The sequence below is a fragment of the Populus trichocarpa genome, chromosome 15 (genome assembly GCF_000002775.5).
Source record: "Populus trichocarpa isolate Nisqually-1 chromosome 15, P.trichocarpa_v4.1, whole genome shotgun sequence".
Taxonomy (NCBI): Eukaryota; Viridiplantae; Streptophyta; class Magnoliopsida; order Malpighiales; family Salicaceae; genus Populus; species Populus trichocarpa.
The window spans coordinates 14,585,320-14,687,608 of NC_037299.2; the positions used below are offsets into that span (position 1 = coordinate 14,585,320).

The window sequence follows — 102,289 nt, forward strand, 5'->3', positions numbered from 1 at the left end:
GTAACTTTCCTAGATTAAGTCATTAATTATGCTTCCGCAATACATGATTTTGCCATACGTTGATGAACAAGGATTGTCGAACTGTTTGGTAAACAATTAATTTAATTGCCTTTATCTTAATCTCTTATTTAATTTAGTTTAAGTTTGATTTATATAATGAAAGATGTTCTAAATATCGGGGAGTCAACGAATCAGTCTCTGTCTATTACAGCAGAATAATCCTTGAAGATACAATTTGGTAGCATTTCTAATGGAATGCTCTACCTTGTTTAAATGGTTCTTAATTAATTTCTTGGACCTAATTAAGGAAGGCCTTAACTAATAGTAATAATATTGAATTTCTAATGGAATGCTCTACCTTGTTTAAATCGTAACTAATAGCATTTCTAATAGAATTTTTAGTAAGATTAATACGAAACTATGATGTGTTGATTAACCAAAATTTTTTAAAATTATAATTGCAGCAAAACACAAATTTAACTCCGCACTATTATATTATCAAACACACTGTATGAATCACCCTCTCTTTTGTAACAAAGAAAAATCTTGTTTTTTTTTTTTGTACTTATGTACATTAATCTCTCTTACAATTTCTCTTGATACCGATTAATAGGAATTGATTGGACTTAATGAAAATTAATTTAATCCATGACCTCTTCAAAATTGGACTCTAGCTACTTTTAGACATTTTGGGACCTCTAGGAATAGGTCAAAAGTTGGAACTATCAATATGTGCAAATATACATAAATCATAACTAATCCCAGAGGTCAGGTTGAGCAGGCATCGAGGGGACTCCGCCCAAGCCCAACCCCTCACGGAGTCTCAATGTTTTGTCCACGCATGGAATCCGGCTGCACTAAATGTCTGATGTTTTTTGGACGATTTTTGATGGCTACAGTTTCTCGAAAGGTAGTGAGAGGTGGGGAAGTCCTATTTCTTCACGCAATAACCCACACTAATTCAATCCCTTCGCGAGCCTCCTTATCCCACACCAGAATCCTCACTCCTTTTCTCCACCCATTTCTTGAGTTGATCCACCATGGAAAGTTCCTAGTTTGTCATCATCTATCTAATCATTAACAAAAATATTAAGGGATTTGAGGTGGTAACACTCTTTATATGATTTATATGAACATGAATCACCTAGTTAATACAAAATATTTTTGTATTGGATACTTTTTTTTTTGAGTTTTTTTGCTTCCTGTTTAATAATTTAATAATTGTTGTTTGGTTTTGTAAAATTGATGATGTTTGGATTATGAATAGTGAACTGCCTTAAATTTTTTTTTTCATTCACATAGTTAAGTCATCTTTCTTTTTTTTATTATGACATTTTTAATTCACATCCTTATTTTTTTTGTTTTTTTTGTTTTTTATTTAACAATTATAGTTCAGTTTTTAAAAAATAACATTTTATAAATCATAAAATAGTGTTTGAAATCATGATCACGCGAGAATAATACGAGAGGAAATGAAGGTTAAGAAAATAATAGAAAAGCAAAATAGGAGAAGGACACTCTACTCCGGGTTGCAATAGTTACTCACAATGCTTTTTCTTTCTTTAATTTTTTTTGTTCCTTGGCTTTTTTATGTTCAATTTAATCCTTTCATATTAAGTTGATTTGGAATTGAATTTAATGTTTTGTTTTGGCTGACTTTATATAGGGTTCTCATGATGTTAAAAATAAATTTCGACGTAGAGTTAATACTTGATTTGGCAAAATAAAACTCAATTTTATTTATTCAAACCACTTAAAACTTTAGGGACCTAATTTTAAAATGAAACAAATATTCAACTTATTTTTTTTCTAAAAAATTACATCTTATCTCAGCTTTTCGACTCAATCTTATGATTAAAATCACTAAATTTTTTATTATTTATTTGCACATATAATTCTCGATTTATTTTATTAAAATTCATATTTCTTTACGGCAAAAAACTGTTAACAATGTCTGCACCCTTTTTTGCATTGAAAAAAGAAGCTCTATTCCACAACATAGCATGAAGAATTAAACTATTACCCATAATCAAATTATTATAGCTTTATTTTGACTGTAATAAAGAAAGTATAGCATAAGTTATTAATGGCTGCAGTTTTTTGCACTCATTGCCATATGAATATATAGAAAGTTAAAGACAATGGATTCAATTATGAATTCGTCGGTTGGTCGGGTTATCAAACACACTAGGTAGCACACATTTCATCATCAAGACATTACATGTCAAAAAAAAATGATTGTTAAACAACGTGGTCATGACATCACATTAGGAATAATTGCAACATGCTACATAGAACAAGGTTTTAATGTCCGAATTCACACTCTAAGACCCCAACGTCAAGTCCATCAGAAACTCAGAAAAGGAAAGAAAGCTGTGTTCAGACTATGCCTTGAAATTTACCAAAGACAACCGATGGCTATGCCTCTCGGTGGAAATTCTGTTTCTTCAAACAAAACATTAGGTTATTCCTGGCTATTAATGGACAGTAATTAATGAAACATGCCAAGAAAGCTTTACTACGTACAGAGATATATAGTTCTAATCAATTTGAGTTCATATCTTCCCTGCTTATAATCAAAAACCTAACCCTTAAAAAAACATTGTCTTAATTAAGGTTCCAAATATTAGATATGTATTAACCTTAATTAATCATCAAAGTCCTTTTTAGTAATTTGATGGCTATGAAGGTGACTTGTGTCTTGTGTAGCCTCTGAACCTTCCAAGCACGTCCAAAATACCAAGTTTACAATATCGCTGAATCCAACTTCCGCCCGACGCAAACGGCCAAATCTCTCTCTTTTCCTTGCTTTGTAAGGTCGACAGCATGCATTAATTATCACCCCTCTGACCCCCCCATTCTTGATTTTGTTTTCCTTTGATCCTTAACTTTTTTAATTCAATATTAAAACAGCATTTAATGCTTCATCTGGTGGTGATGAGGTTAAACTTGCTTTTCTATATGCTTTGAAATTGTTTTTTACCTGAAAAAACATTAAATGAATGTTTTTTAGGTGTTTTTTAATGATTCTAATACACTAATATAAAAAATATAAAAAATATAAAATTATTTTGATATATTTTTAATTAAAAATAACTTTTGTAAAAGCTAGCACCTGTATTATTTTACCAATCACATATTAATTTAGAGAAATTCATACACTAGACTAGTGTGGATGATGCATTCTTAAGATTGTCTGATAAGAAAAATCAATATTAGTTCTTGTCATAAAATTAAAAAAAAAAAATCTTTTCATTGTCAAAGTTCTTTATTTCTATAAAATCAAGAGATTTCAGAAGAGTTTTCTCAAATGTCATCCCTTTACTTTTTATTGTGTGCTAAAACGATCCTTATCTTTGACGACAATTGATAAAAGAAATAGAAAAAAAAAAAACAAGAAGCTGGAATCTGACGTTAGGATAAAAGTAGTATAGGAACTAAACTAAGATAAAATTAAGAGTAGGGGGACCAAATAACGCCACTTATCCTTCTCACAAAGTATATAAATACACACATAATTTATGCTCTACACAGCCCACATATACACTCCTTTTCCTTCCTGTTTAATCAAAAGATTCACACCCATCTCTCCTTTTTATCTTGTATGTACATGGATTTCTCTTCTTCAAAGAAAACCATGAAAATTTCAGTAGTAATAGCTGATGTAGCATCATGGAACTGTGCCATAGTCCTCTTATGCCTGATATTATTGGGGTCTATTAGAGAGTATTCCGTCCCAAAAGATCAGCCTGTCAAGGGAAGCCAGCTTTTTGATAGACCTTGTGATGAAATATATGTTGTCGGAGAAGGAGAGACCCTCCACACCATCAGTGACAAGTGCGGCGACCCGTTTATAGTGGAGCAGAACCCACATATCCATGACCCGGATGACGTTTTCCCTGGACTTGTCATCAAGATCACTCCTTCAAGGCCAAGGAAGTTGCTGAGGTAGTTCTCGGAGATGAGCAATGGCTTTTAGCATGCTTGGTTTTTTTTGTTTTTTTCCCCTTTCAACTTCTTACACCCAAATGCTTTCTAGTTTAGCAGTTTTATTACTTTTGTAATGAATAATACCATAGAGTTTTCGATAAGTTCAAGGCTCCAATTGGGTCCTTCATGTCCTGTAGAGAAAGGTTTTTTCCTAGAAAAGATAAATTAAGGTTGCATGAGAGTGAGAAGGAATCTTCAAAGAATTTGGAATTCACTATGCTTCCTTAATTTCAGCCTTTTTTTCCTCACCTTTTTGTATATATACTAGCTATGTAACCCTTGCTTTGTCGCGGGTATGATAAAAACAATTTGAAAAAAAATACAATGTTCGGCCAACAAAAAGCATTTAAAAAAAAAATTACAATGTCAAATGATGAAAACAAAAAAAAAATAAGAAAAAAAATGATGTCTACATGTGTTAACCTATCAAGCCCGTGACCCTGGTCATTTGACTAGAAAAAATAAATTATAAAACTCGTGCTAAAATCAATGTTGAGTAATGAGATCGAAAAAAAATAATTCTAAAAAAAATGGGAACCCATGCTAGCTAATTATAAAACCCGTGGTCCTGGCCATTTGATTGGAAGCACCAAATCCAGAAAAACCATGAATCCCAAATTTAAAAAAAAAATGTTAAAGGATAAATTTGAAAACAAAATCACAAAAAAAAAAGCATTCAAAAGAGAAAAAAACAACTAAAAGAACGAGGATAATTTTGTTTTATTAAAGGATAAAATTTAAAACAATTGAAAGTTTACAAAAATGGCAAGAAAAAAATGAAGAAAAAAAAATCAGGACCAAATTTGAGAAATAAAAAATAAAAAATATGAATTGAAGGATTTAATTGAAAAAAAAAAACAAAAAAAACCTTACAAAAAGACCAAGGATAAAAATTAACAAATTAAAAGAATAAGGATTGATACCCAAATGTACACAACTAAGAGGACTGTCTTGAAATTTTAAATGCTAGGTATGAAGCTCGAGGGAGGAGAGAGATTAGAAAAGGAAAAAAAAAGAAAGCGGCTCGTCTATAATCCGCCCATAAGAACTCAACTTAAACCGCCTGGGGTGGAAGAGAACATTGTGAGGAATCCAATGACATGGTGGGAAAAAAAATTTGGTCGTCGTATGAAGTCACATACGCCGCCGAAGCGTGGCGGCATCTCCCATGCGCCTACTAAGTTATTTTTTTTATATTTTTTAATTACTTTAAAAGACAAATGTATCTCTCTTCTAATATGCTTATGAATAAAAAACCCACATAAAAATACAAAATTGCCCCTAAATCAATTCTAAGATAAAGGTTAATTATGTGATATTTTACTATACTAAGAATAATGAAATTACAAAAATACTTTCAAATCAAGTCTTAATTAATTATGACATAAAGGATAAGCTAGTAATTATAACATGCAAAAAAAATAAATTCTCATAAAAGCCCCTGGCAACCAAATATCCATGTGTTTTTTTAAAAGGCAATGAAGGTATTTCATTGTTCATAAAAAAAGATAAAAATACATTTGTATCCCCACTAAAAACAAGAATTACAATTGAATCACATGGAAAAGACTATTTTAGTCCTGAGCTTGGTCTTCTTATTTGAGTTAATGATTAATAAAAAATTCATTTTACTATTACAATCCATAATAAATATATATTTTCTGCTCATGCATCCTCTGTAGTACTCTTTGCATAAATGATTCACATCTATGGAAAGTTTATTTGGGATTAATTCTCCTAATCTATTGATTGTTGGTGTTTATTATCAAATTCCTATAGTTTACTGTGTTTTTTAAACGTATTTTGCCTATGATTTGGAACTAGCTCCATTAGATTTACATTAGCATAATTGAATTGATGAGGGAACATCTTGATTTTTGAGAAGATTCTTTCTTTCTGTCTTTCTCCACAGCTGCTTAATCTTTATTTCTTTAATTTATTATGATACAAGCTTTCTATTGGGATATTTTGTGAAGCAGCAGAAAGAGGTAGAGTGGTCTATATTTCTGGAATGGCAACTCTTGCTTCCACTACTTTTAAAAAGGATTCTAAATAATGGTTGACCATGGAAGCTGGCCATTTGTTTATAGCTACAATAACATTGTTGATTGAGTTTGTCATTTGTCTTGAAGTGGTTGGTCTCTCTCAAGACATTGAAGAATTATGAATCAAATTTCAGTGCCATGTACGTACGTTATTGCTTGTAGATCCTTTCTCTCTTATCCAACGAGCTTAGGTATAAGAAGAACAGTCTGTGTCGGCATCAAACAACCAAATAATCCTGACAGCACACCCACAGGGACAACCATGCTGCAATTAATACCATTGTGCATGCCATAGTAAAGGAAAATGTTTTGTATCAATTAACAGAGATAGTGGTATAGAAGTGCTTCTCGGTTTAGTTCGAACTAGAAATGTGTCTCGCGAAACGCTGCAGGCCGGGCGCTAATTTTTTTCTAACGTTATAAATTGATGATAAAAAGACATCAATAATCAAGTTTAATCTCAAATTAATCAGAACAGTGTATCACCTCACAATGAACAATATAAACATGAGAACTTTTAGTGTTTTTTATAATATAATGGCAAAGAGATTGGAGCATATCCTCGAATGGGGCTTTGCCCAAGATTTTCAAATATTAGTTGAGATTTATTTGTATTTTTAAAATTCTATTAGTTGTTGAGCAGAAAAACCAAAATGAAATGAAAGAGAGTATTAGGGTTGAGGATCGAGCCAATTAAAAAGAGTTAAATATTTGGTTTGATAGATAATTGTTTTTTTGTCATCAATCGACGATCAGCGTGTCATAACTGTTGAGTACTGAATTGTCTGTTTTGATCAATAATTCAATATTATCAGAACACGAGCGTCCGTACGATTTCACAGACCAACCAGATACAACCTTCCTTGTCATTCACATTGATTAACATTCTTCCTTGCTCCAATAATTCAAGGAGGCCATAGCCATAGCCATAGCCATAGCCAAGAAGATTCAACCAAGGGTTCTCAAATCCAAAGATTATACCCTAAAAGTGCAGAGAAAATCCTCCATTTTGAGTTTTAAAATAAAACATAAAGTTGTTTGTGTAATAACTTAAACCTGTTCTTTCGAATCTAAACATGAATTAGAACTTCCAAGTAGGAAAATCAAGTTAAGATCCTGTAACTTAACTAGGATGAAAAATTCCTATGCAACCAATATAATTGATACAGCTCCTATTGGATAATTGATTGATCATGGTGGATCCTGATTGACGGTCGGTTCTAGTTGACAGTAGATTGTGATTGGTCGGTTCTAGTTGACGATGGGTCCTAGTTGATGGTCGATTATCAAAGAGAAAATCTTATAATTTTGCTTGTGTTTTGCTTTATCTATCTAGTTTATAATTGAATTTACTCTTTATTTGTGAAAGACTTGAGCTCGAGTCAATGCTCAAATCTAGATACAAACAACTCGTCCCTGTAATAAAAATAGATATTATAAACATTGAAAGTAATAAAAAATATATATAATTTATAATTGATCGATTAAACAACACTGTAATTGATCTTTCTAATTAATAATAGTCCATACTGGTTGATGATATTGATCAATCATGGTTGATTGACCTCGAATGTTGTTGATTATCATGAAAAAACTATGACACTTCTTCTTGAGTTTTGCTTTGTCTATCTAGTCTATAATTAAATCAACAAAACATTCCACTTCAATAATAATAAATAACAATTGACCATCAACCTTGTCTGAAATTGAATGCCAATTGAAGTTCAGAGGTGAATGACTTTTCTTATGAGAGCTAGGAAAATGAGGCAACCACTAAAGGCTCCTCCTTATAGCTTAGTTGAACTTGCAAACATTGAATAGCCCTCTTATTATGGCCTAAGCATAAGGTACTTGTGACTTGCTCATCTTCATAATATGAAGGAGCATCTTTGTTTTTTCTTGACCTTTCCTAGCTTCCAATCAGAGGACAAAAATGAGAGAGAATCTCTTATATGGTCTTAGCAATAGCTCTTTCAAGACATGGATATGGAGAAGATGTCTGCCATAGTATTGTGTACTCCAAAAACAACCTCCCTATTTATCATAGAAATGAAAAAGGCCTCCTAATAAGGATATCCATAGCTTTATCAATGGCATATGACATTGTTTCAAGGGTTTATGCCAACCCCGTCAAAGAGTTTATGACGCTTGTTCAGGGAAATCTGAAGGATAGACAAAATGTCATCACTGGATCGGAATCAGGAAGGTATATCATGATAACTATATAAAAACAGCAACAGTCTAAAAGGGTTCAAATTGAAGAAGTGATTCTATTGTTATATTCTTTCACAAAAAAAACATAAATCCACTGATATGAATAATTCTAGTCAAAATGTTTTGATGAGCAGCGAGATGATATTAAACAATATGTTCAACGGATTCCCTCTATTCCAGGGGACAAAGGATTAGCATTGCATATTAGATCGACAAGTCTGATGCAAAATAGATAAAGAAATGAAAGAAATCCTATAATAACAAATTCTAGAAAAAGAACGAAAGCTTGAACTTTATATTGAATGAGTCACAAATTCAAAAGTGATAAAACTCATTAAGTACATGCTGCACCATGAAACATCAAGATATTTAGGTGAAGCGACATTGTAGCAAGATAGGCATCTAGATCCCAAACAGCAACTTACTTTTTCTGTTTGGGAAAATGCAATTTGATCAGCGCAGGAAGTTCGACCAATTCAACCTGTTGTTTGCCCAGCAAGATACTTTTCAACTTTTCATCACAATTGACCACATTCTTGTTGTTTGGATCCTAAATGACATACACCACGCAGTTTTGGCAAGAGTTAGTTAAAAGAATAACATTAATAAAACAGAAAGTAAAATAATAACAAAGATACATACAATTTGCACAATTAGAATCGGTTGAGACATGTTATGATGCAGCTCCTACATATCCTCATATTTTGTTCTCAAAATGACAAGAAAATTGCAGAATTTAAGTTATCCCGTTAAGGTTAATAAATAACAAAATGAGGCACCTTTTACACGCAATCAAATGATAGGTCCCATTTTAGCTGAAACACCGCAACAGTGAATTACATGTATATTTATCTATGACAACGCAAAGTTTGAAGAATTAGATGAACAAGATTAAGAATATTTCTTCTTTTAAAGAAAAAAAGAAAAAAAAATCTTTCTTTTATTGATGGGTATTAGCAATTCATGTAATTGAGAACATTACTTCCAATTAGCATAAAAACATAAACAAAAGATGAGATTAAAAAAAAGTACCTGGAGGTTGTTGGTTTTGATATAGGACCAGACACGCATGAAACAGCCCAAATGAGAAATCTGAGACTGACCCACAAAATCTCTAAGTGTAGAAGGTAAATTTACAAGATCAATTAAGTTGGCAAGCTGCTTTGGGTTATCTGTGATGGCCTTCTTCATCTTCTGCGGCAGCATTTTTTAACAGCCTATACAGCAGACTATAGCACACAATAAGTACAAGTCCTAAATCCGACAGCAACTCGTTCAGTACAGTATGCATGAGTTTCTTTTTTTCAAGAGCATAAGATTGAGATGAGATGAGCAGTTTACAAAAAACATTACTTTCTTGCGAATATTATCAAACACCTTCCATGCATGCACTTGTTGTTTTCTTGTTATAGCCTTCGCAAGTTGTAAAAGTTAAAAAGCAAGAAAACACAATTGTATGTGATAGGGAGAAGAAAATGAAACAAACCCTAGAGGTATAATGAAGACTCTGACTGGGAAATTGGAAGTTTTGGGTCCTTTTTCTTTAATCGCGAGCTGCACCACAACACTCTTTCTTCTTCTTCGTCGATATGTGAATATAAATAAATACATGGAAAAATATAGGTCTGATGTTGTTTTATCAAAAATATTGCAGCCCTGTTGGGTTTTTATAGTTTTAATTTACCCCCTTTAGCTTCAACAATGTTCATCCATGCCCCTACATTGTGAAATCTCCCGTGCATGTTCCCTTTAGATTTTTTCATTGGTAATTCTCGCCAAAATGATGAGAATTAAATTAATTTAGATCTTGTTGTCACTTTAATTCAACAAATCGAGTAGCATTTGGTAGGCAGACGAGTAACGCCGGAGCATAATTATTTATATTATAAATATTATTATTTTTATTATAATTAAAAATATTAATATCAAATATATTATTATTTATATGGTAAATATTATTAATTTTATTATAATTAATAGTATTAATATTAAAAATATTATAATTTTGTTAAGTTCTGCATCTAGCATAATTTTTAAACCCGACCCGGTGTTCGATTAGGTACAATGATTGGGTCACGGGTCAAATGGGTTGACCCGGGTCAATCCAAAAAAAGCATTTTTCAATGCAACACTTATAAAAAAACATCTAACTAGTTACATTACAACACTTATATAAATCAAATTTAAATTTTAAACCAACAACATAAATTTAATTCAACCGGGCATTACCAAATTTAAATTTTAGAAACTAATTTGGAATGACGTGCCAAATCATTGTAATCAACTAGGCATTTTGACCTAAGTAACAAGGCCTTCTATAAATTTGTGTGTTTGGTATTGAGGTTGTTGTTACGGTTGTGGTTTGAAAAAAGTTATTTTATAAAAAATATTTTTAGTTAAGGTTGGTTTGGAAAAATATATGTTTGGTTAAAACTGTGGTTCAAATTGAGATTGAGCAAAAAGTAGTTTTAATGTGTTTGGTAACCATTTGGAAATGCGGTTCAAACCGCGTTCCAAAAAATTTAGTGTATATTTTTTTCCCAAAAAATAATTTTATTTTTTAATATTTTCAGATTGTTTTCGTGTGCCGATGTAAAAAATAATTTGATTTCAATATGAAAAAAAAATTATTTTTCTACATTTGTAAGTGAAAAACACTATGAACCAACATCGTTACCTTACTCTCAAACAGGCAAGCTTTTCAAATTGAGGTCATAAAATAAATATACAAGACATATATTAATATTGATGTTTTTAATTTAAATATTGTAGATTTAACTACTGCTACTACATCATGAAACAAACAATACTTTATAAAGATTATGGATTATTGTTCCATTAAACTATCTGCAATTCCGTCACGTACAAAATTCATCCTGCCTTGACTACTGTTCGCATTGATTTCAAAGCGTGCAACAACATCAGATAAAATCTCATCAGGAACGTCATTGAGATTGTGATCAAATTCTGCAATGCAGCGTCATCATGCGATTTCCTTCTAATGTAATTATGTAGTGCCATTGATGCCACTACAATTTCAACTTGTGTTTTGTATGGATAAGCAGACATATTATGTAAAATCCTTCACCTTTGTTTCCATACTCCAAAAGAACGTTTTATGACATTACGTAGTGACGAGTGTGCTCGATTAAAAACTTCTTGCTGATTTCTTTGGTTGTCCACGACGCCTAAATTCTTGGAAGTGATATCTCTCACCTTTATATGGACCTAAATAACCATACTCATTGGGATATCTAGCATCAACCAAATAGTATTTACCTGTAATTACAAACAACATTCAAATTTGCCATGTAATTAGTAAATAAGAAACACATTTTTATACTTATAATTACATAACAAGTTCTATTGTATAACTACCTTATGGTGGTTTAGGAAATTTTATATTTCTATTCTCAATAGCCTTAAGAAAAATACATGTATCGTGGGCATTGTCTTCCCATCCTGCCCACACAAACGTGAACTGCATGTCAAAACTACAAGCAACCATTACGTTTTGAGTCGGTACACCTTTTCTTTCTATAAATAGAATTTAATTTTCAGTTAATATGCAAGCTCGCACATATGTTTCATCAGTTGCATCAATACAATTTTACATGAAAACCATTGATAATATAATGCCATTCCTTACTAACATGCATAAAACAATTTTTAATTGAATACTGACAACATTAACAAATATTTTTCTTACCTTGAAATGAGACATATATCTTGGATTCATTGTAATTTCTCGTGACGTGCTTGTAAAATTCAGGTCCTCTGGTTTTATGACATCTACTGCAAACAAACATACTGCTGCGAGGACTTCTTTAATGCATCTACTAACAATTTCACCCGAATGTTGAAATCGCTCTTGAACCTCCATATTTGATGCTCCTAGTGCTATTGTATATAAAAATATAGCCACTTTTTCAATCACACCCATCCTTCTCGAAGGCTTTAACCCATAAGTTGTTTCTAAATCACTGCACAGGCTCAACAAAGTTCTAAACATGTTGACACATCGTTTCTAATGTCCTAGTAAAACTTCAGTTAACCAACACATGTTTGTATTGTATGAAACCATGCACGGTTCTTTATGCATATAATTAATATAATACATGTTTATTGTCACAGCTGTGCACACAACTAACTTTTTTCTTATCAAAATCTCACTTCCAAAATGATTCATCATCAACATCACTATCGTCGTCGTCGTCGTCATTTGCCCCATCATCACCATCCCATCCTAAGCCACCGTTGTCATCATCACCACCATAATTAATGGGATCAACAACGCGATCCATTATGTTTTCATAATCATCATCAAGATCTTCATTAAATATTGCATTCAAACGTGCATCTGCCATATGTATAATGCTAAATAAAATAAAGAAAAGAATAATATTAAACACTAGTTTTTCAAATAAAACATTATATATGATGGTAAACTTTATCGATTAAAATTTTAAACCACACAAATATTACAGTCTTCACACTAGATTTCAATATTGGAAATGGATGTTTTTATACAGTTTTTTTGACGAATTTTTTTTTTATTTTTTTTTTCAAAAATTGGGTCGGACCAGGTAAAATATTTGAAAATTTGAACCGGGAACAGTGAAGAGCGGCACCTGCAACAGCATTCAAAGAAGGAGAAGGGGAAGAAGAGGCTACCCTGCGCGGCGGCGAAGTCTGGTTGGCGGTGGTGGAGGCGGAGGCGACTGGTGAACTGAGGGAAGGTTTTCCTCTGGTTGTGCTCTTCTGCCTTCTCCCTGTCTCAGCTGCGTTCCTTTCCTGTCTCGGTCGGTGTTCTCCCCGATGATGGTGGTGTTGCTGTTGTGATTGTGGCTCCAGACGGTTGTTGTGGAGGCGACGAGGAAGGGAGCAGTGGTGGCCCTGTTTTTGCCTCTGTTTCCATTGTTTGTGCTCTTCTTCCTTCTCCGTCTCTGCTGCGTTCTTTTGAACGTTGTATTCACAGTCTGTTCTCTTTTTTTTTACTTATTTTTCTCCCACCCTGTTGGTTCGTCTCATCTCTGTACATGTATGTTTTTTTTACTCTGCAATTTTGTAACCCATGTGCAAGAATCTAACGTAATGTACCATGTGAAGACCAGTATTGTCTTGTATTGTGACATAACATGTCAAAAGTTCTTATATCTCTGCAATGCACCAGTTATGACTTCTTGTTTCAGATCCTTTCAAATCCGTTCTATTGTTGTAGCCTGTGATGTATGATTTTTAAATTTTTTAATATGTTTTAAAATTTTGTATATTCTATCCTTCGACTTGTCGTTAATCCACATGAATTATGTTAATGAGAGGACACGAAAACTTCTAGTATTGGATTTCAAATTGTTCTGTCAATTAAAAAACTAACCTTTATTTGCATCAACAATTTCTTTATAATTGGATTTCCTTAACATGAAATTTAGATTGAAAATTATTTTATCGATTAAGAAAAATATACTTTGTTTACATCATCAACCAGTTATGTAAAATCTAAAAGCATTGTCTTCGTCATATGACATTAATATTACATAGTATTTTTCCGGATCGCAATTCATAATACTTAGCAATTATCGAATAGCACGACAATTTTTAACTACGTTAACATATAATCCATAGCATGAATATAATAAATATTAATGCTCCATAACCTAACTTATAATGTGAATTGTTAAAATTACAAATAGGGTACCGAACCATCATAATTGCAAATGATTACTCCATATCATCTTCAGATACCTGCAAATTTAAATAATTGACAAGAAATTTTAAAACATGTTAGATAATAATTTATATAATAATATTACCAACGAATAAATAAAAGCATGCATTTGGGATCAATACATACCTCTCAGTCTAAAGTGTTTTACGTCGTTTATACATTCTCTGCAACCATTTCATCTTGTTTTCAAGAGTACCCATAGCTGACCACATTTCTCTATTCCTTCTTAAACCTAAAAACTCAGAAGCAAACCCATGAAAGTCATCACCGATATGAACTCCTTCAATTGAGTGAAGCTCGGTCATAACCTCATGAATACTACATCCTTTCTTATCTCTATTGATAGATGTTGAATCACTGTTGTTAAACATGCTGTCAATCATTTGATCCAACCGTGATAGTAGTTGCATCCCAATTTCAACACTTTCTCTTTCTTTTCTCTTCCCGCTGCTGCGTGTGTTGCTACCGCTGCACATATTAACCCCTCTAACCATGTTGCAAACATCATCAACGAAATTTGGTATTCCATCCTCTTCTGAATCACTGCTTCCTTCTTCCAAGTCAGGTTGTTCCTCATTGGCATTTGGATCCTCAGCAACACCAACAATATCATCATGGAGGACTCCGGACGATGGTGCCCATGCATGCTTTCCGGTTGCAACAATATTCGAGAACATCCTGTCGAACTTCATACGTAAAGACGGTTTGATACCAGATTGCCTAAACTTTTTTGCTCCACTTATTTCCTGCACAGAACAAATGAAATTAAATTAATGCAACTTCAAATAATCTAGTAATTACTAAACTGAGATTTAAAACATTAAAAATTAATGATCACGACAAATAACCTGAATTTTTGCTTTCCACCACTCATCACTTGCAGAAATTGTTCCTAATTCATTACTCCATCCCACACCAGTTTCGGAAATGAGCTTCGTCCATATCCTCCAATCCTTTTTGCAACCATCCCATTTGTTTTTCAGTTGTGTCTTGGTGAATGCATGACCTGTTTGTTCTTTGAAAGCTGTCAACAAATATTTCCAACCAGCTTTGTCGAAATGCGTATTCGGTTTCATTCCCATGTCGATGGCCTTGATGCAAAGGTCGCAAAAGACATGCAACATTTCTTTAGTCCAAGCAGCTTTATCCAAATTTTCAGGCCCTTCCATTCCTAGTTGGATAACATATTTGATAGCAAACATAATGAATTATAACATGCTAATAATTTGACTAATATTGGATGGAAGTACCAACAAATACAGATGGTTAGAATCCTTGCACAAACATGTATAGAAAAAACGATCATGAATTATGTTAACTGGCAGCAAGTTCATTATACTCATCTTTGCCAACAATGAAAATGCTAACATCCCCAAGCACCGTGTAAACTTGGCAAGAAAAATAGAACAAAAGTAATTCAAGTGGAATTCACTAAAAGGGCAAAACATCCTGAGTCAAATTATATAAAAAACTATAAATTGCTGGTACACAACTATAACAGACATTCCAATTCTATACTATTACAGAAAGTAGAAGAACAAGGAATAGTCCATGCCAACACTACCCAACAAGCAACCTACAGATGGATTGTTGAAGAATTAACATATACTGATCAATGAGTCATATAATTTGCAAGAGCAACTGTTGCCTATACTATCCTGCAGAACAGCCTCTTCACATAAACTTCAGTTACACAATATGCTTCAAACGACTATAAGACGAGCAAATCCAGGCTTCATAATTTGCAAAAACAAAATTTTTTGACAGTGGCATATATGCCGCACCACCATTTTAGTACAATGAACTCAGATAAACAGGAAACAAACCATGAACATGATAAGGAAGAAAGAAAACATGTTTCATTGAGTTCCATTTTTAAGATCATTTTCAATTGACAGACACGCAGTGACGTACTCATCTTCAACTTAACATAAATCAAATTGGGAAAGGTTAATTTTTTTAGCATTTCAATTTTCAACTCCCAATTGACAAAGCAACCAATTTTGTTGATAGCAAATAGGTAACGGTAACAAAATCTGGCAGCAGAAAGCCCCACTACTATGATTCTTGGACAATTATTTGCTATTGACAGAGGTTAACAACACAAACATAAACAGGAATTCAACTTTTGGTGCCGTGCGTGAAGAAGACAGGCACAAAAGATATACACAATTGTTAACTATGCAGGCAACAAACAAATGAAAAAATACCTTTTTATTAAGCAGATCTACAGATCAAGAGCTTGGAAAGGCATCTCGGGTCGAAAAAAGAATCTGCAACTATTTTTGACAGTGGCGAGAGACCAGTCGCAGGAACAAGTCAAACTTCAAATTTTTTTGTGAGAGAGAGGAGGGAGCTACAAGGAAGAAACGATTGTAATGTATATGCTGTGATTTTTTATTCTCCAACGACTTTTTTTCTCTCAGCAGTGTCGGTGGATCTGAAAATTGAGGTTGCTGCTGTTGCAAAGCACTCAGACCCGACTTTTCTTCAACCACAGGTGCAGCCACGAATATGGATGGGTCCCACCAAAATAAAACACGGTTTTCGCATAACCAAACACTACATATCTGCGGCTTCCTTTAACCTCGGGTGCAGCCGCATTACCAAACGGCACCTTAATCTGTTGTTAACAGGAACAGAAACAGGGCAAGAAACCGAGCCCAGATTCATAATACGTGCAAAGGATTGACATATAAAAACAAGCAGTTAAACATCTTATCAAATTTCAGAAATTTGAACTGCCTTGCCCATCTAACATTCCAACACAGAAATACCTTTCTATCATTTTCGATTATTGCATTGAACATAAAAAAGTACTAATGATGCTAATGACATCAAAATCTTGCACCAAATCTCCTAAACACGATATCTGATAAAGAAGAAGTCAGAATCAATTCACTCCTTTAAGAATTTAATGGATCTGGAGAAGCTGAAAAATACATACAGCGAACAGTGGGATTCCAACATCCTCTTAATATATCAACAATAATGTTACAGTTGCTTCAAGAAACACCTATAACAAGATTTAGAACTCCAGCCTATCTTACATCCATGAAGAGAAACGAAACCAGTGAATACAAAAAGGAAAACTCATTTTAAACAGGTATGGATCAGCATCCAACAGTATGGCAGATCATCTTCTTAATTTTCAAATGCCAAAACTATACACTCCCATTAAGAGACTCGAAACTGGGGAGATGCAAATAGAGAACTAATTCAGGAAACATGAATTACCCGTGTAATTAAATGACAACAAATTAATACCCAGAAACCAGAAAAGCCAAAAAGCCACAATGGAGAAAAAATGGTAAAGAAGAAAAGGATATATAGTTTACCTGCAAAACGCGGTTCTCCAAGCGTATAGTTACTGGTTTGCTTAATCAATCAGTAAAGAACAGAAATCTGAGAGAGAAGAAAACTGAAGAGAAACAACTAATTATTTTTTCATGAGGCTGAAAAGGAGAATATTTCTGCTTTTACTTCACTGTGTTTTCACTTTATTATCTTCCTGCACTGCATCAATCACACTCAAACATAGATTATAGCTTAATGCTCTACCAAGGAGCCGAGGACTCGGGCAATATAGCAAAGTACTTGGTCTTATTCCGGAGAGTAATTAAAAGACTCACTTGAAACATAATTAAAAATTATTCCATTCACCAAACATTTATAAATTAGTCATCATAATTAAAGGATTGAAGGTGGGAAATTCCATCACCAAAAAGCTTAAAACTTTCTTAAAGCTTGCATTTTTAAGCTTTATAAAACAAAAGAAAATCACTTTTTTGACCTTGTATTGTCATATCTAGCGAAGGTTCTAGATCTCTACAACAGATGTTCAGATTGTAATATATTTCAAACAAAGCCAAGACGACTCAAATTGAATCCAACAATTCATAGACTGCTTAAAAACTTCAAAAAACAACAACCCATTAAGACAAAACGAAGAAAAATACAACCCATTTCCATATACATGGAAACGAAAACGTATTGGAGAGAGAGGGACGTACTTGGGAACCATGGCGGCAGCAGCTACTGATTTTTTTAGCAGGGATGTAAAAAGCTTGGGGTTTAGTTTTTGAAGAGATATAAATTTGGTTAGAAGGTCAATGTGGGCTTTCTGATTATGGGCTCAACAATATACACTTGAAATAGCCCAGACCACAAATTAAGGGCCTGCTTCTTATGCTTATGGGCCTATGAATTTACCTGCTTTATAGGTTTGAGATTTAAATTGATCCCATGTAATTTTGAGATTTTACAAATTCGTCCACAAATAAGCTTTTTTAAAAAAACAAAATCGGGTTATTTTTTGAACAAATTTTATTTATTTCAATAATATACTATTTTCTCCTTCTTTTATGAGTTTTATTTACTTGTGTCTAATTAAGTTATATAAAATATGATTTTAAGTTTTTGAGATCAAGATTTTAAAGCAGTTACATTTTAATTGTCTTGCTTTTTGAATTTTACAACAGGGTGAATTATTTTTATTTTTTATACCCTTTAATATATTTTTTTGGAGAATATTTCTTATAAGAAGTACTAGCCCTATTTGTTTTTTATTCTTTGGTATAAAAAGATTGGTTTGATTTTTATGTTATTCTATGTTGTTAGCAAAATGACTTCTATTTAAGACAATAAAAAAAGATTCAATCACAATAATCAAGTGTGTAATCAATGCAATTCCTGTTTTTCCTTGCATGTAACAGCATGCTAGTTCTGATTAGTATAAAACCACAATAAAAATTACCTCCGTTTATTTGTTTGACGTAAAATATTTTACATGTTTGTTTTTAAAAAATATTTTTTGTGTTTATTTCTTATAAAATATTTGACAAGAAAACTAGTTAAATGACAAAAATAACAAATATTTTAGAAACTTAGTTTATATTTTCAATTCATAAAATTTTATAAAATATTTTTATGGATAGAAATCCACTAATATCATTTAACTATTTTAATCACTATATTCATCTTATCACTACTATCATCATTATTTTATTATTTTTTTCACTATCACCACGATTACTTTATCACTATCTTTTTTGCATCATCGTCATCTAACCGTAACCGTCTCACCATTATCATTAAAAAATATTTTACACGTTAAATTTTTCAGCCTAAATATTAAAAGATATTATACATGTAAAACATCTTCAAACTCACAATTGCACAATAAAATAAATTTTGAATATGTTTTTTTTCTAGGACCTGCCTTGGCTTTAGCTTAAGATCTCTTTTAGTATATATATTGTTTAAAATATAATAATAATAATAATAATTTCATTCGAGATAGGGATTAAAATGAATTTATATTTATGAAAAATGAAACACCAAAATAAATACATATTCATAAGAAAAATCTCTTTTTTTTGTAAAAACAATATTATTTTAAATTTTTTACCGCATATAATTAAAATGTGTATTATTTTAGCATGTTCAAGTGTTTGAAGGCACTAGTTTTAATTTAGTCGATGATTTGCTGATTTACTCCTTCATGGCTTATAATTTATTCTCTCTTTATTTTTATGTTGATTAATGAAATTTTGATCCCAGAAAGCAAGGCAATCCTATGAATCTTTTAAGAAATCTCGAATTCAAATCTACAAGAAATCTCAGTAGTATCTATCAAGAATCACCATCAATGAAGCACAAACTTAATTATTGGTCTCATTTTGTTTTACACTTGAATCAATGATGATCATAAGGAGAAATTCACACTTGAAACAGTGATATGATGGGGCTCTTCCAGCATATATACATATATATAAGAGCAGAAGGAAACCATCTGTATATAAAGTTATGCTGCTACATGCCAAGGCGGCTCAACTGCCTTTCAGTATTCTAAAGTGGAGGAGCATCAGCCGTCAGCCGTCAGCTCCCCAGCTGCTCTTTGCCCCCTCGCCAACCGAAAAGTTTCATTGTAGTTGGAGAGCAATTAGCGTTATTTTATTACTTATTTCTTCAAAAATCATTTTAAAAAAATTAACCCACGGCATAAAAAAAAAAAAAACCCTCACCAACCCTCCGGGGGGAAAAAAAGCATGGACAATTCAAGATAGATGCATATATTGAAGAAGAATCACATACTATTGGGCGATCGTTTTCAAGATTTGGTCCTGTAGAAGATAGAAATTTCTAGCCCCCCCCCCCCCCCCCCCCCCCCCACCCCCAAAAAAAAAAAACCTTTCGGGGATATCCCTCTAACCCTTGAGCATATGCCGATACTTCAATGGTTTGTTCCATTTTCTCGAGCAACAATCAAGCAAATTTACAAAGCTATAAGATGTTGGTGTTTTGTTGTAGCAATAGACATAAATTACTATTAATTGCTCTATAATAAAAAAAAAAAATTCTTGAATAGAAAAAATAAAAAAAATATATCAAAATAATATATATATTTCTAATAATTTTTTAAAAAAATTTACAACTCGCATCATAACAGCAGTTATATAGATAATAATAATAAAAAAAAAAGTTGATATCCACATGATGAATAAAAGACTGCTTGCTATATAAAAAGTGTGTTTGGCAGTGTGATAGTGATTGTTTTTCAAATAGCTTTTCGTGCCGAAATACATGCCAATAATGTTTTTTTATTTTTAAAAAATTATTTTTAACATCAGCACATCAAAACGATCCAAAAAGTACAAACCACACTCAATTTTAGCAAAAAACAAATTTCAAAATTTAGCAAAACACAGGTTGAAACACACAGCCAAATAGTCTCGAAATGAGAATCGATAGCCGCCATGGAATTAATTTAAGAAATAATTGTAGTCTGCCATTTGTTATGTATGACGTACAAAAATTGAAAGCATGGATTGATATATTACAGCTTAAGCGTGTAAAACTTGTTAGAATACTATTTGAATCAATCTCAAGAAAGCCATAATTATTATTATTATTTTTTTTTATTTACGTGGGGTGTCCGGGCCAGTTTACGTGCACCACGACTATTCCCCACGGCCCACTGGACATCCTGAAAGCCCAGGAGCAGGTAAGGCACCGCGGGGGTGACAGGCGTGCACATAGAATGTCGAACCCGGGACGAGGGCGGAACAAGTCACACGATTGATCACAGCAGCTAGACCCGTGCAGAAAGCTATAATTATTCTTAGAATGGGTCGTTGGCCATAAACATGATCAATCCATCTCTTGTATAATTATAACTTTTATGTGTCATTTTCATATAAAATGACATAATTAATTTTATATATATATTTATAATTTGAAAAAACTAGTTGCCTTCCATCGCCATTGTAATTGTCTCATAGCTGCCAGTTAACAAGAAAGGAACAGCTGACTCTTCTCGTCGGCAAAACCCACCAAATTCTAATTTGGATTTGGGTTGTTTTTTTTTTTTAATTTCGGTTCATCTTTACTCAAACTGGGTTTTGGATTGGTTTTTAAGATTTTTAATCCAGTTAGAACTAAAAATTGAGCCTTTTATTTTATTTATTTTTTATTTTAACATAAAACTGAATTAGTTTGGTTTTTACCTAACCAATTTTGGTTTTGATTCGGGTTGGTTAGACCAAATCGAACTGGAAATTTTTAAGCCAGCAATCCGAAAAACCCAACATGGACCAGGTAAATAGGAGGTTGTTGGAGACAGCGCAGCTTGGTCATGTAAGGCCAAGTGCATCTATAGCTTCGCCCTTGTTTTTGGGTAGATGGAAGCAATATATTTAATAATAACTTAAAAATGGGTAAAGCTCATAGATCCTTCAGGTGAAATTGCATAGGCAATTTATGTTTTTTATTCAGTTAATTCGTCTTCTTCGAGAACTTGTGACAGGTAGATGCTTTATAAAAACTGCCCAGGTGGAATGAAGTTTGAAATCCAATTCAATTAGGGCATTGATTCTCAGTCCTCAAATCAACATTCAAATGTGAAGATGGGAGTAATCATGATTATGTAACTTCTTGGAAAAAAGTCTCACGCTGAGCTTTTTGACTGCTTTTTTCTTATGTTTCCAAGGACCAATAATGCCATCCTCACTTTCTTTTATCATAAAAAGGGAACTTCTAGTCTTCACTACCTGAAGGAGGAGGAGGAGGAGGAGGAGGAGGAGGAGGAGGACCCCAAAAGAAGAAGAAAAAACTTGGAACAGCTAAAGCAACCATGGATGGCAATCATTGGCAAGGACAATTGGCACACATATAATGGACACAGCTCACCATGCGCTAGCTGAAGAAGAAATGGCCTGGCCCAATGGGGACAGCACTTTCTACAAATCTAAGCCTTAAACACGAAGCAACTCACTTGACAAGCACGCTAAAGAAGCTTTTTTTTCAGCTATGATTGATGCAAACCAATAAAAAAGCAGTTTTGTCTTCCACTTATGCCTGTTGCTTTCTAGTGCACATTTCCTCCTTTCAAGGAGGTGAAGACAATTTGTACCGGAACAAAAAATATAGGTTAAGACAATCAAGGAAATACCTTATCACAACTTCCCTGTTGGGTGATAGCTGGTAAAATTTTTAAACACAGAAATATGGCGTTGGCAATATTAAATGGCATCATTGTTCGAGTTGAATGCCCACATGGTGGTGTTCTACTCAGAAAGTCGATAGAAGCAATTTATGGCTGTGTCATGCCTAGTCAGAAATTAGTCTTGCGTGTATGATTGTATACAGTGATTTCCGGTGGACAAGGGAGGCATACCTGGATGATTTTAGATAATGATCGAGGATCTAATAGCTAGCTGTGTGGTTCTGATTGATTTTCCAATGATAATGTACGAGGTGATGGTATGAAGCATGCATCAAGCTAGCTAGTAATAAATATGGCGTTGGCGTATGAAAGCTAAAACATGGTCAACTGTGTAAAAAAATGTGAGAGACACATGGACAACTTCAAGATCTGACTTGTTCAAAGTTTTCATACGTGTGATGCTAAAGGAGGCATCGTGTCCCTGTCAGTAAAGTTAAAACACCCAAGGTACTGTAAGCAAATAAAAAAATCTTCTTATAAACTAACCTTACAAAGCTGATTACAGAGAAACTCACAAACAACAAGAGAGTGGAGAGGGAGCTAGAAACAATGAGAAAATACCGATAGCGTTGAGAGGATATAGCAGAGAGAAGATGCAGCCTCGTTGCTTAAAAGAAGTCTCTCAAGCATGCCTTAGTGGCTGCTGTCCAAGCCCCATCCTTGGCTTTTCTGAGCCTCTTAACAAAATCAGCAAGCCTAGAAGCACATCAGCAACGTGTCGCCAGAACTTTGCTAAGACGACGACTTCCTCTATCTTCCCAAACACTCATTTCACAAATCCCGAGTCTCTCCCTTCTTTGCAAGAATCATTCAATGGATTCATCGAGGTGTATCCACAGTACTCAGATACATATCAAGTTGATCAAACAAGAGCCCAAGAATACAATCATCTTGCACTCTCCAACCACACCTGCCTTGATTATATCGGCATAGGCCTGTTCTCCTATGCCCAGCTGCAAAAACTTGACTCGGAAAAACAAATTCTCCCTTCCGCTTCTTCTCCTCCTCAAAACATGCATATTCCCTTCTTCAGTGTGTCCTACAAGACAGGGAATTTAAAGACACAGCTACTTCATGGTGGCCAAGAATCAGCTTTAGAATCTGCAATGAAGAAAAGAATCATGAGTTTTCTTAATATATCTGAAAATGATTACTCTATGGTTTTCACCGCAAACAGAACATCAGCTTTCAAACTTCTAGCAGAGTCTTACCCGTTCAAGACTAGCCGGAAGCTTCTGACTGTGTACGACTATGAGAGTGAGGCAGTGGAAGCAATGATTAATAGCTCTGATAAGAAAGGAGCCCAGGTCATGTCAGCAGAGTTCTCGTGGCCTAGGTTAAGGATTCAATCAGCAAAATTGAGGAAAATGGTTGAAATGAAAAGCAAAAGGAAGAAGACGAAGAGAGGACTATTTGTCTTCCCACTTCATTCTAGAATGACTGGAGCCAGATATCCATATTTATGGATGAACATAGCAAAGGAGAATGGCTGGCACATCTTGATTGATGCTTGCGCATTGGGACCAAAAGACATGGACAGCTTCGGCCTCTCTCTCATTCGCCCAGACTTCCTCATTTGTTCCTTCTACAAGATTTTTGGGGAAAATCCGTCTGGATTTGGGTGTCTCTTCGTCAAGAAATCTACTGTTCCCCTCCTAGAAGATTCCGTGAGCGCTGGAATGGTAAGTCTTGTCCCAGCAAATAAGATGTTTCGGTTAGTGGATGAATTTTCTGGTACTGATTCAGACTTTGAACATCTATCCAAGTTGGGATTACAAGAAGATGAATTAGACTCATCTAACTCTTTCTCAGGGCCTATATCCAGCCAGACAATGCATTCTGGAAGAGTAGAACAAGGAGAAACCTCTGAGTCTCAAACTACAGGAACAACTGCAAAACAGAAAGTATCAAAAACTTCAGATATTGTGGAATCAGGGAAGTCTGCTGAAGTAATGCGACAAGAAAATGGGATCTTGGAAATTGAATGCAGGGGGTTGGATCAGGTTGATTCATTGGGACTGACACGGATAAGTAACAGAGCAAGGTGCCTTATAAATTGGATGGTGAATGCTTTGTTGAAACTCAAGCATCCAAACACGGGGGAAATTCCCCTTGTTAGAATATATGGTCCAAGGGTAAAGTTTGATAGAGGACCTGCATTAGCCTTCAATCTGTTTGACTGGAAAGGAGAAAAGGTTGAGGCTCCTCTTGTACAAAAACTAGCTGATCGAAGCAATATATCTCTTAGCTACGGATTCTTACATCATATCTCATTCTCAGACGAGTACGAAGAGGAAAAGGCAACTGTTCTAGAGAAGAGGGTGAATGGAGCAAAGGGAACTGTAACAAACAAAAGAAAAGAGAAAGCTGATTTTGGAATAACAGTTGTTACAGTTGCACTTGGAGTCCTGGCCAATTTTGAGGACACTTACAGGTTTTGGGCTTTCATTGCTCAATTCCTGGATGCTGACTTTGTGGAGAAGGCAAAGTGGAGATATACAGCTCTAAACCAGAAAACTGTTGAAGTTTAACACACCATTTTGCTGTCTCTGATTATGGAATTCGCCATATTAAGCTATGCGCTGTGCAGTCAAGTAAATTGTACATGTATATGAAGGGAATTACCAAAAGAAAAGAGAGGTAAGCCAAGTTATTCTTTCAGTTAATAATTTCAGAACTTTCCGGTCAGCTCATGATCTTCTCCATAACATTTTAGACATTGTACAGCATACACTGCAAATATTTTAGCAGAAGAACAACCATATAATGACTTAAAAATGGTAATCTAGTAGGTTAATGCCAAGTACACACAAACCTGATGACATTGTTAACTCGTTTCAATGGTTTGCATAACTTGTATCAGAGGTTCACATCTTATGAAGAGTTCCCACTAGGTTATCCAACAAAAAAACGAATGGTATTTACTATAAGAGAAAAGATGATGCTCTTTTTTTGGGTAAATGAAAGAGACCTACAAACCACTAATCCAGCTCCAATTTTCCAGAAAAGAGCCTCAATTCATCGTGCATGTGTTGAAAAATTAAACATTGATGCTGACGACCAATTTATGGATAGTTTGCTAGATAAGGACCAAAGCAAGCTCTTTCAATTTTTTTAAATATCTCCATCCTGCAAGGATTTCGTTTTCAAAGCTCTCATATCAGCAAGAAACAACTATAGAAGTAGCCAATCTTATTGTTGGATTATAATTCGGTGAACTTTGAAAATTTCAGAACTGAAAACAAGGTGACAGATTGTAATTGATGAGTTAGAGAAAATGTATTACCATCCACTGCCATTCGCTCAGATCATATCTCCTAAATACCACATCATTCCTTCTAGTTCAGCATCACTCTAGCAAGTTGGCCACTTTATACCTTGTGCAATCATTAGAAAAGATAGAAATGCGAAGTCTCCTGCACAGGAAATAACAACAACAACAACAACAAAATTAATTGTCCAATTAATAAAGAATAGGAAAAACACATCTGCAAGGAATTAACTGGAATTGCTCATCACTTTCCATGTGACAGGGACTTGGCCATGGTTCATGCTGATCCTGAATTTTATTTGGCTTTCTCCATCTTTAATTTGATAAATGTGTAAGAAAGACATGGGCAAAAGAAGGAGCACCTAAGGACTCCCAAGTCTCTCAACAAAACACAAAGAAAAGAAATGGGGTATTCACATAAATGGTTTGAATATCAATCATTTTGTTCTAACCTGCTGTGGACATTGTTATTAAAATGGGAGAATGAAAGTTTAATCACTCGATCAAACATCCAAAAAGTGAGGGATAAACATGGGTTGCAAGTTCAACAATAATGCTTATATCAAACCCAGGAATCAAACTGGAAAACTTCATCGATAACAGTTACATACGAGCCTCATAAAGTAATCTTTTGCAAGCTTAATTAGCAAATATTTAAACTAACTTGAAACCATGCAAGGAGCCTGGTGTCCAATACTGCGTTGCTAAAGATCATGGCAACATGCTAAGAATATAATACTTCAGACTTCTTTTATTAAAGCCACTTTAGTAATTGCACCATTTTTATAGATTCCAATACCGAGTGAAAGAGTAACAATATGATTTTAACTTGTAAGATCATTCATCATGGCGATTACATCTCCTTTACCATAAACACTAGGAGGCTGACCACATATAACACGAGTGGGTGAAAAAATGCTTGGCCTTGTACCGTGAACAGAATTTCGATGATCCGTATCCGTAATTTGACATATTTATCATCTACATAGCCTTCAAATCCACAATTCTATTGTGACATATTTATCATCCACATAGCCTTCAAATCAATAGTTATTAAGCTCAGCCCTTTTCTTTTTCCCTTTCTTGGAGGGATTATCTTCCTAAAATTAAAGAGTACCACAACATTTGTTCTGTTAGATATTTAGGAAAGCACCTTGCTCTTCCAATATACAATTACATACAAGAAATATAGGCCATGATCACAGTCCCAGTGTCCCTTAATACAAGTTAAGCAGTTTGTTATTAAGAAAACATGAATTAAATGCATCAGTTGTGAGAATTTGAAACAAAAACATGAAAACAGCACTTACCACAAAAGTGTGATCATGTCAAGAATGGCCGTTCAAGATGCTCTTTAAGAAAGATTTGATCTGAGTATCTGACAGGGATTTTAAAAATAAACGAATGTGCTTGTCTTGAGGATACCTTAGATCTCCAACAATAATTTCATGAGCTTTACCATCCACCTCTATAACACTTGACCCAGGGGTTTTTTCAATACCCATCTTCATCAATCTTCTTATTCTTGTTACATCAGCCCATCTTTGATTGATAGCAAGTATATTAGACAGGAGCACATAAACCCCACTATCACGAGAGTCAAACTCCACAAGGCGGTCTAATATTTCTCGGGGGAGTTCCACATTTCCATTTGCCTTGCACGTACTAAGAAGAGCTCCCATTATCCGAACATCAGGTAGCATGGGCATAGCCTTTGTCAATTCTAATGCCTCATCCAAGAGTCCAGCCCTACAAAGTAAGTCCACCATGCATCCGTAGTGTTCTAACCTCGGAGGAAGATTATATTGCTGACTTTTCATCCAATGAAAGTACCGACGCCCTTCACCAACAAAGCCACAGTGGCAGCAGGCTGTCAAAGTGACAAGAAATGTCACCTCATTTGGCCTCATGCCCTCCCTAACCATCTCTTCGAAAAGTTGAAGTGCCTTCTGGCCATGACCATGCATAGCCAAGCCATTTAGCATTGCATTCCATGTCAAAACATTCTTATGAGGCATTACATTGAAGATCTGCATTGCCATCTCTATACAGCCACACTTTGCGTACATGTCAACCACAGCAGTTCCAATTTGAATATCCCATTTGATGGCCTTATGGTCGATGTACTCACGAACCAATCTGCCATAATCAAGAGCTCCAGGACTGGCACGGGCTGAAAGCACACTGGTAAGTATAATCCCATCAGGCTCAATACCAGAGCTTTGCACATCACAAAACAATTCCAAAACCTCCTTGGGAAATTTACATTGCACCATTCCACAAATAATGCTGGTCCAAGAAACAATATCTTTCTCAGGAAGCTCATCAAACACTTGTTTCTCTTCAGGCAAAGACTCACACTTCACATACATATCCATGAGAGCATTGCTAACCTCCAAACCTAACCCAAACCCACGCTCAATGATCAAGCCATGAATCCCCTTCCCTAAAATCAAATACCCCTTTCTCCCACAAGCAACTAACAAAAGTTGCAGCATTTGGCTCAGCATCCATCCTCGAAAACAAACCTACAGCGCCTCGTCAAACAAGCCTGCACTTACATTCCCGGATATATAACACCAGTCCAAGATACCGCATCTCTCACAAGCATCTCATCAAACACCCTGCTAGCATCATCCAAACTCCCACAAACGCTATAAAAATGAACAAGAGAATTTTCAACATATATATCACATACAAAATCCATCTTAGCAATCACCCCATGAACCTGCCTACCCTCATCCACCGCCATAAACTTAGCACATGATTTCAAAACAGCAGGAAAAGTAAACATATAAGGCAAAAATCCATCTTCCACTATCCTTCAATAAACCAAAAATGCAGTCTTGGGCCTATCACAAAGAGCATAACCAGAAACCAATGAATTAAAAGGAAAGGATTCCAATCACTTTGACTCAAAAAATCGCATGCATAATCTGCAAAGTTTGGACCTTTTGCAAAAAACTCAGCAGCCCTGTTGACAACCAAGTCATTAGAGACAACCCCTGATGTTATCAACTGTGCATGGATTTTCTTGAAAATTTTCAACTTTTTGCATCTTTGAATGCTGTCTAAAAGAACCCATTTCAGAGAATGCTTAATCTTGCTCATATTATTACTTCTTGATAACTACATTCTTCTACGTGAAGCACAAAGAATGAAAGAAACAGTATACTCAGCTGCCGTTTTATAAGCCATTGATTTTAGCAAGTCAAAAAATATTGCAGGGAACATGTGCTAAGGACACTGAAACTGGAGTTGACATGTTTGACATTATCAATGCAGTGACTAATGTCTTGTCTTGTAACATTGAAGGACAATTTTTTGACAAATCTCAAAGTAGTCCTCCAATTACATAGTAAGTTTCACTTTAGTTCATAAAGTATGTTTCTCTTAATTGAACCTAAAAAGGTAAAGATTCTCAGTTATATCTTTCCATCTCAAATCATCACAGATTTTAGTGAAATTATATTAAACTTATTGAAAATCGAGAAAATAATTTTCTTAACAATTTTTTTCGGTGAACATAGTTTTTCATTAAAAAGAAGTTGCGCTCAATGCAAAATTTTTAACAGAAACTCAATTTGCTAGTAATTAATTTTGTTGACAAATTTATTTGAGGTAGTTGATGAATTTTATAGTCTAGTAATATCTTTTTTATTTGTTAAAAAACAATTGAATTCAAATTGTCTTTCTCACAGGAAAAAAGCTTGAATTGTGAAATATTAGAAATAAACTGTAGTTAAATTTTCATTCATTAAAAAAAAAAAAGATGATTATTCACTTGGCTTAATTAGTGACTTGTTGATTTAAAATCTAAATTAGATCAAATTTATATTAAACTAAATGATAATTAATCTAATCAAAACTTGATTGATTCGGCCCACTTGAATCAAAATCTAAGTGAGATTCAATTAAATTTTAAAAAATTAAAATAATATTTTTTTAATAATATTATTATATATTAATCTAAATTATTTTGAGTTTACCAAATTTCCTTATGACCCACCTTACTTATGACCCGAACTTGAACCAAGTCTTACTATGCTGAATCGCGCTGCATGAAACATTTACATAGGATGACATTTATTACAAGTGTCTGTACTCTGTATAATCATGTTAGGACAATTGTATTATTCAATTAATTTTCAGATAAATAAAAAATCTATTATTTAATTATTAGTATATAAGTTAAATATGAAAATCAAGTAAAAAGCATTTATGGAATGATTGGTATTCATAGTGTAGAAAAAAAATAGTGATATGAGAAGTTGAATAAAATAATTACTTAAAAGGATTTTGTTTTTATGGTTCAATATATTTTTTAAAGTTTTTTTCAAACTATTGTTTACTTGAATAAATAATTTGTGTGTTTTTTTAGTGATTTTGATATGTTAATGTAAAAATTAAAATTAAAATTAAAAATATTATTTTAATACAAAATTAAAAAATAATTTTTACTGTACTACTAAACACACATAAATTTGAACAGGAAGAAGATAGAGTTACTCACCTCTTCTAGGTTTCTTTATCTTCAAGTCTGTTTAAAAATATAAAAATATAAAAAATTTTTTAAAAAATATTTTTAACATTAACCAATTAAAATAATAAAAAAAATTCAAAAAGCATGATTGTACCACTAACCACACTAGACCTCTCTTCAAACTTGTGTCTTGTGTCTGGCTATTACATGTGATGATCTCAGCATGTAAAAGAAATGATTAAAAATGAAACTGCTTTGCTGATCAATGCAAAATTATAAACTTAATTATCAGTATGTTTTACAGTGTCTATCCATCATCTTTCATCCTCTGAAATGTATAAACTTACGCATGCTTGGATTGTGCTGAAAATCACACTTCTATTCAAGCCTTTGAACAATCTTCTTGGATTCAAGCCTTTGAACAATCTTCTTGGCTCGATGAAGTTCTCTCTTTTAGATCACAGGTATTAACCACGATATGCCTGAAAAACGCTGCCCCCACCTGTTACAGGTATCAAATTACCATGTTGTAGCTAAATTGGCAACAGATAGAAGCCGACTACGGCGTCTTAAAGGTCAAGGCCCTAAGATGCGCGTGTTCTTATGAATTAGCAAAACTTACGGATATGAAAACACTTTAATAACATGGTAACTCCTTCATTAACATTCAAGAAGAGCAATGGTTGTTCACGATGCCTTTTCCTGGAATCATGATTTAGATTACTGAATCTAGCACGTCATTTGGAACAAATATCAAGCTGGAAATTAACCAAATAAATAATCAAAAGCATGATGATATGATAGCCAATTTGAATGATGCAGGTGGTCAGCGGCGGCTTGGTTAGAGAAATCCCTTCACCAAATGGAAGGGCCATTCGGTTCCAAGAATCTAATCCACTCTTCCCCTTGTCCATATTGCTCCTCCTCCTCCTCCTCCTCCTCCTCCTCTTCTATGATGGACAAGAATTGCTTCCAGCACATGCTGGGTTCATAACCTTCCTGGGCTTTTGATTCGTGTTTAATTTCCTGCTCTCAAGGCCTCGGCCACCAAATTCAATCTATTTTGATCATCATAAATACAGTATACAGTAGTAGTTTCTAATAATGATAAGAACCCACATAAAACAATCACAAACATAAATATCAAGAACAATCACAAAAGAACCCACATAAATCAATCAATAACGATCACAAATAAAGAGAGAAATAACCCAGTAAAATTAAAATTCACAAGCTGCACTTTTGCATTGTTAAGATAACAAGAAAGTAGAAAGATTTATTGAAACTTCAAAAGGGAGAGCTGTTCTTCAATAGAGCAATCGACATGACAAGAAGTTCGACAAGAGGAAGGTATAAGAATGAGACCAAGACAGCGTTGTTCCATTGGAGAAGGAGAGGATCGATGGGTGTTACGGTATTCAACTGCATCTTGGAGGATGATGTTGCCTTGTTTGTCTATGCAATGAAAGCTTCCTAAGAAAAACCGTCCATCCTTGATTCCAACTAGCATCCGTCGAAACAGCAATTTCCTAGCTCGAGATACAATATCAGAGGAAGAGCTCTCAGTTGCCTGCGTCGATGACGATATCTCCATCTCCTCCTCCATTTACTTTCTCTATTTCTTTTTATTAGATGGAGTTGATGGAACTGTATTTTTAGATGCAAGAACCCTTGAATCAATGGTCACGATCCTTCTGACTTTATTTGTTTATAAGAAAAAAAAAATTCATTTTGTTTGGTTTAAAAAATCAATATCCAGTATCATAGAAAATTCAGCTTCAAATTTCAAAACATTTCTTTTCTTTTCTAAGAGAGAATTTTAAAATTTTTATGAAAAGACTAGCCTTGCTACTCGCATTTTATTACAGGACTGAACTATTTTTTTTTATAAAAATAATGTTTAATTACTGAAATAAAATAAAAAATAACATAAAAAAACTAATTATAATTCACTTGAGTTAGTATGATAAGCTTATAAACGATAATTAAAACCGAGCTAACATAGAATATCTTATTAAATCTACAATCTAAATCATAAGATTGCAATTACTCAATAAAAAAAAATAATGAAAGTTATAAAGCCTTTAAGAAAACACATGTTAACTTTTCAAATCCGTGATCCGGATCATTAGATTCAAAGCACCTAATTTAGAAAAACCATAAAGTTCCATCTCCAATCAATCAAATATTGAAAAATTAAATAGAAAAGAAAATTTCAATTATATAAAAGAATTTAAAAAATAATAATTAAAAGAATGATGATCAAAATTAAAAAATAAATTAAATTTTATATTTGATTAATAAGTGAAATTGAAAAGAAAAATCAATTTAGTAAATGAGCAAAAACATTTCAAAAAAATAAGGATAAAAATTAACACAAAAATTAAAATAATATTTTGATTGAAGGGTAAAATTAAAAATAATAATAACTTTTACAAAAGATTCAAAAAAAATAAAAATCAAAATAATAAGATCAAATTAAAAAATATAATACTATTAATTTAAATTGAATGATAAAATTAAAAACCAATAAAACTCTTGTAGAAAGATGTGGAAAAAAAATTTTAAATAATGAGCATCAAATTAAAAAAATATAATATTTAATAAATTGAGATTGATTGATAAAATTAAAAATAAATAAATAATTTGTAAAAAATATAAAATTAAAAATTAAAATTGAAATTAAAATATCAAGGACTAAGAGGGTAAAATTATAATATTAGAGAAGGATAGGGAAAAAAAAAAAAATAAATACGGAGCTGCAATGTTTTTTCAATAGGTTTTAAATCCTTTTAATTTCATTAATTTAATTAGAAAGGCTATTGAATATAGATTTTTGAGGGTATATTAAATTAGTAAAATTTAAACAATGAATCTACCCCACCCCAAATCTTCCCAGCCGTTGATTCTTCTTCGTCCTCAAATAAATACTGATTTTGAGGGTCCCTCCTTCAAACAAAGATAAGTGGGGCTAGGGTTTCTAATTCCTCTCTGTTTCTTTATCCATTTTTTTCTCTTCTTTCCACTCAACAAACAAAGAAAGGCCCTGTTGCTTTCTCTCTGTGTCTTCTAATCTTCCACACAGTATATTATGTAGGAGACACTGAAAATTTTCAAAAACCCTCCACATGCCTTAACTTTTTTTTGAAAATTTTGAAAATCAGAGTTTCAAGAAATTCTTGAGTTTTTCTGAAATTAACTGGTTTTATCTGGGTTTTCATCAAACTTTTCTGGGTGTTGCTTAATTTTATTTTATTTTGGGTTTTCTCAATTTCTTGTTTGACTATGGACTCACAGAATCACCACCACCACACCATTGAAGAAATAGACCAAGAACATAGCATCACCGTTGCAAATGTATCTAACCAGCCTGATCCCACTACACTCCAACTCAAAGAAGAAGCCTTGACAGACCCAGAAGAAAGCCGAGAACTTGAGGAACACGACAACAACATTAGAAGAATCAACAACGGTTCTTCAAATTCTTGTCTTGTTGTACATCAGGTACAAAGACAACAAGAAGTAGTAATGGCACCGAAAAGAAACACAAAGGACAGACACACAAAGGTAGAAGGTCGAGGACGGAGAGTTCGGATGCCAGCAACATGTGCAGCCAGGATTTTTCAGTTAACTCGGGAGCTAGGTCACAAATCTGATGGTGAAACAATAAGATGGTTGCTTGAACACGCAGAGCCAGCAATTATTGCAGCAACAGGTACAGGTACAGTACCTGCTATTGCTGTTTCTGTCAATGGAACATTAAAAATCCCAACTGAATCACCAGCTACAGCAGCAGCAGACAGTGATGCCGATGGTTTGGTGCATAAGAAAAAACGTAAGAGACCTTGTAATAGTGATTTTGTTGATCTTACTGAAGCAGCTCATCAAAATTCAGTTTCTTCAGGTTTGGCTCCTATTGCTTCTACAAGTCCACAAGGGTTGGTGCCATTATGGCCAATGGGGACCTTTATGTTCCCACAAGGGAGTAGTGTCGGTGTTGGTGGGTCTAATCAGGCTCAATTTTGGGCTTTTCCTGCTACTAGTACGACTCCATTTTTTAATATGGCTGCTAGGCCTATTTCTAGCTTTGTTTCTGCTATGCAGCCTGGGGTCCAATTGGCCGGTAATGTTAGTGTTGGTTTCGGTGATGCTGGTGGTGAGTCATTGGGGTCAGGTGGGTCACCTCCTAATACTATTGGGTCAATGAGTTCTTCAAGCTCAGGATCAAGTACTGGTGGTGGTGGTGGTGGTGGTGGTGGTGGTGGTGCACAAATGTTAAGGGATTTCTCTTTGGAGATTTATGATAAGAAGGAGCTTCAATTTTTGAGTCATCCTGTTAACCATGATCATCAACAGGCACCATGTTCAGAATCTTGAATTTATAGATGATGGGGTTGGTTGCTTTTGGAGGTTCAGCTCAACACAATGTTAATGGTAGTGGTGATAGCGTGTTAGGGCTATGGAGCATGTGCCTTCTGGTTTTTTTTTAATAACAAGAACAGGTTTAAATTTGTTTCGGTTTTGTTTATGTTATCTTTCTGGGTTTTATGGATATTGAAGGCCTTTTGTCTTTACTTCGTGCCTTTCTATGATTCTCTTTCGAAAAGTTTGATTTCGTGAACCCTTGGTTGGCCTAAGGTTTGTTTGGTAAGTTGTGGATGTAAATGTTTTTTATATAGAAATATATTAAAATAATTTTTTTTATTTTTTTAAATTTATTTTTATATTAGCACATCAAAATTTTCAAAAAATAATTTTAAGCTGAAAAAATTTAAATAATTGGTAAACGGGCGGCCAACCGTGTTGATAGATAGGCTGCTAGTTTGAATACAAAATTTTTGTTGTGATATGCTTCATATTATTATTAAATTAATTTCAGGAGATCAACTTTATGATTTGATTCCTTATATTACCTGAATTTAAAATTAAAATGTGTGTGAATTAACTCGACGTAATTTAGTTGACTTGGCTGGTTTAAAAATGATCTGATTGACCAATAAAAAATATATGAGGATGAAATTGGTAAAAAAAATATTTTGATCCAACTTTTTATCTAGTCCAAGTTTAAAATCAGATCGTGTAGGAGTTGTTTTAATGTTACCTAGTCAACTAGGTCGTCTAAAAACATGTTTCATGATGAAATTAAAAGAAAAAAACCTCTCAATCCAAATTTTTTCCTAGATCGAGGTTAAAATAAAATTACGTGGGAGTTGTTTCGACATGATTTAATTGATTTGGCCTGTTCAAAAGCAGTCCGACCAACCTGTACAAAAGGTTTGGGAACAAAATTAAGAGAAAAAGGCTAAAATTTAAAAAAATTTAAAAAATTAAACAATTATTAAAAAAAAATATGAGCATAAATTTGAGAAAGTAAAATGATGAGATTAAAAAAAATAAAATGGCAGAAAAGGTAAGTAGAAAAGAAAAGGAGAAAAATAAACTTTATTATTTATATAAATAGTAAATTAGTATAGTAGGGTAATCATATTCAAAACATTACTATTAGATATTAGATTAGGTTGAGGTTTGATTTGGTGCAAGATATAGGTCATTGCTTTGCTAAGTTAACTTAAAATTATTATTGTTTTGTTTTTTTAAATGAAATGATGTTATTTTAAAAAAAAATTAAAACTATGTAATTTTTATTTCTTAGAGTTTATTAGATTTATATTATTTAAATTCAGTCTGGTTAACTGAGTTTATCAAATTAAATTTAATCAACTTTTTAATTGGTTTGAAATGAAAATCAATCAAATTTAAGTTCCCTTATCAAAGCTCCTTGATTTTTGCTTATAAATGACTTTTAAAATTTTATCAAACATTAAAAATACCCCATAAAGCTTAAAAAAAATAAAAAGAGACAAAAGACTTGTCTTTGCCAAACAAGCTCTTAGAATTCAGATTGATTAATGGAGAAGATCACGTGAGATTTGATTTTGCACGTGCAAGGTGGTCCCATTGGTTTTTTGGGGTACGTGGTGTTGATTTGTGTGGGTCAATTAAAAAAGGGCCTACTGGTGTTCTCACGTGCTAATGGGACGTTTACCTAGAAGGGTGGGTCCACACGTTGTTAATGCTTTTGGTGGTCCCTTCTCGAGGGCCAGTCTTAAGCAGACCCGTAAGGGCTAGACTAGACCCGTAAGGGCTAGACCCTCTTGGCACGCGTTATTGGTTTAGTTGATCTCGTGGGAAAATGGTTCGAGATGGTTGACACTTGACACCTTCAATTTAATATTTAATAACCCATTTCAATGATCCTGTGTAAATGATTCGTCTAAACTCAATTTGAGAAAATAATAATAATAATAATATTGGATCGCTATCGCGACCATTTTTCTATGAGTTGGATTAGGTTTTATATTAAATTAATTTTTAAAAATAAAATAATTTTGTTTTAATAAAAATAACGCCCTAGTAATAACCTATCCAACGATCCTATATAAATGTTTAATCTAAACTCTATTTAAATAAAACAAATAATATTGGTTTACCATCACGACCATAAATATAAAATCTACTTCGATCTTTCCAGTTAATTTAATGCTTCCTCAAACTAGATTAGGGTCAAGTTTTATATTGAATTAGATTATTTTAATTAAAATAATATTATTTTAATAAAAAATTGGATTAGTTTGCCCATTCATAAATTATATTTTTTCAATTTTATAGTTATTAAAAATTAAATTTTATGATTTTTTCAGTTTTTTTTCAATGAGATTATCTCAATCTCATAAACCGAGTTATAGGTTTCGCAGGTTAACCTAGGTATGCTCAAGTCATTTTATTTTTATTTTTTTTAGATTGAGTTTTTTCCAATTTCATCATTCAATAATGAGTTTATCGGAAATCAGGCTTTATAATTTATTTCAGTCTACTTTTTATTGAGTTATCTCAGTCTCATTAACCGGATTGCAAGTTTGGCAGGTTAACCTAGTTTGACTCATGGTGCTATTTTTTTTTTGTTTTTTTTTTAATTGATTTTTTTTTTAATTTTATCCTTGAACTTTGGGTTGACTAGGAATTTGAAAAAAAAAATCGTTTCAATTTGCTTTATACGGGGTTATCATGGTTTCCCGACCTGGGTCGTAAATTTGCAGGTTAACCGGGGTTGACTCAAGTCGATCAAATATGTTGTTGTCTTAATTTTTTTTAAAAAAAAATTCTTGGAATTTTTTAAGTCAAATTATGTTTCTGCTAGTTGTTTAGGTTTTCTTTAGATCTTCAAAGTCGATCGAGTTATATTAGATCAATCTTCATACGATTTAAATTTTTTCCTATTAGAAAAAAATCATCAACATCTTTTTACGTTCAAGAAAATTTAAAGCATAGCGCACGAAAAAACTCTCTAATATACATTATAGTTTTGAAACCTGGTCCGGTGATCGACCCGGTCCAGGTCTTGGGTCATGAATTTTGATGGGGTCATCCCGAGTCGACTTTTTTTTTATATAAAGCAAAATGACATTGTCAACAGTCATTTGATCAGGTTAATTTAGGATTTCAACTGGATCACTTGGGTTTTCAGGGTCAGTAAAGTCCCGGATCGATCTACCAGACCTTGCTGGTTTTTAAAACTATCATATTCATCTAAAATGCATTACCACATTATGCTGACAAAGCGTTCACAATGGAATGCAAAGTGTTGAATATAATGAAGAGAAGGGATTTTCAAAATTCTAACAAATCATCATCACCAATCATTGCTAGTATTTGTGATTTCTAAAACTTTGATTTTGGAGGAGGTTAGGCATTGGTCGTATTCATATTTGAAATGGAGAAAATATTTTATTTTCTCGGAATTATTTTTAACGGTTTCAATTCTTTTGCTAAGTTATATAAGCATATGCAATTTGCTTCTGTTTTTTATTCTTTTGAAAACGCACGTTTGTCTTCAAAAAATATTATATTAATTATTATTATTATTATTATTTTCATATTTTTCGAGGTGTTAATATTAAAAAAAACTAAAAATAATTATTTTAATATATTTTTAAAAAATACCATGTGCCCACATATTCAAACACTCAGTCTATATCACACAGATCATCTGTATTGGAAGGTTATTCAAGGTAAGAATTTTCTAGTCAAATGGCCTAATGGCCCTCAATTAAGACAGAGAAAGAGCAATAATTTTGGGGCAATGAACTTGGCTAGAGAGGTAAAATATATAGACAGACCAATAATGGAAACAGAAGATGAGATCTTCATCTGACAACAACATGAGAGACAATATTCAGTCCTCAAGTTCTCTAGCCATAGTTCTGCAAGAACTGGCTTTCAACCTTGACAAAGATGTTGATGGAGGAAATATGAATTATTATGTAAATGAACTGGCTAGGTGGGATATGCTTGGTCTCAAAGTACAACAAAATCTGCTTCTATTTTCCACTTTCAGTTCTTCCATTGAGAAACTTGAAACGATAAAACATGTAAATGAATTCGTTGTTTGTGTTTTTTCTGTTAACAACTATATACATGCTCTACTTCCATGAATGTTTGAATCATAATTAAGGAGAAACATTCTTCTATCTTCTGTATCTATAGACTAAATATGGCTGTTTTTGCATCAAACTTAATGTCTTTAGCGATTAGCTTTCTCCTCCTAATCTTGATTTCGCCTTCGAAAGCTGTGCTTAATAATGCTCATTATTATGATCAAACATGTCCACAAGCAGAGAAGATAATTTTTGAGACAGTTCGTAATGCTTCCATGCATGATCCTAAAGTCCCAGCTCGTATACTTGGGATGTTCTTTCATGACTGCTTCATAAGGGCATGTAATTCCTGTCTTAGCACATGTAAGCATGCGAACAAATGCATGAGCAGTAGTCTTTAGCTAGTAGTAAATGCAGAAAACAGTTTATAGTAAATGATCTAACTGGAATATTTCTTGATACACAGGGATGTGATGCATCCATTTTGCTGGATTCTACTCCTGGAAACCAAGCAGAGAAAGATGGCCCTCCCACATAGTCCCAATGTCTCAGTTCGATCATTCTACGCATCGATGATGCCAAAGCTAAGCTTGAAATGGCTTGTCCACACACGGTTTCATGTGCTGATATCATAGCCATAGCAGCAAGAGATGTCGTGACCATGGTGTAACAAGAAAACAAGCACTTCCAGCATTTTTCTACATGTCCACATATATGATTAAAAATGGACAAGTTTTAGCATAACTTTTCTTTTAAAGGCATTATATTGTTTTGTTTTCTTCTAATATCATCTCTCATGTGATATTGTCATCAGTCTGGAAAACCTTCTTGGAATGTGCTGACAGGAAGGAAAGATGGAAGAGTGTCTAAAGCTAATGATACAATTACCTTACCAGCTCCAACCTTCAATGCTATGCAATTAATTCAAAGCTTTGCTAAGAGAGGTCTAGGAGTTAAAGACTTGGTAGCTTTGTCAGGTGGCCACAATTTAGGGTTCTCACATTGCTCTTCTTTCGAAGCTCGACTTCAAAACTTTAGTTCAGTTCATGACATTGATCCAAGCATGAATACTCGGTTTGCTGGGAATCTTAAAAGGAAATGCCCTAAACCAAACAAGGATCACAGTGCAGGAGAATTCTTGGACTCAACCTCATCAACATTCGATAATGACTATTACAAGAGAGATATCGAAGGAAAAGGTATCTTTGGTTCATATCATGCACTGCTTGGTGATTACAGGTAAAGATGGATCAAAGTTTGTTCTTCAGAGAATTTGCAGCTTCAATGATAAAACTTGGAAAAGTCGGGGTAATAAAAAATGGAGAAGTGAGGTTTAAGTGCCGAGTGGTTAATTAATTGAGAGGGAAGTGAGTCAGTTCAAGGCAAAATATTTTCTTTCCTTTGCAGTAGATTTTTTTGGATTGAAAATGGTATTCTAAGTATGTTCTTGTGCTGAGATGCCTCCAACTTTGAATAAAATCAACTATTCCTGTTATAACTTCTTTATTTCTTGGTCAGACATACCATCATATTGTCTTTTTCTTTTTTTCACCTGTAGAAATTAAACAAAATTTCACACAACATTCAAAAATGAAAAATTAGGGTACAATCATTCTTAAAATGATCAGTAGCCTCTAATTATCACCAAAATCGTGAGAAAGGCATGTCAAAATTTGCCATTCATAGATGAAAGAAAAGACCCATCATCTTTATATTCGAACAAGTTCATTCATGTATGAAACGTTTGTCATCTATAGATATGTGGAAACCATTGTTGTTGCAAAAGTACTAATCATTGCCACATTTTCCAGAACTGGCTCATGAGAAAAGTCAAATATAAAAGGAGTATAAACTTGCGGGCAGCAAATTGTCTCAGGGAATCATTTTCAATTGCACTAGCACAGCCAAGCACTGACATTTGAATGCAGAGAGAAATGCAAGAACTAAAACAGAATTTCCACTAAAATTGAACATTGAATCTACAGAGAAAATTGAGTCACAGATTTAGTTATAATTCTGAACATGTGCTTTTACCTCTAAATTTGTTTCCAGTTGCTCTTATCCAGGCTCTGTCTTTATCACTATAAGCATACCCTATGCTTGAAGCCAACAGAATAAAACCTTCATTATTTTCTGTCTTATTGCCACTTTGGACTGTTGCTTGAAGCACAGGCTCTACCAGTAGCGAACGAGTTCCCTCGGGAAGCATCTCCCAAATCTCAGATTCTGCAATATTCATCAAACCATCACATTATTTCAGATTAGAGTAAACATAGAAGAACATAGCTCATACAAACAAATTTTAGAACGTATGCAAGCAGCATTTTCAATATTCTAAATCATTGTTCACCTCAAAAACAAAACTTAAGATGTGCATATGGCAACAAAGGTCTGCACCATTCTATAGAAGACTGAAGAGAAGGGGGGGAGGCACAAATAACAAGCAAAGGAATATCTATAGCTGACGAAAATTACAGACCTTACTCTTGGCAGAGAAAAGAAGGTTACAGAGCCTAGAATCCATCCTCGTCCATATGAGAAAGAATAATTACCCAATACTTCAAGTTTTCTTTTGTGCGGAGCACATTTATATTATAGAGATTATTAGAAATCTAAACTGCTATCTCTCTCAAAGCAGGATTATGTGGACTTCTATTATACCTCTTAAATTAAATTCAAGTTGCTGGCAGGATGACAGGAAAGCCAACCAAAAATGCCATTTTGTTTCTTGCAAATTCTCAGTTTCATGGGGTGGGTCCAGAAAAATGAGAGTAGCTACAAGCTAGTGGGTACTGTAACCTGATCAATGACCAGAACTAAACAGAACAGAAGATGAATCTTAATGTGGGATGCTAATACACGGAGCGGTTCACACACATAGCAAAGCTTGCAGCTCTAGTAACAGTGGAAACTAGTCAGACCATAGCATCCATAAAGGAAATAAGAACAATAACAAACTTTGAACATTTTTTTTATTATTTCTTTCAGGAATTAATAATCCTTGATTGATGAATCGACGTGATCTGTTGATCTGCTAATCTTCTTCATTTGAAGGTTGCTCGGAGACGGGGAGAATTTTGAATACCCTTTCACAATATGTAAACAAGCTGCTATTGGATTCTTACACAATATTTTCTATACAGAGTGAACTAATCTAGTATATGCTATATGATCTCCCTCCAAAGCAAAAATCGAATATTATGTTACCTGTAGTCTGAGGAAAATAGAGGGTGTCCTTCACGTCAGACAAGCCAATATTTTCAATCTGTTCCTTAAACCAATCAAGCACTTCATCTTTTGACATCTTATCTGGAGTCTTCCAATATCCACGAACACATAATTCACCTTGAATTGATATCAACTGAGAAATTGAAACAATAAACATAGGTTGATAACTTGAGGACATAAATTCATCATTTTCTTTTGAAACTGACAAACAATATGAGACTAGTAAATAGCAGCTCCCAACTATCGATTCAATTAGAGTAACATACCACAGCTATGGTATTTGTATTGCGCAATAAAATGTATGTTGCCCATGCCAAATCCTCCTTCTGAGCATCAGAAATATTCTGGGACATTGCAAAAATTTGCTCGGCATCTTGAGGAAGAGTTCCCTGATCGACTGGAGTAGCACCCTGTGAAAGCTTGCAAGGCATCATGTTAAAGAATCTCTCAACTGTCCAGCAGGAATTAAGAACACAGCCATTCAAAAACTGCAAAACCAACTAGAATTTGAAGTTCCGCATCTCATCAAGACAAATCTCCTATAAAACCAAAAATCAAACTTTAAAAACACTTGACAAAAGAAAAAAGGTCCGTAAGCTTGGTCATTTTATGCACAGCCTATTAAATGACTAAAAACTAGCTTTAACTGGCAGCACGAAAAATTTTAAAAACAAAAACCGAAATTACCACTTGAACAATGCCAATCAATGTCTTGAAAATGAGAGCATGAAGCGATGCGAGAGTTAATACAAGTCACAAAACATGTTATGTAACTAGCCATGCGAATCAACAACAGTCATAAATATATAGTTTTTAAAGGCCAGAAACCAAACCTGTCAACTGAAAAAAATCACTTCAATTCGAAAAGTTGACAACAACGATAACAAAGCAAACTTAACAAAACAAAACAACATCAAACCTTAAGAAACCTTCCAAAGTACGGAAGTGCAGCAGAGAAAGCAGCCAAAGAAAGTCCTAAAACCTCAGTTCTCTGCACCAAAATCCCAAAAAAAAAATCAGAAAAATAACAAAAACCCATTTTATAATTTCAAGAAACCAAAACTAAAGTTCAACAAAAAATCAATCTTTAATTACCAGCTGTGCTTGAGTGGTGTCTGGATTAGACCCCAGAAAATGATTCAATATCAAAAGGGAACCAAACCCATATCCAATCCATCTTGGTAAGTAAGATTCATCCAGTCCAGGTATCCCTTGAGAAGAAGAAAAATTCTTGTCAACTAACTCAAGAGATAAAGTCACTATACATTATAAAAAAGAACCAAAAGGAGAGATTTTTAATCTTTTTTCCCCCACCAAAAGTGAAACGAAGAACAGAGAGATTGAGTTGTTGTTGTTGTTGTCTTTGGTTTTGAGGGTTATCACTGGAAGCATGGATAGCTATGGATTTTCTGGTTTTTTTGGCGCGAAATTGATGGTGGGTTTTTAACTGAATTAAGGGGTGGATGGAAAGACTGCTCATTTTTTTAAGGTTTTTCTTTTTCTTGTTTGGATGTTGGGAAAATGTGGGGTTTTTGTATATTATATAAAGAGAAATGCATTACGAGTCCATGGATTTTGGAAGGGTGAGTCTCTCTTTGTTTTGTGACAATTGAAGTTGGGCCGGGTCTGTTTCTCTTGTTTAATTAAGCAAGTTTCAGTGTTATCAAACCGAGTTAGAAAAATTTACTTGGTTAAAATTAACAGTTTAATTTAATTGATCAGATTTTAAATTTATTAACTTTTTAATTTCACAAATTTATTAAAAATTTATATGTTTATTAATTTTTAAACTCGTAAAATTAATCAAAATATACACAAATAATTAAAATATCCATAATAATCTAAAAAAGCAAAAAAAAGAATTTGCTTAGTCAAACATGTTAATTCCATGTTAATTTTATAATTCATTAATTCTTAATTAAATTAATAAAAAAATCCAACTTTTTTAAAAAATTATAATTTAATGGGTTTTCTTGTCTTCTAGAAACCTTGAATTCATCGAAATTAATTCATCCTATCTATAACTCGAATCAAATCGATTCTCGAGTCGAATCTTATAATTATATTATATTACCATATATTATATCAACAAGAGGATAAATGGTCAGGTCAGAACATGGTTTTTATAAATTTACTGTGTACTCAAAATATTCGGATAAGATTAGAGACTTTTTTCAGTCCCATCTACTCTGATTTTTCTTATGAAAAAAATCATTATTAAAAAATATAAAAAATTGCTTTATAAATAATAAATTTCCATTCGTGAATTACAGTAGTTTTAAAAAATAATTTTTAACTGAGTTCTGTTTTGTAAATAATGAAATCTTCCTAGTGCTATTTTTTTCTTTACCCGATATGTTCATACCTTTTTAAAAAGTAAAACTATCTCATTTAGGATTTATAGTTATTCCTTCCAATAAATACTTTTCCTGGTAATCAAACTTTTATTCTCAAATCTCATCTCTGTAAAAATATAACAGTGTTTTAATCATTAAATCAATACTTTATTAATTTGTTAGTGTTTTTTTTTAAAAAAATAGATAATAATAACAACAAAAAAACCTCTTTGAAGTTAAGATTTTTTGAATTTAGATTTTAATTTGGGATTGGTTATTGTTGCTTATATTTTTTTTTTTAATTCTTTTCTTATTTTCTTATTACTTTATAAAGCTTATCGTCACTTTTAAAAAATAATTGTTAGAAAAAAAAAAAAAAACTTAGAGCAAAAAATATAATTGTCAGCTCTGGAAAAGCTGAAATCAGAGAAGTTGGGGAGTAGGGGTAGTAGGGCTGTGGATGCTCGTACTGTAAAGGGGCCCTGTTATCACCGACTATTCACAGTAAAGCTAAGGGCACGTGTTGGTTAAGGTATGGAGGAACATATTCAGTGAACCAGTCGTGTGGTGGCCCAGCGAGCTCCGATATAATGATTCTGAGGAGAAACATCTATTTAGCCCTTATTTCATTACCATATTATCAATTTAGCATTAAAATCTTTAATTTTATCAATCTTGTCCTATAGGTAATCGACTTTGCCCCTCTATATGTTTTAAATTGAATTTTAATTGGATCGTCCATGTATAACTGTTGATCCAAGTTGGGTTTTTTTAAAAAAAAAAAATAATTCAGTCAAATATATGGTTATTTAACGGTCAGCATGGTCAAAATTCAATTTAATTTTTTTAAAAATAATATTATTTTAATTTTTTTTAATTTAATATTGTTTTGATAGATCCGAATTTACCATTCAACCAATGACCCACATGCAAGTTTTTTTTATTCTAATGTCGCCGTGATGAATTCGAGACAACCCACTAACCAATATGGACAAGTATCACTTTACTAGAAGAAATAATATGCGTTTGGGCAACGTGCTTCTAGAACTAGACAGGTAAATTAATCGGACGGCTATGATGAATGAACTAGTTGAGGGACAGGCATTTGTTTTGTGCTTGTGCATGCGGACCAAACACAGAAGCACTTTTAAGGAAACTAGTTGTCGTGTTCAATTGTGTGTTCAAAGGCATCATTCGGATGCTTAAAGCATGATGCCATGCTAGCAAAAAGAACATTGTAAACTTCTTTTTTAAGCAAAAAACAGAAGGTAGGGTGGAGCCATGAACCCTTATTTTAAACGAGGATACAGTTGGAATTTGCTCAAGTCTATACAAAAGCGTGCTAATATTAATCAACTAGCTTGATAGATAATTTAGAACGGTTAATCTTCTTGTTTAATCTATTTCATTTCACATCCAAACAAGATGTTGGTTGAGAAGATCAAAGATAATTTGATAATTGAGCCAATATGTTGTATAATTGAGCTAATATGTTGTATAATTTAGTATTTTCTAATTAGTTCATGCATTATTTGAAATCAAATTCACTCTTTAGATGATTTCAGCAGTACAGTTATAAAATTTAGTCGAGTTTGATAATTCAACTTGATCACTTGTCGATACAGAGTCTTTTCTAGGTCGAGTTTTGTGTAAAAATATTTTTTTTATTAAAATAATATTATTTTAATGTTTTTTTTTAAAAAATCATTGAAAAATGTTATTTCTTGCTATCTTAAAAAACGATTCAAATCCTCATCCACGCGTTAACTCGTTGTTGACTTATTCGTCTCGCAACTTAGATCCTGAATTTGGTTAAAGATTGGGTTTGATTTTAAAAGCAAATTTTTTTATATTAATAAATTATATTGGATACTAAATTTAAGATTGAAACTTAAAAAATATTAAGTGAATGACCAAGCCTATTAATGCTTAAAAACCATAATACTCAAGTCCATGGTGTTAATTTTCTTACTCGATAAAAACGTAAATTAGGCAATAATCTCACACATCACTGTAGTTTAGGGGCTAAAATTTGCAAAAATAAACTTTTCAAGGGTTGATCAAAATTCAAATCAAAATTATACAGGGAGTGGGGACCAAACGTGAATGTTTGCTTGCTTTTTATCACACGTGTTAGATCGCACGTGTCAGTATGTCCATCTCCATCCCTTAACCGTGTGGAGTAAATCTAAAGCTCCGATACTCTACACACTCGCTCTAAAGCAATGATTGCAACCACCCAATCAATTTCAAGCCACGTCACTTCAACTCTCTTTCAGTTTCTTGTATCCATATATATCCATCCGTTTCTCGAATCTTAGCTACACCTAATTATAATAGATTTTTTATATATGAAAATTTTGCAGGTGAGGTGAGAGAAGGTTTTCTCTTTCGTTATTTATCATATTTAATCATTGAAATTTGTATTTAAAAGAGGAGTATATTCTTTTGAACATATTTATTAAATTTGTTTTAAATTAACTTGTAAAGGGATGGAGCCACGTGAGATGATTCAAGTCAATTTTAAAAAATTATTTTTAAAAAAAGTTCTAATACCTCACATGAATTTTTTTAAAATAATACATGTAAATATAGATTATAAAAAAATATAAAGCACGAAGTATGATATAGTTATCCTATATTGAAAATCTTAATAAACAGTTTTTATGAAAATAAACTATGTAAAATAAATATGAAATGTCATATACTTATCTCATATCAAAATTTTAAAAAACAATTCATATGGATACAACTATATATAGTTATTCCTTGTTGAAAAAATAAAAAACAATACATAAGGATGTAGACTATAAAAAAGTGTAATGCATTAAATATAATATAGTTATCACACATTAAGATGACAATAAATAATTCTTATGAATGGAATATATATATAAAAATTGAAGTGTGTTACAGTTATCTTATATTGAAAAGTTAAAAAACTTCATGTGGATGTAAGTTGTATATAATTATTTCACATCAGAAAATTAATAAAATGATTCATGTAGATATAAACTATATATAATTATCCGACATTGAAAATTTATCTATTTAAAACTCAGTCAAACCCTGAAAATACCTGGGTTTTTGTTCAACTTGTCGGGCTATGTCAAGTTTCACAATCATGCTTTTAAATAATATTAATGAATCAATATAAGATGGATTCTTAAAATTGTTTGAAAAAAAAGAAGTTAAATTGACGTATAAGTTAATATAAAAAATGATTCTTGATCTTGGAAAAAAATAGTATCAGAAAACTCTATGAAATTGCAATAATTTAATGACTTCTAACAAGAATTTTAAACACGCACTTTAAATTTAATCTGCAATAGAATCAACCTGGTGTCATTATTCTATTCAAAGCTACGAAATATATTTTGTAGAGTATTTAGTGTTTTTTTGGGGGTTTTTGTTTTAAGATTTACTGCTGAGAAAACTTTACTGATACTTTTTTATTAAATTAAATGAGGTGACATTTTGTGATTGGTGTATCATTGATTTTTTGTTTTATAATTATGATTGTATCATATAATATAATAAAATTCACGACACATTTTTTGAGAAAAATACATATGATATATACCATGCTATTTACAGGCCAGTTTTAATAAAATATTGAAGGAAGATTATCATTATTTGGTAAGCCAAGAATTTAATAAATTTATAAGAACAAGTTTATAAAGTTCATGAATTCTCAATTTAGACGACGAGTAGATTCATTTTTAGAGATTAAATTCAACAAATAATTGCAAGAAATTAAATTTTCATGAATGCATTCTGGTTAAGTGTGAAAGACTCGTCATGAATAGACTTAGACTTGACTTGGTCCTGCTTACATGGTCTGAAAATGCCCATGACGGTTAAAAAATAATAAAAAAAAGAAAATGTTGAAATTCGACACGTGTACGACTAACCGGAGCACAAAAATTTTAAATTGCTGTATCCAACCACACTAGATATTTGCCTCAAAGAGACCTACCAAAAAGCTCCACATCCTCATCATATACGATACTCAACCTCCAGGATCACCCGATAAAATCACGCCACCTCATTCCCAACCTCGAGTCGCCACCGCGCTTTCTAAAAACCGACTACTTTACCCACTCCAAAAGCCAACGCGTGTCCATTCTTCACCGGCAAAACCAGTCAACACAACTCGTTCACCAGTACAGCCGGTCACTCCATGCTCTTCAATTCCCGCTAGGTATATAATCAGTTCCTTCACTTCTCTGCTCTCTCTGATTTTCCATTTATGAATTAGCCAAAAAGGTTCTGCGTTTCGCTTTATACAGCTTGTCGTTTCAAGGTCAGTAGCTAATTAGTCTTTTTATTTCTTTATTTTTTCTGCAGGAAAAGAAAATATTGCTTGAATTTTTTCAAATTATTTTTGTTAAGTCTTAAGATTTTTGTGATCGATCTCTTGAGCTAAAAAAAACAAAGTGTTTTTGTGTTTTTTCTTTTCTTTTCTCTTTTGATCTTTTGATTTTTAATTGATAATTAAAATTAATTAAGAACTGGGTTTTAATTAAGTAAGAATTTTTTTGAGTTCTCGATTCTGAATGTGAGTAATTAAGTGGTGGTTAAGCTTGAATAGTTGTCAATACATATAATTAGTGATTATAGGGGTTTTAAGTGATAAAGTTAGAGTCTTTTTGGGTTTTAGTTGGGTAGTGTAGTTGCTGTAGCTAAAGCTGAGAGCTAAAAAAATTAGGGTTTTTGGGGGATAATTTAGGAAATGAGGTTTTTTTGAGTTGTGATTAAAGGGGGGTTGATTAAAAGATAATTAAATTTGGAGTTCTTTGGATCTTAGTTAGTGTTGCAAATGTTTCTAAATTTAGCTAAAAATTAGTTAGTTTTTTTTTTTTTTCCTGGGAGGTAAGTTTGTTCTTGGAATTGTGTTGATTGAGAGTTTTAGTTTTTATTGTTTTTCGTTTTTCTAGTGCTGATGTAGAGTTATATTGTTTGTTTTAGATCTCTACAAGAAATTGTTGAAAGCTGAAACAGATCACAAAAATATTGGGTTCAAATCTGGTTGGTGAAGCGTGAATTGTTGATTATATTGTGCAGTCTTTTGTGGTTTTTTTTTTTTTTTTTTGATGTGGGTTTTGGTTTTTTATGTTATTATGACTCAGGAGGTTAAGAATATTTAGTTTTGGAAAAATTGGTCAGGCCTGGCTCTGGAGAGCTACTTAGATTCTGGCCGCCAAGGGTCGGTGCCTGGTATGGCACCTTCTCGAGTGGCTGGAGGTTTAGCCCAATCTTCCTCAAGTTCAGGAATTTTCTTCCAAGGGGATGGGCAGTCCAAGGGTTTAGTTAACTCTCGCTTGAGCTCTTCGTTTGGCAACTCATCAAATTCTATTCCTGGAACTGGGCGACCCATTTTGGGTCCAGTTTCTGGGGACATGAATAATGTGGTTTTGAACAGCGTGGCAAACTCAGGACCGAGTGTTGGGGCGAGTTCTTTGGTGACAGATGCAAATTCAGCACTTTCTGGAGGTCCTCATTTGCAGAGAAGTGCAAGCATTAATACAGAGTCATATATGCGATTGCCAGCGTCACCTATGTCTTTTTCATCCAATAATATAAGCATTTCAGGCTCTTCAGTTGTTGATGGGTCCTCTGTGGTGCAGCAGGGCAATCATCAGGACCGAAATGTCCAGCAGGTGCTGCAAAATCAGCAGCAACAACATGGGGCTTCAAGTGCTACATCCTTGCCTACATCACAAATTGGGGGCATGTCACTCCCCTTGGGACCGCGAGGTCAGGGATCCTACCTTCAAGACCCTAATAATCTATCGCAAGTGCAAAAGAAGCCAAGATTGGATGTCAAGCAGGAAGATATTTTGCCGCAGCAGGTGTTGCAACAACTGCTGCAAAGACAGGACTCCATGCAGTTGCAAAGCCGAATTCCACAGCTACAAAACATGTTTCATCAACAGAGACTGAGGCAACAACAGCAAATTCTCCAATCCATGCCACCATTGCAGAGAGCCCAATTACAGCAGCAGCAGCAGCAGCAGCAGCAGATGCAGTTGAGGCAGCAAATGCAACAGCAGGCCATGCAACCAGCATCTTCCCTGAAGCGTCCCTTTGATGGGGGTATCTGTGCTCGTCGGTTGATGCAATATCTATATCATCAACGGCAACGCCTTGCAGTAAGTTCTTGCTTTTGTTTGCTAACTTTGTAGCATGTATCTTTTTTTTTTGGTGTTGCTAATTTGCGTGGCATTTTTTTCATACTTATTCTTGTTTTCCTAGGTAAATATGTATGCTCATATATTTATGGCCCGATTTATAAATTAATTTTAATTAAGTGGTTCCTGAAGCATAAATGAGTTTTTAATCTTGTAATTTACTTCTATTATTTTAACAGGAGAACACTATTGCATATTGGCGGAAATTTGTGGCAGAGTACTATTCTCCACGTGCAAAGAAAAGGTGGTGCTTGTCATTATATGACAATGTTGGGCATCATGCGCTCGGTGTTTTCCCCCAGGCATCTATGGTTAGGATTATTTTTTTCACAGTATTTCTATTTGGTTTTTACCTAATAAGTCATTGGGCTTCATACTGATATAAGTGCATGGATTCCTTTTATTTTTTCTGAAGTTGCATGTGTTAGTTTTTCCATTTCTTCATGGTCAAATGCTGGTTGAAAGCAAATTCAAAATATAGCAGCTTCAGTAATCACTTGTTTCTTTATGGACATTATATTGACATCACCTGCATATAATAGTCCTTTTGTTTCTTTTATCTTATTTTTCAGGAGGTGTGGCAGTGTGACATTTGCGGCTCTAAGTCTGGAAGAGGTTTTGGTAAGGGAATTTGGATGCTTTGTAGTAATGGCTGTTGTTCCTCAACAAGATCATTCCCATACTGTAATTCTTGAAACGTTTTCACATAAAGAATGACATTGAAAACCAGTGACTTGATTTTAGTAGGAATTGCATGTTAGAGAATAATCTAGCACCATAAGTTTACGGAATCCTTTTACTTTGTGCAAGAATTTTTTGTAATTTGAGTATCTTGTGTAAACTTGCAGTCAAACTCTGTCCACTCTTTGAGTTGATCAAACACAATTTTATGAAAGTCAATACAATATGCATAGGTAAATAGAAGACAAAAAAGCATGATCTCAAACTCAATTTTCTTTTGGGGAACTATTGCTCTTCTATTGGAGTGTTAATGCAAAAAAATGGAATAATCTTGCATCTTGACTTAAATTTTTTTTTTTTTCACATAAAAATTGAGAATGCATATTCCCATTGGCCATCAAGTACTTGTGTTGACATGAAATGATACGATACAGGCCTGGGTTCCAAATCTGGATCTCTAGGGGTGAAGAATTGGAACGTGGCAAGACTGATACACTTTTGACACTTAACAATTGTTTCTGGTCTAATATTTTACCTGTCCACCTTTTATCCCTTATTGTTATCTAGGTGTTTTCTCTTGGTATGTTCTTTGTGCACTTGTATATTATCTATACAATCTGCTGTGAGGGAACATAATATATCATTCGTGAAAAGGAATGGAACATATCTGGGTGGTTCCATTTTCTGGATCTTTATTTTCCTTGGTTCTGGATAAGCCCACAGTTTTAAATTCAGAGCTTTTATGGCGGTTTGTTGTGCTATCTTCTAGCCACCTTTTTTTAGGTCATTAAATTCAAATATGTAGATTTTGGTTGATGAAAAAAGTATAAACATCATCAAAGAGCCATCTGCAGCTTGTTAGTTACAAAACAAAGAGAAAAAAAAGAAGCTAAAATGTATGTTTTGGTTCTATTCAACAGATGTTCTTGATTGGAATGTTAACATGACAACATATTGATTCCATATTTTTTGTTAGCCATAAAAATACTCCTTCGGCCACTATCCAGATTCTGTTCAACACTCAACTTAGACATTACTGCTATAACTCAAGCATCCTTATGATTCATTTATTCTGGAGATATAACTGCGCATGTTATGGGGTATGTTTTGCAGAGGCAACTTTCGAAGTACTCCCTAGACTTAATGAAATCAAGTTTGGAAGTGGTGTCATTGATGAGCTTTTGTTTTTGGACATGCCACGTGAAATTAGATTGCCTTCTGGAATAATGATGCTGGAGTATGCAAAAGCAGTTCAAGAGAGTGTATATGAGCAACTTCGTGTTGTTCGTGAGGGTCAGCTTCGTGTTATATTCACCCAGGACTTAAAGGTCAATATGATAACTGTTTCTTATACAAGTATTGACAATTTCTAAATTTCCTAATAACCTGCCAGTACTTCTATTCATTTTAGATACTGTCTTGGGAATTTTGTGTACGTCGTCATGAAGAACTTCTTCCACGGAGGGTGGTTGCACCACAGGTATTCTGTTTGAAACATCATGTTCATTAAAAGTTCCACTAGTTTGTTTTCGTGGAGGAATGCTTCCTAGAGATGAATACATCATTGTTACCCCGCCAAAGAAAAGCATGGGAAAACGAATAGAAAAATAGAGGGCACAATAATGTCTTGTCTCATAGCTTGGTTGTTAATTGGATTATGTGGCTGTGAACACTCTTAATCTGTGAAGCAATTCAAAAGATAAGTGTGGTTGATCTTCTATAACAGCTATGAAGTTTTAGATAAGAATTACTGGATTCAACATCAGTTATCAGCGTGATTTGAGCCTCGGATTTTGAAGATTCTAGTTATATTTTTAACTTAAATACCTGAACGCTTTTGCAGGTGAATCAGTTGCTCCAGGTTGCACAGAAATGCCAGAGCACAATTGCTGAAAGTGGATCTGACGGGGTTTCTCAACAGGATTTGCAAACAAACAGCAATATGTAAGTAAATGAGCATTCACTTAATTCTTTCCTAATAAATTGGGTGCTGCTTATGCAATCTTTCTGGCTGAAGCTCTTTGACTGAAAACACGAGTGACTAGGTCCCTCACAGATCACATCCTTGAGGCTTTATGTCCAGAAATAAAAAAACATTTGTTTTGTGCCTGGAGTTGTGATAGACAAGAACTTCCTACTTGCTAAGTTGTTTTGCTAACTCAGCCCCTCTGCCTCTTGCGATATAATAAGTGTTCGAGGTTCAAGGTATCTAATGTTGATCCTGCTCAAATGGAAGTTGTCGACTGACGATTTGATTATGTCCTTGAGCATTTTGGATGAAGTCTCAAGATTTGAATCTGTATACTAGAACTTGCAGCTGTGACTGTTTACCATTCTAGACCGTGGCCCTCTTGTATCTTTCTGTTTTGGTGGAGCATAAAATCATGTAGCTCTCCTTGGGCATGGCATTCATAAAGCACCCTGTCTCAACTCTTGAATGAGCTTTAAATGCTAAGGGTACATTATTTTGGTAGTTTCATTTACTCTGTATTTTGAATTTCAACAGAAGGCTATATCAAATATGATGTTAATATTTGGTTTGCACAGGATTGGATTATAACTACGGTTAGTTAATACTAATCCACCGTTGATTTTTTTAAGGGTTCTGACGGCTAGTCGCCAGCTTGCGAAGAGTTTAGAGTTGCAGTCGCTGAACGATTTGGGTTTTTCCAAAAGATATGTCAGGTGTCTGCAGGTATAACTTTCACTCTTTCTGGATCTGAATTTCTGTATTGATAGAAAACTTTGATCTATGTTTTATGATTTCTTTCTCCAATTTATTACAGATCTCTGAGGTTGTCAACAGCATGAAGGATCTGATTGATTTCTGCCGGGAGCAAAAAGTTGGGCCTATTGGTAATTTCCTTTTGTGACTGGTGTTACTATATTTATCTGTTTTTACCTATATATTATGGCTTCATTTCTGGGCCTGCCATATTCTAGGAAGTTCCTTGGGAATAATATATTGTCATGCATGTCAGTTCTTTCTCAAGTTTAATATCTAGTTATAGTAAAAAAAAATTAAAAAATGGGAGCGCTTGTCTGTTTTGGCTTCTACTTTCTTCTGTTATTATTTGTCATGGTTTGTGTTGTAATTTTCATTAGTTTCGAAGGTTTTTTCATGTGGGCATATTTATCTGCTGCTAGGAATTTCTTTTCTTTTCTTTTTTCTTTTTCTTTTTTCATATAACATCTTCTAATGTTTGCATTTTATCAACATGAAGGTCGCACCTCCAATGATTTTTGATCAGACACTGGCCCTGTTCTGTTTCATTTCTCTTATATTTGATCAATATATTTATTTTAGACAGCTAAAAGTTGTGGTTCATTTTTGTGCACCTTGACTATTCTGCTTTGTTTTTCTGTTGCCTGCTAATTTTTGCTACAAGAGAAAACCATTGTTTTGCTCATAATGTGCATAGAGACCTGATGTGGACCATTGTCTGCAGAGGGCTTGAAAAGTTATCCTCGGCATGCGACTGCAGCTAAGCTTCAGATACAGAAAATGCAGGAAATGGAGCAGTTAGCAAGTGTTCAAGGTCTGCCAACTGATCGAAACACCCTCAATAAGCTAATGGCATTACATCCTGGAATAAACAGCCATGTGAATACCAACCATCAAATGGTTGGTCGAGGTACTTTAAGTGGTCCAGCACAGGCTGCTTTGGCATTAACAAACTTCCAGAATCTGCTCAGGAGGCAGAACTCAATGAATTCAAACTCCAGTTCACAACAGGAGGCTGCTTCACCATTCAATAATTCTAATCAGAGTCCATCCTCAAACTTTCAAGGAACCGCTAACTTCATACCTGGATCCATGCAGAACTTACCTGTGAGTGGCTTTTCTAGTCCACATCTACCTCCCCAACAGCCCCAGCAGATGCAGCAGCGCTCATTGAGCTCTAATAGCTTACTCCAACAGAGCATTCCACAGTCCTCCCAAGGCAACCAGGCCTTGCAACCACACATGATCCAGCAGCTGTTGCAGGAAATGTCCAATAACAGTGGGGGAGGAGTCCAACAACATTCCCTCTCTGGACAGAGTGGGAATGGTGGCATGACAAGGAGTGGATTGGGTTTTGGAAGCAACACTTTGGCAACACCTCCAACTGCTTCCACTGTGTCTGTAGGTGCTGGAGGACTTGCACCAAGCCGGAGCAACAGTTTTAAAGCCGCTGCAAACAGTGATTCTTCAGCAGCTGGTGGCAACAGTGGGTTTAACCAGAAAGTGCTAGATTTGCCTCCAAATCTTCATCTGCAGGACGACCTGGTTAGTGATATTGCCCATGAGTTCACTGAAAATGGTTTTTTTAACAGTGACCTTGATGATAACATGGGTTATGGTTGGAAGGCGTGACTAACAGGGTTGGACCAGTTGCTTGCTCTCAAATGAGCGAGTGTTGGCCATCTGTATTTGTACAGAATATTCAAATAGCTGCTTCCCCCCACCCTGTCTCCAGCTTTTCTAATGATGGGATTTGTTGCAACATACCAGGGACTTGTACTTCAGTAGGTAATTAGGTTTTTTCTATTTTTGTTTTTTTGGCCTTCTCCCTTTTCTTTTGAGGGTTTTTTTTTTTAATCAAGTCACTGCAAGTGTATTCTATTGAACAAAAAACTGGAACAGCTAATGTGATATCTAAATGAGTTCTCCATATTGTATTTAAAGCTTCTCATGAGCTGAACAGCTTATCTAAATGTGGTTCTTGATGATGTTCACATACCATTTTACAATCCTGTTCCATTAATTATTGATAGGGCTACAAAGATGGTGTTTTAGGCAGGGAAACATAAAGAAGAGGGGGGATTAGGGCAGCTTCGGCTTCTTGCATGAAAACCCTAGAGAAATCAACCTCCACCTAAACTAATAATGATTCTTCTATCCCGGTGCCCTTCATGCTCTCCTCGTTTACTAGTGCTGGAACAGGAAGAATCCTGGGCCACAACCTTTATGACTTGAGCCACTTCCCCTGTCTAGGTGGATTGCCATAGTCTTGCTAATTGGTGCTAAATTAATCCCAGCTTGCGTCGAACTATGTTCATTACTTCTATGATTGATCTATGGAGATGTGAAGGCCTTGGAAAGTGATTGTCATTTATGGGGAATGGCCGCTGTGTGTCATTTGTGACCAAAATCCATATCAATCTTGTCCCATTCCATATGCGTGGAGCTTTCCAACTCCATGGAAGAGTCCTCTACCTCTCTTTTGTCGGCAACATTTCATCCGTTTTCTAGGAGTTTGGCCAACACTCAAGTATTGGATCCAAATCGTGAACATAGCTGTCCTTTATGGATGTCAATTCTATTTATTTGAGTAAACACGAGATAATTAACCCGTGCTAGGTTGTGAATGTGAATCTGGTTAAATTTTTTTTAAATATAAAAAAATATATTTAAATATTGCTAATATTTTTTTTCTAACAAATTTTTTTTAAATAACATGAGAGTTGATCGGATATAACTTGATTGAATTTACAGGTTCAAAAGCAATCCATAAAACTTATTAAGAAATAGTTTGACTAAAAAACATTCTAGATGATATTTTTTTTAATATTAAGATAATAATATATTGGATTGACTTGGGTCAACCCGGGTTAACATGTTAAATCCGCAATTTGGTTAATGAGACTATGATAATCTTTTAAAAAGCAAATCAAAATAAATTATGAAGCTTAATTCTCAATCAAACCAATGTTGAAGGATGAAATTGAAAAAAATCAATTAAAAAAGGATTTAACAAAGTGACCCGAGTTAACCAGTTAAACCCGCGATCTAAGTCATAAAACCGAGAGAACCTCATAGAAAACAAATCAATTAAAAAAAGAACATAAAAAACAACCCAAGTCAATTTGCTAAACCTATGACCCGGGTTATCAGACAGAAATAACCTCATAGAAAGAAAAAAATGACGTGATTTAACCTGGGTTAAACTACCAAATTTGCGACTTTGATCATAAGATTGAGATAACCACATAGAAAGCAAATTAAAACAAATTATGAAGTTCAATTCTCAATCACCCATGTCGAACCTAATGTTGAATGATGAAATTTGTAAAAAATTTAATTAAAAAATAACACAAAAAATGAGCTAAGTCAACTCAGGTTAACTCATTAAGCACTATTTTCGAGTCATGAGATCGAGATAACCTAATAAAAAGCAAATCAAAACAAATCATGAGATCTAATTCCCAATCAAACACAATATTAAATGATAATATTAAAAAAAAGCCAATTAAAAAAACCGAGTCAATTGGGTTAACTCTCCAAACCTACGACCCGGGTCATGAGACGAGGACAACTCAATAAAAAGAAAATCCAATATTGAGGGACGGGGGACCCACAAACCGAGTCATGAGACCGAGATAACATCTTAGAAAAACATAAAAAAAAACCCGATTTAACCAAGGTTAAAATGCCAAAACTGGCGACTGGCGACCTTGATCGTGAGACCAAAATATCCCCATAGAAAGTAGATCAAAATAGACTATGAAGCTCAATTTCCAATTAAATTAGTGTTGAATAATAAAATTTTAAAAAAACACTCAATTAAAAATAAGATAAAAAAATAATCCGTGTCTATTCGGGGTTAATCATTTAGGTACTATTCTTGAGTCATGAGGTCGAAATAACATAATAAAAAGTAAACAAAATAAATCATGAAGTTTAATTTTCAATTATCCTAATATTAAATGATGAAATTAAAAAAAATAATTAAAAAAAACTTGAGTCAACCGGGTTAACCCGCCAAACCGAATTAACCTGCTAAACCTGCAATATATGTCATGAGAGTGTGACAACTTAATAAAAAAAATTGATAGAAAAACAAATAATTTTTTAAAAAAAATTGATAAAAAAACTACTAAAATAAATAATAATATATGAGAAAAAGTAGAATAAAACCCTTTATCTTTAAGTATACAGTTAATAATTAATGGCACGATTTCTCCACATGTGTAGATGTGATGGCCACATTATGTCTCTTGATGAGTATAAAATAAAATACTCATCGCCCTTTTTTCTTCACAAAAAACAAGTTGCAGACTGACAAACTTCTTTCTACCTTCCGTTCTCAAATCATAGACTGAAAATTCTTCAATATTTTTTTTAAAAAAGAAACACGATCGATGGAGTCTTCTAAAAGAGAGCAAAAAAGGGTCAGAATGATGTGTCAAATTCTTTTCAGAGGTGTAGTGGTGGGGACAAATGGCTAAGCCCTAACTCTTCTGTGGATAAGAACGGCAACATAGCATAAATGTGACAGAAGAACTGTCTTCCTGCATAGCAGTCAGTCACCACACTCGTACTCATTGCTGTCATGCCCCAATTTGAAGACACGACATGACCCAGAGGGCCTCGACTGCCCACCAAGCTCAGTGGAATCCCCTTGAAAACAACAACTTATCAGATAAAGAAACCATATATATATTTGCTCCAGAAGGTCTGTCGAGTTCATGATTTTGTTGCCTCAAATTCATTGGCCTGTGAATCTTTTCACAACAAGAGTGCAAAAGAGAGTAGCTGGTGATTAGCACGAGTGGGTGTGATCCGATTAAGACGCTACATTTATGTGGATTAAGAGATGAGGTATCCCCTTAATCTGCAGCTCAACATAGTACTGTTCTGCAATACAACCATCCTCCATGATTTTGTCACAAATTAACAAATAAAGATCAATCCAATTTACATTGCCTGCTATAGAATATTACAATACTCGTGGACTACAAAAAAAACAACCCACCATCTTCTTTTGTTAGCTAGAGCTGTCCCCTAATATATATATATCTCGTATGTAAATCCCACCATTTCTATCTACAAGGATACAATTTGCCTAAAATTGCTTCAACTTTTCTCTGAACTCACTAGGGCATATTAACACAGAGTCTAAGCACACGCCACCTTTCGTATGTGTACAATCAATCTGCATCATGGAAAATCTGAGCTTCAATGGCGCAGTATTTGAACTGTAAACAACAAAGTCACCAGCATGGTAATGCCCCCAATTTCCTTGTTGATGCAAGTAGCATTCCGATGACGCTTGCTGGCCATTCGATGTCGAAAGCTGGAATCGAACCGGCTTAATGTCCCAACCATGAACTCGATCGACGTTGCAGGTTCGTCGGCCGAGTTTTTTCGAGGTCTTGCCTAGTTGAAGCCTGAAGAATAGGCTATATGTTCCTGCTGGAAACTCAAACTCTAATTCTCCCCCGACTTCGAACCACCATATTTGTTGAAGATATGCAATTGTGTTGAATCTACATGTCGTCAAAAACATTGAGATATACATTAGCGCTTGCATTGATGCAACTTCCATGATCCATATACAATATTCCAAATCCTCAGGGAAATCACCACAGCAACATCATACTTGTCTAATCAATCATGAACAAATTAAGATGATAGTAAAATTGTTTATGGTTAAATATTTATTATATTGAAAACTCTTAGTGGAAGACATGTTCCATACACACAAGGCATCTGCCAAGAAAAAAGAAGGACAAAAAATATTTAATTCCTCAGAGCCCACAAGACAAGCAATCCAATAATTGAATGATTGGAATAAAGTCTTCAAAAAATTTTCATCTTTTGAATTAGTATTTGCAAGTCATTGTTACTTATTGGTCAACTGTTTGCATTATTTTCTGGGAATTAATTGGCTAGAAGAACTCAAAACTCACCCATCAAGGAAAGGTCTGGTCCACTTTTTATTTCACAAATAAACAAATAATTTTATTTTCATAGCTGAGATTTTTATCTTGAAATTAGATTTGAAAGGTTGCTGAGCCAATAGCTGATATTTTTTTAGATATTTTGCAAAAATAATAATTTTATTGAGGCCATGAAAAAGACATGGCAATAATATTTCATCTTCAAGGAAAAAAAGAGATACAATTCATGAAGATTCAGTAAATAAAAAGTGTACAACCAATTATGGAATATGTGTGTGAAAATTAAGCATATTGTTTTTTTATGTGGGATTTAAACCCAAAAATCCCACAAGTTTTACTGATCATGCACCACAGATACCAATGATAAATCTTGGAAAATCTTTTTATTTGGGTTTTTTTCTCAAATTAAAATTAATACATCTTAATAATATAATCAAGAAATACTAATAAACCCTAACTATCCAAAAAAATAAATAAAAATAAAAAACATTTCAACTATGTAACTTCCATCCAAATATATATGTAGCCACAAAAAGATAAGAGAAACTAAAAAAAAACAAAATAAACAAATCAAATGAATATATAAATCTCTGATCACCTGGATTCTTCAGATGAAATATGATTCCAATATCTTCGATCATCAATCCCAGTTATCCTTAATGCCTTGTAAGAAACAGCAACACAAATCTTGCCACTACTTTTATCCAACCACACTTGCTGTAGAGATTAATCCACAAGAAAATTTAATTGTCATTAAAAAAGAGATATAGTACATAATTAATTAATAAACTCCTTTAATTTGCAGTATTTCTTTTCTTACAAAATTCTTTACCTTGGCGCCTTTATCAAAGCAATTAGGTCGACACAATCTTGCATAGATCTCTTTCTTGCTCAAACTCTCTGGACTTTGGCCTAAAACTTTCTCGACAAGAAACTTATAGTTTGATGGAAGCTTAGTTTCCCACACAAAATCAGCCAAAGAAGCACCATGAAAAGTCTTGTTCAACTTGGCTAGTTTGCATATCTCAGGAGGATCCAGGTACATAAAAATGGAAGAAACGCAACATTCTGGGACATCATCAAGACTAGGTCTTGATGGAGAAGAACCCGAACCTCCCTCGCTTTCCAAGGCCAAACTAGATGACCCAGCCCCCATAAAGAAAAACAAAGAATTCAAGAAAAAGAAACAACGAGATATATATGTCCTATAATATCAAGGAATTTGAAGTGTTTAAAGGTAGAGGAGGAGGTGATAAGTTCTTTGGGAAACTGGAGGAGAGATTGAGGAAAGATCATTCGTCACCATTTTCTTCATGTGTGAGGGAGGCAATGGATTTTGGGTTTTAAGAGAGACTGAGAGAGAGATTAGAGTAGTAGTAAAAGGGGAAAAGAAGAACAGTGAAATTGAAAAATCTTTTTTTTTTTTTTAAAAAAAAAAGAATAAAAAAGGTTGAATAAGCAAAGGATCAGAGGCTGTAACAGGGACGTGTACATGAGTGTGCATGGAATATATATATATATATATATATATATATATATATATATATATATATATATATATATATATATATATTATTTGGGTGGGGGAATAGGATATCATATTGGTGTCCACACACGGTTTTGTGGCGTGTGGGAAACCTAGCCAATCCATGATCGGAAGAATATTGGAATATAAAATAGTACTGTATTTTTAATTTATTAATGTATATTTGTGTGTATATTCAAATATTTGAGCTATTAACTTTGAGGAATAAGTTGTAAAACCTAGTTGAATTCTCGAAGGTTCAACCTATCCATCTAAGTTTATTCAAAACATTATTTTAATTATTTTAAATCTTGAAACAATAACTTCTTATATTTTTTAATTGCAAATCTCACTGGAAGTTTAATTGTGTCACGTTATAGTTTAACAAGATTAATTCTTATCTGATTTAATATAAAATTTAGTTTGAAGTAGGTCCCATCGAATCATTAAATTAACATTTTTTTTTTATATTTATTGGCATAAAATGGTTCTTAATATATTTAATTAAATGCATGAATAGATCTTTTGATTTATAATTATTAAAAAAACACATTTAAAAAACTTGTATATTTTTTTTATTAAAAATAAATTATCCTACCCGCGATGAAACGCGATTACAATAACTGGTGTGTGTATCATGACCAAGGTTACCTTTCAAGTTAATTTCATTTCCTCATGAGGTTTAGTACATTATCAAATTAATCCCAAAAGCTGATTTGCTTTTATTTAATAGAATTCTTATTTCAAAAAATTGAAGAAGCTTGCTTTTTTTTTAAAAAAAAAAAATATCATATGAGAGGGATAAATATTTGATTTTTCTTAAATGCTGGGAATGTTCTCTCGTTCATGGTTATTGATCCCATCTTTACTCAACAGGTTGCTTTGAAGAATTCAAGATTTAAAAACTAACTTGGTCAAATTTTTAGTTAAATTAATTAAATTATTGGCTCGATTAAATTTATTTAACCCAAAGATATTTCTAATGACTTGATTAATTAGGTTAAATCCAACATAATTTTAGTCGAGTTAACATCAAATTAAAAATACATTATTATTTTAATAAAAACAATTAACCCGGATTAATTAAAGAGTTAATCCCAAGGTTGTTAAAATCGCGATTTGACTCATAAAATCGTATTAATCCCAAGGTTGTTAAAATCGCGATTTGATTCATAAAATTGTACGATTTTACGAGTCAATGTAGGCTTTACGTGCTAAATCGTTCATAAAACTCGAAAATGAATAAAATCGTTAAAATCAGGTGAAATCGCGTAAAATCATGATTTCACCACCAATTTAACGATTTTACCCGCAGAAGATAAAATTGCAATTTCTATTACAGGTGTCGACCGACTATTGGCATTTGGCTTATTACATAACAAAAGCGAAAATTGCAAAATCACATTTTTTCAATTCAAACTTTCAGATTTCAATGTTTAACTTTCACAGAGAAATTAAAATTAAAATCCCTAAATTTCTAAATTCTTATTCTCTTAATCTTTTTTTCTCAGCCGTCCACGATCCAACAATCAACCACAACCAACAACCCTCTCTTTTTTTTTTTTTTCCATCATCGACGGCGCCTTTTTAACCAGCCACCGTGAGAATCAGAGTCCACACAATAACATTGACATCTCTCGGTCTTCACCAGGTAAGTTACTCTTTATCTTTTTTCACCTCTTGCAAAAAATATCATGATCTAGAATCTAGAGTAATTTATTTGTCATGGTCTCTCACCGAATCCCGGGCAACTCCTAACTTAATCCAATAACCTAATAACTCCAATTGTTTTTCACATCTGTTTTCGAATCGAATCTCGCAACAATACTCCCATTTCATGCCATGCGTTGTCTTTACGAAGGGATAGAGTGATGAAAATTACTAACTTTTGAATGCAATATCCAAATTAATGATTGATTTATCAACTACCCTATATTAATTAACATTTAGACCACCCCGTGGCTACTCTTTGAAGACAGTTTATTTGCTAATTAATTAATTAGTATAATATTTACTTGATTTGATGGCAGGATATATGTTTAAACAATAATTAACTCCCACATGTCTAGCATTAATTATCTTCCTGACAAAGAATTCGTGCTTGCACGACATTAGTCTAAAATTAAACTACCATTACACAGTTGGACTTTGGGGTGTTAGTCTCGAAGGCGACATAGATTTTTTTTTTAATATATATATAGGAATAATTTAATATCAAGTAAATACAAAATTTTATTAATTTACACATTATCTTCACTTGGTGTGGCTTTACCATGATTTTCCCTCAATTTCAACGTGGCCCAGCATTTCCAGCCTAGCTAGAGTTTATTCAACACCCACCAAATTAATAATTATTTGATTCAAAGGTGACATTTCTTTTAATTATATAGCCATGAGGTTCACGATTTCTTGGATGCTATATTTATGGTCAAAATCATAGCAGCGTGGGACAAGATATATAAATAATAAAAACAAAAATTTATTTGATCGAAAAGATATTAATATAAATATAAAATAAATTTATTTTTACAATGTTTTTAAAATAATTTTTTATATTTTTAAATAAAAATTCTGTCCTGTTTAATTTTTTTCAAACTCAAAACAACAATTAAGTACACTACATGTATGTATGTATATATATATACATTTTATTTTTCCTTAAAAAATATTAATTTTCTTTTATTAATTTAGATATTCGAATTAGATTACGTATATCTTGATTTATTTTATAAACCTTAAAATTAACAAATATAAAGCTTGTAATTAAATCTTGGAATATATTTAGCCCTTCGTAAAGACATCGCATGGCACGAAATGGCCAAGGGGGAATAATGTGTCTTAATTAAAGGAGAGAGGATTAGTTGTCTTCCATTTGGTTTGAAATCATTCAATTATTCTCAACCATATTCTTCTTCGTACATGCATGAAAGAAACTATGTCGACAACACTCCTTAATTATTTGAATATTTTTCATGTTTTTTATCTCGATTTTTCACCTCAAGATATAAAAATAATAATCTATTTAGTGCTTTATATTAATGTTGTTCAATTTTAACAATTTCAAATCAACTAATTAAAGGAAAAACTTATTTATTCTTTATTTATCATTAAGCATAAGCATGAATCTTGTACTACAAAACTTTTCTCCTTTTCTTATTTATCCCGGATTTTTAATTTAATTTTGTAACAAGAAGTAATTTTTCTAATCTAATACAAGTAAATATCCGATTTAAGAGATGGACTAATCTTTTAATCTAATATGAATAACTATTATATCTAAGAGATGGATCATGTGTGTATTTGATATTATGATAGCTTTCACGGTTGTTGTGTTTTTTTATAAAATAAATTTAAGAAAAATATTTAGTGCGATTATTAAAAAAACTGATTTAAAAAATTATATTTGATTAAAACTGTTATTAGATAGAATTTTGGATGCAAAATAAATGAAAAGCAACTTTTCATGAATGAAAACATATTATTTTAACTTCTACAAAATTATCATGTGAAACAATTGTTGAACTCAGTGTAAAAAACAGAAAATATTTAGTTAATCAAATAGTTTTTATTAAAAATAGAAGCTGTCATAACAAGAAATAATCTCTAAATCTTTATACACAAAATCTAGGGCAAAATTATCACCTAATTGTAATATATAAAAAAAATAACAAAATAACTTTACACTTTTCTTATATTGATTCATTAATTTCCAAATAACTTTACCCACACTCATCACAGATAAATTTAAAAATTTTCAAACGGAAACCACAAAATTTACACAGAGAAATTTAAAGTTTAAATATGATACTCATAAAATATAATTACTATCTCCATCCTTCACCAGTCACCATTTACCACTACCTCTAAGATCATTTTCACATGCCCCAATTTCACATGCATGGCAAGCCGGTCTCCTAGCTACCTATAGTTAATTTTTAAAATGTATTAAAATAATATATATATATATATATTAATTATCAAGATGATTGAAAATAATAATATAAAATATCAATTTATTTTTTAAAAAAATTAAAAATTCTAAAAATCCGCATGACGACAAACAGTGCAGCACCAACAAGAGGACCATCTGGCACATAACTACAAGTAATTAAGGCTGTTTTGACTAACTATTTAATCAACCTAAAGCACAAATCACGAGGGGTAATTTGACTGGTGGGCCCTAGCAATGGGCCCTCGTGCCCTCCATGGGAATCGCCAGATGGGATATAAACAAATAATAAAGAAAGAAAGAAATCAAATAATTACAAAGATTTTGTAGCCTTGACCATGTTTGAGACACGAGAGACAGGCCATCCATAAAACTAATAAGCCTTTTAATCTAAAGTTCAAGCAAAATCATACCATCCACTAATTAATATTATTAACACTTACTAATCATGTTTAGAAAGCACTTTTGAACCCTTAACCAGACGTGGGTCTGACTCAGCTCGAGTACATCGAGCTCATGCACATCTGGAACACACCTGTGTTCGACTAAAAGAGGCTACATGTGAGATAACAATAGATTGTCGCATGCAAAGATGTCTTGATGGCTGCTTTCTTGCTTGGCAATCGGCCTATGGCATTGTGGGATTGCAAGAAGGGGTCTTTGCTCAACTTTTCTCGTCTAGTTTTCTCGGCATGTGCCCCACCTCTTTTGTCCAGAAGCTATTTTAGTCCTTCTTTCTTTCTTTCTTCTTTGAAGATGTGTGATCAATTATATTGCAAGGTCTCGTCAACATTCTTCAGTATTAATTTAGATGCCATCATTCTAATTCTAGGCTTAAAATCATAGTTACAGGACCTTATCTTATGATTCCATGCTGATCGAGGCTCTAGTCGTGAATTGAATGAGTTAATCCGGATTAATTCAAGTTTTAGTCTTTTTTCAAGGTTTAAAATTGACTTTGTTTACATCCGCCGCAAATATTCTAATGACTTATTAGCCATACCAAGCCATATATCAATGTATAAAATAACTTGATACTTAGAAAAGAAAGATGCTGCAACCAAGTAAACGAATATAGAACTTTTTACCAGCAGATGCCCGCATAAAAAGATTAAAGTTCTTGGGTGGATGTTCTTTCTTGAAGTATCATATCAGCCCTAAAAAGATTTTCTACACCTAAACCAATACACATGATTTGTGAATTTCCTCCATGTAATTTCCTGGGATCGATGCTTTTTAGACATAGCATATGATTCTGCTCCAACTAGGCCCCATCTCTGGGGGGTCCAACGTAGATCAAACATGACAAGTAATGATCTCAAATCTTTAAACATGAATCACATGGTTTGGTACCACATGCTTGTCTATCAACTGGGGTTTCATAAAATCATGAAGAAAATAATTTATGTTGTAATCAGTTGGTTGGATTGTGAAAGGGTTTAAGAGTAGATTTTCAAGAGATTAAAATAGATTTTTTTATTAAATTTAATTATGGATTCAAAGTCAACCTTTCATTATGTTAAGAAACTCATTAAAGTATATAAAAAAGCCAAATAACAACTGTAATCAAACCATGCCTAACCCAAATAATTACACAAGAAATGATGACTTGAACTAGGTTTCTTGTTAGATTGTTTAAGATGTTTCTTGTTAGATTGTTTAAGATGTTTGATTTGATTAAACAATCTTGATTTGAAATTGATAGATTATAAATGAAGAAAAGCAAAAACAAAACATGATTTTCTTTAGAATTTGATCAACTTTTTAAAAGAAAGGAGGAAAAAGCTAAGTGGCTGGCTAAATGTCACAAGGCCATTAGACAATATACATCCTGGGGGGAAGAATTCATTAGGGTACTTAAATACACTGAACTTAAGATGGGAATAATTTCCATCTAAAAAGGGTAGAATATCTATACAGGATTTATTGGTTGGCAGCGTTTATTGTTCTCCTAGAAGAGTAATTATTATATTAGAGAGGAATAGCCTCACTTATGATACGAGCATCTTCAGAAGCGGCAGCTCTAGTCTCAGCCATGCTACCATGTCAAATGCCAAAATGAACTATTCAAACAGACACCTCCTCCTTGCAGACACAGCAATCCTGCAAGAGAAAGAAGAAGAGAGGGTCAGGTATAACTTTACAAAGGCACAGCGAAATAACTTTGAGAAGATTACATTTAGTAACTGCTAAGCAGAAATCAACATGTCAAGGCAAGAACAAACAACTTACCTTGTGATCTTCAAGCCATTTTTTAATGCAATCCTCGTGATATTGGTGTGCACAGGGCAATGTGATCAAGCGATCCCCCCTCTCGTACTCCATTTTGCAGATGACACACCTAGATGCAGGCATGAGGAAGAATTAAAGAGGATAATAGCATGATCACAATTGAGAAGCTAGTTTTGGAAAGGTTACAGGTATCAGCGGCCAGGCACTATCGACAGCATAGCCATGGTCTTTTATTTGCATATGCATGTGTGTCTATGTGCCCATGCTTATCACTTGCAGATAAAGGTTGTGCTGAATAGAACTTATAATTGAAGTTTATAGTTATCTTACTCTGTATCTCCTCCTGATTTGCCTTTGCTGCTTGATGGACTGTACTTGTGAATAGGCAACCTAGAGACTGCTTGCTGTGACACACCTTGGCTCACACTGCCCAAGGATTCTTGGAATCGATTCGTTTCCTACACAAAATAAAAGAATCTCAAAGTTATGTCCATTTTATAAAGATGGCAGCAAGAACTTGAAAGTCAGATGATAAGAACAAGACAAATGCCAAGAATTCTTGAACATCAACACATATGGAAGACCGACCACTTTGATTTTCATTGCATTTGAAGCCACAAATTCAAAGTTTTAACTGATGTTCCAAAAGAATACAGAGTTTACACAGAATAGAAGAAGACAATCCATGCAATCCTTTAAATATTCTCACATGTGCATCATCTATTTCTTTAACAGGCTGAGCCAAAATGTTACCACTGGTTTTTTGAAAGCCTACCTCATATGACATATTATCTAGATCAACTACAGGTCCAGCCTGTGTTTGAACATTAGACACCTGATTGAAAAAGTAAGAAAATAGAAAAACTTGACTCAGTAGAACACACAGACCTCGAAGAAAAATAGAAGAACAAAAAGAAATGAGTAAGGGGTTCATAATCTTACCCGCGCAGTTCCTCCACGATTATCCTCCCATGCAGGATCTGTAGAGTTTCACTATTTTGGTCATATAAATAAGGATAAACCTAAATAACAGAGGTAAATGTAAATGTTGAAATCAATTCAATACCCTTTAAAAATGTCTCCTCTGAAAAAAATTACAGAGAAAAGATCAATGCATTTTAGTCCCCACAATAATGTAGAGACTGGAAAAACCACCGGGAGTGGTCCAGTTGTTCAGGGTGGGTCTAGCCATTTAGGTGACTCGAGTTCAAATCATTCCATTGCCAACTAAAGAAAAATGGAGAGACCATATGCCAGGGCAAAAATGAATAAGTTTATTCAACTGAAACCTTTAGAACTTCTACTCAAGCAATTTCATTACAATAATCAGTTGAATTCATCACCAGGCCACCTAAGAAGTGTATACAGATAATAGTTTGAAATATTGAAACTTCTGTCAGCCAATTGCATGTCTGGGGTGAAGAATATAACAACATTGGACAAAGTCATATGCTATTCTTGCTGAAAAAATCAGGAAGTGAACAAGCTTTGCATTTTAAGATCAAGGATACTCTAAAAGGGTTTCAACTTTAAATTCAATGAGATTTGAGAATGCTAGATGGCTCATTCAATTGGCATGCTTTGCCCAACAAATTATGCTCAAACTTTGGAGCTAGGTAATAACAGTGGAGGGTTTTTAATCCATTCGAAGAGAGCCAGAGAGACAAACATGAAGCCACTACAAGTTCCTACAAGGCCTATCTTTTATGCTGTGTAGTTACAAAGGAATGTTGTGATACTACGAACTGATGCTAGTTGTGATTTGCAGGTTCCAGATATTGCAAGTCCAAGCCCTTGGCCAGCATGTAATTCAGTTCCATCTACAGTTATTTTCTATTTGTGGAGTTTTGATTTTTAATTTGAGCCTAAGAAGGTGTGTTCAGGACTGAAATTATTTGGATAATAAATAGCCGACTTATTTTGGTAGATTTTAAAACTTGCTGCACGAGAAATGTGAGTCTTTAGCAATCACACTATTGAGTCACACCCCGTCTAGCACTTGCCAAGAGTTATCCACGAAGCTTAATCAATCACCAAATACGATTCAATTAAAGGTCTAAAGTTTTTACCAGTTAGACTTCCAAAGTCCATCATATAAGGAAATACTCCCCAAACTATCCTCCATCTCCTGAAATTCTCTAGCTAAAGCTTCATCATCTTCCAAATATGAATTATACCTCCCATGCCATGATTGTCCAATCATTGCCCCTGAGAACTGCCCCCAGTTACTGCTTTTATACATTGATAAAAGGCTCTAGTTATGTTAATTTTATCAGTTTGTATTTACTAATACAGAAATAGGTCAAATATATTCTTAAGTGGCACCATCAATACAGCAGATTTCCTAAAGGGGTTTCAAGTCACAACTTCTAAACATTGCTGTTGAGGATGCTGGATGGCTGACTGCCACAGCTTTTCCCCACCTTTAGTTTTTTATGGATATTATATTAGGCTTTGGACTTGGTACTTATAGTGAAGGTTTTTCTATTTCATTCAAAGGGATCCACAATAAACTGACACGAATGCTATAAAAAATCTTATGAAGGTCCAACTCAACTCAATGCTAAAAAGCAAGAACATTTACTGTTGCTTATTATGATGTGTAGTCACAGTGGAATGCTCCGATATCATAAGGCATCAAGAGAACTGTTTCCATAACTCAAAAAATGTTCCATATAATCACCATTCTTAAATAAGAGTACCCTAAAATCTTCTGTTAAACCAGACAAGTACAGCCAGTAAAATAGCGTAGTGGTGAGAGCTCTGCTCTTGATGATGTCTAGACCACAAAATTTAATTAGCCAATATACTAGTTTACCCAGATTATTTGAAACCTACGAACTTTTCTCATGAAAGTCTCTTTTTAATCTTATTCAACTCAACCCGAACAGAATATGGAAAAAAAGTCTGGTTCTAATTTTATAATATATTTTTTTGGTTATCTTGAGGTGAGGCCTCTGTACGCTCCGAAATAAAATCATTGGCATTCCTAGTAGTCCACTAAGTACTGCAGATTTTAAAATATCAGTGCAACTTTTCATCATGCAGAGTATAGAGTTAGGAACAAACTCTAGCACTTGCCAATAGTTAGCCATCAAAGGTAAGCAATCACTAAATAAAGATTAAAGTAAAGATAATGGTTTTTACTAGTTGCTCTTCCCGAGTGTCCGCCATATATGGACATATTCTGTAGTTTCCTAGTCATAAATTCGTCTTCGTATGCTTCATACTGGGAGTATCTTCCCTGCAACATATTTAGCCAAAGAAGTGAAACCTTAAATTTACAATCATCAAGAACACAATTGTCTACATAATTAAGCAAAAAGAAATGCTGAACTAAAAATTTGAAGTACATAGTGCAGAAAAGAGTCTGTAATTCGGTCAGCATCGCCAAAGAAACAATTATAAAGTCTAGATTCTAGTGTATCCCAAGAATTTGAATTTGAATCATTTCCAGATCGGTTTCCCTTCATGACTACCACCCAACAGATTGGAAGCAATACTATTTAGCTCCGAAAATTGAAGATCCCTTCTCTTACTTTACCTTTCACATCAAACTTCTCCTTGAACTTATATAGACGTGAAATTCATTACTCTCATGAAAAAAACCATTTATTATTATTAACTACACATTAACAAGAATCATTTGTGATCAAATCAACACTATATCGCATCAAAATACCCTCTTAATTCTCACTTTCATTATTAAAAGTACTAGTCTTTCTCAAAGTTAACTACGAAAGTTCAATACTTTACAATATTTCCAGGTTATGCCAAAGCTAATAATGAAATAAATTAATGGTTACTAATAAATCATAAATTAATTATCTTAGACATGTAAAACAAAAAAATCTTTACCTGAATCAAACCCATAAAGCATGAAGATGTTCATGGATAGATATAATTACTGAGCTTTAAAGCATACAATAAATACACCACATGTGCTCATGATTGAAATACTACAGATTATAAGCATGGAAAACAAAAATAAATATCACTAAATCGTGATCATAAACATCAATATCAAATCTTTTCTACATTTTGTAACTTAAAATCTTGAAAATCTGAAATGAAAAAATGGGTTCTTGAATTGAGCATTCAAGACAAAACTCATTAAAAGTTAAAGAAAATGATGGGTTTGGTTCTTTACCTTCTCTTAACAAGTTGGAGCAGAGATCTGCTTCTCCTCATCATCATAGACTTTGGTTTGGCACAGAGAGCTCGAAACATAACTGGGTTTTTTTGAAGAAGAGTTGATATCACATTTAAATTTTTAAGGAGAAATATCAATTGAGTCCTAGATCTATATAGTCATTCTCAATTGTATCCAAATTCGATAAATTTTATCAGTTAGATCTCCAAAGTTTTCTATATATTACCAACCGTATCCTTTTTTCAATTTCCGTCTATTATTTTATGCACTAAAATGGCATTGATTTAAGGAAATTTTGATAGAAAAGTTAATGAACATTAACATTTTTGGTGTAATGTGCATATTTATGTACTAAAATGACATTATTTTGAAGAAAATTTGACAAAGAAGTTGATGAATATTACCAAAAAGATTTAATTGAGAATATCTTCGAAACATTTAAGACCTTATTGATAAAGTTATAGGTTTGGGATTCAATTGAAAATGAATATATATTGGGTAGGATATTTTTGGGTTTTGTTAACATCCTCTTAATTTCATACTTAAATGCAAGGATCTCATAATGGTTAATGTTTCTTAAGGTAATTACAATAGTCATGCAAGTGCATTTTTCAGGATGTTTTTGGGTTTATCTAGGAGATTGCATTTTTTCTAAAGAGAGTAAATCACCGTCAAGTGTAATAACATGATGGCAGTTGAACCCTGAGTGTGGCAGGAAGATGGTTAAGCTTCGGAAAGCTTCTGAGTAAGAGCAATCACTTAGGAATCCATCCATCTAGCCAGCAATAAATTCAGAGTAGGCAATATTTTGCAGTTGATTGGTAAATCCAAGAAAATTTCTCTTCTATGCCTGGCAGAAGTAGAATAGAATCCTTCTCAAGTCCCCTAATCGTTCATCCACCCAATCTTTTCCTTGGGAAACTTCATGGCAATTACTACTGTGACAGACATGCAATTGTAGAGCCAGAACGCACTTTGCACTAACATTTGAAATTTAAAGCACCCACATTCCTTTCTTTCTAGAAATCACAAGCATTTCTAGAGTTCAAAAACTGTCATGACACCACACATATTCAGTTTAGTTTCACAGGTCATGTTCTGAGCAATTAGAACATTGATGTTTGGTTACATATCATACAAGGCTTTAAACTATCAATTGATCAAATGGTAGCATGAATCACCAAATAATGATTGCTCAATCACCTCCCACTTGCCTCTTCCACGAGTCCTCTACAATTAGCTCATCAACTCCCCAATCTTCATAACTGGATAATTCCACAGGATGTGTTAAGGAACAACAAGAAACTAGAATGAACAGTAAACAAAATCAAAGGAGAAACATGCTGTACATTCCCCCCTTCCAGGGGTGAAATCAATTTGCTAAAGGATAAATTTAAGCAAATAATCTCACCTTCCATCAGGCAGGTAGCGACGGATGGTGAAAGGTATTTTTCGTTCACGAAGCTCCTTCATAGCAATCTAATTAAATGAAAAATCCAAAATATCAAATTATTAAACTATGAAAGACAGGATAATCTATGACCAGTCGTCCTATAGTAAATTGTTCCTACTCCAAAAACTTATTACCCAGATTCTCAGCAAACCCACATATATTATAGTGAGAAACAGATATATTGTTATGCATAACTCTGTTATGAAACATGCGAATGAAAAATTAAATGGTGAGTCAAACAATTGCCATCCGACAAAAAAGCCCAAATGCATTCTTATCAAGTCAAACTTACCCTCAGATGGCAAAAGTGTTCAGAAAATAGTTTTGTGGATCACATGTACACTTATTATGACATATATACAAATGCTATGTCGCGCAAACTGCAAAATACATCAACTGTAGTGTCTTTTTTAACCCAAAAATGATATAGAGTTGCAAAAATCTGTACACATACAGGTGCAAGGCACCAGAAAATTCTGTTCCCATACAAACCATATCATACACTGCAAGTAGCACACCAATAGCAACAGCATCATTCATCTCTATAAAAGAAATCATCTAATAATCCAACATAAATCGCAGTAAAATAATCTTACCTCAAGTGGGTCAGTCTCACCCTCCAACTCAACCATCACAGGAGCATTCATGCTGCAGAGCCAAAGAAGAAATTAGCAACATAAACTCAATTGGATCAACCCAATTCCACAGTGACAAGGTTTGTTTGGGAAAAAATGAATAAACCTGATCTGAAGTGCACGGGTACCCAAAATTCTGGCACGCTCATATTTTGTCATAAATTTCGATGTTTTACGAGGCCGCTCCACTGGTGCCTGTTCCTCTTTATCTTCAGTTTCAATTGGTTCCCCTGTGTCATCTTCATTGTTATTGTTCTCGGCATCTTCATCAGCTCCTTCCTGTCCAAACATTTCACCCATATTTTAAATAAAACAAGATAGATGCTTCAGTTACAGAAAGCAAATCACAATATCAACTACTTACTTCAATCTCAGGTTCTGCCGGCTCATCCTCATATCTGCAACAACAATTTAGAAAACCTTACACATGTTATTTGAACACCAGACAGAAAGGGGGAAAATAACTCCAAAAAGCAAGGAGTTTGAACACAGAATTTGCATGATGCGTGTATTCTGAGTAGTCACAAATATTCGAGTGGTTTCCAAAATCTAAAATAACACACTCCGTAACGTCACCTCGGGACATTAACACAGAATCAAACATTCTATAACCTATACAAAAATTAACAAACTCCGCTTCCAGCAATCAAATAGCCAGCATAATCTTAGTCTCGAATCTAATATCAAATTATAACGAAATCAAGCCAAACCATTGACCACATCAACCTATCTATACTTCTACCAACAACACCTGAATCAAGCCAAACACAGAGCAACTGCTTATCAAATCAAAATCATTACTTCATGGGCTTACAATATCAACAAAGCAGAAAACTTTCCATCAAATAACAATCATATTGGCACTATAAACTCAAACTTCAATCATGAAAAAACAACCAAAGAGCATGATTAACAATATAAACAAAAAATAATCAAATAGCAGAAAATTACAAAGTCCCAGATGCAAAATCTTCCTAATGACCTCAAATATAGCAAAAATTCATCATTTCATTCATTTGCGGTGTGGGAAAACAGAAAAAAAATTCGTTCTTTGTACTACCAAAAGACAAAACCCTATTTTCCCTCCGTTTTGCAAAGAGAAAAGAAACCGTAGCTCATTTTATATAAGAGATAAAAGGAAAAAGAGCAAACCCCATGTCAACATCATTGTATTCATCGTCTGCCATTGTAAATTCGTGAGGATGGAAGCAAAGCTTCTCTCTAGTTCTTTGAAGGTCTAAAGCCCGGTCTGTTGCTATGGAATGGGAGAGAGCTGGAAACCTTTGTCGGCTTTGCTTTAAATGTCGGCCCGTTTATTTCTCTTAGTAAAATATCTTTATTTAGTCCCTCTAAAACTCAATTAATATCATTTTCATCCTTAAATCGTTTATGAAATATTTCTTTCGTGCCTAGTTCTTGCGCTTTTATTTTTCTATAATTTTGTACTTAATTTTTTAATTCTTAGGTTTCCTTTGATCTCTTGTTGTCTTTCCTTATTAGCCAACTTTCAAGTAAGGATAGAAAGTTTTTCGTATCCTTTTTGACAGACCAAGAATTTTCTACTTCCAAGAATTCTTTGCTTTTTGCTGCTTTATCAACATTCTGTTTCTGTTTAAATCTCGTGGCTTCAATTTTAGCATTAAAGATTTACATTTTCTCATCAGCTTCAGAACTTTTGCTGAAATGATCAATTCTAGGCAGATGACTCGTAACGCCTGATTCCTTCGACTGAAGAGCATTTATACTACAGAGTACAGACCATCCATGATTAGAGCTGGACAGATGAAGAAGTGAAACCTCATCTACATGAAGTTTCACGATATATGTCCTTGTGCAATAGTCAAGCCTGCTAGGATTTTCGTTGGAGAATTATACGATAAGATAAGAAAAGTCAGAATTTCTTCTGTTCAATGCCTGCATTTTCATATAATTAATGTATTAGGTTTGCACTAAAATAACAACAATCATTTTCAGTGACTAAGTGCAAGGCATCGAAAGAGACTCAATTTATTATAAATTAAAAATTGCTGACTTTTGTAAGGCAACATCACTATCCATCTGAAAAGCATATGTGATTCAGTTAACATAAATAAATATAGCATAAATCCATATATATAACAGACTCCAAACTTTTCTGATAGAACTTCTATTTATTGACTGCCATTAATTTAAGTACGATAGCATGACTACTTCTGTAAAGAAGTTCTTAAATTAGTTTACCACATCGGCGGTCAAGGACATTGCTATCGTAAGGAGCTGTTTTTGACAGATATCTCCCAGAGAGAAAATGATCATTAGTTTTGAGAATTTCAGTTGCTGCCATCTTAGATGATCCAAGCCCCAGTGAAATCAAAGGGCCATGAATTTTGGCGAGGTGTTTCATTGAGATACGAGGCCTTTCTCCCACATGGAGAATGTTGCCATGGCTTAGGACCTGGTGGAGGAGACTCCCTAGTTGAAGATGGTGACCTTATGTGCTTGAGGATGATAAAGAATATTAAGAGGCAGAGAAAGAAGAAAGGGAAGGGCCAAGAGATTGAGCAGTTTTGTGAAAGATGCTTGATCCATGTCTTTGAGAAGAGTAAATTTGGTTTAAATCCCTGTAGTTCTATAATTATCAGCTCCCTCCTCATGTTCCTTGTCCATTGTCACCATTTTCATTCTTTTTAAATTTTTTTTTTAATGTCAGTGTTCGGGTTAACTTGTGTGTATCTCGACTAATTCTACAAGTCCTAAAGTTAATGATCATGTAAGCCTCCAGTAGTCCTGAAAAAACTTGAATTCATGATAATTAAAAAAACAAACTCAAAACCTGATCAGTTGAGTTACAATTCAGAATTATACCTAATTAAATTTAATATTGAAGACTTGGTATGAGAGCCATCAAGTGGGCTTCTACCTTGTGGCCGAGATGTGCTAATGGCCCGAGCCGTCCAAATCTTTTGAGTGAGATACAAATTACAAAATCAAAAGAATATTATTTTTTGATGGACACCCAATCTATATAATTGTCCAAGTAAGTTTCTAAGTGCCAACTATGTAATTGTTTATGTCGTTTAATAATGTTTTTAAATTGTTTTTAAGATTATTTTTTTTGGTAGAACCAAGGGTATCTTGAGCGCTGGCTCAGACTAATCCCTTTACGCACCGGGTGACAAGTGCTCCCCAAAAGGCCGACTGCAGACGAAGAGAGGGGTCGAACCCCAGACCTCGTAAGCGACAAGAGCGTGCCTAACCACTCCGCCAGGATCCCATGGGTTTTTAAGACTATTTTTAAAGTATATTTAATGTTTCTTTTGGATATTGTACCATTTTTAAAAATATGTTGATATATAAATATTAAAACCATTAAAAAGTAACCATGTTATATTTAGCCCAAACACATTTTTATAAAAATAAACAAATAACATCACTAATAAATAAAATTATTAAATCTAGTACAGCTCATGATAAGATCTAGATCTAGATTATGAATCAACTATATTAATTTAAATTGACTCAAATCAATCTAAAATAATATTATTTAAAAAAAATTTAAAAATTAAATTAAATTATTTTGATTTTTTCTCAAAGTGAAATATTATTTTAACTTGTTCAACAAAGTCTTATTTAATTTAATTTAAAGCTTTGCTTGTACTAAATCAATTATTAAGATCTCATCAAATTAATCATATTAAATTCAGTTTAATAACATTGTTAATAATGACAACACACACAGAAGCACAATTATTAAGAGCATTTAATGCAATAACGTTATGGGCTATTGATGTCCTCAAAAGGCATAGCGTGATGGTAAAGAGTTTGAGATCTGCACAGCAGATCTCGAGTTCGAGTTAGGGCATATATTTCTTGTAAGAGCCTGGGACAGCCGAGATTTTACTCGCTCACCTGGGCCCATAAAAAACGCTTTTCGAAGAGTGAAATTTTCTCGAATAAAAAAAGAAGAAGTTATGGGCTATTGACTCTAAATAACATAAAAATCATCAATATCATCCACATAGCATTTAATTTCAAGAAAGTAATTTTTTTTTGTTATGTTTAGATACTGTTTCATAATAAAAAAAAATGAAAAAAATAAAAACATGAGAGACAAAAATAAAGAAATAAAAAGAATTTATCATTTAAATAATTTTAAAAAGAATTTTTATATATATATTTTTTAAAAATATATATTTTATTTGTTTCTATTTTTCTATCTCAAAATAATAATCTTATCTTAGGGATAAAGGGTGTTCCTTGTCAATGGCGAAGGCAGGGGGCTGGTAGGGGTCGGCTACCTGCAAGAAAAATGTTTTTTTCAGCCATTTTTTTTGTTAATATTTATAATTTTAATAATAAAATAACTAAAATTTTAATTTTTTTAAAATAATTTTTTTAATTTTATCTCTCAAATTTTTTTTCTTACTCCGCCGCTTCTTACTTTGCATTATAAATTATTTTATTTTCTTGAAATTGACGTCAAGAATGTGGACTTTCCTACTATCAAGGCGCTATTTATGACAAAGATTATTTTTATTTTTATTTTTATTTTATTGATTTAGACGAGATCGTGAAAGTAAGAATACAAAAGTCAGGTCCTCTTAGGTGGCTGCCAGCAGGTCATTTTCACTATGTATTTTTCCTTTTGTTGGTCATTATTTAATTTATTAGTAGTGATCAATTTGAGAAATTTTAATAACTAGAAATTTTATAATTAAACAATAATTACTTATATCCTTTCTATTAAAAAAACAGAGAAAAATAAAAAAAATACATTTCAACTTGGCTGAAAATACCTTTTCCGGGAATCTTAAATTTAATTTTCTCTTTTATTATCTATTACTTCTGGATTCAAAGTAAAATTGAACAAATGCAAAAATGAGCAATTTGCCAGTTTTTGATTTATAAGAGTGAAATCAAATTGCACAGAGTATCAATACATTGACGAATTTAAAGCCAGAATCAACATTTTGAAACTCAAATTCTTCGTCTAGGAACAACAAGTAGAGGCTGTTCCTTCTGTAATGTTATGCCAAACTTTTCACTCATGTCTAACATGGCAGGATCCTCACCGTTTGGAAGAGACCAATCGAAGTAATATAACAAAGTGGCGATAATCAAATGAACTTGCTTGGCAGCCATGGGTAGTCCAGGGCAAATTCTTCTTCCTGCACCAAAAGGTAGAAACTCGAAATCCTGCCCCTTGAAGTCCAGATCAGAGCCTAGGAACCTTTCAGGCTTGAACGATAAAGGGTCTTCCCAGAGCCAGGGATCACGCCCTACAGCCCAAACATTCACAATCACTTCAGAATCTCTTGGAATCGTGTAATCCATAACCTTACAGGTCTCAAGAGCTCTGCGTGGAATAAGAAATGGCACAGGAGGATGTAACCTGAGTGTTTCCTTTACACAAGCATTCAAGTAAGGAAGTTGAGAGACATGGGATTCTTTCAGCGAATTTGTGTCTGTTTCTCTCTTTATCTCCTCGCTAACTTTCTTCAAGACTTCTTTGTTCTTCAGCAGCTCAGCAATTGCCCACTCTACTGTCGTGGCTGTTGTGTCTGTGCCTGCACTAAGCAGCTCCTGCAAATCAAGTAAAAGAAGAAAGCAGACGAGCTTAGGCTAATAATCAGTTTGGTTTGTTTTGTTAATCATGTCTGGATTTGATTCGAAGTCTGCATACCAGAGCCAACCAATTGATTTGAAGATCTTCGAATCCGTTCGCAAGAAAAACATCCAAGAAATCGCTTCTTGGACCATCGTGGACATGCTTTTCTCTTCTTTCCTTGATGTATTTTCCCCATATGTCAAACATTTGATTAACACATACTGCCATCTTTCTTTTTAGACCTTGAGGATCTATACCTCCAAGTATAGGATAAAAATCAGCAATATTTGGTGTAGCCCCTAACTTCATCATCCTCCACATAAGGCTTTTCAATCCAGTAGTAGCTCCGTCATCTTCCAATCCAATCAAATCTACAGAGAATAAAAGGTTAGCTATTGTGTTAAAAACAATAGCAAGCACAACTTCTCCAATACCAACAACCTCCCCTTCTCTTCTTCCTATAAATCCCACCATCTCCCCCATCTTCTTCTCTCTCAAAACAGCTTGTGACTCTATTGCTTTAGCTGAGAATAGCTCGTTCCTGCACAAGGCTCTCAAAGACTTCCATCCATCAGAGCACTGTGTGGCCCAAACAATTGATATGCGGTCAAGGACATGGTTTTCAAAAAGAGCTGCTTTAAACACATATCTAGCAGAGAGCAAACGGTCATGAGATTTCAGAATTTCAGTTGCTGCCCTCTTCGAGGACCCAACAATGAGAAGTTGTTTTCCTAGTTTTAGTGAGATTAAAGGGCCATGAGTTTTGGCAAAGTTTGCCGTTGAGATATGAGGCTTTTTTCCAAAGTGGAGAATGTTGCCTATGATAGGCCATGGCTTGGGACCTGGTGGAAGAGACTGGTTTTTAGAAGAGGGTGAGGAAACGCACTTGAGGATGAAGAAGAGAAGAGGTAGAAGGAGGAGAAAGGGAGGAGCTAAGAGGTTGAGCACTTTTGTCAAAGATGTTTGATCCATAGTTTTGAGAAGCTAATTGATCTGATTCCCAACATAATGACAATTCTAAAATAATAATCTACAAGATATATATCTGAAATTAAAGGGCCATGGCTTGAAAACTGAGCAGTCCTTGTCAATTTTTAGTATCCAACTGAAGTCTGAAGACTCTGAACACCTACGGTTACTGTTCAAACTTGATATTTTTTTTCCCCTCTGCCCAATTTTTATTTTTATTATAGTTGTGAGATCTGATTGATTAAAAACATTTGTATCATTACATTATTGGATTAATTTATAGATTATTCAACCATTCTAGATTAATTATTTTTTTTATTAAAATAATGCTGTTTTGATTTTTAAAAAAATAAAAATAAAAAATTATTAACTAAGTTGATTTGGAATTGATTTGACTTAATCAATCAAATTAATATAAAAATCGATTCAAATTAAAACCTGTTTTGATTTTAATTTTGGATCATAGATTTTTTAAGTCGATCAACCAAAATAGACCGGATTTAATAATTATGCTTTGTACAACCAAATATTATAATTTCTCATCAAAGAAAATTAATTGAATTTAGAAACATCATCCCTATAAAAATAAAATATAGTGTTGATGTTCACATGAAATTTTGATAACACAATATACCTAATCAACTTCTCTTTTTCACAATAAAAAAGAATGCTAAGAAAAAAAAATCTGAGACTCGAGTTGTTAGTTTAATTGATAATTTAAAAAAGATAATTTAAAAATACAATACTAATTAATAATCTGACAAAAAATATGATAATGAAAAAAAGATAAAAAGAACCTGATTTGAGCCTATACGGATTATAAAACAATTAAATATTGAATGATGAAAATTAAAAAATATATATAATTAAAAAAAGGTTTAAAAAACTCGATCCAAACCCACCTAGATCAAGATGCAAAATTTTTGACTCAGTCGTGATACTAAGGTGACCACGTTCAAAAGCAAATTGAATAAAATCATGAAACTTAATTATCGAACAACAACATATTGAAGGGAAAAAAAAGTAATTTAAAAAAACAATGGAAAAATTATGATTCAATCTAGGTTAACCCATAAAACCTGCAACCATGGACATATGATCAGAATAACCCAATATAAAGAAAAGAGAAAAAAAACAAAGATTAATTTCTAATAAATCAACTATTGAAGGATGAAATTAAAATAAATTAATTTAAGAAAGGACAAAAAAAAATCAATCCGCATTAACTTTTGAAACTGGTGACTTTGGTCAAGAACCCGGGACTAACCTCATCGCAACGAAAAAAATCCGAGTCGATTCAGGTTAAAGAAAATCCGAGTTAACTTGGGCTAACTTGCAAACCCCTCGACTATGAGCATAATATTGAAATAACCCAATAGAAAGAAAATGAAAAAAAAAAGATAGGAGGATCAATTTCAAATAAATTAAATATTTAATGATGAAATTGAAATAAATCAATTTAAAAAAAGGATCCAAAAAAACAAAAGTCAACCCAAGTTAACCTTTGAAACTGGTGACTCTGGTCATGAACCAAGACTAATCTCATAGAAGGCAAAACACTAAAAAAAAGAAAAAAAAAAAACATTAGCTTTAAAAAAGGGGAAAAAACCAAGCCAATTCGGGCAAATCTTCTAAACAATCTCTAAAAATTACAGCCCGTGAAATCCTTGATCCAGGTTAAATCAAGAAATTTAATTCTCAATCACTTTAATTTTTAAGGATGAAATCGTGAAAAAAATATTCATTTAAAAAACTTGTCAAAGAAAAATGATAGTAATAAAAAGAATGGAGATCAAATTTGATAAAAAAAAAATAATCCATAAAGGATAAAATTGTAAAAAAATGATCCCAAATAAAAAATAGCAATAAAAAACTGAGAACTAAATTTGAAAGATTAAAAATAAAAGGGGGTGAAATAAAAAAAAGTAATTTTATAGCTTCTCAAAAAAAAAAAAAAAAGTGGACCAGATTTGAAAGATTAAAAAATAAAAGGGGATGAATTAAAAAATATTTGTAATTTTATAACTTATTCTAAATAAAAAAATAGTAATAAAAAGGACAAGGGCCAAACATGAAAGAAAAAAAAATTGAAGGGGTTGATGCTGAATTCGAGGAGGAGAGAGAAGAAAAAGGGAAAAAAGAAATGATCTTCAATGCGAAACTAGAGGCACGTTTGGTCCACGCACTACGCCATCATGTAAGGGATACCGAGACCTTTTAAATGCCGCCCGAGAAGACGATGTTTGGTGGCCAAACGGTTCCACACGCGCCACTTGAACAACGATAAGGCCATCCACATGCGGTAGCATGTTTTTTTATAATAATATTTAATATATGTCAATTGTAAAAATGTCCATAGGTAATTGTCGCACGTCCCCGCGCGGTGTCCGATTGATGATTTTTCATTCGTTTGCTTGATTTGGGAGTTGCCACCTAGTATTTGATTGAGGGTTACTAGGAAATCCGAATTGTCAGAGATTCGAGGGTAAGTGACTGGTTGTGGTTAGGGAAGATATTAGCACCCCTAGAGCACTCAACCTGAGGTAAGCTGCTTTGCGGTTTGACGTGATTTGAAAATTTGAAATATTAGTCAAATTCTTAAGGCTTTAATAAATCAATTATTAAATCTCAAAATATATGTAGAAACGTGTTCTTACATTTTTATGGGAAGTACAACATGATTTTATTTGTCCTTAAAATACTTGACCATATACAAATTAAAACACTGAATTCTTTGTCCTTCTTATTTTTTTTTGAATTTTAATATTAAAAGAAAACATACATAAAAGAAAATACAAACACACACACTAACATCGTTTTTTTTACTATGCTCAACTCAGACATCACTTTTACATATTACAAAATATCAAAAGTTCAAAATAAATCAAACACTAGTAATCTAAATATACACAACAATGTCTAAAAATTACAAAAAAATAAATAAATAAATTCTCGGGAACAGTGCTGGAACAATGGCGGCGCATCTCATCCACGCATAGAAATACTGGTAACATTAATGCCATGCATTTTCTTAGTTGTTATATATTCTATGCCTCACGACTATACAAACTTTTCGTGGGAGGAAGTTTGTGCCAGAAAGCATTAGTCCATGAAATATTGTATACATGAGATTGCATGGAGGGTTAGAGATACCTCCACATCCACATAGCAACATCAAAACTAGGGGCATAAGCTAATAATAGAAAGCTAGACGAACTCCTTCAAGGGCTCCAATGGTTGGAACCTCTAATTTTCTAGTAATTTATTTGTTGAAGAAACAGGGAGGCACGATGTGATCAGCAGCTGGACCAAAATGCACATTTTCTCCTTACCTGGACAGTATCTACTCGACTGGATTAGCCTAGCTAGCCGACCCACTTACTCCCCAAATCCCACTTACAAATCATCATATAATTATTTTATTAAATAAACATTTATCAATACCATTTAATATTCCAATCTCTCCCCCTCTAACTTTCCATTTCTCCACCAATTATTTTGGTTTATTGTCCCCTAATAATACCTTCCTCCCATGTCTAAGCAATTAAACATTAATATTACTATGAGATGTCTCTTTCCTTTTTTAAAACGAGAACACCTCTAACACTCATCGCCTACATGATCAACTTGATTCAAAACCTATCTCTCTTCAACCCCTTTTCTCTCAATCCCTCCCTAACCCCAAACCACAATAAGTAGAGAGTTTTGTTGGGAGAAACAAACGTTAACCTAGAAAAAAAATATATACTCAAGGAGGGGAGATTTCCCTAGCTAACCATGGCTGGTCCTCATCAACAATACCATGCCATCTCCAAACCCGTCACCGCCAATTTCCCTTTCTTCAAGAAGATCAACCTGTACACCTTCCTCCTTATTCTTTTCCTTTGCACCTTCTCTTATCTCTTCGGTTCCTGGCGCAACACCATTGTTTCAATCCCATGCGACCCCTCAAAACCCACCACCACCGTAACCGAAGAAGGAAAATCTCTTGACTTTGCAACCCACCACAGTGCAGGTGATTTAGATGTCACGTTAACATCAGAAGTCAGAACCTACCCTTCATGCAACGTGAATTTAAGTGAGTACACGCCATGTGAGGATCCCAAGAGGTCATTTAAATTCAGCAGGCATCAATTGATATACGAAGAAAGGCATTGTCCAGAGAAAGGCGAGTTACTAAAGTGTCGTATACCAGCTCCATACGGGTACAGGAACCCTTTTACATGGCCTGCAAGTAGGGATTATGCTTGGTACAATAACGTGCCACACAAGCACCTAACGGTGGAGAAGGCAGTGCAAAACTGGATCAGATTTGAAGGTGATCGGTTTAGATTTCCTGGTGGAGGGACTATGTTTCCTAATGGCGCTGATGCTTATATTGATGATATTGGAAGATTGATTGATCTCAACGATGGGTCTATTAGGACTGCCATTGATACTGGCTGCGGGGTAATTAAACTCCTGACACATAATCTCTACTAGTATTTTTTTTCTTCCTTAATATTATCTTATTAATTTTTTTTCCATATTTTTAATTTTCTTTTTCAATTGTAATAACTGGAAAAATCTGTAACTATCCATAATAATTGCGGGATGTCTAAAATCAGGGTTAAGAGTAAATTTTAGATTTTCTTTTTATTTTTGGAATGATTTTAATGATTTTTTGGGCAAGTGAAACAATGGGATGGGATAAATACGGAATTAGTATGTTAGATTTCGTATCATTGCAAATCTGAGTAATGAGATTTGATTTACTACTATATAAAGCGTCAAGAAACTAATTAAGAAATATATCTTACTTTCTTTTATTAGTTAGCCCAGAAAATTCCAACTATCCACCAATTTCACAATCCCCCATTAATTGTACATTCTTGATTTCCGATCACTTAATGGGGACAAGGGGAGCTTGTTTACTGCTTGTAAAATTCAATGGGAATTTGGGCCCTTTTTTTCAATTAGTTAAAGAATTTTGCATATACGAGTGAAAGAATTTTCCAGGCCCTGAAATTCGTTGCAACTAGTGCAGGTTGCAAGTTGGGGAGCTTATCTTCTGTCACGCAACGTATTAACAATGTCCTTTGCACCAAGAGACAATCACGAAGCACAGGTGCAATTTGCCCTAGAAAGAGGAGTTCCTGCCTTGATCGGGATTATGGCCTCAAAAAGGCTCCCATACCCATCTAGAGCCTTCGACATGGCACATTGCTCTCGTTGCCTTATTCCATGGGCCGATTTCGGTACATATACATACCTTCAACCAAAATTAATCATCTTTCAGGACTTGCCTGCTTGGCATTGTGGTGATTTGAATGATGAACAGGAGGGCATATTTCATGCAAAAGTTCTTATTAGCTTTTTTCCTCAATGTGTGAAACAGGAGGGCAATATTTGATTGAAGTCGATCGAGTTCTAAGGCCAGGTGGGTATTGGATTTTGTCTGGTCCACCAATTAATTGGAAGACTCATTGGAAGGGCTGGGACAGAACAGAAGATGATTTGAATGATGAACAGAACAAAATTGAGACCGTGGCTAACAGCTTATGTTGGAAAAAGTTGGTGGAGAAAGATGACATTGCCATATGGCAAAAGCCAATCAATCACTTGAATTGTAAAGCTAACAGGAAAATCACACAAAATCCACCGTTCTGCCCTGCTCATGATCCTGACAAAGCCTGGTACATACTCTTTGAAATCCGAAGAAATATACATTTGTCTTGTGTGGTATGGTTTTAATACTTGACTAATGGGAATTCCATTCTATTTTTTTTTTCAGGTACACAAACATGGAGACTTGTCTGACTAACTTGCCTGAGGTATCTACCAATCAAGACGTTGCCGGCGGAGAATTGCCGAAATGGCCTGAGAGATTGAATGCTGTACCACCAAGAATTAGTAGAGGAACTTTGGAAGGGATTACAGCTGAAACTTTCCAAAAAGATACAGCACTTTGGAATAGGAGAGTGTCATATTATAAAGCTGTAAATAACCAATTAGAAAAACCAGGAAGGTACCGTAACATTTTGGACATGAATGCTTACTTGGGTGGATTTGCTGCTGCTCTTATAAATGACCCACTTTGGGTTATGAACGTGGTTCCCGTCCAAGCCAGTGCTAACACTCTTGGAGTAATTTATGAGCGAGGATTAATTGGAACATATCAGGATTGGTAAGCAGAACACACACTAATGTTTTGTTGCTATTAAAATTGAATGGAGGTGTAATGATTTCAATTTCTTTTACAGGTGTGAAGCAATGTCTACTTATCCAAGAACTTATGACTTCATCCATGCTGATTCTGTATTTAGCCTCTATGACGGCAGGTAAGGAATTATTTAGTGAAATTTTTCTGCGGCCTTTTCTGTTCTAAAATATGCAGAATCATGGTCTATAACATTGTTATAGTAATATATATATAAAAAAAATGCAAGAAATACCTAACACATGGTCATGTGGGGGCAGAAAATATTCGCTTATTAGTTTTTTCTTCATATATAGGATATAGAATTGTGTAAAAAAAGAAGGAATTACTGATTTCTGACATGAATTTTTGTTACAGATGTGAAATGGAAGATATTTTGCTAGAGATGGATAGAATTCTGAGACCTGAAGGAAATGTAATATTTAGAGATGATGTTGATGTGTTGGTGAAGATTAAGAAAATAACTGATATATTGAACTGGGACAGTCGAATTGTTGATCATGAAGATGGACCTCATCAAAGGGAAAAACTTCTTTTTGCTGTCAAGGCTTACTGGACAGCTCCTGCTGATCATCAGAAAGAGTCCACCACATCTTCTTAATGAGCTACTTCCACTTTTTTTGTTTTCTTTTTAGATATTGTTCTTATTTTTCCTCTCAAATATGTTTCTTAGAATAGTTAAACCTTAACCAAATCAGAAATCTCCAAATTATGTTATTCCTCTTGAATTGGACACAGAAGAGCCTTGCCGGCTAGCCCTCTTGATTCAAATTTTTTGTATTTACTTTTATCAATGAAATGGAAATGGGCCGAAGCAAGAATATTTCCTGTACTGGCCAGTTTTTTAACAAATAAATCTGATGTTCTAACTACATTGAATCCAACACAGTTGTTATGAGCTCAAAATTTGTATTAGGTGAGTCATGTAAGAAATCAACTCTATGCATGTGGCCAAACTTTAACTATAAATTAAGGCAAAAGCTAGAAAAAATAAGACATCAAAGTAAGCTAGCAAGCACACAAGCATTTGAAATATAATCAGTAGAAATTAGAAAATCAAATATGGCAGCACTCAAATCCCTTAGCTCCCCAGTAGCAGTGCTTCTCTTGCTCACTGCACTAGCAGTGCAGACTCAACTGGCTCACTCGCAGCAATGCACATCCCAGCTCAATAACCTAAATGTGTGTGCACCATTTGTGGTACCTGGTGCTGCTAACACCAACCCGAATGCTGAGTGTTGTAATGCACTAGAGGCAGTGCAACATGACTGCCTCTGCAGCACTCTCCAGATCTCGTCTCGCCTTCCTTCTCAATGCAATCTTCCACCTCTCACTTGTGGTAACTAGTAGGTATGAACTTAATGAATCAAACTTTAAAAATTAAATTATTATAGATAAGAAACAGTATTAACATCTTAATTAATAGCAAGTGCCAATTTTATTCCCCAGACCAACAATTCCTAGCAACAAAAATATATGATATGATCTATCGTACAGGCAAAGAGCCAACGTTCATACCTAAGCATGAATTGTCCATTACTTAGATCATAATAGTTTGACTTGTATTTCTTAATAACATTTATATATGATCTATTTGCAGGAAGAAAACAAGCATGAAGCCCGCTGGCAAGAGAGCGACCGAAGAATAATGCTGGAACTTCAATCATTGAAGTTTTCTGATCCATCAATCTTTATCATTTCTCCTTTCCTTCTCTCTCTCTCTCTCTCTCTCTCTTTTCCCTTTAAAATGTGTCCTGAACTGTAACAAAGCAGAAAATCTTCATGCTGATTGATAAATAAAGCACATTATGAGTTGATTTAAGATAATTTGTGATTGTGATACATAGTTACATGCTCGTAGCAAAAAATATTATTATATTTGGCATGAAAAAAGATTAATCTAACTTCAATAGTCAATCTACTCTTTCTTTTTCTAATATAAGTGTTTTTCGTGAACATGGGTGAACCGTAGCATGTGTGAGTCCATCGCTTGTAAACGAGCCCATCAAGAATTCAGATATCTGCTTACAAAATGTGAAGTGTAGTCTTTGTGTTCTACGGCAAACAGCTAACTAGATGCGAGTACCTGTGAGAGCAACCTTATATAACTAGGGATCGCAATAGGGCTGATTTGAGACGGGTTTTACCTCATCTTCATTCTATATTTATCAGATTGCGGACAGGAGAAAGAACTGTTTCCTATCAGATAATTTGGAGTAGATTCCAGGATCCTCCATTAATAAAAAGTAGGGTTTTTGTAATTATATAAATAATTCAAAAATAGATACTAAGTTCATGTAAATATTGAATCTTAAGTATAATTCTCATAAATAATTAAGTTAAATATAAACAATCAAAAGGTAAATTCAATAAGAAATTATTCAAGAAACATGTTGGAGGAAAGATCATCGAGTTAAATATAAACATCTCGATGATTCTTTCTTAAAATAGTAAAGCTTAATCAATTAAGAACTCTTCAAAATATGGCACACCTCTTGCATGCATGCATTGGACGCATAATTAAGAATACTGGCCTATTGTTTCAAATTTTGTATTCAGCTTCACCACTGAATTGGAACAGTGCTTGTGCCTCAATCAAGCATGTTTTTTTGCAAAGACCTTTCACAAATAAGATTGATGATCTAACTACATTGAACTCAACACAACTGTTATGATCTCTCATAACTTATATTTGGCGATCGAGTCGTGCAAAAATCAACAATATCTAGCCAAACATCAACTTAAATTAAGGGAAAAGCCTAAAAATTAAAACATTAAAGAAAGTAATCGATCAAACAGAAGCACTAGAAACCTACGTACTCAGCAGAAATTAGATAATAAAAATGGCAGCTCTCAAGTCTCTTGCCCCCCAGGCAGCATTGCTTCTCTTGCTCGTTGCACTTGCAGTACTGCAGACTCAACTAGCTCAGTCGCAGCAATGCGTGTCCCAGCTCAACAGGCTAAATGTGTGCGCACCATTTGTGACGCCTGGTGCTAGCTACTAACACCAATCCAAGTGCCACGACTGCATGCCTCTGCAGCATTCTCCAGATTTCGTCTCGCCTTCCTTCTCGATGCAATCTTCCACCTCTCACTTGTGGTAATTAACTATTACGTATGGTCCTAAATCACGTTTTAGAAAATTATTGATGAAAATTGTTAAGTTTAGATTGCATGCAGTTTTATAGATGAAAGTAAGAATATTTAAACTTGTAATAAAGTTGAAATAAAATTATAGCAAGCATATTAAACATATTTAAAGTTACAATTGCATTAGACAAGATTCTAGTTAATACAAATTAATTATTAATATATAATAAGTACTTATTTTTTGAAGATATCTAAGATAAAAAAGAAAGAAAGATGTTTAAACTCTTTATTATTAAAACTAAAATATATAATAAGTACTTATTATTGAAATAAAATAAACTCTTTATTATTTTAAAAAATAATTTTTTTTTTAGGTTTATGATCCAAATAAACAAGAAGACTCAAAATCTCTCTCTCTCTCTCTCTCTCTCTATATATATATATATATATATATATTCTAATTTACTAACAAATCTAGGAAGATTATGATATACAGATAAATAAATAAACAAATAAATTTTATTATCAATGAGGAATACATGTAAAAGAAATGAAATTAAAAAAATAGACATGAAATAAATAATTTTTTCTTTAAAATAGTTTTAAAATTAATTTTTGTATCATGTGCGTGGAGAATTGTTCTCTCTACCTCTACTATTTTTATTTTTTTGCTCTTAAATAATAACTAAATATTGTCTAAGAATTTTATAAACAGATAAAAATTAATCAAAGTCTTGAATCAGATGAATTATTATATTAAATAAGATATAATATCTACAAAATTATGCAACAACTTGCTAAATGCTTGAATTAATTTGTCGAAATGCTCACCAAAACGTTGTTTGTACAGGTTAAGTGGTGTGTTTTAAAAAACAATTTCTCTTAAATATAAATATTATTTCCTTAAGAGAATGCTAAGTTCCATTTCATCTCATTTAGAGACCGCAATTTCTTTATTTATTTTTTGATAAATTAATTATTTTACATATGAATGATTTATTTGAAATTTAATCAAAGGAACTTTAATTGCATTTAGCATGATTTTTATATATATAAGTTTTACTTTAATTAATAATGAAAAATTTAGTCTTTAAAAATAATTCTTTTTTTTTTCAAAATAAGGATAATATTAATTACGATTAAAAAGTATGAAGTTAAAAATTCTAATTTTCTCTTAAAAGTACAATATTAATTAAACCTACATCAAAAATTATTTTTAATCACATATACTTTTGATTTTATTCAATTCAATAGTTCACAAATAACTTTAATCAATTTACAAAATTCGCAATAAACTCAATTTTATTTTTCACTTTCTAAAACTCAATATATCTCACTAATAAAAAAAGGGAAAAAAAAAAAACAAAAAGAGTTTTTGGATAAATTGCATCAACGTCCCAAAACTCTTACAAATTATACTTAGCCCCGAGCACTCAGGCACTTGGAGGGGACTTCACTGATGGGAATTGGGGTGGGATGGCTTGCTGTTCCAGACAAGAACTGAAGTGACTCATAAACATGAACTTTTCCGTACAATCTCAAATCCCTCTCCTCCTCTTCCTCTATATAACAAGAACCCTGTTGGATTTGAAGCTTTGAGACCTCGAAAACCCTACTAAAGGTACACACTGTATCTCTATCTTTCCATGTCCTGTAATTTATAGAAATGTAGCTTATTATCAATCAAGACTCTTGACTTTTGTGGGTTTCTAGTTTCATACTTTAGTTTAGAGAAATGGGTTTGTTTTTAGTGTAAAAACAATGCCGGTTTTGAGCTTTGGAGAACCTTTGTGTGTATATTGTGTCGTGTAGTTGTTAGTTTCAATTCAAGAGAAACTTTATTTTTGTGTGTTATTTGTTTTTTTTATTTTTTATTAGTACTTGTAAGTTCACTGACAGTGGCATTTTTTGGAGTATATTTTTCAACAAATAATTCAATGAATTCAGTGTTTAGTATTTAATTTCACAGATAAGAGACTTTTAATGAATTTTCAAAATTTAAATGTGATTATTAGGTTGAAATGAATGCAATTTTTCTTGTATTTGTCTCGCATTTTCATAGGCAGATGATGATTGTAGTTTAAGAATTTTGATGGATTTGTCAGTTGTGATGCCTGTCAGTGTGAAGTAATGATTGTTGTTTTGTCTTTGTTGTCTGTAATGTGTCCATGTTGTCCTTATTTCTTCCTGTTTCTTGAATATCAATGAGTAGAGATGGTGATTAATTAGGTACTCCTTATGATGCCAGCATGGAAATTGGACTTCCAACGTCAGATAGGATGGACTTGAACATAGATCAGGACTGTTGTAGTTCAAATTCTGCACTGGTAAATGCATCTCAACTCAGTGCTTCATCAAAAGATGATGCTTATAGGGGTGGGTTACTAAAAATTGGTACAGAGTTTGAATCTGACGAACATGCTTACAGAATTTACAACAAGTATGCCAAAGTGGTAGGCTTCAGTGTTCGAAAAGATTGGTTAAATAGGAGTAAGGTGCATGGTCTAGTGGTCTCTAGAAAGTTTACTTGCTCTAAGGAAGGTTATCGGCGGAAAGACAAGAGAGACCTTAATGTGAAGAAGCGTCAGAAAGAAACAAGAACTGGTTGCTTGGCTCACATGATTGTCACTCGCCAGCCTGATGGTAAATACAGAGTGACACATTTTGAAGCAGAGCATAATCATGATAGTATAGAACCAAATAATGCTGACACACAGCTATTACAGAGCGAGTTATTTGTTGATCAAGCTGCTAAAGCTGACTTGTCTAGAAACTCAGGGACAGAATCAAGCTCAAACTATGGACTGATGAATAGACGAATTGAAGTTTGTCAATCTCTTGATTATCTGGCCATGGATTTTGAAAATTCCCTACGGTCTGAAAGGATTAGAGATATGAAGGAGGGGGAAGCAGGACGTTTGTTGCGTTATTTTCATAGGCAACACATTGAAAATCCATCATTTATTCATGGCATTCAGGTTGATATTGATGACAAAGTATGTAACATATTCTGGGCTGACGATAAAATGGTAGTGGATTATGACCATTTTGGTGATGTGGTTTGTTTGGACACTATTTACCGAACAAATAAAGATCTTCAGCCATTTGTACAGTTCATGGGAGTGAACCATCACAATCAAGCAATAATATTTGCTGCTGCACTTTTATTCGATGACACTGTTGAATCGCTCAAGTGGCTGTTTAATACATTTCTAGAGGCAATGTCTGGAAAGAAGCCAAAAGTCATTCTTACAGATCAAGATGCAGCAATAGCAGAAGCAGTCAATTCAATTTTACCAGAAACAAGCCATCGTATCTGTGTTTGGCAGATGTACCAGAATGTTCTTAAGCATCTTAGCCATTTAGTGAAGGATATTGAATCCTTTTCTTGTGACTTTCGAAGTTGTATTTATGAATCCAATTACGAGGAGGCTTTCGTTCATGCTTGGGAGGGTCTGCTGGACAAATATGGCCTTCAACAAAATGAGTGGCTAAGATGGATGTTTAGAGAAAGAGAGAAGTGGTCCATAGTATATGGCAGTAACACATTTTTTCTTGACATGAAAGGCACACATGTGGTTGAAGATTTATCTAATAACTTGAGAAGTTATCTAAACTCTGACCAAGATGCGCTTCAGATTTTCAAGATTTTTGAAAGGGTGGTAAATGAGCAACGTGTCAAAGAAATACATGCTAATGATGAAATGACTAGATGCATGCCAAGGTTACTAGGTAATGTAGTTTTGCTAAAGCATGCAAGTGCTAGTTATACGCCAAAGGCATTTGAAATATTTCAGAAGGAATATGAGAAGTGTTTAAATGTCGAAGTCAGCCAGTGCAATGAGAATGGATTTTTGCTTGAATACAAAGTCAATACATTTGGACGGACTCAAGAATATACAGTCACAATCAATTCAACAGATGACACAGTAGTTTGCAATTGCATGAAATTTGAGAATGTCGGATTTTTATGCGGCCATACTTTGAAAGTTCTTGATAATCGGAACATAAAGATGGTTCCATCCCGATATATCTTGAAGAGATGGACAAAAGATGCAAGGCTCGGAAGAGCAAGAAATAGCAATGATTTCGCTGCTCAAGAAAACCCAAAGTTGGTTGTAGCTAACCGTTACAAAGATTTGTGCCGCAACATATTGAAAATGTCAGCCAGGGCAGCTGAATCAGAGGATGCATTTCAGTTTTCCTTAAGAAAACTAGATGAGTTAATTGAAGGGGCGGAGAAGGTCTTGATGTTGAAACCTGATGAGGGTCAAGGCATCTATTCAAGTAGCACCATAGTGAATGGTCACGAAAGTGAAAATGCAGAGGTTTTCTTGAATGAGAAGGCAATCGAGGATCAAGGAGAAGACAACAGAGTGGAGGATCAAAAGAAAGGGAGAGTGATGTTCCTGATAGACATCAACTGAAAAATGTGGTTGGAAAAGGCTGTCAGAAAAAAAGATTTCAGCTTGCACAACCACCCTCCCCTAATATTATTAACGGCATTTCAAGTCCTCCACAAGCATGTGTTACTACTGAAGGCCCAACTCACAATCCTCTTCTGCAGGTTATTCTAACCATAATTTCTATCATAACTGTTCATAGTTAGACCCTTATTTTTCTTACTTGGATCCCCCCATGACTGAGCTAAAATTGAATGATCCTTTCATGTGTATCGTGCAGGGTGTGTATAATTTTGAGGCCAATCAGGTGGTTCAGTGCATGTACCCGCTGCAGAATCCAGTTGTTATGGACCATCAAGATAATCCTAACATGTACTGACAATCAAATTTTTATGCTGACTAGCAAGACTCACCTAGTCAAACTCCATTACTCTAGGTAATATTCATAAACTTTTAAATTCTCCATATACATCGAATTGGTACCATTTTATTTATCAGGCACTCTGGTGCAGGAATCTTTAATCCTTCACTAACAATGCTCAATTGTGGCAGGTAAATATTTCTTTTTAGAGTAATAGATGGTTAGGTGGGACTTAGAAAATTATGTTTCCGATATTATATAAGATTTCAAGTTCACCAACAACAACAATTTCAAAAATAAGATCATGGGTAAATGGTAATTGAGAGTGGAATATCAAATGGAGGCGAACTCTAAGAATTTTTTAAATTGAGCAGGAAATGTCTTCGCATCAGGTTCTTCAAGAGGTAAAGCTTTATCATACTAAACCAGATTTGAAGGTATGGACTCTTTGCAAAGATGAAAAATTTACAATGAAATCTTGTACCATTTTTATTCATAGCATAGAGTGTAGTGGATCATGCTCTTTTCAGATACAAGTTTGGAAGTCTGTGGCTCCTCCAAAGATTCAAACTTTTATTTGGTTGGTCATTCAACATAAACTGTGTATAAGATCTTTCTTATTTTGTTGACATCTTTCATTCTTGGATCAGTCATGTTGTCCATTCTATTTAACGGTTATAAAAAGCTGAAATCATATATTGATTCACTGTCAATTTATATGGAATTTATGAACCAATTTTTTTTCGTGGTGAGGGATCTATTAGAGTGTTCCACACATACTTGATAAGCTGCTACATCAATGACCAATGATGATTGAAGGCATTGGAACTACTCTCTTCTGGTATTCCTTGGAGCATATGGTTAATCAGAAATAATTTGGTTTTCAATGATGTTAGACTAGATTTGGACTTGTGCTTTTCCCTGACACTCCATCGATTATCTACTTAGTTAAGAAATTGTGAATCTCATTTTTCTTACATATGTAATGATCTTTATATTAGTATTGACTATATTCGAAGCTGGACAAACATCAAAAGACAACGCTAAATGTTTGTATGGTACTATGTTGTAGTACCTTTTTTGTTTCTTTTTCTCTTCTGTTTTGGTACTTCTTTATGTAAAAACTTTATATTTTCATGGTGGCTATCCTCTAATTGGGTAGCATGAGTTTTTTTAATTTATCTTTGGATTATTATGAAAAAAAAAAAGACCTGGCAGAATGATTTTCATTTGCCTTTGAAATGATAGGTCGAAGAATTGAATGCAGGATTATTGTATTTTAAGGGTTTTGAAGGAGGCTCGAGACTGTGTTGTGAATGGCCATTTTTCTGCATCATGACTTGGTAACAACATAAATATATCAAGATCAGCATAGTGATTAGAAAGAGAAAACTGCCTCATAACTTCTTAGGTGAAGTAGATTCAGATCTTGAGAACATCAAAATAGATTCACACTAAAAAAATTAAATGTACTGTGTCTTTGATTTATTGAACTCAAGAATCTTCAAATTAATATAGTAATAAGGTTAAATTATTCTTACGTTGTCCCAACGTTTACAATAGATCTGCACAAAAAGGTCTCAAGCAGGAGTGGAGCTCTCAATGGAATCTTTCTCCGATTTTAAAAACCAGCGTCTAAGACGTTCAGATGCCTTGTTCACCTACAAGAAAGGGTAATTATATATATATAGTAGTTTAAATTCTATAAATATTGCAGAGAAGGTTCACTTTTTATTAACAAACCTGCTCATCCCAATCAGTCCTCCAGATAATGTAGGAGAGTATAAGCGTTTGCACTACAACTCCACTCAATAATCCCATCCATAAACCCTGTACGTAGCAGCCTTTATTCAGTAACTTCGAATCAAACTTTGTATAGAATGTGGTAGCAAACGTTATGAATCAGTGTTAATAAAACAGTGGTTTCCAGTCGAAGGCAGGGAGAGGGTATGAAAAAATAAACAGAGACGTCTAATGCGCTTGATATTGGGTATAAGTCATACTTACTTGAACTTCAAGATGAACCACATATCCGAGTAGAATCCCGGCAGGTAGCCCAATTATATAATAGCTACCCAAGTTCACAAATGCAACCATACTTTGCACACCAGCTCCAACAGCCACACCTAGATCGGTGGGGGAAAAACAAAACAATAAGATCAAGAAATCGCTATTGTTAGAGACTATAAAATCGTTTTCGAAGTCCCATTTCACCGATTTACTAACTTGTCAGGTCAAAATAATTCCTTGATAAGGTTCAGAATCTTAATCTTTATAAATTATTATGAGTTAAGCAAAAAAGTAACGATGGATCATGGAGTTTTCTCATTATTTACTTTTCTATCGTGAATCTCATGAGAATTGTTTCAAAACCTTTTTATGCTAAGTGCCATCACGACCACATAAGTGACTACACTCGTCTGGGCCATATGTGGTTCATATCCATGAAAGGACTCCCGAAGATGTTGTGGCCCTCTGGATGAGTGTACTGCACTTAGCATCAATCAAACTTCATATGTCGGTCCCCTCTCATGCTACCTTTCTTTTTCTAATTCAGCTTTGATTTGACACACCATTTTAGTTTATCATAGAAAATAAGAAAGAAAAACTTGCCTGTGAGTACAGGTTGAACACTATTAAGTAAGATGGAGAAAGCAAGCAACACAACAAGGCTTGACACAGTTTCTGCAACTTCTTCATCACTTGTAAGAAAGTGTGAAATTTCTTCACCAAAGATTAAACACAGAACCCAAAACACAACTCCAATAACTATTGATGTACTGAGGATAATCTTGATAGAAAATTTTGCAGCTTTAGCGTTTCCCCTTCCCAACTCATTTGCTACCCTCACGCTGCACAAAATTATTACTCAAAGTTGATCAAGTGATGGATTTATAAGCGGCTCCATAAATTAAGAGATAGAGAGAAGAAGAAAAGTGTGGAAATCGTATGTTAGCTTAAGTGTACCATGCAGCGCCAAGAAAGCCAACGCTAAGCATGAATTCCCATGCAAGGATGTTGTGGCTGAAACAATTGAAATTAACATTAAAGCATCTTCTTTCAACAGTTGATTTTTGAATGTACAAGGCCAAAGCAGCACACTCCAATTTTTGTAACAAAACTTACCAAATTGAGAAAGCAGATATTGCAGTGGTTGCATTCTTCATGTATCCAGCAGCTAAGATTATAATTGAATTGTACCATATTTCTAAGCTGTCAAGGATTGAATATAAACATTATTAGAGCAAACCAAGCTTTAGCTGCCAATTATGAATGCAAAGATAAATTACAATAACCTCACAAATTCCCTAGTATAAACTTATGATTTTTAATAATAACATTGTAAAGAGAATTCTTATAATATTTAAAAAAAAAAATGAGAAGGGAGTTTGTGTGAAATTAAAAAAATAAATTGGATGATCTAATAATTTCACAATACCTTAAGAGGTTATAGTAATTTATCATAAATAGAAATGAAATTGAGATATGTTAGTGAAATTTAGAAATCACCAAATCATGAAACCGGATGATATGGAGAGCTTTACTACGGGCAGGATATCAGCAAAGGCAGCTTTTGTAAATCCCTTCCATGTATTTGGACACCAACCTCCAAAGATGTACACTAACAATCCAATAACCAAAGACCATGTAGATATGGTCAATGCACCCATGGCCCCAGCAGTTCCTAACTCAAGTTTATTCACAAATATCCAGGACAGAAGGATATGAAGAACAAAGGAAATAGCAGAAAACCACCCGACAACTTCGTTTTTTAGTTGAGCTTGTAAGTACATTTGAATGGTCAAGCTAAACACAAGATAATAGACGTAGGGAATGAACCATGGAGACATGTTTCCCGCTGCTATTGCTACATCCTCCTCTTGGCCAAGTAGTCTGAAAATAGGAGCTGCGAAAGTGACGAGAGGGAGCAAGATTGTTGCAGCTGCACCATCAACAATCCATGATCGTTGCAAGTAAATTCCCATCATGTGGTCGTGTCTTGCTCCAAATGCTTGTCCACACAAAGTTTCGGTTGCACTAGACATGCCAATCTTTGAAAAGACAAAATGAAGTTATCAGGAAAAAAAGGCCCGCATGTATTCTTGATTTTATAATATACATATAGATAAATTATTCATATTGTACTAAAATGCTGGTGGGATCAGAATTATCGTTAGGCTTGAGGATTTTTTGGGAGTTAGAATTATATATCAATTAGGCTTCAAGAATATCATTAAAATTAAATTTAGGAATTTTGGAGGGCTTAGTAATAAATTTTAAGGAACACATGAAAATGAGACTAAATTTACGGACTATGGTAAATTTTTAAAATTTTAGGGGAGCACGGCTTCCTCATATGTAGCCTACACGCCACCCTGTTCACCCAGTGGTATAAGCTTCAAGTTCGAAAGAATTTTGACATAGTTTTACAACGTAAACTTATTGAATATTAAATTTGAAATGTATTAGTTTACTGTTTTAAATGGATTTAGTTAAAAAAGAAATATAAGACTGATAGTTTTGAAAAAACTATTTAATAAAAGATTACAATATAATAATGGTCAAACTCAGGATTACAACTGATGAATTCTTTTCAACAAAAATGCATTTGAGAAGATTTGAAAGAACAGGAACTATAGGATGGATGTAAAATGGATGAACATATATAATAAAGGAAGAAAAAAATGAAAAATCAAATAAAAAGAAAGAAAAAAGATGCGTACATATATTCCTTCTCAGTCTTTTGGAGGACAGAGACCAGTGGATAGATGTGAAATGGATGGACATAAATAATGAATAAGAGAAGAGAAACAATAATGGAGATTAGAAAGAAGATGCTTGTACGTATACTACTTTTTACTGTTTCGAATTATTCCGTATAGCTCAAAACAGTAAAAGAGGCATGCAGACAGAAAGAACCTACCAAAATGCCATTTATAAATCGCACTATGAAACTTTGTAGGAGAGCGTATGCAGCAAGCTCTAACTTGCCAATGTGTCCTAGAAATGCTTGGGTCACCACAATCATTCCAAATGAAGTTACTCTAGCCACCATGGCAGGAAATGCAATCTTCCATATCATCTTAGATTCCGTCCAAATTCTTGTCTTCAGATCAACATTGCTCAGTTCTTCCGGTACAAGAAGACTCTCTTGTATTGAGTTGTCCATGATAATACTATAGAAAGAGAGAGATAATTGACATCAAATGCTTATTGTTAATTGATTCAACAAGGAGGGAACATGAACTAGTATTTGATCTGCAATTTATCAGTTTTTCTTTCTGTGTGTGTATTTGTTTTCAGCTTCAATTCAAGATTTTCACAAAATATGGAACAAGTTTCCGTAAAAGTATATTATTAAATTAATAATACCATATGTGTTTAATAATTAAAGTGGAACATAAGGAAAAAAAAATATTAATTTACACAAGAGAGAACATTAATTATAAAGGAATATTTTCATATCTTCTAGAACAGAGAAAATATTTCCAACTCTCCTTGACAAAGTTATACTTTAGAATAAAGTATGAAATTATTGTTATTTAATTTCACTTGGAAACAAGGCTATATTTATATATATATTTATAGCTCTGAAACTGGAAGGATATTACTATATTTGCATGCAATGTTTTATACCATTTATCCTTTCTTGTTCATTCCCGAGCAAACCTTTTCTGTTTAAAGTATCGACATAAGTTCTTAGACTGCTTCAAGTTTAAAAGAGAAAGGAAGTAATTAAGAACAAAAAAAAATAATACAGGAGAAGAAAAGAAACTTTAGCGTACTTTTTTTTTCTGCCTTGAAACTAGACTGGCTGTTCTTCCGGGAGAGAGAGAGAGAGAGAGACTGGTCTGGAGAGAGAGAGAGAGAGAGAGAGTGAGAGTGAGAGTTGATTTGAGGATGAAGGTCTAGTAAAGGACATTACTAAATCGGATGCCAATTCTTCACATTATTGTGAAAGCGGACATAGTAATTCTTTCCATCTTTCATTGATGCCCTTGTTTCATTATTATTATTATTATTGGCCCGTATAGGGCCTACGGTGCCAATACCACCACTTGTACGTAAAAGTAGCCCGTTAACGGCATTCTCAGGCACCCCTCATCACCTAGCAGTCATGCTATCCTTGCATTTCCGTTCAATTCTGCTTCTGCTGTTGATGTGAAATAATTAACCCGGGATTTTATGAATCAAATTGATGAACATAAATGCTGAGTTTGATTCAAAATATTCATAATTTTTAATGCAATCATGTATTGAGCTTAAAGTTTATAGGTGAATTCCTCACAGAAAGTTGAACTCGGGGTTGAGGCTTACTTTCCAAGTCACCAGGGAGGAGACCGAGCTGGGGAGACCACAAAGGTAGTTGTTGACATAGAGAAAGCTATGGATTGAAGTTTAACACACATCTAAACCCTCAGATGAGATAAAATCATAATCAAAGTTGTAAAAGTCTGTAGATGTTTTTAAGCAAAAGTCAATTTTGTCAAATTCCACTCTTAAGGCCCTTCAAATTGCATTTGAAGTTTCAAACTATATTTAAATTTTTTTTTCTCGTTAATCTTGGATTTTAATTTCCTTATTTTTCCAAAAAATATTTTATTATGGAATGTATATGTATATAGAAAATATTATAGAACTACTCTAATAATATTGTAATCTCTACCTTAACTATTGTATATTGCCCTACATATCTAAATAGGAAAGGTTGGCTAACTAATAGGTTAAACCTTCTATTTCTCTTCAACTTGGTATCAGAGCCTTAACACATTAAAACTTCTCTCTCCCTAATGGATTATGTTGCTACTGACTTCTCCCTCCACCAAACTGGTGTTGTAGCACCGTCGACCGGCCACACACAAGCTGTTGCTTATGGCTCCTTCCCCCAGCAACAGACCCCCTCTTTTGCAGAGCAGAACAATGGTTCCTCTTCTCATGTTTATGTCGCTCCTCTTCATATTATGGAGACCTCAACTCTAGCCATAGTTGCTTTGTTTAATACTCAGCAAGTTATTTTGTTAAAGCTTGCGAACAACAATTATCTCTATTGAAAAATACAGATGAAGTCATATCTTTTTGGTCAAGGTATCTTCCACTTTGTTGATGACTCTATGTCGTGTCCTCCTTACCATATATCTAAAATTGACAGTTCTGTTGGTTCTTCTCTACATATCAACCTTTCTTTTCTTCGTTGAAAGTAACACGATCAACTTATTTTGAGCGCATTACTCTCCTCTTTTTCAATGGATGTACTGCATCTTATGGTAGATTGTCAGACCTCTCATTATGTTTGGCGTACTCTTGAGCAAGCTCTCACCTCTCCATCTAATTCTCGCATTAAGCAACTCCATGGGTCTTTTCAAGATCTTTGGCAAGGTGATGCTTCGGTTGCTATGTATATGCAACAAGCAAAATCCTTATTTGATGAATTGGTTGCTGATGGTCGACTAATCTCTCCTAAAGATTTCAACATTTATGTGTTTCATGGCCTTCGTGGCGAGTTCAAAGACTTGGTAACCAGCCTCGTGACCAAGGCAGAACCTCTATCGTATACAGATCTTCATAGCCATCTCCTTACCCATGAGTTTCTTCATAAGACCTCCCTTCAATCCATGGTTGTCAACCCTCTTCTGTTGCCCATGTTTCCTCTGCTCCCTTTGGCCAATCTTGCCCAGTATCATAACAGCCCAAACTTCAGCTGCAACAGAGGTTATTTTCACGGCAACTGGCGTCCCAACAACAACCGTAATAGCCACCAACACAGGTCTAACTTTTATAGTTTTCAGGGGTCTGCTCACACCGACTGAAAGCAGAGCAACCGGCAGCAGAACAAAAGGAACTCTAGTTCTTCGCAGTGGTCTCCTCACCAGTCCTTTGAAAAGAACATCAAGTGTCAGCTTTACTTCTTCTTCGGCCACACAACCCCTCAATGTGCTTAGTTTCACAGCAATGGA

At 33.8% G+C, this 102,289-nt stretch overlaps 13 protein-coding genes and 3 pseudogenes across 25 annotated transcripts; 7 read left to right on the forward strand and 9 right to left on the reverse strand.

Moving 5' to 3' along the window:
* Positions 1–6,935: 6,935 nt before the first annotated feature.
* Positions 6,936–18,065, reverse strand: LOC18105908 (upstream activation factor subunit UAF30). 7 transcript variants are annotated; one of them, XM_006374575.3, is made up of 6 exons: positions 17,991–18,065; positions 17,316–17,398; positions 16,188–16,600; positions 14,826–15,148; positions 14,104–14,723; positions 13,772–13,994 (listed from the first exon to the last, which is right to left on the reverse strand). In XM_006374575.3, exons 4-5 carry the CDS (start codon positions 15,144–15,146, stop codon positions 14,112–14,114), a joined length of 933 nt encoding a protein of 310 aa, XP_006374637.3. In that variant the 5' UTR covers positions 15,147–15,148; positions 16,188–16,600; positions 17,316–17,398; positions 17,991–18,065; the 3' UTR covers positions 13,772–13,994; positions 14,104–14,111. The 7 variants fall into 7 exon arrangements, with proteins under 7 accessions (XP_024442369.1, XP_052303563.1, XP_052303562.1 ...); XM_024586601.2 differs by lacking the exons at positions 13,772–13,994; positions 14,104–14,723; positions 14,826–15,148; ... (1 more) ...; positions 17,316–17,398; positions 17,991–18,065 and adding exons at positions 6,936–7,017; positions 8,675–8,799; positions 9,282–9,466; positions 9,736–9,898; XM_052447603.1 differs by lacking the exons at positions 13,772–13,994; positions 14,104–14,723; positions 14,826–15,148; ... (1 more) ...; positions 17,316–17,398; positions 17,991–18,065 and adding exons at positions 7,753–8,069; positions 8,675–8,799; positions 9,282–9,466; positions 9,603–9,743.
* A 4,779-nt stretch (positions 18,066–22,844) lies between these two features.
* LOC7454477 (pentatricopeptide repeat-containing protein At4g38010-like) lies at positions 22,845–29,752 on the reverse strand (annotated as a pseudogene).
* On the forward strand, positions 23,077–25,171 carry LOC7474018 (uncharacterized). Its single transcript, XM_002321848.4, has one exon. It carries the CDS (start codon positions 23,077–23,079, stop codon positions 25,012–25,014), a length of 1,938 nt encoding a protein of 645 aa, XP_002321884.1. The 3' UTR covers positions 25,015–25,171.
* Positions 29,753–31,432: 1,680 nt separating the features above from the next.
* Positions 31,433–31,914, reverse strand: LOC7474019 (uncharacterized). The gene has a single exon (XM_002322410.4). The coding sequence runs from the start codon at positions 31,841–31,843 to the stop codon at positions 31,514–31,516; it is 330 nt and encodes a 109-aa protein (XP_002322446.1). The 5' UTR covers positions 31,844–31,914; the 3' UTR covers positions 31,433–31,513.
* A 1,274-nt stretch (positions 31,915–33,188) lies between these two features.
* On the forward strand, positions 33,189–34,888 carry LOC7474020 (transcription factor TCP19). Its single transcript, XM_024586283.2, has 2 exons — positions 33,189–34,072; positions 34,142–34,888. The coding sequence occupies exons 1-2, from the start codon at positions 33,523–33,525 to the stop codon at positions 34,612–34,614; spliced, it is 1,023 nt and encodes a 340-aa protein (XP_024442051.2). The 5' UTR covers positions 33,189–33,522; the 3' UTR covers positions 34,615–34,888.
* Positions 34,889–38,750: 3,862 nt separating this feature from the next.
* Positions 38,751–40,028, forward strand: LOC18105907 (peroxidase 66-like; annotated as a pseudogene).
* Positions 39,860–43,532, reverse strand: LOC7454479 (protein COFACTOR ASSEMBLY OF COMPLEX C SUBUNIT B CCB2, chloroplastic). Its single transcript, XM_002322411.4, has 7 exons — positions 43,215–43,532; positions 42,996–43,111; positions 42,820–42,891; positions 42,167–42,310; positions 41,880–42,033; positions 40,707–40,898; positions 39,860–40,224 (listed from the first exon to the last, which is right to left on the reverse strand). Exons 1-7 carry the CDS (start codon positions 43,378–43,380, stop codon positions 40,199–40,201), a joined length of 870 nt encoding a protein of 289 aa, XP_002322447.4. The 5' UTR covers positions 43,381–43,532; the 3' UTR covers positions 39,860–40,198.
* Positions 43,533–48,280: 4,748 nt separating this feature from the next.
* Positions 48,281–55,779, forward strand: LOC7454480 (probable transcriptional regulator SLK2). 5 transcript variants are annotated; one of them, XM_024586235.2, is made up of 11 exons: positions 48,281–48,440; positions 49,208–49,267; positions 49,369–50,391; positions 50,610–50,741; positions 51,003–51,051; positions 52,225–52,439; positions 52,523–52,591; positions 52,955–53,055; positions 53,713–53,806; positions 53,898–53,967; positions 54,561–55,779. In XM_024586235.2, the coding sequence occupies exons 3-11, from the start codon at positions 49,459–49,461 to the stop codon at positions 55,466–55,468; spliced, it is 2,571 nt and encodes an 856-aa protein (XP_024442003.2). In that variant the 5' UTR covers positions 48,281–48,440; positions 49,208–49,267; positions 49,369–49,458; the 3' UTR covers positions 55,469–55,779. The 5 variants fall into 5 exon arrangements, with proteins under 5 accessions (XP_024442003.2, XP_024442004.2, XP_002321887.4 ...); XM_024586236.2 differs by having other exon boundaries at positions 48,292–48,542; positions 49,406–50,391; XM_006374573.3 differs by having other exon boundaries at positions 48,293–48,542.
* Positions 55,780–58,730: 2,951 nt separating this feature from the next.
* On the reverse strand, positions 58,731–61,241 carry LOC7454481 (F-box protein PP2-A14). The gene is made up of 3 exons (XM_002322412.3): positions 60,611–61,241; positions 60,377–60,495; positions 58,731–59,364 (listed from the first exon to the last, which is right to left on the reverse strand). The coding sequence occupies exons 1-3, from the start codon at positions 60,932–60,934 to the stop codon at positions 58,941–58,943; spliced, it is 867 nt and encodes a 288-aa protein (XP_002322448.1). The 5' UTR covers positions 60,935–61,241; the 3' UTR covers positions 58,731–58,940.
* Positions 61,242–66,977: 5,736 nt separating this feature from the next.
* Positions 66,978–71,819, reverse strand: LOC7474022 (E3 ubiquitin-protein ligase BIG BROTHER). 2 transcript variants are annotated; one of them, XM_002322413.4, is made up of 7 exons: positions 71,635–71,814; positions 70,632–70,728; positions 68,427–68,464; positions 68,260–68,319; positions 67,815–67,942; positions 67,485–67,593; positions 66,978–67,355 (listed from the first exon to the last, which is right to left on the reverse strand). In XM_002322413.4, exons 2-7 carry the CDS (start codon positions 70,687–70,689, stop codon positions 67,320–67,322), a joined length of 429 nt encoding a protein of 142 aa, XP_002322449.1. In that variant the 5' UTR covers positions 70,690–70,728; positions 71,635–71,814; the 3' UTR covers positions 66,978–67,319. The 2 variants fall into 2 exon arrangements, with proteins under 2 accessions (XP_002322449.1, XP_024442802.1); XM_024587034.2 differs by lacking the exon at positions 68,260–68,319 and having other exon boundaries at positions 71,635–71,819.
* Positions 71,820–72,623: 804 nt separating this feature from the next.
* On the reverse strand, positions 72,624–75,035 carry LOC7474023 (DNA-directed RNA polymerases II, IV and V subunit 6A). Its single transcript, XM_002322414.4, has 6 exons — positions 74,878–75,035; positions 74,090–74,123; positions 73,832–74,004; positions 73,687–73,738; positions 73,049–73,116; positions 72,624–72,902 (listed from the first exon to the last, which is right to left on the reverse strand). Exons 1-6 carry the CDS (start codon positions 74,910–74,912, stop codon positions 72,833–72,835), a joined length of 432 nt encoding a protein of 143 aa, XP_002322450.1. The 5' UTR covers positions 74,913–75,035; the 3' UTR covers positions 72,624–72,832.
* Positions 75,036–78,575: 3,540 nt separating this feature from the next.
* On the reverse strand, positions 78,576–80,333 carry LOC7474025 (probable (S)-N-methylcoclaurine 3'-hydroxylase isozyme 2). Its single transcript, XM_024586256.2, has 2 exons — positions 79,388–80,333; positions 78,576–79,287 (listed from the first exon to the last, which is right to left on the reverse strand). The coding sequence occupies exons 1-2, from the start codon at positions 80,282–80,284 to the stop codon at positions 78,682–78,684; spliced, it is 1,503 nt and encodes a 500-aa protein (XP_024442024.2). The 5' UTR covers positions 80,285–80,333; the 3' UTR covers positions 78,576–78,681.
* Positions 80,334–83,884: 3,551 nt separating this feature from the next.
* LOC7474026 (probable methyltransferase PMT16) lies at positions 83,885–87,364 on the forward strand. The gene is made up of 6 exons (XM_002321852.4): positions 83,885–84,730; positions 85,308–85,518; positions 85,659–85,956; positions 86,055–86,447; positions 86,524–86,601; positions 86,838–87,364. Exons 1-6 carry the CDS (start codon positions 84,059–84,061, stop codon positions 87,079–87,081), a joined length of 1,896 nt encoding a protein of 631 aa, XP_002321888.4. The 5' UTR covers positions 83,885–84,058; the 3' UTR covers positions 87,082–87,364.
* Positions 87,365–87,478: 114 nt separating this feature from the next.
* On the forward strand, positions 87,479–88,322 carry LOC7454482 (protein MEN-8). The gene is made up of 2 exons (XM_002321853.4): positions 87,479–87,830; positions 88,081–88,322. Exon 1 carries the CDS (start codon positions 87,543–87,545, stop codon positions 87,825–87,827), a length of 285 nt encoding a protein of 94 aa, XP_002321889.1. The 5' UTR covers positions 87,479–87,542; the 3' UTR covers positions 87,828–87,830; positions 88,081–88,322.
* Positions 88,323–90,972: 2,650 nt separating this feature from the next.
* On the forward strand, positions 90,973–94,983 carry LOC7454484 (protein FAR1-RELATED SEQUENCE 5-like; annotated as a pseudogene).
* Positions 94,984–95,789: 806 nt separating this feature from the next.
* On the reverse strand, positions 95,790–100,266 carry LOC7454485 (protein DETOXIFICATION 24). Of its 2 annotated transcripts, XM_024586409.2 has the most exons (9): positions 100,121–100,266; positions 99,259–99,511; positions 97,845–98,386; positions 97,461–97,547; positions 97,302–97,358; positions 96,948–97,186; positions 96,342–96,460; positions 96,078–96,164; positions 95,790–95,995 (listed from the first exon to the last, which is right to left on the reverse strand). In XM_024586409.2, the coding sequence occupies exons 2-9, from the start codon at positions 99,502–99,504 to the stop codon at positions 95,915–95,917; spliced, it is 1,458 nt and encodes a 485-aa protein (XP_024442177.2). In that variant the 5' UTR covers positions 99,505–99,511; positions 100,121–100,266; the 3' UTR covers positions 95,790–95,914. The 2 variants fall into 2 exon arrangements, with proteins under 2 accessions (XP_024442177.2, XP_024442179.2); XM_024586411.2 differs by lacking the exons at positions 99,259–99,511; positions 100,121–100,266 and adding an exon at positions 99,059–99,203.
* Positions 100,267–102,289: the final 2,023 nt, after the last annotated feature.

Bases quoted from the DNA above. Each gene is read 5' to 3' on its own strand.
- LOC18105908 (XM_006374575.3), bottom strand. From the start codon at position 15,146: ATGGAAGGGCCTGAAAATTTGGATAAAGCTGCTTGGACTAAAGAAATG. The intron at 14,724-14,825 runs GTTATTTGTCGT...TGTTCTGTGCAG, and splicing joins GGTGGAAAGCAAAAATTCAG to GAAATAAGTGGAGCAAAAAA.
- LOC7474018 (XM_002321848.4), top strand. From the start codon at position 23,077: ATGCAGCCTCGTTGCTTAAAAGAAGTCTCTCAAGCATGCCTTAGTGGC.
- LOC7474019 (XM_002322410.4), bottom strand. From the start codon at position 31,843: ATGGAGGAGGAGATGGAGATATCGTCATCGACGCAGGCAACTGAGAGC.
- LOC7474020 (XM_024586283.2), top strand. From the start codon at position 33,523: ATGGACTCACAGAATCACCACCACCACACCATTGAAGAAATAGACCAA. The intron at 34,073-34,141 runs GTAAGAGACCTT...CAGTTTCTTCAG, and splicing joins TTTGGTGCATAAGAAAAAAC to GTTTGGCTCCTATTGCTTCT.
- LOC7454479 (XM_002322411.4), bottom strand. From the start codon at position 43,380: ATGAGCAGTCTTTCCATCCACCCCTTAATTCAGTTAAAAACCCACCAT. The intron at 43,112-43,214 runs GTGGGGGAAAAA...CTTCTTCTCAAG, and splicing joins TGTTCTTCGTTTCACTTTTG to GGATACCTGGACTGGATGAA. The intron at 42,892-42,995 runs GTAATTAAAGAT...ATTTTGGTGCAG, and splicing joins ACACCACTCAAGCACAGCTG to AGAACTGAGGTTTTAGGACT.
- LOC7454480 (XM_024586235.2), top strand. From the start codon at position 49,459: ATGGCACCTTCTCGAGTGGCTGGAGGTTTAGCCCAATCTTCCTCAAGT. The intron at 52,592-52,954 runs GTATTCTGTTTG...ACGCTTTTGCAG, and splicing joins GGAGGGTGGTTGCACCACAG to GTGAATCAGTTGCTCCAGGT. The intron at 53,968-54,560 runs GTAATTTCCTTT...CATTGTCTGCAG, and splicing joins GCAAAAAGTTGGGCCTATTG to AGGGCTTGAAAAGTTATCCT.
- LOC7454481 (XM_002322412.3), bottom strand. From the start codon at position 60,934: ATGGGGGCTGGGTCATCTAGTTTGGCCTTGGAAAGCGAGGGAGGTTCG. The intron at 60,496-60,610 runs GTAAAGAATTTT...TAATCTCTACAG, and splicing joins GCTTTGATAAAGGCGCCAAG to CAAGTGTGGTTGGATAAAAG. The intron at 59,365-60,376 runs GTGATCAGAGAT...GACGACATGTAG, and splicing joins ATTTCATCTGAAGAATCCAG to ATTCAACACAATTGCATATC.
- LOC7474022 (XM_002322413.4), bottom strand. From the start codon at position 70,689: ATGACTAGGAAACTACAGAATATGTCCATATATGGCGGACACTCGGGA. The intron at 68,465-70,631 runs GTAAAAACCATT...GAAACTCTACAG, and splicing joins ACACTCGGGAAGAGCAACTA to ATCCTGCATGGGAGGATAAT. The intron at 67,356-67,484 runs GTAAGTTGTTTG...TTTCTCTTGCAG, and splicing joins AATGGCTTGAAGATCACAAG to GATTGCTGTGTCTGCAAGGA.
- LOC7474023 (XM_002322414.4), bottom strand. From the start codon at position 74,912: ATGGCAGACGATGAATACAATGATGTTGACATGGG. The intron at 74,005-74,089 runs GTAAGTAGTTGA...ATGTTTGGACAG, and splicing joins CGGCAGAACCTGAGATTGAA to GAAGGAGCTGATGAAGATGC. The intron at 72,903-73,048 runs GTGAGATTATTT...GGAATTATCCAG, and splicing joins CGCTACCTGCCTGATGGAAG to TTATGAAGATTGGGGAGTTG.
- LOC7474025 (XM_024586256.2), bottom strand. From the start codon at position 80,284: ATGGATCAAACATCTTTGACAAAAGTGCTCAACCTCTTAGCTCCTCCC. The intron at 79,288-79,387 runs GTATGCAGACTT...CTTGATTTGCAG, and splicing joins AAATCAATTGGTTGGCTCTG to GAGCTGCTTAGTGCAGGCAC.
- LOC7474026 (XM_002321852.4), top strand. From the start codon at position 84,059: ATGGCTGGTCCTCATCAACAATACCATGCCATCTCCAAACCCGTCACC. The intron at 85,957-86,054 runs GTACATACTCTT...TTTTTTTTTCAG, and splicing joins CATGATCCTGACAAAGCCTG to GTACACAAACATGGAGACTT. The intron at 86,448-86,523 runs GTAAGCAGAACA...TTTCTTTTACAG, and splicing joins ATTGGAACATATCAGGATTG to GTGTGAAGCAATGTCTACTT.
- LOC7454482 (XM_002321853.4), top strand. From the start codon at position 87,543: ATGGCAGCACTCAAATCCCTTAGCTCCCCAGTAGCAGTGCTTCTCTTG.
- LOC7454485 (XM_024586409.2), bottom strand. From the start codon at position 99,504: ATGGACAACTCAATACAAGAGAGTCTTCTTGTACCGGAAGAACTGAGC. The intron at 97,359-97,460 runs GTAAGTTTTGTT...CAATTGTTTCAG, and splicing joins ATATCTGCTTTCTCAATTTG to CCACAACATCCTTGCATGGG. The intron at 96,461-96,947 runs GCAAGTTTTTCT...CCACCGATCTAG, and splicing joins TGTTCAACCTGTACTCACAG to GTGTGGCTGTTGGAGCTGGT.